Source organism: Pseudopodoces humilis, chromosome 8 (genome assembly GCF_049639895.1).
Source record: "Pseudopodoces humilis isolate 2021_Gansu_Grassland_sample_001 chromosome 8, ASM4963989v1, whole genome shotgun sequence".
NCBI classification, from domain to species: domain Eukaryota; kingdom Metazoa; phylum Chordata; class Aves; order Passeriformes; family Paridae; genus Pseudopodoces; species Pseudopodoces humilis.
Window position 1 is genome coordinate 25765035 of NC_142207.1, and position 127027 is coordinate 25892061.

Genomic DNA, 127027 nt, shown 5'->3' on the forward strand with positions numbered 1-127027 from the left:
GAAAATTGGATGGCTTCCTTATCCTCCACTTTCCTTCCCTAAACTGCCACACTGGGATTTGCTAGAAAATACAGGGCCTCAAAAGCTGGTGAAATGTCATGATCAGGAAACCATCTACAACAGCCTGAAACAAGCTAAAGAGTTTAATTGGTGCAAGCATGTAGGGACAGAGAAGTTCGGCCCTGTCTCTTAGGTGCACTCAGATTACTGAAGATAGAAGGTGCCCAAATCCTTAAAAAATCTGAAAGGGAAAAGGAAAAGAAAGATAAGGATGGGGTGCTATTCCTACAGAGGAGACCAGAGTATTACTTTTTTGCATTTTCAACTTCCAGAATTGATTGGTGGTGACAATTATCCTCCTTAATTTAGACTCCTGAGGGATTTCATCACAGATTGTACATAATGAAAGTCTATTTACAAGGTTTCTTTCTTACCAACCACCTTAATCCTTTGGAGCTGACTGTACAGAAGGGGGCCCAGTTGTCTGTTCTCCAGCATTTGGGAGAGCCTGCAACCTTCAGGGAATTGCCTGGGATCCTCATGCAAAGCTGGAAGCTCAGTGGAGTGCCAGAGGAAAGGAAATATTTCAGCCCATTGAGCAGGGACTCTCCAATTGAGCCACTCAAAAGGGAATGCCAAAGTAAGAGCTTCTGTGTTGTTACAGCCAACGCCAGAGGGTGCAGGGCATTCACTGAAATAGAGAAGGGCTATTTTAACCTGTACTCTGCTTTTGAATCCAGGATCCAATATCCCCGAAATATGTCCACCAGGCTTGGCTACTACAGATAACAGATGGGGGGTTTTGTTGTGATAGAAAATGAAGAATCCAGAGAATAGGAAAAAAAAAGTATGAAATGTCTGCTTTTCTTAGCAAATGTCAAGATAGTGCTTGAAAATTTCAAGAGTGCTAACCAGAGATTTTTCAGCAAAATATTTCCAGCTTTGGGGAAGAGAATGCTGTCCAATTCTCTTCCAGTGTTGCCAAGAGAAGGATTTGTGTTACTTTACTGTAGTATGGTTAAAAAACTCCACAATATAAGATACAACCTTGCAGTCATTTTTCCAAAGCACATCCTATTATCATTTTGTCTGTATTATTAGCTGACAAATCTCAGCTTCTGTGTTCATTGTCCACAGATTATTACCAATTGATGTAACTAAATCTGCCTAACTCCTGCAGGTTCCCCAGAGCATTGTCTTTCCAGACCAACCACTCATTTACAGCAAGACCCGTCTGTTGCTGGGCACTGGAGCAGGTGTCACTAATTAGCACCTTTCCCCACAGAAGCTGCATTCCCTAAACCTCTGTTTAGTTTAGGATGTGACTTGTAAGTCTTTATGTTTGTATTTGTATATTCTGTTTTTTGGAAATGTAAGAAACCCGACAAGTCCATCTGGCCCATGACTGTGAGCTATCTTTAAGCAAGTGAGGTTTGACCGCAAGTGTTCCATAGCCATTTGCTGGTGAGATGCATTGAAGGTCCCCAGTGCCACCAGCAGCAGATGGCAATGTCCTCTGGGAAACGATGCCCACATGCTGACCTTGCCAAAGCCAGCCCAACCAGGGATGCCGCCAAACACTTTCCATATCTAACCCATGACTACAGTGGTAGAAAAATGCTGCCAGTCAGGGCTTCTTTTCTGGATTCAGAGACATTGAACAGCTTCTGTGCCTGGAGCCAGAGTGGAAGTGAGCTGGTTTTGCTGATTGTGGGTATCTTTTTGATGAAATGTTTATTACTAAAAGATACAACCAGGTGGGTCCTAAAGTTAATTAGCAGGCTTCTGTGGAATGGCTCAGTCCCTCACTAGCCCTTCCTGTTGTAATAACATCCATTAGGCATAGAAAGATACCTCTGAACATGGCACTGAAGCAAGAGGATATGGGGGGATTTTACCTCCAGCATTGCCAGCATTCAAGAATCATAGAAGTGAAGAGGAAGTCTCTCCCGGGAAAAAAAAAAAAAAATTGGTAATAATCATTACCTAAAAGAATGTCTGATCATTATGCAGATAGACTGATACAGCTCCTTGGATTTTTTAGCAATGGGTCACCCCCTTTGCACAGGGAAACCACAAATGAATGTTTTGTGGAAGCAGCACCTTGCCCCCACTGACACTGCAGAACAGACATCCTGCAAGCAGTGCTTACAGCCCGTCTGAGGAACTATCATTGTACAAGCAAGGCAGAATCACTAAAAGGCCAAAACTGCAGCAAACTGATGTTAAAAATTTTACATGGGCTCTATATTTCACATACCCTCCCAGTTTGCTGACTTCTCTGTGTATCTGTTGAGCTTGTACAAGTGTGACGTGTATGGCTGACAAAAATCACTGCAGAGACAGTGTATTTTATCAGCTGTGTTTTGCAAAGGAAAATTTTAAACAAAAATGTAGTGTGGATGTCTCTGCTGAAACTCCCCTTACTTAATGAATCCTGACTTTCTCTCCTCTGCATTCCTTTGTTGCCTTCTCTGGCCCTTGACAGTTTTGCTTTATACGAAATACGTAAAGAGCTTCATTCTGGTCTCTTGATTATTAGTGGAAGCACAGCACTATCTTAATAAGACTATAGTAGGACTTTAGACTCACCCATGTAAACATATGTGAAACAAAAAGTTGTCATGGAGAACTAGAATATTTGTCTATTCATTGTAATTTCTCCCTGTGATTTTACCAAGATCCATGCTCCTTCCCCTTTTTCTCACCGTTAAATACCTGTATTGTGCCTGCTTTATTATATAATTAGTACTGTGAAGGTTTAATTACTTTTGGTCATTCAAGTTATTGAAAGGGCAATTCCAGTTATGAGTAATAGTGTTCTATATCATCCTTGTTAACATTTTGTCTGTAGTACAAAAATAAAGATTGACAAAAGGACCATCAGTGACCTCATTCCATTTCACACAAGGAGCTCCTCTCTCTGCTATTTTTTCCTCTATGCTATGTTAATTTCATACAGTCCTCAGGCTCTAACAAGTTAGCAACACTGCCCTCATTAGGGAAAGTGAACATATCACAAGGGAACTATATTATTAAATGAATGTGTGTAGCCTCATTTCTTAGAGCATCACATGATAGAAGAGCAAAAACCTACAGTTTTGAGAGGATGGTAGAAAACACCCCTAGCAGATCACCTGCTGGGGATGCATTTGCAATTCAAGTTGTTACTTCCTGATAAGCTGCTTATGTTCCAAATATCATTCTTTTGTGCAGATTCTATTCCAAGTGAAAAACTCTCAGACTTAAATATCTGCATATGAAAACTGGGAGGAGTCTTAACCAGAAGAAACCTGCTCAGAAACACAGAATGTTCTCAGTATGTTCCAGACAATTTTCCAAACATAGTCTGGAGGCCTACTTCACACAGAAAGGTCAAGCTCTGATTGAAAATTAAAGTATCCTGAGCTGGTTTTGGGCTCCCTTTAGCCAGCAAGCTGTAGGTACATGTGGTCCTGGTAAGCTTTATCTCATTGCCCATGTCTTCTTTTGTCTTCACCTAGAGCTGGGTTTCCTTGACTGGGAATGTCTGGGATGTCCAGTTGTATCATACACAAAAACAACAGCAGAACCCATTGCTTTATTGAGACATGCTGTTCTAACAATTTCCTTCCTCATAAATGGCTGGCTAAGGCTACTTTGTTTTCATTATCACTAAGCTGAGAGGGGACAAATAATAGGTCAAAATTACCAGGGATTGTGATTGGGCATCAGGATTAGTAAACTTGGGTACTCTTAATGAAGAACTTGTCTAGAATACATTTTATATTTATTGTATCTGTCTTCCAACAAATCTGTATGATCCTTGTTGGTATAAAATATCAAGAAATAATTTGATAACAACCTATCATCACTTGCTCCTGCCTGCCAAATCTCATAGGATCTGTTTATGTGCATGGTAGGCATTCACAAAACCCACTTCTTTTCTGAAAGCTGGCAAACAATATGAGTGCACTATTCAGAAGTGGCAAGCAGAAAGAGTAAGTGCAATGTCATCATCACAACTTTTCATTCACCTCAGTACTCTGACCTAAGTCACATCCCATCACAGCTGCACTCTGTTTTGTGGGAATACCTCAAACGAAGGCAACATAATTTAGGTGGTTAAGATTGCATAGTATCAACTGCAATGGAAAATCCCTAGAGGATGGATAGCATTTGTGAAAATGTTGGATATTTATTGTGCTGACAAAGGTGTAAGTACCCTGGCTTCAGCAGTGGGAATGAGGAAATGGATAGGTCACAGATGGACTAATCATGCCACTTTCCTAGCTTTAGCTTCTTCTGCATGAGTGTCTAGAAAAGACAGCCCTTGTTTTCAAAATGCAAACTCTTCCTGTTCTCAAACACCCATACAGCTTTACCTAAGAGAGTTCTGAGGAGGAAAAGAATTACTGATGAATGTTAGTTATCTCTGATTAGTGAGGCACAGGACGGAAGAAGGATAAAATTAATGAGGGAGATACTGAGCACAAGCAATAACCAGACAGCAAGGAGCACACAAATAGGCAACACACTCTGTGATAATTAGGTGTAAAAGTCTATTTGCCAGAGACACATAACAGAAGTTCACATCCTGAGACTGCAGCGCAGGCCTTTATGTCATGTACTGCTCGTGCCAGGGCAGGTCAATCAAAATGCAGCAAGTACTCCCCATCCGTTGCCACCACCTAACACACAAAAAATGTATGTTTGTGTTTTATGTCTGTGTTCCTAGCTTGTAAACACAAAAGAGAAATGAATTTATCTATGAAAAGGCCACTTTACTCCAAATTTTATCTTCTCACTTCAGTCACTGTTCCTGCAAAGTCTTTAGATTTGCCTCTTGGGACTTTTTTCCCCCCAAACTACCCAGTTCAAAACAAATGAAAGAGATTTTTTTATTCAGGTTTTGTGGGGGCTTATGCTTTAGCTTCTGCCTGAAAAATGAATCTTCACTTGGAGTCCCTTGTGGTTGACCACCTGTGATACAGGAATTGCTTGTGGATTCATTGGTGTTTGCTTCAGCAGTTACCTGTGACACTGGCCTGAACCAATCACGGTGTGATTGTGAAAGCATTTAAAGGGACCATTATCTAGATGTAGAAATCTGGGAAAGCCAGTTTGGTGTCAAACAGCTCACTAGGAAATATTATAAAAAGGTCATACACAGGGATAACAAACCATCCCACACCAGAAGAATATAATTCCACTGGGGACATGACTGCACAAGACTGCGCAGCCAAAATGCATTGCTTGGCATTGCTCCCATCTCAGAGACAGGTATTAAGCTATTTGTGCGTGGACAAATCTATCTTGATGTATTTTGTTTACTATCTAGAAAATCCCATTCATTTCAGAAACTTGTTAGTGTCCTAAATTACAAAAATATTATCCAAGAATATTCTTAGCATCCAAGCAACTGGGAATCAATAGCAGTCTTGAAGAGCAAGATTAAGAATAAAGTTTAATAGCAGTTAATCATGGAAAGCAATCAAAACCATTTTTTCATATAATTTGGAGTGCCAAATTTAAAGGATTTTTGAATGGTAAGGGCATCTCCATCATGATGATCATGTATCTTACTGAGTAGGACCAGAGTATTATTCACTTTTTGTGACCCTGAGTTATCAAGGACATGCTGGGCAAACAGCCAAGGTACTACAAGCTCCATAACAATAAATCATACTTAAAGTTTACATGATGGCTATGCCAGTTGGAGGAAGGCTAGACCTTCCAGCTCTGGTAACTGCTTGACTGGTATTTTTTTTAGTGAATAAGAAACATTATAAAGTAAAGCATATATCTTGCAGGTGGGAGAGAAGTCATGCAAGGTAATCAGCAAAGATGTAGCAGAATGATGAGGTGGAGAAGCAGTGAATCCAAAAGCAGTTCGGAAACATTTTTTTTAGGGAAAAAAGTCAGTAAAACCCTTATGGCTTCATCTGCATAAAGGACTGTCATTGTGTGTGCCAGCAGAACAGATAAAAAGATTGATAGGAGTCCTGTTCTATTTAAAGGCCATGGAAATGTATGGAATCGAAGTTAGAAATGGAAAATGGAATTCTATCTATCTCCTAGGATTGCTCTCTGGGGTGCATTCCTGGGTGTGGTTGTTTAGTTGAGTCAATAAAGCCTCAAGCTTTCCTCTTCTATGTTCTCTTTTCAGCTGTGGAGTTGTACCTTTGCCCTTCAGTTTTCAACCTTTTCCAATGTGTATGACTCTGTTCAGCAGATACAGTTTTCATATATATACTTGCTTCATTCAGCAGGGTTTACTTGTCTTAGTCACTTCTGTGGATCTCATGGACTTCCAAAGGTCCAGGACAGCCACTGGCTTCACCTGTTGATTATCTTGTGACACACAGTGTCCCATGGATTAAAAAAAAAAGTTCTAGAAACTGTCACTTCCATTAGACTATATGGATAAGACGGATAATGAAGGTTTTTTTCAGTAGTAATATATAGGTTTTGTCCAGGCTACTAGCAATCCGATAGTTGTCTACTGTATGCTTTCTTTATAATATCAGCAGAAAATTGAGTTCTTCAACTATCTGCCAAGGAAAATCAGGAACACCATTTGAGTTATCTACCTAAGCTAGCTATTATTCTAGCCTACTGGTGTAGGGTCACTCAAATTGGGCAGTCTGGTCAGCCCCATTGATGTTACTCTTCAGTCCAGGTGAAGGTCCTCTTAGAGGATCTATGTTTATGCAAAAGTGACCAGAAAAGAACAAATTATTTATTTTCTGAATCAGTTAACATGGCACTTTACCATGCTGTAAACTTTCAGGGATAGACACCATTTATTTTACTACCCTGTACATGAAATACAACATCTACTGCAGAACTATTTTTGGGTTCTGTTTGAACAGCAAAAATATTTTTTAATGTGGCTTCAGTACCTCCAGTGAGGCCAACACAGTGAAGCCCACATGGCTACTGAAAGTGTTACTCTTCATAGAAAGTGAGACTGTTCAACAAAGCACATTGAACTGAAGGGAAAGAGATTCCACTTGCATAAAGCACCTGGCAAGATGGACCATAGAGCACAGAATGGGCCCTACTCACAGCCCTGTATTCAAACTGAGACACAGAGCTTTAAAATTAAAATTAGTTTCAAAGGAAATCCAAGCTCAGATCTACTCTGAAAATACATAGCATCCTGGAGCTAATCAATATTTTCTGCCTATCACATTTCTTCCACAAAGTATTTTTAATAATGTAGTGCAAATTTCTCATTATGCTTTTCTAAAGAAAAAAGCACGAAAAGCATCTGATAGAATGTTTAACAGGTATACCAGTGAAATGCACCCTACTTAAAGGTCATTTTTTTTGAGAGACCTTGGATTTCTATATGCAGTGCAGCAGGTTTTACTTACAGGACTGAACCCAAATGTTGACATGGTACCATAGTATTCTTTCAGATTACTGACTCCACCCGTTTGTCAGCTTAAAACACACAAATACTTAAGAGAATCCCACCAGCAGCATTATTATGATGCTGTGTCAGGAGGAGGCTGCAGTGAGGTCATAAGTTTTGACCTCACAGAAAGCAGAGTGTCTCAGAGGATTCTTCACTAAAGAACAACAGCATTTTCTATCTCAAGAGTGGATTCAGAAACTGCTTAAGGAGAAATAATCCTCTTTGTTGATCAGTCATTTTTTCTAGATGAAAAATAAGGGAATTTGTAAAACCACAATGTACCTCCATGATGTAAATATTGTAAATAGGTATTGTTTAATATGTTCAAGATGAAAAGATAGCTGACTGTAATTTAAAAGGCAATGTTAAACTTGCTGTGCCAACTATTCCAAATTTAAGCTTGAAATTAGTCCAGCACACCAACAGTGTCTAAGAAATTTCTAAGGTTTCTGTCACCATGGTAGCTGGGTGGCAATGGGCTTAATCCTGCACTCATTGAGTCCACAGTCAGACTTCTCCTGGCCTTAGCAATGCTGGATGTGACCCTGTAAATCCTAACATACTTCAGCCCACAGCTTGATTTCTAAAACTTTTTTTACCCACTTTCCCACGGCAAATTGGATAGGGAATTCTGTGGAAACCATTCACTTGAAAGATGTCCGGGGGAGATTTCTTTCATTCAGCAACAAATCCCTGACTGATTAAAAGAACTATGTTGACAGCCCTACAGGAAGCCATGCCATCCACTCCTTGGGCAGCAGGCACTTCTGGCAACATATGCCAATTTAGAGGACAGGGAACAGTAAGTGAGGGGAATCAGGAGTCAGACAAGGTCCCTGGAAACTTCCAAGCTGTTTTAAAAAGAAGGGAATTGTTGCCTTGGTTAATGCAATTCCCAGTCTCTCACAGCCAACTAGACAAATCAACCATTATATTAAAACATTTATATTGTCCTTAGTGGATGATGATAAAATGTAATGATTAGATAATATGCAGGAGTACACATAATAACTCCTCAACAAAATCACCAGGTCTGTGGTATAAAGATGCCTCTAAAAGCCCAGGGCCATAGACATAAACACTTAGGCTCTAATCACCTTCTGTTTTTATCCTCTTTTCCTCAAGAAATAAGGCCTGAGAGATCATACTGTCTATCTCCCAGCCTCTCCTTAATAACTTGTGAACCAGCTGGCTGCCATCAGCCAAACTGGCAATGTGAAAGAGGTCACAAAAGCAAGAAGTTCTTGCAAGCTCCATAAGAAAAGGTGGCTGCATGAAGCACAAACCCCATGTTTGTGCCTTTGAGAGGGAAAGGGGTGTACTTCGAGGTCAGTAATTAGGACTTGTTTGAAAACAGCTGGGGGGACTCCTCAAGAGAAGAGCAGAGGAAATTGTGAGTGCCTTTTGGCACACTTATGATAGAAATTGAAGAGAAGTGGGTTACAGACTGTGTGTGGGCAGGGACACAATTTCTGAGAAAACTAGACTTCATTAATTCTGCTGCTTGGTTGTATTATTGTTTTCTGTAAGAATGATGAGGATTATTAGACATAGCTGGTAATTGCATTACCAACATGAAAAGGCCTTAACAAAACCACAAGGGGATGATGAGAAAAGAAGCTCCAATACTGAGAAACCATGCAAAATGTCATACAGAAGAAGAGCCAATATCAACATATAACTTACACTGCATGTTGACTAAAGTAATGTATGTGCTGAATGCCCTCAAAAATAGGAAAGGTCATTTAGAGTAAGGCTGGCACCTTCATAAATTGGTGCTTGTTTTTGGACATACCTGAGTTCAGACAAAGGTTTTCTGAGAGTTCTTTGACCCCTTGGGAAGCTGGACAAACTGAAAGACCTTACGCATTGCACTTCCTGTGGCTTCCTGTGGAAATATTAACTCAGAGCTGACCATTGCATGCTCTAGAAACATACTTTAACAAGTTTCAGTTTTGTAGGAATATGCTTAGCGCATCAGGATAAATGCTTAGAGATAAAGAAAGCATCAGCCCTGAGAAACCACATCCTTCAGACAGATCTAAGATGAGGCCTGTGAGAAATGAGGAAGTTATAAACTACGCAGGAGCTGCCCTTATGGAAGTGACTGAAGAGTCAAATTCTGCTCCCATTTGAGGCTTGAAAAGAAAGAGCATGCCTGTAGAAATGATGGCCTTTTTTCCAATTCAAAGGCAATCTGGGAATAAAACCATGTTTCTACAAATTTAGCTCCTGCTGAAAAGACTGTCTCACTCTTCAATTGTTAAACTACTGCTTTTTAAAAAGCAAACAGAAGGCAAGGCGGGGAGGGAGTTTTGCTCTGCAAGGAAGATCTGTTAAACACATACCCCATATCTTCATGAGATGACAGGATGATAATGTGAACAACTTTTTCTGTTGCATGTCACAAGGCTCAAGGGGACTACTAATTCCCTTTCCTACAATGACTCAGGCAAGGATTTCCCTTAGTTTTGTTATTAGCCTAGTTGCTATTTTTCCTCCTACGCATTTTGTTGCTTAGGAGACTGCTAGTCATGAAAAAACTCCACAAAGAAAACAAAATTTAAAAAAAACCCAAACAAACAAAACAACAACAAAACAATAAAAAACTCAAAAGACCACAACAAAATAAAAAAAACCCCACAACACACAAAAAACCAGCAAGACCCAGTCCTGCCACTGCTATCCCAAGTTATAGAATGTTGAATGCTCTTGCCTCCTGGGATCTGCCTGCACAGAAGGAACATGCTGTATTAGTATAAATAGTTGCCAAGGAAGCCATTTCTCAGGCACAGACACAGTTTGCTCTCCAAAAGCCAGGTAGTATAGATTTATTTTTTGCATTTTTGGAGCAGTAACAGAAGTTTCTCCAGCTGAATCATGTAACTGGGCAATGACTTCTGTGGTAGAGGGTTGATTGGAAGACAGTCATAATTTCATTATAGCCAGAGCAGCAATTTCCCTGTCAATATATTAGGACTGTGTAGTTCTGTAATAATTATACTTCCCCATGTAAATATTAAATCAAATTATTTTCCCAAGAGGTTTTTTAGTACACGTTCTAGTTCACTATGATTATGAAGCCCCACAATAACTTTTCTGCCATGTTTTCATCAAGAGATCTCAACCTGCTTTCTGAGACTGGTCATCATAACTTTCTCTCTTCCCATTTTTTTATCCTCCCTTCCCACCTCTCCCTTTATAGAAGGTGAAACTGCAGCCAAGGGCTCTGGTCAACAATAGAGATGCTGAAAATTCCTGGATTCTGGTCCAGTCTTCTAATGACTAGAGTCATGACTATCACTCTAAAGAGAAACCAGTGTAAAATTCTGTACAACACTTCATGCGTGGTAGAAAATGAATCCTGCATTACAAGCCCTGTCTTTTGTTATTTTCTCATTTTTTAAAACAACCAAATGGGTAATACCTTGATAATGAGTCAAAGCTCTTTAGATTTCAAATCTCTTGAAAATTCTGGTTCTAATTTTAGGATCCAAGCTACAGGTTTAAGAAATTAATGTCAGGCTCCTGTTCTTGACATGCTGAAAGCGTGGGTTTCTGGCACATGCATTTAAAAAAGGATGTGTTATAAATTGGCTTCCTAGGGCCTGAGGACTTTGGAAAAAGACTTATTAAAAGTTATGCAGCATTAGGAAGCAGTACACGTTCAAAAACTTCTGCTGTACAAGATGACTCATAAGGTTATACCACCGATTTTGCTAGTAACACCAGAGGAAAATTATGTCCTAGATCAAAAACACTCAGATGTTGTGAACTTGTTCCTGGGGAAGGCACATGACACATTTTACCATGATTATTTCCTTAGCTGAATGAAGTGACTGAGAAAGCAGATAATATCAGCATATCCAATATGGATAAGTTCTTATGTCTTGATCTTGCTCTTATTTGTAGATGCTGACACATCTCCCTTGGACTTCAGGAAAGTAGGACTGACACCAATATAGCTGTTCTTAATTTCCTGCTTTCTTTTCCACTGCATTCTTCCTATCTGTAGCTCCCTGTGACTTGTCTTTTTAGATTCCCTCTCCAGGAAGATTGTTCATGTCTTCGTATCTGTTTGCCTAAGCCAGAGTAGCTCTTCTCCTTTAGATAACATTTGCTTATGATCCAGCGGTATCTTTGGAAGAGCTGGCACTTTCAATGATCTATCTGAAGCATGGACAAAACAATAAGACTGTTAATGCCCTTTCAAAATTACTGTCTTCCCACTGGCAGGAGCAAGGACATAGATGGGTTGTATGTGAACCAAAATATATGATCAAGAAAGAACAGAGACTAAAGCACTTTCCCAAAACAAGAAAGCAGATGAGGTTACATTCAAAATATGTGTTCCATCGTGGATTGACAATCTATGGTTGAAGATACAGGGTCATGACCAGCCCACCTTTCCTTTATTGTTAAGTTGGGAGAATTTATGTATTAATTTCTATTTCTGTAGCTCTTAAGACCAATACCAAGGGGTCAGGGCTATGCTATAAAAGGTGTAGTGACACTTAAAACAAAGACAGTTCCTCTTCCCCATAGATAGCACATACCTCACAACCTAGACAGGATGCAGCACAAGGAGAGTGACATTGCAAATGGGAGACATATGGGGGGCAAAGCAAGAGCCAAGCCAGAGACACTAGAGCAGGCTTGTTGTTCAGTCACAGGCAGAGGCAAACATCCTGATTGATGTCTGTTGCAAGCTAACTGGGTCATGCTGGCTGAGGGTGTGAGGCAGATTTCATTTTCATTGCCATCCTGCTTTGCTACAGGCAGTAGGAATAGCACAGTGTGAATTCAGGAGCTCATAGATAGCTGCCTGGAACTGACAGTACACTCCCCTTGCCCCTATCACAGGGAGGGAGTTTTGCTGAAGTATGGTTGCTTTAATTCCCCCCTAATTTTTAACGTAAGCAAGAATAGCTGAGTCAGATCTGAAAGTCAGGTCTTATGGCTCCAGCTCCTGGACTTTGAGCTCTCATCTGTCTGTTACCTTCCTCAGCTGGGAACTGCTCAGCTCAGCTGGGAACACTTCACATCCATTTTCTTCGCTGACTTCCTTTGTAAACCTGTTGTGCCTCATTTCTTTAGATAGTAAGTTCTTCAGTATCCTCACTGTAGTCTGTGTGTACAGCACCAAGTATGACATGGCACCAGATCCTTTCTTGGAGTGTCCATAGTTTACAAAAATCCAAACAGAGCTATAGGAAGGGCAGAGGAAAGAAAAACAACTCTGAGAGGTTATGGGGAGCATAAAAAGGAAAAAAAATTATCAGTGTTCCACTACCTTTTGCCATGAGGAAAGGGGCAACAGCTGTGGCAGCAGCTATCAGAAATGTCCTTAGTGAGGGTGAGGGAGATGGTAATTGTGGTTGGTGGAAAACAACAGGCAGCTGTGTATCTCACAACACCAGTCCTCTTAAAATTCATTTTAGCCTCTCTTTTTACAGCTTCTACCTTTTTTCCCCTTTATTTTAATCAAATAGAAGCAGTTGGAAGTGGGGCCACTTCTGAGTGCCCAATGCTTTGTTTTGGGAAGCTGGGAAAATACAGTTTCACTTCCACCTCCTCTGAAAGGGATAAAAAACATCTCAGACCTTACACAGGCTACTGCTTCCTTGTGGATTTTTATTGCAGGGTTAAGCCCTGTCTTAAAAGGGGAGGAAAACTTGTATGAAAAGTGCCTGGAAGCTTTTGAACCGGTTTATAAAAATAGCTGCCTGAAGGAAAAAAAGAAGAGAAAAAGAAATACGAAAAACAAACTCAAAACCAAATAGTTTCTAGTGTATCCATCTATTGCAACTAGTGTGATATTAATAGAACACACACCAGCAGGGAGTGGGAAAATAAACATATTTTCACTCATATAAAGGGACTGCCTAAATGACTCACATATGCAAAAATAAATGGCTCCCCATGATAATCTGAAACTATATTTTATCCACATAAACAACTCAGCTTCTTAACTGTAACCTAACATGTTAAATTCACTTGGTTTTTTTGAGGGCATGGACAGATTGAGTGATCAATCTCTATTACACTGAGCTTTTTTTTTTTATCCCTTCCTTACAGTGCCATTTTTCTTCCCACTAGACATTTTAGTTCATTTCCCTGAGCCTTCTTCAGCTTAACAGCTGCATTTCAGACTTCCAGAAAAAAAAAAAAAAAAAAAAAATCAAACTTCCAGAGAGGAATGACTGTAAGTGAGTGCTGTGCATGAGAGGGGGAAAATATAGCAAATAAAAATGGAGTAAAAGGGCAATTGTTAGCATTGCATGTGGTGCACTTAGGGATAACAGCTATACATTCCAGTTGCATAATGGAGATGTTCAGGGTCAACCAGGTGCCGGCTTCAGATGCTGTAAAATCAAGAGGCAGAGGGTTTTTTGTCTTGTCGAACTGGCAAACAGGTATTCCCCTAGAGAAATTGAATGAGGACACAGCAATTAACTCTCCCGTTCCTGCTAATCACATCCTTAGCAACTGCATGGTCACTATGGTACCGACAACATCTTTTGCTCAAATCCTTTTTGAGTCATTCTCCGGGCAACTTTGGCAATGGTCAGAGCAGAGGTGATGTGCACTTGCTGACACTGTGCTGAATGGTTCCATCAATCTCCAATCTGCAATACTGGACACTATTGCCAGTGAGGATGAGCTCCAAAGATAGAAAGGAAGCCAGTAAGTGTCCAGAGAATCTGTGCTGTTTGCTTCTCAGAAACATTGTGCAAATGACAAATGCTTCTCTACAGCCTCTCTGCTCTAATAGTCTTAAATGTGAGGCTAATGAACTTTAGCTTTCAACACCATTGAACCTCATTATACTGTAAATACCCTTTGTGTAACATCTTTCTGTGACTCAGATACCAAAAACAATAATGAAGCTATCAGAAAAGAAGGAAAGGAAAAGGCTACAATCTTAAAAAAAGAAAAGCCAGTCAGATTAATCTCTCCACAGCAAGTATTTGTCCTGGAAGAAGCAGTGAAAAATTATAAAGGTTGTAATGGAAAAATGCTGCATATTGAGACATTTATGGATGCTCACAGAATCAGAAAATAGCATACAGGAAATAGACTAACAATCTGTCCTTGATGGAGTTGCTTAGAGTTGTTGCTGAATCTCTCCTGTAAGAGGCTCAAAACTCCATGCATTGCAGATATAAACAACTGAAACCTGCTTTCTTTCACTGAACAGGAGGGGCTCGAAGCCCTAATCTGTAACTGCTTTGAGTGCTTCAGTGACACAAAAGAGCTAGAAGCCCAGCCCTCACTGTCTGAAGTGTACTGCTGATTCCCTTGCCTCCCCAGCAGTTTAAAGTGGTGAGGGAGAATTTACTCAAGACTCCAGCCCTTTATTTTCAAATCTCAACATTTTGGTACACAGGAAGACAAATTTGACTATCATTCAAGAAGAGAGAAGGAAACAAATGTTTTTAGGAAGAAGATGGATGTATGTAATCAAAGTATATGAAGTCTATATCAGGACACCACGCAATTAAAAGGAATACTAGGAAACATTCCATGGCAGGATATTTTCAGTATCTCCCTAGACGCAGGACTATGTTCTGTGATAAAGCTGATAGTGATCATTTTTGGAGGCGGAAACCACAGATGCTTTGTGGACCTAGGGTGACAAACATCTATTTTCACATGTGGGAGATAACATTAAAATGGAAAGTATGGGTACTAGGAGGTAGTCAACTGGAGCAGTAGTAATATGACTGAGAGTAAGATGAATACGTAACTTAAGAAGGATTCAGAGTGCACATCTTCTGTGTCAGCATTTATTACATACCCCTAATTGGAAGACGTCAGTTCTCCATTTTCCTGATAGATAGCTGCAACACAGATGTCCTGAATGATGTATACACCAATCACTCACTGATTGCTGGACAAACATTATCAGAGTGTCAATATTTGCTTTTTTTCTAGAGCTATCATTGTTTGAGAGGGTGTAAGTCATTTTGGATAATGCTCTACTAGAGATGTATTAAATAACTCAAAGACGAAAATCATCTTGTATGCCTACTCTGTGCTATTTTCATTGCATTTTACTTTACACTGAAAACAACTGCTAGTCATGTGATAAATACAGAACCTGAGCAATAATTAGTGATAGTGGAGGTGGAGATAAACCCATAATTGCAAGTTTGGTCAGCTTACCCAAAGCCTTCACCACAAACTTTATGGAAAACACTGCTCACTATTTGCATGAAGTTGCAGTACCCAGAGTATGGTAATTTGACAGGGTGACTGAGCTGTAGAGCTCAGTGCAATAATATTTCAGTTCATCCTATTGGTCCTTCAATATATAGGTAACTGTATTTCATACTACAGTCCCCCAAGGTAGATGGAAGTTCACTATGATTCTGGTAATAAAATGCCTGAGGAGTCACCTGCTGCACTTGGAAAGAAGACAGAAGTAAAGTGGATTGCAAAATTGAAATACTATGGTCCTGGCTCCCTGACATAGGTCAAGAATACGCTGTTTGGAAGTTGAACACATATCTCAGATCTAGAAATCCACAGCACAACACCATTAGTTTTGAAAGGACAGCTTTGCTACCCATGGTTGTTTTGCTCACTTCAATGTTTTTACTCAACCCTGCTCTATAATCAGGATACAAATTGACCTGGTATACAAAAAAATGTGCCTTTCAGTAGGTGTTTAAATTAATTATTATTCTTATGAAAATTGGTTGGGAAGGCGTTTAAATCCATGACATGTCTTTTTACACATGCAGAAATTTGGTTTCATGAACAGCAACTTCAAGCATTTGAAGTAGATGCTAAAATCTATTGCTAAGAATCTGACAAGAAACTTTTGTGTTTTTTATGCTAGAGCTTACACTTACGTGAAACATTACCAAAAGCCTGCTAAACAGGAATTTGTCTTGTCATTAAACTGGTAACTGCTGGTTAGTGTAAGTCATGTTTTTCTTCGTGAGTAGTCTGAAGAGAGCAAGAGCCTCTCACAGTTCAAGTTACACAGGATAGTTCAAACATTAAAGCCTGTGTGTTCAGCTCACTGTACATTCTTGGGACATTTCCCAAAGGATCAGACATTTCAATAACACCACAAAGTTCCTTGCTTCCTCATTTTTCACTTCTGATGAAACTTCCTCTATCAAAGACCAGAGCTAATTATCCAGATTTAATCAACAAAAGTATTTACATTTCAAAATAATGAGACCCACTCAGCTGGTAACTTGTTAATTAGTTCCCAAGCATTCTCCTTTTATCCTCTTGTGCTGCAGTAGTGCAGCTGACAATCGTTCCAATATTAAGAGAAGTTATTTGAGAAGTGTTATCTCAGAGTCCTATCTTGCTCCAGGATCAATTTACACCAATGTGTTGATTACAGGAGAACTACTGATTTACCTAGAGGTAAATGTCTTCATGTATCAGACTGTCTTACCCTTCCTAACAAGTTTTTGTCTTGTATTTTTACATGCTGAATGGCTGCAAAGCAATTAGGTATCTGAATTAAGCCTCTCTGCCTAGTTATCGTTTAATAATGCTATTCTTTCACTCTGGAGCTCCTAATACTTGAGGTCAGAGTCACGTTTACAGAAAAGCTATTTATACCAGTTTATTATTCAGTGCATTTTTTTTCTTAATTCTACATAAAGGCTCTTCTACCCAGCTATATAAAGGTACCAGAATATACATAAGAATTTGTCCATAAATATTTTTCCAGCTCCCAACATTTGCAAGTGTGGATGGATAATAATGAGGATCTCTTCCCAATTTCTGTCCCAGTACTAGTATAGTCTGAAGTACATGTGCTGGGTTTCAGTCTTCTCCAGCAGCTCCCTTAGCAACTGGAAAACTCCAATTAGTCCTCAGTGCAGAATATGCTTCAGTTGACTTGCTGGTAATCAGTTGCTCCAGAGCCTAGATTGATTTTGCCCTGTGATTATAAATTCTCCCATCAGACGATCTCAAAAACAAGAAGACATTTCAAGAAATAAGATCAGGATGTTTTACTCAGCACACAATTTCCTCCTATAACCCAGCTTTGCAAGGCATATAAGTGTGTGCTTATCTTCAAGCACAATTAATCACCTCTTTAGTAACAGGAAGTTTTTCTGGAACTGGAGATTACATCTTCTCTTTGCAGTTCCATACTTGTGTGGTTGTGTTTCCTTTTTCCTTTTTCCCTTTTTCTTTTTCCTTTCTTTATATTTTATTTTAAATTAACATTTCCTCTTTTCTTTTTTCCCTGACATACGTAATGCAATGATACAAACTTCTTTTCTTTCCTAAACGTGGTGGGTGGGCAAGGAGACAATTATTTAAATTATATGGTGGGGGAATAAGTTATAAAAATAGAAGCATATTCCTAACTTTTTAACAGGAATTTGTATTTTTGAAACATTAAAAATTCTCTGGAGGCCTGAGGACTAAGTACACATAAGATTGTACCTAGCTTTTTAATTAACTGTTTATCTTCTATAAATTAGTTACATAACTTTCTGAAAACCAGAAATGAGAACCAAGAAGCTACACAAATTGCAAGTAAAAGAAAAGCAAAGAATTTTTTTTTTTTTTTTCCATGCAAAGCTTTATCCTTCCCATGTCTCTGGGACATCTTTTGAATACCCATCTAATTTTAAATGTTTCTGGTTATGGTAAAAAATGCTGCCACATGTTGCAAATGTGGAAAATATTGCCAATATTTTAAAAATATTTGAATAGAAAACTCTCATCTAATCAGACATTTAGAGCCTGCATGTGTTGCCTGTAAAGCAAATGCCATGATTCTGATCTTCACAAAAGTATGATCCAGCCCTAGCATAGGCTAAAACTGTGATTTTTGGATCTGAGTTTCAGGGATCAAAATTCTAGAAATGTAATTCATGAACTGGAGGATTCAGTTTGGGTGTATTTCACTTACAATACTTGAAAGGAATCTAGTCACTTCCTTAAAGATAATCTCATGTTTTTATAAGGGCTACTCATGAGGATTCATTTTATCACAAGGTTTCCAGCTTGTTTGTCCATAGGAGGAATAAATCTTGAAGAGTATCAAGATCTGATAGCCAAATTTCTGACAAGCAGTGAACTAAGTGCCTATGTATGCAAAAGCCACTCATCTCATGAATGCTCCCTGATTCAATAGATAGTTCAATAGAACAAAGAGAAGTAAGAATTGGGGAAGGGGGGTTAATTAATCAATCAAGTGGTATTTCCAAGCAACTAATATTCTTTTTTTCCTGACTCCTTTGCCTGCACTTATAAAAGTCATCATCCTTGAATAATCTATTAATAGCACAAGCATTTGTAAGAGTGGACTCTGATCCACTTTCACTGTTAGGACAAACCTTTCAATGACACCAGAGAGCTTCACCCTGAAATACACTTTTCGCATTGACTGGATGCACACCATGCACCTATTTATTCAGGATCTAGAATGAGAAGTGAGAGTTACAGAAAACCTGTTCCGAACTACTGTAGTTTAATTTGGATATTTGTGGGATTCAGTGGAGAGCCAGCAAGACTAACCTAGTTATGTTCCATAACTATAGTTATGGAATAAAATATTACCCATTGTCCATCAGGCCCTGGTCATATAATTTTTCAAATACAAATAATCTCTGTTGTAACTATGAATAAACATGGTTGGGGTTTGGTTTGCCTTTTTTTGGTTTGCTTTGGTTTTATTTTTTTACTTTTACATGACATTTGGACATTTGTTCCCACAAAGAACTGTTCCAATATTTGACCTTTAATTTTGCAAAGTAGCCTTCTACACCTCCCATATTTAATTCCTTCATTTCAGCATGTGCAAGGTATAAAATTAAGCAGCTCAAGGATGCTTTGAGACATTCTGGTCTGTCATCCGCACAGCAGTGTGGGGGTCTTCTACAGATATCCACAGCAGCAAGAAAACAGCTGGGTTATTGTCATATGAGTGTTGTGTGAAGAAGACAAAAAGAGGACTAGCAGAAAGAAGAATATCCTAGAAAATATTTCAGTGTAAAGTTAGGGTATGTGATGGGAAGGTAGAGAAGCCATCATTAGATAATCTAGAGTTTAAAACCTACTGTATGTTATTTGTGATTAGTAAGTTACTCAGAAAAAACTTCCTTGCTCAGCCTAAGGCTTTGAATATCCTCATTTGCAGTTCTATAACTTGTTCACTAGCTCCTCCATTTGATTTTGTACTTTTTATTAGAAAATTCTTCCTTTATGAATTTGAATATTCACAAGCTACTCTTTAGCATGCTGCTTACGCAGAGGAGGTTGCTCAGTAATGCCATGGTCCCTTTTATTTACTTCTAACTTCAATTGCTTCTTGTCAGCATCAATAGATAACTATTTTTACCATCTGGTTTTCTTCATCTACTAAAATCTTATTTATATAGAAGTCTGGCAGCTGCAGAGTCCTCTTCCTACCCTTCTTTCCACAATCTAATGTGTCCTCACTCCAGAGATTATAAGAAGTGTTCCAATATTCCCTTGTATTTTAATGCTCCCTCATTCTCCAGGAACACCTATTACATCAAGTTCTTCCGTGGTCATAACACTCTGCCTTCATCTGTTATTATTTTTAAGCTTGTGGTATTCAGATGTTGATATTACTTATCTTTGGCCATCTACCTATTTTTAACAGCTCCTCTGCTTAGCTCCCTGCTTCAGAATATACCACTGTGATTTCAGTTTAGTTTTCCCCAATGTCATCCATCATCCCTGTTCCTACCTTTTAGAACTGGATGCAGAGTTAAGATGCTAATGGGTGGAAGATATATGGAAATGGAGGCACTCTTTTACCCAAAAACATGACTACCCACATCCTACCCAGTGTAGACAATTCCTGCCTGATCCTGCAATGAGATCTGAGCTGTGTGGCCACAAACCCCTTCCCATACTTAGATAAGTGCTGCATTTTCCCTTATAAATGCCCCTCTTTATTATCAAGACATTTCAAAGCTCAAAAGCTCACATTTCTTTTTTTCTTTTTCTTTTCTTTTTTCTTTTTTTTTTTTTTGTTCTTTTTTATTTTCCCTTTTAAATTTTTTTAAAAGCAATGGGACAGCTGATTTTACCTAGCAATTTTTTCCCTGTTAGGAAAATGATAATGAAAAACAATTTCTACTCTGAATTTTTTTTCAGATATTCCATTACTGAACCTTCCATTGGCTCACTGGAAACTGTGAGAGAGGGTTTAATTCTTTTCTGTGGAAAGAACATGGAAAAAACCTTACTAGGCTTTTTGTAGCAAAAGAACAATTTTGCTTTTATCCAGGATTTTGCTTCAATTTTGTATAGCATTTCTTTGAAAATGCATGTCCCAGTTTCCTTTTAAATTTCTTTATTCTGTTCTGCTACTGAAAAGACTGCAGATGGAAGGGGAGAACCAGGAACTCCCCATGTCAATCAGCTCTATTCATTCAATGGCTGTATTTATTAGTTTCATTAAAAACATATTGAGCAGGCCTGGTTCCTCAGTTCTGCACGCCTACACAATCCTGACTGCCTTGCCATCCCCCTGTCAGTAAGGGCTCTATCCTGAGGCCTCTCTCAGCTTGAGATTCCACATGAAAACGAATCCAAGAGGATATCACATGCTTTTAGGTCTCGTTGGAAAGGCTTCACACAGCTTAACCACCTCCAGGGTGTGGAGGGGCATGGGGACAATTAGATGAGGAAAAAATAAGTACTCAAGATGAACTGATAATTCATTTTTTAAAAAAAGAAATGGAAAGAAAAGGTCTGTGTAAAGCTTGGAAAATGTCTCCATCACTACTGCCATCACTGAAATGAATGTACATGTAGCATCTGACCAGCACATTGCTCATAAACTGTGCTTTTGTAGGAAATAAAGCACTTTGGATTGCCATCGGACAAGGGAGCAGTACTTGAGGAAGGCTGCTAATTTGCTACATTTGTAAAGCTGAGGCATGAACCGGTCCCCGTCAGAAAACATTATGTTCCCTATATACCTCCTCCTGTTATTAAAATCAGAACTATGTGGAAGACCAGAGCCACAGGAGAAACCAGCTACTTATGGGGCAAAAAGAATGGGTCCCAACAGAAGTATTAAAACTATATTGGCTGTCTTTTAGCACTTTTGTTGGTGTTTGTTTTAAAAAAAATCTTTTTGTTGTATGGCAAAATACAGAAAGTTTTGTAAGAATCAAAAGATCTCCATACTCAGGACTGAGAATTAAGGTTGGAGTTTAAATGCTACTTAAGTTGAAAACCTGCCTAATAGCTTTAGTGGTCTTTAGCTCAGACACCAGGCTTAAGACAACTTTTCAGAAAAAGAAATTTCTTTCTCTGTTCAGCCCTGAAGAGTGATCCATAATAATCTATCTGCTCAGCCACACTGGAACTTAACATCTTCCTCTCTTTGGAATCTCTCTTTCCATAAACATCAGACTGGATAACTGCTACCTAAATACCCTAATGTCCCTTTCCTTTTCTTAAATACATATTGATCACAAACTTTAACACCTACCCTCTTACAATTCTTCAACAAAGAAAGAGACTGGAGTTTGCATTTATGCCCTTAAGCACTCCCAAAGATGTATCACATACAGTCTCTTCCATACATACCCTCTTTTTTTCTTAAGTGGGTCGTAGCGTATTAACCCACAGTGTGTTACATAACCATGGTACATTTTTGTCTTTTATGGCAATAGAGATTCAAGGATACAGCAAAAAATATCTGCTTTCTACCAAACAAAAAAAGAATCTTAGTTTTACTTTTCCTGCCCTCGAAATGTTTGATCTGCACAGCCTGATTGGGCAGAGGTCCACTGGCATCACAAAACATTTATCAGTATCACATCAGCATGGCCTCAGCCAAGACTGAATACATATGCACCCTGATATTTACGTGTCTATGTGACAAGAAGTAAGTCCTACTGAGACGGAGAGCTCATCCAGTTCACAAGCACATGTTTGGTCCTTCCCAGATTACACACAGGCCCCGAGTAAGGCATCACACAATTCCAACAAAGAACACAGCAGACAGGACAAGGCAGGGAGGGGGGAAAACCATGGCAAGCCATGCTTTCAGCTCCAGTATTGGTAGTTCACCTACCTGGTGCTGCCACTGAAGCTATCACTTCAGCCCTTTGGCAGACAAGAAAGGAGAAGTTTAACAGGATATAACTTGATTGAAGGCAATACAAACCAGGAATGACATGGTGTTGTAAACAAATTAGCAGACAGGTGAGACATGGGAAATCAGTCTGTAGCCTCGGTGTCTTTGGAATCTGATAATTTCTTTAATGCAGGTACCCCTGTCTGGTGGAAGAATGCTATCATCCCTGGTTTAGGAAGTTAATGGGAGGCTAAAGACTCCAAATACCAATAAAGATATTTAGGTATTGAATTCTACTGTGAATTTGGACCAAAGTGACAAGTTTACAGAGGCACAGGAGTATCTGGCTTGACACACAAAGTTTCTTAATACCACACGTGTATTACACTCAGAAGAGCTTTGTTCCTCTCCTGACATCGCTTAACTATAGGGGTGGGGTAGGAGGATGTTCTTAAGGATTGTGGTACCACCAGAAAGGTAAGGAGGGAACACAAAAACTTTAATATTCCTAAGTACCTGCATGTATGCACATGTATAAATACATGTGCACATACGTGGGTTCACACAGAAAGCAGCGATGGTGCTGGTGGGGACTAGCTGTTCACTCTGACAGCTGCCAGCACACAAAATACATGTCAGTCTGGTTCCTAATAGGTGTGTATCCCCTTGCACAGCTGGAGATGCTTGGCATAGCTAAGAGCAGCTACAGTCAATAAGCCTTAAATTTAAGTGGTGCAGAAAGTAGTTTAGTCCTCAAATAGTACTAAATAGTTCTTCTGGGTCAGCTGTGGGACATAAGGCATGTGAAGAAAGAATCATAAACATCCTTGACCTGTCAAGTGTTTTCACCAGCCATAACTTTTCACCAAACAAACAAAACAAAAAAACTTCATAAGCATAAAGTGGTTTTGGCATCTGACTCTCGTTGTTTTCAGTCCCATCACACTGTAAGACAATTGCCACCCAAACCAGATGAATAAAAATTATGGCACAGTCTGAGGGTCACATCCTTTTACTGGAACCAGAGATTTTTCTGAAACTATTTACAAATTCTTCTCAGAAAAATCAACACAAGGAAAAAATAAATTACTCTGCCTTAATGTAAAATCATTGTACTTATAACAGAGGGTATTGTACCAAACCAATGGCTAGAGTTACATGAAATTTGTTTTGGTCAAGGAGAGATGCTGCTCCCAACTTGGTATTAAAGTCAACTCAACTCCCCTGCAGACTAGGCTGTGAATTTCTAGAAACTGGATTTAGCAGAGAATTCAGTAATAAAAAATTATACTTTAAACCATCCTCTTGGGCTTGCCCACTGTCAGTAGAAACCTTTTCCTCACTGCTTATTGTTAATTTTTCAACTTCTTTTAAGCGTACCATCTCTATCCTCCCCACAGAAAGAGGAAATCAGCATTAGGCTTTCACAGCAGAAACAGCTGGACAAAATGTCTGCACAGATATTAACACATTTTTGTGTGTCTGCTAGAGCCGTGGAGCAAGTGAATTCCATGGGCATTCTGTACTTAAGCTATTTACCTAAAATGTCTGCAGTAGTGTAGGTACAATCTGGCTCTTCCACATCCTCGTACAGTTCCTCATACAGCGCCTCATAACATCTTGCTCTACTCAAAATCAAACTTGAGTTGAGGTTTTCTTTGAATGTTTTGTCTTCATTGTCCTCTTCCTCCCTTTCTCTTCTGTAAAAAAAAATTAAAAAAAAAATCAATAAGGCATTTAAATCTGAGTGTAAATTTTTCTATTAAATTGACACAAATATACAAGCAGTTTTCTTAGAGCTGCTGACTGCTTTTCATCTGTTTAAGCAGCTTCCAAGCAAGTACTTCTGTATGTGGAAATAGGGTACTTCTGAAAAGTGAAGGATAATTGGCCAAAATCTTTTTGACACAGTGACTCACTGAAAGTGAAACCTGATTAATTAGGGGCACATTCTCCTCTTGATCTGTATATAACATAACTTCACTAATGTCAAAGAAAAAGCTGCCCTCCTTAAGTTTGTCAGGCAGCACCTACCCAGGGGCTGGTCTTTTGCTCAGGGGCTGAACAGAATTGCTCAGCCTCTGGATGTTTTTTCACCTGCCCACTGCTGTGGGTCAGCTTCCTTCTGGAGCACGTGCCTGGTTCTTGCTGCCAGTAATACCCAGTGCAAGCAGTGGCAGTGAAGGAGGAGGCCAGCCCAGCCTGGCTGCTGCTGGACATCTGAGGCACCAAGCTGAGGTGGCCTAGCTGTCAGGGGCTGCAGAAAGCAGGGCAGCTACTTCTCCCACTGCAGATTGCTGAATTTTGGTCAACACCTGGTCACAGTGACACAGTTCCTGTGATCTCCTGGTGCTCTCCTCACAGACAGCTGTGGCTGTCAGGAGAGTCCAAGAGCAGCTGCGTGGCAGAGTTGGCAGTGCTCATGTGGACATAGAAATGCACCTGGAGCCTCCTGGGGCTGCCTGCTCAGCAGAGCTTACAGCTCACACCACTGAAATCTCTTATCTTTCCCCACACCATCTCCCAAAACAGTGCTCATGTCTCTGCCTTTGAGCACCCACTGGCCCTAGGTAGTACACTGGCAAGGCTGCGGGGGGAGTCTGACAGGGCCATACCAACAATTTAACAGTAGAGACAACCAGACTGTGGCTCTGTGTTGAGTTTACTGATGAAAATGTGACTTGTGGATGCCTAGGTGGTGGCAGAGTTCAATCCATACCATGGCTCAGGTGAGCAGGCACCCAGCATTAGGAATGCTGATAGAAAAGCAGAGGAGGGGGTAATAGCAATGCCCACCACTAAGAGTGTGGCTTTTTATAATTCTTTGGTTACATTTTATAATTCTTTGGTGAAAATAAACCCCCTCCTGGCTCTACAGAAAACCTGGACAGCTTTGCAATGGGGGAACCCAAAAGAGTGAGGTAGGGGGTGGCAGAAGAGGGGTGACAGAATCACTGTACAGGGAAAGGGCAGCATGGCTTCCATGCACCGGGAAAAGACCCACCTGATGGGAGGACATGTCATCCCGTGCTTCCTTTCAACCCCAATGCTCCTGCTGCTGATGGCTCCACTTCCAGCTGCTGAGGCCCTGAGCAGGGCTGGCTCCCACAGTCGATGCCAAAAGGTGCCTGACAGGACAGGCCGGCTGTGCCGCGACAGCTGAGGGGAGACAGGCGCCATTCTGAGGGCCCTGGGCTCTCCTCAGGGCCTTGGCTGTGAGGCGCCCGTCCGAAGGGAAACTGTCACCTGGCAGCGTAACAAGATGGAAAAGGAGAGAAATGAGTGGGCTGAGATGATTTGGGGAAATGCTTGCAAGATAAGCATCAGAAAATAAAAGCAGAATGGAACCAGTTAAGGTTTATTAATTACCATTACTTGGGATTGCAGGGTGTTTGAGGGGACGCCTTGGTGCTCCTTATGTGACTTTACATGGAGACAAAAATCTGTAGCTGAGTCCTTCTGTTCTGTGCCACAGCTCATGAACTGTATTTAGGTTACACGCTGGGAGCTCTCACTGTTTCCCAGAGCATCAGGTGGTGTTCTTTGATCATGAGGGCTGTGCCCTCCTTCTTATTCCAAATTATCTTCTTTCTAGCAGCTCCTTCTGCACCATAAGCCAGCCACATTCTTTAAGGGTCACAAGAAAGAGGTGTAAAGTAACATTTATTTTTGGGACCAAAAATATTCACCTGAGAAGGCCAAACATTCTCATTCCTGATTTTAGCTACTTGTATTTATTTTGCAAGGGTGAAAAACCTGTTGAAGGGCAGGAAAGTTCCTATTTCTCAAAGATCCTTCCTGAATATTCTAAAACTATTTTAAAATGGTATCATAACTACACTTCTCTTTGCTTGTGGGCTTAGTACTAGTCCTAGGTTTCATGACACCAGCTAGACTGAATCCTGAGAGAAGGGCTTCCTGATTACCTCAGTAAATTTGAAATACTAGATAAGATCTTCATACCAGAAGGCAAACATTTGCTTGGAGTGGGACTCTGCTTTCCAGTTCCCACACTCTATGTTACTTGGGGATCTCAAGTTGAATTCTTGTTCTACCTGTTTGAGATACTTTGCTTCAGTCTGCACCTCCAAAAAGTCCAGCAGAAATTCAGCAGATAAAGGTAAATTTGAGTTTGGAAAAGTATTCAAAGTCCAGAAGAATTTTAACCTCAAGGCTAATTAGCTGCATCATCTTTGCCTTGTTCAGTTTTATTGCCTCTCATCAGTGAATATTAAGCTGACAGAACAGAAGCAGACAATGAATCTGAAGCCATGCACAGGGGTACATGAGGAAGACTCTCTGAAAACAGGATGTGGCTGTTATGATTTCAGACAAGAGAGTTCCAGAAAAGTGAAGTCAATGGACAAGCCATGGACACAGAAGGCCCCAGGAAGTAATTGTTCCAGTAATCTTCATTAGCTCTCAGTACCACAGAGGCATTTGATGAGGCACTAGAGCTCTCATTCAGCAGATATGGCTTGTGACTAGGCCTTTGGAAAGATTTCATGCTGTTAATGAAAAACTGTTTATTTCATATCAAAACTGACATCTTAAAAAAACAATTAAACCCAGAAGTATCATAAATATCTGTAAAAAGCAGTAAAATAAGTCGGCAAACCTTTGCTTTCATTCACATTTAATGTTGCTCTTGTTTACTCTCATTAGAAAAAGGTGAGTAAAGCCAAAAATAAAAACCATAATTAAAAAGAAGGATTTTTTTAAAAAAAGAGCAGAGAAAGACCTGAGAGAGCTGGGGTTGTTCAGCATGGAAATGAGAAGGCATTGGGACAGACCTCACTGCAGCCTTTTAGTACCTTAACAGGGTTCATAAAAAGCATGGTGGGACTTTTCATATGGGCAGATAGTGACAGGACAAGCGGTAATGGTTTTAAACTAAAACTGGGCAGGCTTAGATTTGTTATTATGAATTCTTTACTCAGAATGTGGTGAAACACTGGAACAGGTTGCCCTGGGAGGTCTGGATGCCCCATCCCTGGCAGCGTTCAAGACCAGGCTGGATGGGGCTCTGAGTAACCTGACCTAGTGGGTAACATCCCTTTCTTCCCATGGCAGAGGGATTGGAACCAGATGATCTTTAAGGTTCCTTTCAACCCAACCTATTCTATGACTGTGTCTGAAAAGTCATGCTTGGTTTACACATGGTGAGTTTGCATCAGATAAGCTCAACAGAAGACTCATATACAGTTTAACCCTAGGAGTAAATTAATTTTTCTTTCCTCCGAAAACTGTACCCAACAGCAGGAGTTGCTCAAGGTGTGTGACTGTGTGCTACTGAAAAATTTCAAAGAGGAGGCGTTAATTCACTTTATGCCTTTTCCTCCAGCCCAGGGAAGTGTCTGACAGCTATTCCTGCAGACTAATAAGCTACTTGCTTCTAAATGGATGTGTTTGATAGCAAAGCATTGTATTTTCTGAAACTTCCTGGAAAACAAGCAGGTTATATGCTTACCTGTAATTGATAATCATCCCTTCAGCTGGGTTTCAGGCTGTGCTGCCCTTCAGAAGGTTCTTCCAGAAGTCTTTGGAAGTCCCTCTCACAGGTGGAGAGCAAAGGACTAAATTACACTAGAAGTATCTTTGTCTAGATGTACAGTCATGTAACATGCATCTACCAGACAGACCAAGGCAGGTGAGATGCTAAAAGCTTCCAGAAGTTCTCAAGGAAGAGAGAAAGTAAAGGAACTTAGACCTTGTTTTTACAAGGAAAAAAGCTATAATGTGGAAATTCTACTTGCAGAAATAATTCTGTCAAACATAACTCCATTCATACTTACATCATATGAATCAATCCACAACAAAGAGACTATTTCTTTCAACTATGACAACTGTCTCGATCACTCAAACTCTGTGACACCAGGATACCACTGTCACATTGAAGCAGACAGAACATGGTCCAGTTTTGACTATTTGGAACACAAGCCAAAAATCTGGACCTGTGCTGAGCCCTTTTTCAGTGCTCAAGAGCTGTTTGTTAACATATACCCAAATTACATCCATCATTAAACACCTGGTACAACCTGAGCGACCAAAGCAGCCATGGGCATCACTTCCTCATTGTCTTCCAACTTGACCATATGGTTTTTCAGAAATGCTTCACAACACCCCAGTTCCTTTTGCCTTCAACTTATCCCCTGGAGTGGGTTACCTCTGGATATGTCTCTCCTCATTAGCTACAGAAGGAGTATAGGCAGGCTAGAGTGATCATCTGACTTCTAGATGCAGAAGTCAGGAGGGGAATCCTACCGTCTGTCTGTCTGACATAAACAATACCAGCAGGTTCCCCAGCAGGGCAAGTGAGGCATGTTGTCCCAGAAATGAAACCCAGCCAGCTGGCATCAGATGGGCCCTACAGAATGTCCTGCTGCAATGCCCACTGAGATTGCTGCAGTATGTGAGCACAAGGCAGGAAAAACCTAAAGGGATATTGGCCTGTCTTGAAAATGTAATTTCATTTTATGTCATGACACTGCAAAGTATTTGTGCTCAAAACAACTGGTTTTACTGCCTAAATGCGTTTTCAGTACTCGAGCATCCAGGTGGATTCAATTGTGCTTGCAATTTTGCAGACATTAACAAGGGAGACTAAATGACTGAGGCGGGGAAAGAGAACAATGCTGCACTCCTGTGAGACAGCATGACACACGGACTAGAGCACAGCACAAGCTCTCAGGAGCCTCAAAGTCTAGTCCTGTTTTGACCACTGACTGACAAATGTTGTAAAGCTAAGCATGGAAAATAAAACACAACTGTTCTCTGTGTCTTTTACAAAAATAATACTGGCTGAAATCTCCAACAAGTGTAAACTATCAAATAACAGAAATCACTGACTCCAAAAGAAGCAGGATTACAAGCCAAATTCAGTCAGCTTTTAAGAACAAGAGCTATCTTCCTTCCTGAGCATCTTTTCCAAAAGCAACATGTGACACAGCATGAATATAAGCAACACTTGAACTGTTACAAAATACATTAAAAATAAATTACTTAAATCCAGAAATATGTTTCTCATGGGCTAAAGCACACTTAGAAGTTGTATTTTTATGTCAATAACTGTTTACAGAACCATAGCCTTAACTGCTACTCCAAAAGCCATTTCACTCTTCACAGAAGTTTTCATAAAGAAATAATGTACAAGGCACACTAAATACTGTCGGGCCAAACACATTCTACTGTTTATTACACATATTACATTCTTAAATAAAAATGCGTCACATAACATTTTTGCATAGATATCTTACAATATACCAATTTAAAAAAGAATTATGAAACAGACCAGTAACAAAAATAAATTTTTTCTTCATTAATAATTTTGTAACATTAACATACCACCATCATATAATACAAATAATATTTTTAAATCTTAAGACTTTTTGTACAGCAAAAAAACTGACAAAGTAATATATTTATATATATATATATATAAAAAGCTTAAAAAAAATAAAATGTCAAAAAAAGGCAGAACTGAGGGCTACAAGATTGGGTACTTCTGTGATATATTAGAAATACCAGAGTAGGCCTGAGAGAACGTGACCGAGGGCATCTCCGAAATGCACTTGTCAGACACATCTGGTAAAAGAAAAATTATAGTGCAAAATGAAAGTCCTTCAAGCAATGTTGTTTGTTGTTTTTTTTGTTTTTTTGTTTGGTTTTTTGTTGTTGTTTTTTATTTAAATAGGGAGCATTCATGCATTTTGTTGTTATTAAAGAAAAATTCCCCAAACAAAAATCTAATGTGTGGCAGACAGCAAGAAAAGTTTCAAAGAACAAGAGGGAAAACAGGTCACTTTGCAATGAAAAAAAAAAAAAAATTCTCAGCCTGCATTATTATTTTTTCAACTAATAAGATAAGCAGATATGCAAAACTAAGGCCTTGTTTCTAAGAGAAAAGCTGTTATGGTTTATATGCAGTGATTTCAAAATCAGGTACTTAAACTGGTGCAAGAACCTTTCTGTAGAGGTATCTTAATTAGTTGAAGCATTTCTTACACGTCAGCTTAACTGCACAGGATGCCAATGCAAACGATCCAGGCAATCACACAACAGGTGCAGCTACAAAGGGATTTAGCTAGACTGACTCTAATGTAGGGCAGCTTCTCTGGTAGAGACATGGCCTTGGTAACAAAGTAGTGTTTAAACCAGTGTTTTGATCTACTTCCAGAATCTGACAGGTCTGGGGATTTAAATACAGAGTGATGGGTAAAACATACGTTGCAAAACATAAAGATCAGCCCTTCAGCCATCAGGCCTTCCAGGGACTGCATGTTAGCTTTTAATTTCCCCGAAAGCCCACAATAAAGGCTAAAATTGCCGTGTTTCTGTCCATTCTAGTTCCCTTTAGTGTGTACATGCGAAGCCCACATCCCCCACCCTTCCCACCTCCCCTCCCAATCCCCAAATTTGCAGCCTACTCATTCACAGTACACAGCAACATGTATTTCCCAGCACTGTTGAAAACTTTCCTACAGGAGCTGACATGATTCCTAAAATGCAGTGGCAACAGCAAGTGCCCTCCCTAAATGAAAGCAATAGGCACGGTTGGCTACTACAAACTGTAAGTCAGTAGCTCGGTTTGCTCTTCTGTGTAGGTATATACAGTATACTGTTGTACATCCACACCCACACAGAGACAGGGTAGAGAACCTGTTTTCTGGCAGTATATAGAAGCTAGGATCAAAGCACTTAAAAAAAAAAATCATCGAAGCTTTCATTTTGAAAATCGCAGAGTTCCAACTTCAATTATTACACCAAAAATGCAATCAACAACCATTAAGGAAAACTATAAAACCCTGTTTCTAAAATGATGCCTGCATTTGAAAGTTTTCAGGTAGGGAAACTCATTCTTGAGGTGATAAAGGCAGTCTACTCCCCATTTTGACATTTTTATGTATATAATTTATATATACAACTATATCATTATATATATAACTTATATAGCACAAGTATTCTCAAGACTTCTTCCTCTAAGAGGGGAGGAAATTCTCAGCTTTACAACACAGATCATAGTACCTGGTAGGCCAGATCCTACAGTCCTTACTATGCTAAGTCTTGCTACTGAAGCTTGTGCAGAGCTGTGGAGGAGAAAGACTGCAGTAGTCATCCCATAACTATTAATAAAAAGAGAAATAAGTGTGACAAAAGGAAGAAAACTACCCAAGTTTGATCTGAAAAAGATCAATCATGAATAGTAAGTTAAATGCTAATGAAAGACAGGCAAGACTTGTCAATGAGTAGTTGTAATATCTTGGGAGAAAAATATTTCCATTTTTCAAGACAGAGTTAAATAGTTATTGTCAAGCATTGGGTTTTTTCTTGGTATGTAGATATCTTTACAAGTGCAATTCTATCTGAAATCAGCAAAAAGTACTTTAGAAGTTCTGGGTTAGAGCATCACCCCGGATATGAAAGCTCAAAAACAGTCCTACTGGATGGAATGACAGAATGTGCCAAGTCCTGAATGAAATCAAGAGTAAAAGCCCTTGATCCACTGAGTGCTGGCCTCATAACATTAAATTATTTACAAAATTTTCCTCTTATTAATTTTTTTTAATTTAAAGATTTTGACATACATTAAGAGAAGAGGAAGGGAAACACTTAAGGAAGTTGGACTTAATCAGCTTTGTCAAATGTACCAATTACCACCTCTTTTGTATGCAGACAAAGTGTGTTAAATAGGAGGAGCAACCTTTATATTAGATATAAACCCCAAATTGTCTAGGTTCAGATAAAAATGAGGGAGAAAGCCGATTCTGTAGATATCAGAAAGGTCACAGCTAAGATAGACTCAATCACTGCAACAATCACATTGATCAACTCCATTTTAGCTATACACCTTAGTAATGAGTTAATTTTTTTATACCTGAAGTTAAAACAATTCTGAAAGCAAGGATTGAGGGATCCTCTTGCATTCAAATTCTTCTCCATCTGTGTTCGGTCAGTGTTTCCCACATTAAGCAAAAATGTGCTACCCCAAGAAAAACAGCATTTCCAAAAAGTCTGAGGAAAATAAGAATGAATGAAAAAAAAAAAGTTCACCTTTGTAGGAATCTGTTGGCTTAGATTTCAGGTCCTGGAAACCATTTCTGAGACATCACATGGATCTTCCAGACTAGCAAACTTGTTTCTGTAATATCTGGCTGGTCCCTGCAGCTGTGACACATATCAAGGTATGATATTGCTTCAAACTGGTTTGGGGTTTTTAAAAATTTCTTCTTGGTCTCCTTCATGAGGAAACCTTATAAAGTTTAACAAGGATGAAATTCTCAGAATTCACAAAAAAGCCTACAGATCTGCCCTACAGTCTGTTTCAACAGCACAGGACTATGAAGAAATAGAACCAGTACATATTTAATCAGTGGGAGCTGTGAAATGAATCATAGAAACACAGAAAAATTAATATTGGAAGGTACTTCTAGAGGTCACCTAATCCAACATTCAACTCTTTGTTTAAAGAAAGATTAGTGAGATCAGACTGCTCAGGGCCTCATCAAAGACATTGAAAGAATCTAGAATTTGACTTCAGTTGCCAGTTTAGCTAGGTAATGTCATTGCCTAGACTGAGTACTAGCTACTGAAAAAGAACAACTCAGAGATAATGAAAAATACTCTGGATTCTTCCATCCACTTTTAGACTAAGCTTTATAAAATATACCTGATATTTTATGTTGCTCCTTATCTCCTAAGGGGAAAACCAAACAGAACAAAGATGAACTGAAGTCCTGTTTTAGTGTAAGAAGTGACTAAAATACAGCATCATATGTCTTCATATTTCATACAGTACAAATGAAACAATAAATTTTTTAGTTCAAAGTGAACCACCAATGATCATATTGAGAAAAACAGAATTTTGCTAGCCAGCCCTCAAGCTGTCAGTACAGAAGTATATTTCTATAAGCATATTTTTATCCACAGATCCAGAAAATTTGATTTAAAAACTATTTATAACAGTGCTTCCTGAATTATTTTTATTAGTCAGTTTTCAAAACAGAATCTTGATTTTGTCTCAGATAATGGAAAAATCCAGACTAAACAAATTTTATCAACACTGTCACAAACTTAGCACACCTGGAATATTCTGTCTTGGTCCCCCCATTTCAAGAAAGTGATTGACATATGGGAGCAAGTCTAGCAGAGAGTCACCACAAAGGTAGTGGAACACATGATGGATGAAGAGTGGCTGAGAGACATGATTCAGCCTTAGCAAGAGAAGGGTAAGTGTAGATGTTATTGCTATCTCCAAATACCTAACCAAGACTGTAGAGAAGAATCCAGACTCTTCTTGGAGGTGCACAGTGGAAGAGGCACTGAAAACAGGTTTGAAAATGGAAAATTCCTATTTGACACACAGATTTTTGAATTTTTGTTGTTTTTTTTTTTTTTACCATGAAAATAGTTAAATATTGGAACAGCTGCACAGAGAGGTTGCAGAATTTCTATTCTCGAGGATATTTAAAACTGAGATGGATATGGCCGTGAGCAACCAGCTCTAGTTGGAGATTGGCTAAGATGGCTTCTGGAGGCCCTTTTCCACATGCATGAATCTATGACTGACTTCTCTGATCCAAAATACTATTTAGCTAATCACAAAAATTCACATTTGTTTTAGTTGCTTCTTCTGTGTGCACTATTTTTTTGAGACTTTTAGCTCAATTTGTTTTCATCCTATAGTTCCATGGCCTTGGAAACCACAATCTGTCTTTCTTACAATGGCTTCTCTTTTGCAAATAGGCATAAATCTCACACCAAAGGAAACAATGTAAAGCTTCTCCTTTCTAGCTGGATAACTCAGTCCTCAACTGTCACCAAATTTATGGGTTTGCTTTCAAGAAGCCTTACACAGAGCCTTTCCTCTTTAGTCTGATTCTACTCATAATTTACAGACAGAGGACAACTGTACAACTTTAGCAAGGAGACACAGGCCCAGAAAGGAACTAACTATAGCAGACTACACAAGTTTGAAGTGCACAGTTTAAAATATCTGCAATGAAACAAAATTTGTCATTGAAAAAAAACCAATCCTGGAATGTGCCACTAATTATGCCTTTCCAAAATGGAGACTGCTTCTATAAAATACCAAAGTTATGGTTCAAAGTTTTAGTTATGACAAAGACACTTGCTTATGAGTGCCCAAAAACTGAAGTCAAGACTGGGTACACCATATATACAGCTGAAAAATATCTCCCTTTTCAAACACAAGAGGTGGTTCTAAAGCTCAAATTCTGGCTTCAGAGTTCAAGACCTGCTACAAAGCCTGAGAAATTTGAAATCTGCCTTTTAACCCCTCTCTTTTCTATGTTTTTTAGGCTACTTGGATCCAGGATTTAGATGTAGGCCTGCCTTTTGAACAAAATAAAGAGATATTTCAGCATTTTTTCTCTGTGGCTCTTGTTCTGGCATATTTAAATAAGATACCAACAAGACTGTAAATGGCAACTGAAACTAAAAAACAGTCTTGCTTGACTTTTTCCAATTTAAATAGAGTCTGGTGTTTAAACAATCACTTAGTAATTAAGGTTTGTATACTACTGATAGCATGTCTAAAGGCAGGTGTGTTCAGATGGCAAAGGAGAATATTTATGCAGGTTCACAGCCAATGAATATCGTAGTGGAGAATTTGAGAGCATAAATTTTAGCACACTACAGTAAAGAGATTCTAGGATTCTCTTATAGTTTTTTTAATTTAATGCACTCACTGGATGTCTACAGTTTCACATAGCTGAGGTTTCACTTCCCATTAGATATCTTCCTGAGGGGCCGCAGAGGGGCAGCACCAATCTCTACTCTCTGATGACCGGTGACAGGATCCAAGGGAATGGGATGGAGCTGCGTCAGGGGAGGTTCAGGCTGGACATCAGGAAAAAGTTCTTCACCCAGAAGGTGGTCGAACACCGGAACAGGCTCCCCAGGGAAGTGGTCACAGCCCCAAGCCTGCCAGAGCTCAAGGAGCATTTGGACAACACTTTCAGGCACATGGTGGGATTCTTGGGCTGTCCTGGGCAGGGCCAGAAGTTGGACTTGATGATCCTTGTGGGTTCCTTACAACTCAGGATACTCTGTGATTCTGTGATCTGGCAGGATGCTCTATATATTCCAACACAAATTGGATTCTAGGGCCCTCAGTCCCAGTGAAACAGCTGGGTGGAATGGCCATAAAAAGTATGCAAATACAGAAGTAGAGAAATACGAGATTGTCAGCAAGCAGTGCTCTGCAATTTTTAAATGTATACATATATATATATATAAAAGCATATATATATACACATATAGAGTATAGTTAGTTTTAAATCTTTGGAATAAATTCAATTTTTCTTCTCTCTCTCTCTTTCTTTCTGACTTACTTTCACTCTCTCTCATGCTCTTATCATGAATATTACATTATTGTCCCTAAAAGATGGTTAGATTTTGGTCCATATTTCATGCCATATGGGCCAGACATCGTATTTCCCCCCTGTCCCCAAAGTGTTCAGTTGACAGTCACAGTGTTTTGTGAAAACTGTGAGGAAAACCAGCATCTTTTGAATAAATTCAATCTCTCACTGGAACCAAAGGTTGCAAAATGCTGAGAATTCAAGTGCCAAGGATCCCGGTGGCAGCTCTTAAAAACATCTATTGAGTTTCTTGTTTGCTCATTTTTCCCCTTAGAGTACAATTTTACCTCCCAAAACATAAATTAAGGGAAATATTTAACAGTCAATGAGTCAAAACAGTCAAAGAAGGGCAGTTGGCTAATACATTATAAAAGAGCAGCAACCATTTGTGGACCACGCGCTATTTTGTTTCATTTCTAGACGCATCTTGTAGGGATGGTCCGAGAATATACAAAATATACAACCTAATGATCACCTGCCTGCTTGCATAGGCCATTTTTATGGTCCTAAATGCAGTCTTTGGAGTCAGGGCCAGTGCCAAATAGGTTCAAATACAAGTTATAGCAATACATTTTTTAGGTTTTTTTCCTTTTATAATGAAGACTTTAATCCACTTTGAGCCAAAGAAATCAAATTATCAATATGACGGAAGGGTGAGCATGAGACCTCCACTTCTCCTTGATGGTTCACACCGTAGGCCAAAAATGGACCTCTAGGTTAGTAATACTTTAGACCAATCCAATTTCCAATTTGGAAATGCCTCACTGCTGTATGTAAAATCCCTTCCTTCCCCGCTCACAGGGTTACATTTTTTCATATAGGAGTGGGCTACAGCATCAACTTGATAAACAGAAAAGCAGGACTTTGATAATTTCTTTAAGAGGCTAATGCTGAATGAAGCCATTGTACTTGGAAGAGGTTCTTGATTTCCTACTCGGAGACTGGAGTAGGATTTTTGGCTTGGGGGGTTTTTTTTGTGTGTAAGATGCTCAACAAATAGGTTTAAATTAAAACGTCTGCAGATGCTCTTTACAGAAACAAAAGGCAAATGTTTTAAATTGGTTAATAGAAGAACTGCAAGAATAAACAACATAATTCACCACTAAATCACCATGGGTTGTGGCTAACATGCTCACATGATGTGGAAGGAATCCTGTAGTCATGCCTGTGTGGCCAGTCCCAGACAGATATCCAGGTGAAGACAAGGAGTTCTGAAGATCACTTGTTTGTGGAGAAAAGAGAAAAAAGGTTTAAGTTTCCAAACAAGCTTTTAAAGTTTTTTGTTCAAAAATTAAAAAATAAGTCCTAGCTATGGCAATAAAGTGAGGCTTACAGAAATATTAGGTGCTGTATCTCAGGGGTTTATCCCTTGGCTACTTAGCCATCGTGGCAGCAGCTTCCAGAGTCCCTAGTGCATATGTTGGGCAATAGCCAAAAAACCCAAAACAAGACAAAACAAAAAAACAAAAAAAAAATCACCAACAACCAAACAAAAATATAATCCTCCATGAAGTCTACATAAACTCAGGCCAAAAAGAGGATGTTTGTGTCACAAGTGTCACTCCACAGTCTACTGCCATTAAGGCCACTGGTATTGACTTAAAAGGATCTCAATAGCTCAGTTCTAGGAAGAAGAACCAAAACCAAGACAGGTCAAAGTGTCTGTGAGAAGTCTGATGCACTGAACATTAGGAATTCTCAGAGAAAGAACAAAAAAACCAAGAGGTTAATTTTGGCTACCAAACTGGGATTTGGTTTTCTAGGTCATTATTTTCCCCCCATCTATTTAGAAAGAAAGTTAGTGCTACAAATATGCAACTTCAAGACGCCATATTCTTCTACTGAGTTGCACTGAGAAGCAATTTAGATAAGCCCCTCCTACTGCCGTCCTGCAGGGAAGCCTCCTCTGTTTTCTTTGATTTCCATTGGCAAAAACAGGAAACAAATCCAAGAGGGATGAAGTACTGTAAGTAATTGTTCTTTTTCACTGACTTCACCTCTATACCATTTCCTCGCCTGCATCTTCTCCCATCCAGCTGGGGCAAGGCATAAAAGAACCGATGTAGGTATTGAAGTATAACTGGGTGCATGACACTGTGAGCATGTGGTCCCTGTACAGAGGATTACATGGGATCAAGTTCTCTTCTCGTGTTAAGGTAGCACGTTGTAACTTCAGTTCCACTTTCATCTCACAACACTTAGCCCAGATGACATCCATGCCAAGATGACTGATATTTAGATGTGTCTCTTCATGTGGAGGGCAAGGTGATCCGATCTGGAAAAACACCTGCAACATAAAGCAAGTAGGAAATAAAATAAATATAGAATTTTGGAAAACAGGGTTTCTGGTCCTTCCTTGTTATCTATAGGAGAAGATCTCAGTTTAAAGACATTCCTTGGATTATCCATGGATCACCACCAAAGCCTGTGTGATTGATGTGACCACGGACTGATGTGACCTGTGTGACCATGGATAGGCAACTATCCTGGCTCTTCAGCAGCTAAAGAGGCGACTTTTATCCTTTCCCTATTTCTCTCCCTCTCGCTTCTTTCACTGAGTCAAACATCAGGGAAGACTGCTCCTCTGTGCAGCTGTACTATAAAACCAAATATTTAGTATGTGTGTGTTTGCATATTAAAAAAAAAAAAAAATCCATTTTATTCAAGTACTCAGCAACACCATTTTTAAAAATACCAGCTTTCTCAAGTGCCCGCTCCTTGCAAAAAGCACCAAAGAATGCTGCTAGTTTTGAAAGCTGAATTCTCATTTCTAACTCCAAACTGGAAGGAAAACTGCCTCAGAGTTTGGAGGCTGACAATCCATCAGGCTTCATATCTTTTCCTTCCTTTCAGCCAGGAATCTGGGTGGTAATATGTGGATTCTGATGAGTATTATCTCTCTGAAGGATGTTGACAGAAGATATTATGCCTATTTTGTAAGAGTGACAATTGAAAGAAAGATAAGGCAAGGAAGCTGTAAATCACAGAGGTGTGGTAAAACCAGGGAAAAAAAAAAGAAAGCCAGGACTTGGCCTTTCAGCTTCTGTTCTTTATCCACAAAGACTTTTCCATCTCATAATAAAACAGAATGTTTTGTGAACATGTAGCTGGATCCTGATGAGATAGACTCCCTACCCATTAGATATGGGATTGAAAGTACCAATACATTACACCCAATACTATCACAGTGTCATTTAAGATACATATGGTTCTGCAAACCACAGGAGAAGCAGGCAGTGGTTCTGGCTGCCTACCCCAGAGCCCTAAAATGGAGACCTAAAATGCCACAGTGGCAAGACTTAGACACACTCAGAAATCAAACTTCTACTAGAAACTTCAGTTGAGCATTTAAAATCAGGAGGTTTTCAAGTTGCGTTCAAATTCTGGGTTACCTTCTTTCCACTTTAAGCCACAAGATACTGGCCTATTTATTTTAAAAACATTTATGACAAATATCACACCAACCCCCACATACCTGTGGCTTTTGAGTAAACTTGGGTAAGCTCCAAGAACACTAGGAAAAACTATTTGCAGAACTGATTTGCCTGGTATGTCTTTTCAGTGCTCCACAGAAGTAGAGTATAAAACAGCCACCAGTCTGAAGAATATCCAAATGGCTTATTGTGAGGATCAACATAGTTCACATATGGGCACTGAGTGTATTTTTAAAAAAGCTGTAGTTGAGTGTTTTGTAGTTTTCAGAAAGAAGAAGCCAAAGAACAAACTGAAGAACCCCCCCAAAAAGCCAATACTGATAGATAAAAGAAGAACAGTCAATCTAAATACCCAAAGGAGAAACACCCTAAGCAGAGAAAGGCTGAGAAAGAGAAGAACAATAAAAATTAAGCTATTTTAAATAGTTAGGGGACCTTTTCTGTCCTGCTGAAGCATTCCACGGCACATGTAATCGATCTGCATCTACACAGGGATGAGTGACCAAGAGGTACATTTTTAAGACAAAGAAACCTTAAAACAAGACAACTTCCACAAGAAAAGTTATTTACTCAACTTCTGTGAATGAGCAACGAGCATAGTTCTGCTCAAGCCATCTCTACTTGCAGGGCTTGCAAGGAAGTTAATACCTTCAGAATGGCAAAAATTAAAGACTTCAAAATAGGATGGAGGAGGCATTTCTCCCAGGTCCTACATGAGGCACAGCAAGACACACATGAATCTGACAATGGACACTGTGCTTTTGACACAGCAGGCTCTGCAGAGCTAGAATTTTCTAGTCCCAGAGTGACAGAATACACCCCTGGACCAACGTCTCTCTCATCAGTCTTAAACTGAGAAAGCAGCATGATCTGGCTACAAGGGCTGCCAAAACAAAACAACAGCTTGAGTGGCTGCCAAAAAGACATGCACCAGCTGTCACTTCAGTCTAGGACTACTCATAAGACCCCCACCCAAGCACAGCTTTTCCTCTCCAATTGTCTCTTTCATAGAGCTAACCCAGGAAAGTGCATGCTGAGTCACACCATAGCCAGATCTGTTAAAATGATAGATTCAGTACATTGTTTCACATCAGTAACTACCGTATTAGCATCTATAATATTTTTATAGGTAATAAAATGGTACCATATTTGCTAGTTTATAGCTAATAAAATAGTACAATACTAATTCTTGACATTCTCCCGCCGGCTAATTTGGTTAGTTCTATCTCTTGGTAAGGCTGGTGGATGTGGATATTTATTTTCAACTGTAAAACAGTCTGTACAAAATTTTTGCAGCTAAATCACACTGTCAAAAAGCCTATTGATTACTGGACACACTTTTTTTTTCTTTCTGGGACTAGAGGCAGCATTGGAAGAGGCTCCACAGGATGAGCTATGAAAGGAAACTACTCTCTTGAGAAATCAAGGAACAGGGGCTTGCTGGTCTCTAGTCCTGCCCATGACATGAGACTTTGCTCTGCCCCTCTGGCTCTACACCTCTTTCAATTCCAGAGCAGCTCTGCACATCACACGTGGGCCCATCACAGCCTTCTCCATCATCCTTCCACAAGTCTAGCTCTCCCTAGAAAGAATAGCTTATGCTAGAGTAAGACACTCTAAGTATAAAAGTCATATAGGGATGTGTGATACACAAATTCCCTGCTCCCAAACATGATTCCTTCCTTTCTCTTTTGCTGTATCTCCTTAGCAACACGATACTGCTTGGCACTGAAACCTCTGAAGAAGAAAAAGGGAAGGTAAGTACAATGAGAGAGAATGTATTGCTCAGCCACCTTTACTACCAGCTGTGGATTTTCCACTGTGGGATGTGTTCATTCCAGCTAAGTGCACTCTTAGCTTGCTATCAACAAGGAAACCATGTGCACATGTGCACATATGCAGAGAGGAATACACATCTCAACAGTGTGGCACTAAGCTGCTGTCTCCTAAACACATCTATTTTTGTAGAATCAGCAAGTGCTACTACCCTGTCAAACTCTTCCCCTTGAAGTGCTGAGGGCTTGCACTGTGTGAGGAACAACCCCAGCCTGCACGTCTAAAGACCAAAATTCCTGGGGAATGCTAATAACCAGCATAACTGGCATCTGGAAGGCACTAAGGACTTCTCTGGGGTGCTTTCCACAGCACTTTAGCTGATTCTCCTTTCTCTCTTGCTGCCACAAAGCCACACACCATTTGCAGTACACCTGATGTTATTCCAAGCAGTGGTAGTTTGCCAGCAATGAATAACATGATCTGTGGGCTGCATGGTGTTGGGATAGGGCTGGGACAGCAGAAGAGAATCTCATCTTCTTATCTCTTTTGTTACAAAATTGACTTCTACACAGAGAACATTAATACTCCTTTGACATTGGTCAGAAGGTGAGAGACACAAGCACAGTCTTGGAAGAGAACCGCAGCCAGACTGTGAACAACATCCCCCTCTGCTATCTGAATCACCCCCTCCATGCTGTTTGCCAGGATACAGCCTTCAGCTCTGAACAACACACATAGGATCTCTGCTACATCAGTGCTGTTAAAACAGCTCCAATCAGCTCCTTAAAACCTAACAAGACAGCATGTCTGAGAGTGGTCACAGCTTCTGTCAATAATGGTGAGTGCAATAAAGGTAGCAGTTCAAATACAGAAAATTTGTTCTCCAGCTGGAACCCTGGCTCAGGAATGCCCATCTTTAGAAGTCTGCCTAAATGGCTAAAGGCAGTTTTAGGCTCATGTTTCAGTGCTTGCTTGAGGTGACCTCTGCAATAGCTGGCAGCAAAGGGGCCTGAGAATGAGAGAAGAATGAAAAACAGTAGGATGGCGAAGTGGAGCAAAAGAACAGGCACGGTCACTCCAAAACCTTGCAACAAATAACTGGGGGAGTAAGGACAAATCTGCCTCCTATCACCATCACCACACACAAACAGTATGGGCAATAGAGTTTAACAGTGCACAATCCTCAGCACTCTAAATTTTGTTAATCATGTTTTTCCTTCATCTACAGATTCAGAAGAAGAGCAGAAAATGCATTAAATGATTACAGGAATCTATCTCTTGACTGCAGTGACTGAGTTTGCTGCCAAAGAGAAAAGCTAGGTAGAAATGGATAATATGTAGAAGGAGAATAACGAACACTTAACAAAGAGACCAAGGAGTTGAAAATACTGGCTGTATTTCTTTAGATCTCTGCTAAAAATACTGTTTGTCATGACACAGAAACCCTGGGGCTGTGTGTATATGTGTGTGTGTGTGTTTGTGGGGCCACTCGGAGGAAAGAAAAGAGAAAGGCCTCTATATTTAAAACAGAGAACATAATTGTTCTCATTCACAGAAGTGCTTAAACAAAAGCAGAACTGCAGAGGTCCCTACTTGGCTTATCCTGTCCGTCATTCTGAGCAAACAAAAGATGATCCAGGGATAAAACAAAAGATAATCCAAGAGGAAGCCCTCCGAGGGGGAAGGGGGACAGGAAGAGGGGAGGCAAGGGCAGAAGAGCACTTAAGGAGATGAAGCTCTTGGAAAAGCAGGATGTGAAAATGATCAAATTTCCTTCCCATAAAAGGATGGGGTCCCTTGTTTATGTCCCACACATCCTCTCTCCACGCATATTCTCTGTTGGTCTGGTGTACCCAGAGGCTTCCTAGAGGCTTTATTGTATTACAAAACGTTTCCTTATCACAGTCGAGAACCTTAGTGCTGCATTAAAAAGATGGGTAATTTTCTTAAGCCTCTTTTAAAAATATATATAAATAGGATTAGCTGGATAACATGTTCGGATGCAAGCACATTATTTGATTACTCAATAGTGGATCCACATTTCACCCAGGGCACTGCCAATCTTCAACTGGGGGGGTGAGTGGGGGAGAAGTGCTCATTGTTCGATCCTGTCAGTGCTGTCAAGAGTCATTACAGGGGTAATTGCTTTTTCTCCACCCTGATTTCTTATCAATTGGGATTGGGGATGTGGAGAAGTGTATTCTTTTGGGTTTGTTTTTAAATGGAAAGAACCCAGCTTTCAAAAACACTCAGCACCGAGCGAGGACGACCAGATTTTTCAGAGAAGCTCAGTATTTATTGAAGCAGCTAAAGCAGCAAGGACTGTACAATGGAATGGTGGTGAGTGGCCGTAAGGGCGGCTCTCCCGGGGAGCTGCTGGGTGCTCAGCTCACACCTCACTTCTGCGTACCCAGAGCACTGCTGTGGACCAGGCTCCTCAGGATCCTCGGCCCTGCACACCTGTCAGGCTTTCAAATCTGGCCCCTCATGGAATGAAGGTGCAGAGTATTTCCCACTTCAAACAGATGTCAAGAGTGAGATTTAAAATTGTAGGAAAAGATTCACTAATTAGCAGGAATGTGCAGAGATCACTGGTCTTACACAAAACAACCCCATGAATTCGAACGGTAAAATGTGTCTAAATCACTCTTAGGCTTTTGAAAATGGTGCTCTTTGTTGTCTTTTCTTTAGGAGCCTTGGACTCAGTGCTAAGAGAAGACAACGATCATTACAGAAATTAAATACTGTTTCCCCAGAGGTTTCCTATAGATTTGGATCACTTGTGGCACAACAGCCACATAACTGTGATTCCTCCTGCCATACACCAATGTTTTCGTGAGGCCCACCTTGCCAAAATGTGGGTAGCCAGCCGTGGTGCTTGGGATAGTCCCTGAAGCAGAGCAAATAGAGGGACTTATGCCTTTGGGAGCACAGCAGGTTTATACAGGATCAAGAGACAGAAAACTGGGGAGATGATTTGTGAAGTCCATCACTGAAATGGTCTAAGGTCCTCTGGATGTCTTCTCGGCTTTAAGAGTATTAACAAGAGCTGCCTTATGAACTGAATCCTGTGCCCACAACAGACACCAGCAGGGTTCAGTCAGCCCTACACCTGATCCCACATTTCTGTGCTGTGCTGTGGGATGGAAACAGCTTAGACTGCTTAGGAAGAATTGCCCATCTGCCAGCCTGCCTGGCCACTGAGGCAGAGAGGACAGGGGCTGAGCAGAGGGTCTCTCCATGGTACAGAGATCCAGGCAGTGGGGTAGAAGGGGCCTCTGTGCTGGCAGCCAGGTCTCTTGTCTCTGGGTATTTGATCTGCTCCATGCCAGCCACAAAAGTCCACACTTGAATGCCACGTTAGGAGCTGCATTACCTGTCACAATGGTTGCATTTAAAGGGCTTTGCACCCGTGTGCTTTCTGTAATGCCTCGTGAGCTCGTCACTCCGTGCAAAACGCCACTCGCACCCTTCCCACGAGCACTTGTAAGGCTTCTCACCTGCAGAGGGGAGGAGAGAACAGTCAGCATGGCAGCAGCATTACTGAGCACTCAACTTGAAAGCCCCGTGTCTTCCCACCCTGCTTCTAACCCATTTGGTTAGTTTAGCCCATCACACAATTCATGGTCAGTGTGGGATGAAAATAATTTAGGGCTTGTGATGTATTGTACTGAGGATAGTTCCAGTCCAGATTTTACCACAGCTAAAATTCTCGCACAACCTTTTATCTTGTTTCTGACAAAACCAGCCAACTGGCCTTTGAAGAAGCCCTAAGAATGTTCTCAAATACCTAAGCAGCTGTGTGGTGAAGCTTGATTTTCAAACAGCTTTTCATCTCACTCTATCCTTGGCAGACGTATTACTGTGGTACCTGAGTGACTGTATTAACACCTGAACACGGTACAGGTGTGCACCACCCCTGACTGACCACCACTACTGCATCATACGCTTTACCCTGACTCTATTTACCCTTTGTGTGGCCAGCCTCACATCTGTTCCCCTCAAACATTCATGCCTGCTGTTCCCAAGGACTATACCTTTTTTACTTGCTTCTCACAACAAAATTTACTCTTGGAACCAAGAAATTATGTGGCAGGTCATCCAGTATGAGAGGATACATTTTTATTTCTTTGAATCGGCTGGTCCTTCAGTCCTACTACACCTTCATCAGCTGTTATTCTGCCCCAAAATATTAACAATACCACTGAAGGCGAAATGATGTAGTGGTAAGACAGGAGAGATTCTAGTCTGCTGGTAGGAGTTGGACTCAATAATTCTTGAGGGTCCCTTCCAACTCAGGATATTCTACGACAGATTTTCATATCTAACTATCTTCTAGTGCACATCAGTCCCTGTAGATCAAAGTCTGACATGGTGTAACATTTGTGGAGTCATTAACATCTTCTGATGAAGAATCCCAAGTCATGACTCCCTATTCCTTACTCAATGCATTGGTGTGCATTCAAATTTAACATCTCCCCCCAACAACAAATGCTCCAGTGCATCTCCTCCTATATCAACTCCATGTCACTCTTCCCCATGCAGTCAGTTGAGATAAAATTCAGACAAGAAATCACTTTCACTACCAAGCTCCTAGCAGATTATTACTTATTTATTTGTTCTTAAAACTGCTAAGAAGGAAATCTTAAAAAACACACCACAGGCCACACCAAGGCTGCAATCTGTAAGACTCCTCTAGGCCAGTTACATGAAACAATCACTTGACCACAGCAGACAATGCAGAGACACAGACTGCAATATTTAGTACGTCTATTCAGCAAGCAGAAGAGTGAGATCTGGTTATAGGAGACCTATGTATATCATGACGATGAACCGGAGTGGCAAAAAGAGCAAGAAAAGTGAAAAGGGAAAGAAAATTGCAGAAAAATACATTAAAAAATGCTTTTCTTTGGTTTGTGAGTTTCTGCAGACTTCTTGTTGCACAGGCAGCTCTGCTGCCCCAGACAGAACAGCAGAATGGGCTGAGACCTTAACTGAAGTTGAGCCATTTTACTGGCCTCTGAGCAGTTTCTTTGGCTTAGTAGTTCAATTAAAGTATTCATTGGAATGAAGTTGAGAAGAGGGGGCAGCAGCTGGCAAGACTACACCAAAATATCCATTTATCCCACAGGGCCTGAATGAAGAAAGGCCAGCCTGGATGACCCTGGTGCAAGTCACAGTCCCCCATGGGAAAATGTCCAACAGGACAATGGACTGAGCCAATAACACTACCCCACTTAGAATGTGCCTGCTTGGTCATCTCTGCAGACTCACCTCTTGTTCCTTTATTCTTCGAACAGGATTTCTTCAGGAAAATAAGAAGTTAGAATCTTCTTCTTAGTGAGCAAGGCACTGGTCTTGTTTCTGGGCTGGTTACTCAACTGTACCTCAAACACTGTCACCAGTGCTGGCTCCATGCACTGGAGCTGCAGTTGCAGCAGTCTCCCCCCAGCTCTTTACACCCTACCTGGCAAACAGCATCTGCTCTCCTCAGAAAAATGGGATTTCCCATGCCTGGTCCTGTGCCTGTGATGGAGCACCAGTTTTGTCTGAACAGTTCATGCATTATTTTAAAAAGTTGTGAGTAAACAAGCCTCAATGATAAAACGGTTCCTTGGTTCTCTGACGCTCTCTAGTGCCTACCTTAGAGTGGAGACAGCCAGGCAGAGAAACTGCCTTGCAGTACTCTTGCCACACGTGCTGCAAAGCAAATGCAGAAGACAACTGCTCAGCCAATCTGTAGGATACAGTCATCTACAACGCAGAAGGGTGAAAGAAAAGCATCCTGGGCTTTCTGTGAAACTATATAGGCTACTAGAATTGTAGTGGAGTTTGGCTTGTTAAAATTTGCCAAGAGCTTTGAATATGCTGTACATAGGTTACAAGAGACAGAAAAGCCAAGCACGCTTACTGGTAAACCCACAGAATGACACATATCTCGGTAACTTGCTGCAGGGGCTCCTCTCCTAAGGTTCTGGCTCTGGCCTTGCACAGCCCTGAGCTGAGTTTTGTTTTTCCTTTGTAACCCAAGCCCTATTCAGCAAAATGTCAGACAGTACCTCTCAGTGCTCCAGACTGCATGCTGCCATCTGTGCTCCCAGCGCACAAGGTAAATGCAAAGGAGCAAGGTGACCTTTAAAGCCATGTCAGACGGCTCCTTGACCCAGAGACCTCAAAGAGGTTAGATTTCCTGCCTTCCTGCAGCTACTCAAAAACACAGGAGGGAAGGAGGAGAGACACCTGCCTCTCTCTGTATGTGAAGACTAAGAACAAACTGCTCCTTTAATGGCTGCTTTCACCTTACATGAAGTTGAAATGGAAGTGTATCTTGCCAAGGTGCACATATGTAGAAAGCATGCGAATGAAAAAGAGGGGAGGATCCTCCTACCTCCCTGCTGGCAGTAGCGGGGAGGAAAAACGGGAAGGATCCTTTCCATGTGTTAGGCTGCTCTTCTCTTATTCAGAGGATTAGTGAGACTAAAAAGATACATGATGAAATCTTCCTCTGCTGAAAGCAATGGCAAAACTCCTACTCACTTCTACAGGGCCAGGATCTCCCTCTTTTTAAGAAATTAATTATGAGCTGCAAAATCCAATTAAAAATAGGAACATCACGGAGTTGTGCCACACTGACTCTTTTTCTAATTTCTCAAATTAAAAACTACGCTTAAAACTTGTGCCTGCAAGCCACACCCTGGAAGGAGGCCCTACTCCTTAAGTCACCTTTATTCAATACAAGGGTGTGAGCAGTCCTTAAACAAATCCATAAATCCACATTTATACAAACACACTCAATGGAGGAGCCAGTCCTCATCCAAAAAGAAGCCAATACCTAGGAACATGTTAAATTCTCAGTTCTTTCAGTTCAGAACTTACTCCAGGCCATGGGGCTGGTTCAGATTCCACACATCCATAAACGCACCTGGAAGCAGTGCAGACACATTCAAGCAGTGAATGATGCAATTTTCCCAGATGAGCACTTGTGTTGAAAAAAATGTATAATTTGCTTATGGAAAATCTGTAAGCAACATAGAATACTGGCTTTCAGCTGTTTCTACTTTTTCCCCTGGGAGTCAGAGACACTACCCAGTGATTCCGGGTTTACTGACCTGTAGTTTCTGTGGGCAGCATGTGCATCAGGGAGCAGTTCAGCACAGTGAAGGAGAGCTGCAGTGAGACAGTGGGTGCACAGGACCCAACATCCACACTGTGCATTGGAAGGGTGTTATTTCTGGCTGGCCACAGCCTTGTACTGTGGCCTGAGCCAGGCCGCAGGTGATGCATGCTAGCTGTGCACTCACACAGCAGTTCCTGGGACAGGAAAAAAACCCCATGTCTACACTCTGGCCAGGCTGACCCAAAGCACAGTGAATGGGAGCAACCAAAGCCTCATCAAAAACGGGTCACTTGATCAGCAGGAAACACATCAAACATCTGAGTTGCCTGATGAGGACCCTGGAGAAGCAGCCTGTACACACCTGCTTGTGCACAGAGCCATGTGCTGAAACCTACTGGTCTAGAAGGGCTGTATCACCAAAACAGTTCTATAGAAATGCTGTTAGCCCTTCAGATGTACTTTAGGGTTTCAGGCCATCGTTACTGCATGCTTCTGTGAAGCAGCCTCTCTTCACTATGGCTCTGTCCTGTGGTCCATACCTCATTTTAACCTTTTCATGTTCCCAGAGCACATTTTATACTGGGATGCTTGGGGAGTAGGCTCTCTGTTCCACTTCTGTTTATGGCACCTGACCCAACTGAGCTCTTCCTCTAAAAATACCCGCAAAGCACATTTCAGTACAGTCTGGCCCTCCATCCTCTATATTCATCCAGCCTGGTCCAATCTGGTAACTGGAGGACAAAGACCTTTGAAAATTTATGGAAAACATGCAATAGTGAAGCTAAAATTATAAGTCATACCAAAAAATCCACCAGTAGCCCTGAAATCGGGTCACTAATCCTTTTGTCACTAAGAAGAATACAAGACTAAATATTAGGCATCTAGTTACAAAAATAAACAAATGATTGGTACAGCTTTCTCTTGAAAGCCAAAAATTTATCATTTGAAATATGAAAAAGCCAAGCACACAATCCCATTTACACTTCTGTGGCAAACACATACTAGGTTTCCAGCAACACATGATAAGCTGAGCTGGTTCTGTAATGACCACCACACTGGTCTTTGGAACTTCTCCTTCCATTTTCCAGCCTTGGGCATTCTTGCTGAGTTTTGTCTCCTGCAGTTTTAGATATTGAAAGCCATCATCTGACACTACCACCTATGGCATTCTTTTTCTACTTAATGGGGAGGCAAAGGCATGGGTGAACTGTGACACATCATACCCAGGCAGACTGGACTTGGAGGAGAATTTCTCTACTTTGATGGTGCAGGGGGCCAGGCAAGCAGCTCAGCTGCATGCACCTGCATCTTTGCTCTCCAGGCACAAACCAGAGAACATGAGGTTTTTGCTCCAACACATATTTAAATTGTAAACTCTTGTACAAACCTTCACAACAAGTATTTCCTCACAAAACACACCCGTGGGGACGTTGTCTCTTCTCAAGATCCGGAGACCCCCTGCCCTTGCCACCTATCTCCCATAGGCATCCTTTAGGTCCCAGACATATTTCTCTATCCAAAAGTAAGGCAGTGTTTTCTATGTCATCTCAGAGAGGCTGTTTCAGCAGAGTGATTAGTAGAAACAGTTACAAGACACAGAGGTACCTACTCAAGATCAGCTGAGGACACGATCACAAAACCACAGCACACAATGTGCACATTATGCTTCTTATAGTTGGATTATTTACTGTCAATACCAAGGGTTAAAAAGCCACGAGTGCACTCTTCTACAGAAATAATGAGATTTTAAAGAAGGAAACAATAATATTCAGATATAATTTGCCTTCTGCTCTGAAGATATCCTAGGGCAATGGTTTTAAACCTCTCTTTGCAGCCCTGCAGGCTAGGAACATTTATTTTGAAATACAGAGGAAGAAATTTTCTCTCTATTTCCCAAATTTCAACACCAGTGATTTTAAGAAGAAATCCCTCCAGATTTTGGGATGTGTACAATAAGGATCACAGAGCTCCAGTATGATGGGGTGAAACCCTGTCTCCATCCAAGTAATTGGAAAAATGTTCATTAGGCTCAAGTTTCACCCTGTATCTTTATGGAATTGAAAGCAAAGATATTATGATCATCCATCCATCCATCCATCCATCCATCCATCCATCCATCCATCCATCCATCCATCCATATCTATTTCCTTACCCCGGCACTCTCCTGCAGGGCACTTAAAAAACAATCAAGTAGTTTAGGCTCCCAGTCCTGCAGTGAGGCTTCAGAGGAGAATCACAGTAAAAATCCTTGCTGATACTTCTCCGTGCTAAAATGTGGTAGTGTCATGGGACTCCTTTAGTCCCTTGACACGCCTTTGTGATTTAGCCAAAAATGTTTAAAGAAACTGAGGGGAAACCCCCAAATTCTGCCTTTATGCATATTTTGAAGGTCATTCAAAGCAGACATTCGCTGCACTGTGTTTGAAGAGCTGCTTAATATTACACAGCTACACAAAGCTAGCATGTGAAAGTGTGCTTAAGAAAACAACAGAAAAAACTTAGCATGTGTTCTAATCCACAGAGATTTTTTTATACATAGTTTCAAAATCCAAGAAGTTGACTGAAACACAAATATTTCCTTCCTTTTTATAATCTGTAACTTAAAAACCATTTAAAATGAAACTTGATCTAAAAGTCTCAATGTCTAAAAATATGTATTGAAAGATAGTTTCAGCAATACTTGTTTCAAGACTGATGTTCCCAGAAAACTAGACAAACTGTAAAATTACAACTGAAAAAAAGAATTCAATGCAAGATTTCTTGCTTGTATTTTTCCTATAAGGAAGCTCTGGGGGTCTGAGCTGTGTGAAGAAATGTGTGAAGAATCAAGTAGTGCTTTTTAAGAGTGTTTCAATAACTTTCCTTGCTAGCCTAAGAGTGTTTTAATGATTTTTCTTGCTACCCTTCCTGAGAAATCCTTTTGGGATCTACTGTTCCTGGGCTGGTGAGCGGGACCATGCCGTTGCAGGAGCAGCAGTGTCACTGCAGGAGGAACCCAGGCATCCTTCAGAGGCCAGTGCCTGTGGGGATGCTGCTGCTGCAGACACGAGTCGCTCCGAAGTGCCAGAAGCTGGTGTGGTTTTGGGGGAGAAGCAGCCCCCCAGAGCACCTTGCAGAGAAATGCCAGGCAGGCATTCCTAGCTGCTCTGCAGTTTATGATGAAAATCTGCCTCAGCACAATGAGACATCTAATGTGGAACTTCCCATTACCAATATTTTATATTTATGTAGCACTCTTCATCTCCAAGGGTCCCTGAGAGCTTTACAAGCTACATACATGGCATACCAATGAAGCCAAGCCATAATTCTTTTAATTAGCCGAACATCAGCACACAGCACATGGCGCAACAGAAAATGTTACTGGTCACTCCTCTCTTCCTATGTAAAATGCTATATGAGATTTAATTCTCCTTAACACCAGTGCCTGTCTTCCCTCATTACACATACACACTTTGTCAAATGTGAGACACAGAAGAGGAGCTACTCCAGACCCGCTTCCCACTTTCACACCAGATTCAGCACGTTACCATGACATGGCTCAGGCAGCGGCTCTGCTGTTGAGGTTACAAAAAAGCTGGTGAGCAGCTGCAGTCCAGAGCACAACAACATCAGCCTCTTTTTAAGATTAATAAGTTCATTTCTTTAGCAAAAAGGAAGAGCAGGCTATTTAATACACACATCCTCTGGAGATCAATGCTAATATCCAAGCGTATGTGCGTGCAACCCATCAACCAGTAAAACTAATTACAAAAATCAATTTCAGATACTTTTCTGAGTCTTTCATTCCTCAATATACTCCTAATTGATTTTTGTTGGAGAATAGAAAGCCTAATTAATATTTTTATTATTTAAAAGGAATGCAACGGAGGGGTCAATGGTCAGTGCTTAACTGGCCCACCAATGTTTTCTATGCAAAAAAAAATTGAAGAAAAAAATTAAAATTGGCATTTTATTCAGCTTTGCCACCTGCTGGAAAAATGGAAAAGCCTTTGAAAGGGTGACAAAGCACAAGAGAAAAGCTGGCAGAAGACAGTATGGGGCAGAAGAGGAATGTGACAGGATTGTGAAATACACAATGTGAGAAGGTTGTACCTATTTTTAGAAGGGCAGGGATGATCAAGTGTAAAAGCAGTACATTTCCATGAATGATGTACAGCTCCTTTCATCCAAAAAGGTCAGCAGTGCCCTTATAGAGAGGTGACTCTGATCATATCTATATTAGATATGGGGGAAAAGAGGTTAAGAATCAGACCCAATGTCCAATCAGTCTTTCTACAAACTTCAAAGCTCCGGATTAGTTCCTAAGGGCCTTGCCAAGGCTTGTCTACCAAGCCAGCAGCAGTCTTCAGCATGTATCCATTCAAGACACAAAAAGAAACCAATTTTTGCAGCATTATGTCTTACGAATACGAAAGCACCTAACACACATCCACAAAGCCCACTTGCCTAGCTGAAAAGCAGAGAAAAGCAAAGCATGTAGCAACATTCAAAGAAATGGAAATGTTCCATTTTCTACTCAAGAGGCTGCATTTAACAAGCACACACTGCCATCCATACTGAGCCCTGAAGGAGGGGAGGAACGCCTGGCTTTATCTCTTTGGGTCTGTGCAAGGCTCCCATTGAGAGGGATAAAGCCTTTGCAATGTGCTCCCCGTTCAAACCCCTCTCCACAGCTCCTCTTTGAAGGAAGCTCCTGGCTGGTGTGGAGCAGGGCTGGGGGACAGATGCTGGTGCCAGCCTGAGCATACAAGCCCAGCTTCTGCCCCATTAATTGCCGGCACACCCTCCCCTGGGCCGGGCCCTGGGGACAGTAGTAGAGCAGTAGGGACAGGCAAGCACCCAGCAGCAACACCAGCAGCAAAACTACCCAAGAAAGGCTCCAGAACTAGGGAGTGTGGAGGGGAGAGAGGAAAAGGAAAAAGAGAGGGAAGGGAAGGGAAGGGAAGGGAAGGGAAGGGAAGGGAAGGGAAGGGAAGGGAAGGGAAGGGAAGGGAAGGGAAGGGAAGGGAAGGGAAGGGAAGGGAAGGGGAGGGGAGGGAAAGGGAAGGGAAGGGGGGGGAAGGGAAGGGAGGGGAAGGGAAGGGAAGGGAGGGGAAGGGAAGGGAAGGGAAGGGAAGGGAAGGGAAGGGAAGGGAAGGGAAGGGAAGGGAAGGGAAGGGAAGGGAAGGGAAGGGAAGGGAAGGGAAGGGAAGGGAAGGGAAGGGAAGGGAAGGGAAGGGAAGGGAAGGGAAGGGAAGGGAAGGGAAGGGAAGGGAAGGAAAGGAAAGGAAAGGAAAGGAAAGGAAAGGAAAGGAAAGGAAAGGAAAGGAAAGGAAAGGAAAGGAAAGGAAAGGAAAGGAAAGGAAAGGAAAGGAAAGGAAAGGAAAGGAAAGGAAAGGAAAGGAAAGTTGCTTGGCAACGGGCAGGCTGAAGCAGCTGTGCAGCAGGTCGGGCTGGTACCCAGGCGGCGGGGCCGGCCCATTAGCACCCCGCATCTCATGCATTTCGTGCCGGGGTCTCCTAGTAACAGCCTGTGCACGCCAGGCTGTTGCGCTTCCCCTCCTCTCCTCCTGTTTCTCCCGATCAGGCGAGGCATCGCTGTTTGCCCTAATTACACATTCTCTGCTGCTTCAAGCTGCCATTACTTCGGTCCCCAGAGGAGCAGCAAGAAATTTTAAAAAATGTCCTTTAATAAGGGCGTCTAGTTTCAGATTCTGTAGAGCTCTGCAAGCTCAAAGATGCAAAGCAACGTAGCAGCAGCAGAAGGAACAAATGATAAAGGAAAATTCAGCAGCTCACTGGGTCAGATTTTTCCAGCACTCTGAAACATGTTCTCTTCCTTTTATTTTTTGTAAGGTATCTTAGAGGGCAGACAATGAGATAGCCTTTAAGGGACATGGTGCTTATTTACATAATCCAGAGCAGTGTAAGAAAGATGTGTCCCTTGGAAACCTGCAGTTTAGGTCAAGAGTTTCTGAGAAATTCCAGACTATATATAAAGGCAAATAGGCCACGAAAAATATGAGATGCATATATCACAGACCGTGTTCAGAAATTACAAAAAAAATTAAGAGAACAGACTCCCCTTTTCCAGATCCTAACATTTTAAATGGTTTTGCTCCATATTTTTGCTAATGAATGTGAGGTTTGCTTATTCAAACTATTAGAGTGCTCATGTTTTTCAGCATTTACCATCTTCTCCCTTTAGTCACTAGAAAATCATAAAAAAAATTACCAAAAAAATAATGCAGACTGGCAGAGTCAGCATAGGAATAAAATACGAGGGGGAAAGAACCTCGTATACAGGAGGTTCAGAATGAATACATTCCTTCTGATTTCCCATTTTTGTCAACAACAAAAATGGAAAAAGATCCAGGATCTCAATCATTCAGACACTGAATTTGATTTGGGGATAGATGCAAAAGGGAAATCATGTGCTTGGGCTTAAAGAATACACTGGCAAGTTCTCTTGTCAGAAGAAGGCAAGAAGTCTGTCCTGGTGCCAAGGCAGAGCTACCTCCATGCTGGCAGGCACGTTTGAAGGAGATCTCACCCTTCCTGGTGCTTTCTCTGTCCTTGGGCACAGCTGGCAGGCTGCACCCAGCAGCACACGAGCACCTTGATGCTCCACACTGAGCAGGGCTCAGTAAAAAGGCCTTGGCAATGCTGCTGGGCAACCCTTGGTGAACCAGGCAGACTAATCTCAAAAGCACAAGGCAACAAGTAAAGATAATTTTACCAGCTAGGAAGCTTCCCCACCTGGATTCGGGAAAGAAGGAATCTTTTTCCAAAAAGGAAACAAAGGATTACCTGTCCTTAGCTCTACAGGGGTTACATGCAACCAGCTGGAAACCACCCACATCATTCATGCTGCCAGGTGAGTGTAAGTAACCAAAGGAGAACACAAATGTGTTACAACATTCCATTGCTGGGTAACACTGTGTCTTCAGGGAGAAAAAATAAAAAATAAAGAGATTTTCTGTATGAAACATGTTTACTAACACACATTCAAAGCCAAACAAAGCCCAAGAAAAAATCACCTTTGGGATTCTACAGGTCTCACAAAGAAATAATGATAAAATATCACTCATATGGAAGTCAGTTTACAACTGAGCATAGCTTAATCTATGCAAGTTAATTTTTACCCAGATATTCACAGATAGAAGTCTTCTATTATTTTCAACTACATGGGCCAAGTTTTTAGCTAAAATTGTTACACTGCACAGAGTTCTTTTCTCCCTGCCTCTATCCAACACACATACTCCAATTTCTAAAATAACAAACAACCACCATACTGGAAAAAAACACAAATGTGGAAAATTTCACTCTGAAGAAGGAGAGGCTTTGCAAACTTTACAGGTGACCAACAAGATGTACAAATGGAAGTTTATATTAAGTAAACTATTAAGATCTCTCTGTGTGTCCAGATGTACAGGAGGAAGGAATAAATCCTTGCTAAGTCCCCAAATGTGCAGGACCATACAGTTGAGTACACCTTTCTTTCAGAACTCAGCTGGGCATCAGCTTTTATCTTCTAACTCATGTTTGCAATCATTAGCTTAGCTAGCATGCCTGCAAATGTTTTTCTCAGCATTCAGTTTTTGCAGCCACAATTTTCAGTTCTGAGTTTTGAAAGCCAGACATCTTCAGGAACAAATCTACCTAACACAACATTTGTGTGCCTATCTGCAAATGGGTACTTCTGGGATTGCAAACCAGCCTGCAGTGTTTTAAAGACTTTGATTCTTATTAAGCCTTCTTATCATGTCTAAAGCTGACCAGTGGAAAGATTTTGGCTCTGCAGTCATTGTCTTGAAACAGGTGGCTTCACCCACTGCGCAAGAAGTTGATCCACACACAAAGTTGATGTATTTATTTACAGTTCTGTGCAGAAAGGGGTGCTGGGTGGCAAATCCACAAAGGTGAGTGTAGATATGTCGCCTATTGCTTTAGTGAGAATCTGAATCACTGCACGTGTTATGAAGGGAGTAAGTCCCTTTGAAATTTTATATGGTAGACTGTATTCAACTGACACTGTGGTGGTAAAAGGTTATTAAACACATGTGAAAGGCAACGGTATGTTGAGAATGATCTGTTATTCCTTTTACAGGTCAGTTTGTCCAAGACCCTGCTCAAGAGGGGTTAAGATCTTTTGTCAAAATGCATGAATTTTTTGCTTTCCTCTTAACATGGGTTGTCACTTTGCCCTCAAGAGGATTTTGTGTGGAAACATATCATGGTGCCCAGCTGGGGCACAGCACTGAATGCAGCTTGGATGGAGTCTGGGCACAGCTCAGTGCAAATCCTGTGGGACACAGTGCCACTCCACTGCTGGGCTCAGCACCTGCCAGCAGGCATAGCAGTGGGACAGGCTTCAAAATCCATCTACCCAGGTCCTTCCCAGCTCCATTTTGGCCTTCATTGCCTGTTGGCAAGACAGAAAACATGTCGTGACATCACAGAGCCCTGTGCGACAGCAGCCCATGATGTCACATTGCCAACACGTGCACGAACAGAGAAACTGTGCAGCTGCTCAGCCCGGAACATCCCAGCCTGAACTCCGACCAGCATGGCAGGCCAAGGCAGCGCACGTGTTAAGATGTCATCCTTGCAAAAGACCAGAATGAGGCTCATCCTGTTGGTCTTCCTGACCATAGTGCTCCACAGGCTGTCTCTGTCCTTCATCGCTGCCACGTATACGGCCGAAGAATGGACCAGCAGCCTCGACCCTTGCAATCCCAAAGACTGGGTAAGGTTCAGGATGGACATCATTCCCGAGGGTGCAAAGAAACCGCCTGTTGTCACCAAGAGCATGACTGCTGAAAGGACCAGCACCACCGGCCTTTGCAATTCCCAGGACCAGGTCAGGGAGAGGCTGGACATCGCTCCTGAGTGACTGAAGCAATCACCCACTGTCCCAGAGAGTGCAGCCTCTAGCATGTCCCACCCTTTGTGCCAGTTTTGGAGCCACCTTGCCCTTTGACATGACCTGGTTGCTCCGTACAGCTTGGCAACCTGTGGGGCTGCTCAGGATGGCTTGTATTGCCTTCTGTATCTGGAGAAATGTTGAAGAAACTTCAGGGTCAGGGAAGGTGATGGATGTCCTCATCTTCAGTAGGGACAGACTGCTGGGAAAAGAGCACCTTGAGGTGATTCAAATAATTCTACAGGGTGGAGGAAAAAACCAGCCTGCCACCCAGGACCATGAGGCTTTTCTACCACTTCCACATGAAAGAGCACTTCTAAACTGAGGAACCAAAGACAATTGACAAAACAACCAAGATAAAAACAGATTACAAGGGAAAAACAATGCCAGCTCATCAAACTAGGGAAAGGGCAATTTCGGCAGAGGGAGATTATGACCCATCAACTCATGGCATACTGATTCAAGAACTCAAAAGACGAAGAAGACTGAGCAAAAGGAGGAAATAATTTAACCAAAAAATTGAATAATTGTTAATGAATTAATAATATGGACTATGACTTGTAGCCAAGGAATATTAATGCCTTTGTTCCTGTCAAATGTTCTGTGGGACTGGCTAGACTAATTGGCAGTGCAGAGATAAACCCACGTAGGCTGCTGAATTGTGGCAAGACATTGCCACAGGTAGAGAAGCTGGCTGTAAAAGTACACCTTGGAGATGCCCACATACCCAAGAACCAGGCTACTGAAGAACACGAACAGGTGGATCAGGCTGCTAAGATGAAAGTGTCTCAGATGGATCTGGACTGGCAACATAAAGGTGAATTTTTTTTTGGCATGGCGGGTCCATGACAGCTCAGGTCATCAGGGAAGAGATGCAACGTGATGGGCTCATGATCTAGGGGTGGACTTAACCACAGCCAGTGTCTTCCAGGTTATCCATAACTGTGAAACATGTGCTGCAATCAAGCAGGCCAAGCATAAAGCCTTTGTGATAAGGGGACAATGGCTGAAATATGAGAGGCCTGGCATATCAATTACATCACACTCCCACAAACCCACCAAGCCAGGCACTATATGCTGACAATGGTGGACACAACCACTGGATGGCTGGAGATGTACCCTGTGCCTCACACCACTGCCCAGAACACCATCCTGGGCATTGAAAAGCAAGTCCTGTGGTGACATGGAACCTGAGTCAGACAATGGAACTTATTTCAAAAATAGCCTCACAGACACCTGGGCCAGAGAGCATGGGACTGAACAGGTGTCTCATATTCCCTATCCCCATCAGGCAGGTCTCCCTACCTGCGGATGGTTTTTGCTATAAGGCAGGCTCTGCTTATGCCATTCTTCCCATGGTTTTATTTGGGATCTCCACCACCTATGCAAAAGCAGGGACACCTCTGCTGTATTTAGGTCAGCTTCCATGAAGCCCTGTAGTTCATCTGCTCCTGCTTCCAAGTAGCTGCTGCTGGTATGTAGGTATGTGGGACTGTGTCCACATGGGGTGTGAAAGACAGGCTCTGGATTAGGAGAGGTCCCTCCAGGCTGCCGGCTACTACCTGCCCAGATATGACCCAGACTCAAACACCCACACTGTGCTTAGGAAAAGCCTCTAACCCAGCACCTGCCTTTAAGATGAGAGGTAGTGCACCTGGCTTTTCCTGCCCAGAGCACTTTAGGTCTCCCAGTCATGCCCACCTCAGCCTAAAACAGCATTTCTGCACACACATCTCCAATTCATCCCTGGCGCGACCTCAAATACTTTAGAAATGACAGTGTTTTTGGACAAATGGACATGAAAATCATAGCTTCTTGTTGTTAACTTGCCAATTCTATCCAGTGTGGGACAGCAACAACACAAAGGGAAACTGGCAGAAGACAAATGGGTGGGTTTTTGTTTGAGACTCTTTGTTATCTCTATTGTTTGCCTACTGGTTGGATGCTTCACAGGGGCTCAGGAGTGGATGGATGGGTATAAAGAAAACACTAAATTACAAACTCAAGAAGGCTCCTCTGTGCCTTACCAAGGCAGAATGCTGTAACACTTGGAGGCACCTACACTTGCCCTCCTTCAGCTGCTGAACAGACAGAAAACATCAATTTCTAGGTCTACCTTGTGCCAGAAATTGTCTCACATGGCAAACAAACAAAGAAATAACACCTATTTACATTTTCAAACCCAAACAGTAAGATTGTCCCATGCTATTGATTTGGAAAATGATGGAGCAGAAATGCAGGACTGATAATCCAGGTATTGACAACTAAGCTATGGATGAACACTACTGGTGTTTTAAATGGCAAGGGCTGCTTTTGGCAGGGGTCATCCTCCTGCTGCCTGGATGGTTCTTAAAGATCATTTCCTAAGTCTAAGCTCTTGCTGTAATAATGAAGTGAGGCTGTAACTCTCCACAATGAAATCACAACACTCCCCTCCAAACTTGCCAAATGGCTAAAAGGCTTCAAGATCAGAAAATTATAAGGAGCTCAGGATCAAACTGGGCTTATTTTAATCAGCTTTGATAAAGACTTATTCTGTTTTTACAAAAAAAAACTTCTTAAAAGTCCAACATCACAACAAAAACACATCTTTCCAAATGGCTAACTCCCAAAAAAATGCAGCCCTAAATGAAGGTCTTTCATATACCCTTCCTCCTTCAATTCCCTGGCTCTTATTTCCAGCAGTGTATTCATCTGTTGCTTCAGCTGCTGCCAGTGGAGCTTCAGGATCCTCTATGTCTCTCCATGTCCCCTTGGCAGGTTTCAGTCCTGCACACAGAGCTGTGGACTCACCACAAAGCTATGGGTCTCTGTACTGCAAAACATCTTGGGCTTTGGCTTTCTCCTATGCTACCAATACTGTTCTCCCAAATGCTTTTCCCTACGTCATTATTCAGTCTTGCATCCTGCAGAATTGGGGCTGTGCTTGGCTACTTGCTTTTTCCTTCTCTTCACTGGCTTTCTGTTCACAGATGCTACTACGCTAAAACAATACAGCAATGAAGCTTCCCATTCATGTGCTGCCACTGACACAGAACCTTTATTTTCTCTGTATTCCTTTACTTTGTATTAATCTTCTTTATCTGTCATCCAGCCTAGTCTCCTCAGCTTTGTCCCGTCCAATAATTTCCAGATATTTTCTCTTTCATCTCCAATACTTGGGGAAAGTTTTTCTCTATTATTTTATATGCCATCTCAAAAACCTTCTGTTTGTTAATGCTCTTTCTAATCTCCCATGTGTCTCATCTTTTTTTTGCAAATGTAGTACTTTGTTTTCCTGTAGGATGTATTTGTTTGTTTCAGTTACTCTCACCCAGCATTTTGAATCAAAGAACTATATAATTTAAAATAAGATGTCCTGACAATGTGAAACAAACCCCACTTGAAGAAGTGCTATCTTAAGATCTCATGTAGACTAGCAACATCTATTTACACTGGTATTTCCCACTTTTTTAGCCCTTAGGAACCTAAAGATAGATGTGAGGTGCCCAACTGTTGTTTCTCAGACTTGAGCTTCAGTTGATTCCGATCGTGGTTTTGGATGGATAAAATAAAATAAAATTTAAAAAAAGCAAATATTCTGATACTCACAAAATGCAAATCCTAGCAGAACCTCATAAAGGTAATTTTTTTATCACTGTCCCAATCTTAAGGATTTCCTGGGCAGTTTTTATGTGATGCATCATGCCCAGTCAGAAAGTATCCATGCCATCTTATACCTTCCCCTGCACATTATTGCAAGGAAGGGTGATAGGAATGGTTTTGTCAGGAGATAGAAATCTCCAGCAGTCTTTGATCTGGGAGACACAGTCACATCCCATGACTAATCTTTCCATAGGTCACAGGCCAGCTCACCCTTAGACTTATTTGCATTCAGATGCTCTCCAGCAATATCCTGTTTTCTAATTTAGGAAGTACTGATGATTATACATGGGGTTTGGCTCATTGGAATTCTTTTCCTCTCCACTCTCCATTACATTGACAATTCATCTCCACGCATGTGTGAAGGCAGGATGAAAATTTTCCTCTTTCAAAAGAGAGAAAATACCATTGTTTGCACTGATGTCTGCTCCACGAATAACTGTGAGAGAATGTGCCAGGGTTGAATTACCATGCCAGTCCTGGTTGCTCCTTCTTTAGATGTTTTTACCTTACCCTCACACTGGCAGTGTGGTTTTTCCAAACCTACAGCTCACCTTTTCCTCCTGGTTACAGGCCCAGCTGCTATTTCTTCCCTGAGGGGCTTCTTTGCTGCACTCCGACAGTCAGTCCCACCACTGCTCTTAGGTACTTTACACACCCTTAACTTTAGATGCCCCGGATTGCTTTGAGTTCAGTCAAATATTTTCATTTCCCTTTCCATACAGACAGTGTTTTTCCCTTTCCCTTCCAGATTAAATTCTCTCCCACACAGATGATTGTTTTTCCCTCTCCAAAGGTCATCCAGAAGGTGGTTTCATAACCACTTCAACCACTGATGGGCCTTATAGTGCTGTTCTGATTCTCTTGCAGATGAGATGTGGGACAGTAATGTGGAAGATGCCCCAAGTGTAATGTGGGGGTCCCTGGGCTTCCCAGCAAAGTAAAACCCCAAGAGAGGATTGTTTCCAATCTAGCAAGCTGCTATCAGCCTGCATTGCCTGCAGCCCAGCCTGGCTCATCACACAGCAGCGAGGAACAGCAGCCAGCGTCTGTCTGGTCAGCCTTACATATGAAGGAAAGGAATGCAACCTCCTTCCGCTGCCTTCCACCCCTCACCCGCGCCCCAGCCCATGGTTTCTTGTTTTCATGCACTGCAGTAAATCCCTTTGATCCCGCAAGTGGACTTTGCACGTGCAAGCTGAGTGACCAGCCCACATCTGCCTCTCTGCCTGTGAACCCCACACTGGGAGCTCTTTGTCTGTCGGGGCACTCACACCCGTTTACAGAGCCCACACTGGCAGACTGCTCTCGCACGACACACTAACAAACCACCAGCCAAAGGAAAATATCTTGCAATCATTTCTGACCCTCTGGCTCAGCCACAGACTAAGCCAAGTGGCTACTAGCCATTGGCACTGCTGGGTGCATTCGCAACCCACAGCACATTCAGTTCAGGCATGAAAAAAACAAAGCACCCATGGAGAAAAGGGCTCCTTGTCCCATGCCCTGAAGTCTGCATGGGAAAGCACACAGACCTGACATTTATAATTCAGTCCCAAATATCCATAGCTACTCCTCTCTGTCCCATATTTTTACCAGAGGCAGGAGATCCCTGTGGGGAGCCCCACTGAAGAGGTCAGTGTGAACCCATTAAATGTCTTGATTGTACCAGCTCTCATTCAAGGCATCCAACCGTCAGTGTGTTTTTAGGGAACTGAGCATGTAAGCAGTGTGAAGAGCTCTGAATGACTTTGTGCTCCAGACTCAAATAAGTTGTTTAGGTAAGCCTAAAGTGCCCTTGATTTACTCAGGTTGCTCCCAGGATGCAAATGTTCACAGGTATTTAAACTACCTGCTTTCCACAGACAAAAGTGAGAGACAGGTTTCCTGCTCCTAGGTTCTGCATCAAAGATGTGTTTTAACAAGAACGCTGTATTCAGTCCTCACCACAAAGAGAAACCATGCCTTCTACAAAACTGTGCACAGCTAGGACATGGCAGGGGCAGGGTGGTTTTGCAGCTGTTAGAACAGGAGAGATAATCATTCCAGGTTTGTATTCCCTCTTGTTTTTTGCCTTCCTGCTTTCCTAACAACCTATGCTATCTGCTCAGGACATGGTGAACGGAAACAGAAACACTCCCATAATTCAGGGATGTTTAAACCACTGATGGTTTAACAGGCAAGACCAGAGGAGTACTGATCCCACCAGGTGAAGTGCTGGGAATGGTAGATCTGGGCTCTGCACCCAGGCAGCTGCAGCCACATCATTTGATAAAGGTCTTCCCTATCTGCCAGCAAAGCAGATGTGCCTTTCTCACCACGTCAAGCACTGCTGTGGATGGGAAGGCTCAGCACATCATGGCACCACACACAATCCAAGGCTATTCAACAGAAAGATCACAGGGCCAGTGAGAAATGTTTCTCTTCATGGATTAATTGTAAAATGTAACATTCCATGTGGTAATGTTAGAGGGGAAAGGTTTTGGCCCCAGAAAATTCAACCAGGCCTAAGGCTGGGTTCAAAAGCATGCAAACTCTTACAAGATTTTGACACCAAAGGGTAAAGATGCAGAGAGATTAACAGTTTTTGCAAGTGCTCCTCGCAACTCCTTGTCCATATCCCATTTGAGTGACAACACCAGAAAAACTTCACAAGTTCACTCTTTCCAGGTTATTGTGTCCTATCCCTGACTAACTTCAGGAAAGGCAGTGTCAGACCCATCACTTTGAGCTTGAGGATGAACATGGGGGTCATATCTGAACAGACAAGATCACTGGGTCAATAGCTCTCACACTCATCATTTGTGCTTTCATGGAAGCTCCACTGTCTGCTGGAAAGCCTTGGCTGGAATGTCCCACTGGCCAGCTCCAGCAGGGACAAGCCCTCACAGCAGCATTGGTGCTACAAGGAACCAACATTCTGACTGTCTTGATGCTGATTTTAAAATTACTGTACTACTTTCACTGGCTTTCAAATCACTGAATCACAGGTGAGGTCACTCCTGGCAAGGTGGCTATCCCCAGTAAAAGCACTAGAAAGCCCATATAAAAAGATCAATGCCTTTTATGTCTTACTGTGATTTATACTTCAGACCATGTAACTTTTACAGCGCTGCCCAGTATGTGATGGATGCAGCTCTCTTAACAACCCACATATTTATCTGATTTACTGCAATGGCCCAACGTGTTATTTTCTACCTTGCAAGAACTACCTTGCTTCTAGGAATCTGCCTGCATGATAAGATCGTGAACTAATTGTGCAGCTATTGTAAGAGACCACACATTTTACAGTAAAATTGAGAAAACTGATTATAGCAATCCCTCTGGAAACAAGAATAATCACATGATAAGACAGTGCTAATGGGAATTTATCATCTCTCATCACGTGTGAAGCTTAGAACAAAGCAGCAACGTGTGTGAACTGCATAGCTATTAATGCCAATGAATAGCAGCTGAAAAGCTGCTGGGGACTATGAAGAAATGAGAGGAGGGAACCTGAACAGCCAGCCTAAGCCAATTCAGTATGCTTCAACCAGCTTACACACACACATATATATATATGCAGCATTTGTAAATGTTACCCAAAATAACAGCCTCACATTTATCCATACATCCTATTCCCTCTCTAACTACACCATTTCATTCAAACTCCATGTCATTCTTTTATTTGTTCTCACTATATTTTAGCACTGGAGAAGTCCAAGATCATGAGTATCTGAAGGGTATGTGTATACGAAGGTAAGGCCTCTGCGTGCCTACACGTCTGCATCTACACACACTGCCTCATGCACAGATTACTCCTAAACCACATATCTAAAATCTGAAACACATTTCTCTTTCTCCCATACAAAAGGCACCAAAAACCTACCCATGCTATTTTCTATTTGAAGAAAATAACATTTGACTAAACCTTACATTTTTAAAGTCATCTTGGGGAAGGGAGTGCCAAAAACCCAAAGTGACACGCACATAGTTTTAACATGAATGATACATCTACATCTCTTAGATATCCTAAAATTACTCTGCATCAAGCCACATAAGACATATGAAACCCCAACAGGTTAATGGTAGATGGTGAACTCCTCTGTTCTACAGAATAATGGGTACATTTGCTGGCCTACCATATTTTCCACTGCCCTGTTTCATAGACAGAATCTTGGACTTTCAGAAGAGATTTCTGGTTTTTTCTAAATGAGAATAAAAGGAGATGGTTACAGGTAGGTGTCAGGAAGACAAGATGAGAGAAGCATCCTACATAAGTACCTGTATGAGTCCTCTGGTGAGCCTTTAAATGGGAGCTCTTTGTATAAACTTTCCGGCACCCATTAAATTGACAGCGATGAACCCTCTTCTTGTTTTCTGGGGATGCCTCTGTCCCTGTACCTCCTTGCTCACTGTCACTTTGCCCACTTTTTATTGTCCCCGCAGTTGCTGTTGCTACACCCACTTTCACAGAGCCGAGTGAAGTTTTCTTGGCTACCAGTTTCAACGTCACTGTGCCATCCACTGCTGAGAGAGTCTGTGGGGTTTTTACAAGGTGGCGGCTGAGCTCCGGAGACGAAGGCGGGGTTAATGAGGTCACTGCATTGAGCTGGGCCTGGTTGACAGCTGTGTAGCCTTCTGTGGAAGAGCTGGCGGACTGCGAGCTGAGGCACGTCTCAGATAGCAGTTTGTCACGGGAGAGGATAATGTCCATGTTGGTGCTTTTGTCACATGTACTGGTCTCCACTGGCAAAAGGATGGGGTCCAGCCGTCGTATATGGTCCTCTGCATCTGGGGCTGAGGAGGCATGAAGGAAGCAGTCCAAATCCTCACCAAAGGTCTCAGAGATCTTCCGCGGTTCAGTCTGAAGGTATCGCTCCAACTCCAGGCATGTCTGCAGAAGGGAAAGGAAGAGGGGAGGAAGAGAAACCTCTGTTAGAGAGATATTACAGCATAGCTGCCACTGAGGGCAGGAGAACATGGTCCAGAGGCATTCCAAGACAGCACTCATCAACACCAACATCTTCTCATGAGATGGTCACACTTTGGGAGACATGAGGATTTGGCACTTGTTTGAGGCCACTCAGAGATAATCTGCGAAAACCCACATATGGCAGCAGATATTACACTAGAAGTGAAGATACAACAACCAGAAAGCATCCACTACATTTCCATTAAAGTCTGTACATTGTTCCATGAGTACTAGGGCCTTCTCAACTTTAAGTAATCTGTCCGACAATCACTTCCATATGAAACTATCCTAATACACTCATCATTTGGCCACGTACAAACAAAAAGTCACCTCTCCAAATAACTGCTTCCTCTTCCTTCACAAACATTAACTTTCTCTCCAAATTTAACTTGGTGCAGTTGGCTGGGGCCCAATCTTCTTTAAACAGTACAAATCTGAAGCGTGGCTTTTTGAGATAGGAGGAAGAAAAGCTTCCAGTGAGACCACAGCTTGTTTCAAGGGCCTGAAAGAAGGAAAAGTGACAGAAAAAAGGGGATCTACTGTCACTTTTAGAGGGAGTTTTGGCACGTCTGGTCAAATGGAGCTTCCTATATACAGGACACCAGACTTGTACACAAACATACACACACCTCTTTATTAAAAAGTAGGTGAAGTTGAAGTCAAAGAGGCTGCCACATTAAAATTTGCTCCTGCACCTCCACAGCAGTGATCATCAGCACAAGAATGGGATGAGCCTCCTACGTGAATGTACCTTAATATGAAGTGTCCTGAGCTTGCCCAAATAAAGCCTTCAGCTACCAAAGCACTGCCCCAGTGTCCTCCACAGCCAACATTATAAACTTTTATTGTTTATAGAGAACCATTTGCTGTAGTTTCAGGAGCTTTTAATGGAGTTTATTAGCACTGTTTTTCATTTCTTGCAGCTTGAAAGGACGGCTGGTTTAATACCCACTGTGATTTCACAGGGCTTGGAGAAAGAGACATTCTAACTAATACATTTTAGAAACCTCTAAGAACTACTCCTCAGAGAACACTTCTACCAATATTAGGAAGGGGATTTTAGTAAAAATTTTTTAATCTATGGGAGCTGGTGACCCAACTACATCTCAATCTGGCGAGTCCAGCATCTGATGAAGAAATTAAAGCTTCATATGACCAGAGGGGATAGAAAGACTTCTGCCTTCTGAGTATAAAGGTCCCATCAACAGGAATGTAAGGAGGTCCCACTCATGGCTCTCTAGGAACTGCCAGGTCATTTGAGATTACTTTCAAAGCTCCCAGGAAGCAGCACTGCTGGTTGCAGATACTGTGTGGTGGGATGACTTTCAAGTTCACAACAAAATCTGCCACACTGTTGTTCCCTTTTAAAATAATTGCTGATTAGAGATCTGAGCTGTAGAGATGGACAGAAAGCAACAGAACAGAATATATGAAGATGAGACACGCTATGCTTCAGCATGTATGTTATATTCAGAGGTATGAGACTGTCTGCACACAGGCCTGGGAGTGGGACACTTAATTGTACTTTCCTTAAGCAACCTTTCCATTTTCTTTATAAGGTGCATTTTTGGGACTATGAGAAACAGCTTTAGAAGGGAATCTGGTCTCTCCCTAAATAAATCCTAATGGGTTTTGGGAGAAGCTTTCCAACATGACACACAGTCTTTCAGTAATAACCCCCACCACCAGGAGAGGCAATGCTTTTGCGTTCTCCACATCATGTAATTTGGGCTTTCTGGTCCACTTAGCCTTCATGCAATGGGGCAGAAACAAGTTTAGGGGCCAAATAAAATAAAAGGCTTCCAAAGGAAAGAGCAAGCATAATCACAAATTAGGGGTGGAAAGGTTGGGGGGGGGAGAGGGAGGGCAGCAGCACGGAGACAAGGACTCAAGGCCATTAAATCTGATGACAGTGACATGAAATTTCAATTGCAGTGGGATCAGAAAGCTGCATGCTAGCTCTGGGCTGCCCATGGAGGGGAAGCGAGCAGGAGGTGCTGCTCCTTTAAGGCATCACTACCCCATGACAACAATAGTGGGCCTGACAGTTTTTCCAGCTTCACCATTAATTTTCCATAAAGAGCAGTTTCTCGATGAGCCCTTTTCAGGCAAAGCCTGATGCTTCACAAACCTGTAATTATTCCTGGCTCCCCCCTCCCGCAGCCACTGCACCTGTGCCATTTCAAGACACCAGCTGGTCATGTCTTGCCTTCTGCTTCTGAAATCCAAAACCAGTGGATCAAGCCCATCTCCCCATAGAAGGGGGGAGAAAAACAACTCAAAGAAACAATGTAATGCAGTCCCTCCCACCCACCCCCCTCAGCCTCTCCACCACGTCAATAGCAGGGAAGAGCCTAGCAACGCTGAGCCAGAAAAGCCCTGCACCTAATCTGCATGGCAGACAAAGCCTGGTGAGGGGTTATGGCCACAGCCCTTCCCTTACCTCCCGCCAGGGCCCTACCTGCTGCTGCACTTTTCCTTGGTGGCAGAAACAAAGCATCTTTCCCCATATGCACTTCCCAGCTTATGCCAAGTACCTTATGCGACCTTCTCTCCTTGTGGTCCAAATCTCCCAGGGAGTGGTGAGGAAGGGTTTAGAAACCAGCCTGCTTTCTTCACTCCTTGCCCTGGCATGAAAATTTTTAGGCAAACTAAGCCCACCACCTTGTCTTGAGCTCTGACTTGGAGAAACCAGTCAGGCTGAGACCACCAAGGTCCCCACTCCAGGCTGGTGGACCACCAGGAGGGGCAGGAAAGTTCTTTGGTCTCCATTCCCACAAAGCTATTTGCCACTGAGCACATAAAAAACTACTGGGGTTATTTTGTTGTTTTGTTTTGGGGTTTGTTTGTGGGAGGAGCAGGATATTGACCACTGTCTACCCTCTAGATATCCCACCAGCAGCCTGGTCAGAAAATAGTTCAAGTATATCTCAGACAGGAGTGAGCTGCTCTTGTCATGCTCTTATCAAAGTTCTGCTGGACATCCAGCTTCTCACCACTTGTGCAAGACAGGGAGCTTTGTGTAACAGATGGAGTATGTCACATGTGACACGAAGTCCCACTACCCTTCACTTGCTACACTGCAGGCAACATGGTGGGTATTAAACTTCCTTATCCAGTGCCAGTACTATACACAGCAGTAAAGACTCTAAAAATTGAAAAGGGAAGAAGATGGCTCCCTTCAGGAGCAAAAGAAGAAGATCCATTAGACTGCTGTTGGCTGTCAAGCCAGTTCCACTGGCTAGGTATAAGAAAGTGTAACCTACTAATTCAACCCATCTGTCCTGATTAATGAGGGCCATTCTCCTTGCACCTTGGTCCTCAATTTAACCAGTGAAAAGAAATGATAATTCATGGCAGACAAATAATAGGATGTGACTTTGTGAGACCCTACCTACTTGAAGTAAGCCAGTTAGAAAAGGACAACAGTCTGGCATGTGGACAATCCTGTCTGTCAAGGCCTTCCTCTGATTTTTCAGTTTCAGATACAATTGCAAAATTCCCCAGTTCTCCCCTCCCCAGCAGAGGAACATTTCCATCACCTGCAAGAAATGCTGTGTTCACTCCCAGTAACTCAACACATCTCTTTGCTCCCCATATTATTCTATCATCCAAGTCCTCTGGGGCACATGGAGTGGCAGAATACATGTAAACTACACACCATGACACCTCCATGTGCAGTACCAGATCCTTCAGACAGTACAAGACAGCCACTGTAGAGCTGTTCTATGCCTGGTAAGGACCTACTTCTTGTTAGTCCTTTCAGAGTTTGAAGTAGCACTTGTCCAGGAAAATTGAGTGTTTGGTACGTTTGTCAACTGAGAAAGGTATGACCTCTAATCTAGTTGGATTCTTACCTCTAAAGCTCATTTACTGAAAGTAAAGATTATTTATGAAACACATTGAGTATGCTCACCACTATGAAATCAAACACACGGAAAATCCAACGTGTGCCTCTGACAGCAGAGATGTGATACTTCTGTATCATTTTCAGCAGAGCTTAGTACTCATCGAACTCTACAGCCAGCAGAAATCAAGACAGTTTTGCCACTAACTGCAACAACAAGAGGAACCTCAGACTCTGCAATCCCCACCTAGACCTGCAGATACTTGATTTGGTTCAGAGTCTATATTTTAAGGTGTCTATCAGCTATCCAGGTTAAAGTTGACCCAAAACATTCAAAATCCAGACATGAAGGAGCTGGAGTCACCACTCATGATCCTGATGTTTGACTTCATCCCTCTCCCAGAGAGGAATCAGGAGGAAGGTTCTAGCTGGAACCACCACCATCATCAATGTGCCAAGCCTCAAAGCAGTGTGTATCTCCCTTTTAGAGAATGACAGGGGAAAGGCATGCCCAAAGGCCAGGAGCCTTTGCAGGGACACAAGTTTGCTATCTAGGCTCAGGTCCAGACAGCTCTGGAAAACCTAATTCCACCTGATGAACCAAAATATAATCCTGGTTCTCAGGGTATAAATCTAAACTTGCTCCAATGAAATGCAAAGATCTAGTTTTGGTTGATAGCCATGTTATGTATTGGAATTTCACCCATATATACAGACTTTTGAAAAATAACAGATCACTTGAGAAGCACCTGCCCATGTTGTGAAGTCTTTAAGGCAGTTAAACTTCTGGATGCTTTGCACAGGTAAATACAGGACAATATTGCCTGGAACATGGGTAAAAAAAAAACCCAAACACTTATAATAATTTGAGGACAGAACAGCAGGGAAGGCACTTTATCAATATATTCATTGGCTTCCTCTGTTTTATTGATGCTGAAGTATTTTATAATATCTTGATTCTGAATTTTTCTAGCAGATCATAAGAAGTTCTTATCTGGAAGTGCTAGTTACTTCTAAGTGCCATTTTACTGCAGATATAATTGGACATCAAGCACTGAACTTGGAAGTTATCCAAAACCTAATTAGGAAGTTGGATACTTAGATCAGGCTGTGACAGAAAATGAAAATGTTGAATGTGGCTGACAAGCAGGTCTGATCTACCAGGTCTGTTTACAATACTTGAAAGGATTCTCTTTGTAATTTACACAAGCAAAGCAGAATTACACATGCAATAGTGAAGGCTAAATTTCAGCTTCCATCATGACCCCATTGCTTTCCACTGGCATGTAAAAAAAGGGCCTCATCTCTAAAAAACAGTGAAAATCTCAAGGCTGCATTGGAGGAGAAACTGTCTTCAACTGAAGACAACCCAAAACAGTAACAGTAAGGTCAGTGTCGTCGCCATTCACTCACACTCAGCCAACAGTGGCACCAAGGTCAGTACTCACTATCAGTGTTTCATTGTGCAGCAGAACAGCAAAAGCTCTGAGCGACACTGACACTAGTATTGCTGATACCACAGACAGAAATTGAACTGGATGTTGTGGGGCAGCCATGAAGTTAAGAGGAATATGAGATTCAAAACTTACATGCCTCCCCTGAAATGCCATGCTATTTTTTTATCCTTAACCCTAAAACAAGATTTGAACGATGGATCTTCTTCCCACTGCCAAAAGCCTTCATTACTTCCTGAACAACAACAACAAAGCCCAATACTCTTGCCCATCTAGTCCAAGATTGTCATCTGTTCCCACCCAGCTGCCAAAACCTCCAGCTTTTCCTCTTGGCAACTTTTACCGGGCAGTTGCTAGTCATGAAAAAGCTGCAGCACATCAGAAGCTTAACATTTGGGACAGAATAAAATAAACAGAGTTTTACTATTAAAATAAGTAGTTTTGCAAAATACACTTGGGAGAAATGGAAAACTGCAGCCTGAAATGAACATATATAAGAAAAAGCTTCAGGCAATAACAAATAATTTCTATTGCAAAGGTTTTAAGACAAAACTAGTCACCTGACAGCACATGTTGCCTATGTGTTATATAGTTCATTGGGAAAAAGAGAGCTAAAACCACTTTTCACATACAACAATAAGATACTTATTGACAGCTAACTTGCAGTAAACATTTGTATGCATGTTCCTAATCCCTTGTATATACAAGGGAAATGAAGTTAACTGCATGCTCAACAAACAGGCTTTTGCCAAGTGCAAAAAGCAGGGACAGGCACATCTGGCAAAGAATAATCATATGATATGCAAAGATTTGTTTCCCTGTGGTAACTGAGGCATCAGGCCAGTCCTCCCTAACACCATCTGAATGGGTCACACCGGCCACCAGTCTCAAATGGACAAGTCTATTAATTCTTGACTCCCCTACACAGGACGAAAGTCTCTGTTTGCTAATTTCTTCAATACAATAATGGCCTGTGCCCATTTTCCCTCTTGGTCTCAGCCCAAAGAATGAACTGTTAAGGAAGTGTATTTAGCCAAACCAGCCCATTCACTGTTATTCATGCACAACAGCACTCTCAATAAACTCTCCTACCATGATTCAGATGGCTTTCTCCCTGGATCTTCTCTTACACTTCTTCAGAGTGTTAGAAATGCTAAAATCAGAAGCCTCAACTGCATTCAGCAAAGATAATTTTAAAGTAAAAATGTGAATATAAAGAACAGAATCACTACTTCCATATAAACATGATTAATTTTCCTGTAGCTCTGGGGTAAGATGTAACCAGGGTTATCAAAGATTTTAATCAGACTCTAAAGATCAAAAGATCAAAATCAACTTTACCATAAATTACCAATTTTCCCCAGCAGAAATGGTGATAACGAATGTCTCAAATAGAAAAAAAGTCTGAACCTGTAAGTCTAACCAAGCAGTTTAAATAAGGCTTTGTTCCCTAACTTGGTGATAATGAAATACATCTTTATCTAACAAATATTCTTTTGAATGGATAAGCAAATTTTTTTCCCCTAAAAATCTGTGGTATTTGGGCCTTAAGCATAGAGAATGTCAGTGCACTGGTTATGAGATACCGAACAAAGGGCTGCAGCTAAGCGTGGCTGAATTTGATAGGCATCTAGATAGAAAGAAAAAAAAAGGATGAAAGAAATCTGCAAACACTGAACCAGGGCTTTGGAGGGCTTTTGTTATTTTTTGACCGATTAATAAAGACAGAAAAAATATCTGCGACCAGTCACAACAACAAAAAATAGCATCAATGTCAGCAAAGGATTAAGGATAGCCAAATCAAGAATTCAAAAGTGCAAGCAGTCCATTGTGCTAGTATCAAAATATAATAAAAGCCATGTGTGCTTGTACACCACCACATACCCTGCATGCTGCCATACAGTCAAGACAGCAAGTAGCCATACAATGACCATTTGAAAAATTATATATAAAGTAAGAGTGCTTCAAAATGTTTCTGAAGAGAGCATTTATTTATATAACAACCTTGGATGGCTTTGAGTGAGCTGGCTAGTGGCCCTCACTGCAAACTTTTCTCCAAACTTCATCAGGCCTGTATTTAACCTGTTGTTGCCCAGTTTGGAAGCAGCTTTGGTTTTGCTTTATAAACAGCAAAAAAGCACAATTAACTCCTTGAATTGTCAGTCCTAGCTTCCACTGAAATCAAAGGATCAGGTTCAAAGCATGCCCCAGAGCATGGTAAACTTCTCACAGGAAATGGATACGCAAGAGCAAATGCTGATGACTGTGGAATGTACAAAGCAGAGCAATATTTTAGGTCTGAATCCTCAATTAAGATTCATCCTTAGAAAGTATTGCAGGGGGGGTTACATAGCAGAATTGGATTCCTTGTAATTACTCTGGTTAGGTTCATGAATGAAAAAATGTATTCTATAGAGACATTTTATTAACATACAGAGCTATCTGAACATTTCTTACTCAACAGCTGACACAAACGTACACAGCAGTTGTGTTTGCACACTCTCACGCAGCAGCACATTCATAAGCACAGTCTGTCACAATTAGCTTATTAAACCAAACCTGGAGATGTGATCAATACACTCAATATATGGAACGCTTTGTAAGAGTCCTGGATTGTGAGTCATCTCATCTGCCGTGACCTAAAAACATATTAAACTAGAGGATGCATAACACTGAATTCCTAACCCAAAATGTGCAATTCCTCATCCTGACTTTGCATGATCAACATTTTTGTGCTGGGACTACAGTGTCTACCCTGCACATGACGCCCATTCATTATCACATCTCAGGGCTCAAAAAATCTTTTGTATGTTCCCTTTTGTATTATTTTTGGCTGTGGGGAGGAAGAGGTGGGGACCTGTCTGGGAAACAGGAAGCAGGAGGGGAATGTGTTGTAGAATAAGGGCAGAACAAAAAAGAATAAAAGAGCATTTATACCATTTCTAAACGATAATAAACATATAGGACCAAAGCCTGCCTCCATCCATGTGGGGGGCAGTGGGCTGTTTGGCTGAAGTTTAGACTTTATTTGGAGCACAGCAACTGTCCAAGTGCATTTACAAAAAGCCATTTGCTACTTTTTTTCTTTGATTTCTTTTTAATCATTTGGGCAATTTGTTATCTTACAAGAACAAGAAGATGTGTGTGCTACTGTGATAAATACGCCAATCTGGGCAAGGAAAAGAGAAGACAACAGACTTGAGTTTTGCTGTTGCACCAAGAAAAAAAAATCTGACTAGAAACAAAGAGATGGGAAGCACAACCAGATTCTCAGTTGGGGTAAATCAGCACAGAGCAGCCCTGATTTCATGGTTCCTGTTTACATCAGCTGGGGACCTTGCCAACACTCAAAATCCATGAAATGCTGCTCTTGATTAGCACCACTTAACTCTGCGGCTTACATTAAACGGAATTCGACATGTTTTTTGATGGCTGGAGATGGTTATTTTCTATTTCAAATCTCGTCTACTTTATTAGGGACAGTGTGACCTAAATGGGAAAATAGGAAGAATTTAAAAACAACAACTCTCAGACATCCTGATGCTTAGATTTGTTTCTTTTCTCTATCTCTCTTTTATTAAAGTTTGAGTCATCTATATGAAGTATCCACAAAGTTGATTCTGCCACTTCTAGGCCAGAGTTTCCATCATCTGTGCACAGAAACAACATCTTTCGTGCTTGAATGTCCCATTGCAAGTAAATGTGCATCTCCCTTTAAAGCCAGGTGCCTTCCAAAGGATGCTATGTTACAGTCAGAGGTGTTTTTCCATTGCTCTTCATTTCTACACTGTTCTGCCAAGGCTCTTGTTCCAAAACCCTTAGCCACCAGGGATTTTGATCAGCCTCAAAATCTCAAAGGCAGTGGACTCAGGCTGTTACACACCCTGATAAAAGCAGCATGGTCCTCTTTAACAGCAATCTGTGAGAGCACATTGGTTAAGAGCCTGCCAGTATTGGCTCAAATGCTCAGCAGCAACTCAGGCAGCCGCTCACAGGCATCTGAGATCTGTATCCTCAAAATGCATTAGATTAAAAAAAAGAGAGGAGATTTGGCACAGCTTTTTGTGGATATCATTAGCAGCACAAGGTGCGCTGTCAGAACTGGACGAGGCACTGCTCACTCCCTGTGAGAGGATCACAGATCAGCCTCATGTCAGCTCCCAGCAGGCCGTACAGTACTGACTGCACAAGGCATGGGAAGCCAGGAGATCCTGTTAAGAGCCCTGCCATTTGTTGACTTGAGAAAGCTCAGCAGGTCAGACCCTAGCTGCTCAGAGTCAGCACACCTCTGTGAGCCAATTGACACAACCACAGCTCGCACACTGGCTCACTTTCTTCAGTCTGTTGACTGTGGACACCCACCCCGTTGTTATGATTTTAATATGCTGCAATATGAAAGTGCTATTTCAGGACAAAAATTATTAATAGCAAAGCAGCCAGAAAATAGTCTAGAAGGAATGCAATATTTTGGCATTCCTGGAAGATAGGATGACTTCCCAGCATCCAAGAAACCACCAGGGTTAATTCAAGATGTTTCTATGCACAAGCCTGTATTTTGTCACTATATGACAAGCCATTGTGACATAATTTCATAAGACCTGCATACTGCAGCAGTCCACAGAGACTACAATGCAGAGATGCCCAAAAGGTGGTATTTTGTTACTCTAAGTAGGCTGTTGAAAAGCAGAGGCTGGGTGCTGTGACAAAGCATCAGTAGTTACAGGTTAGGAGAAGGTCTATACTTCCTGAAAGACAAGGATGGGACAGAAACTGTTTAAGCTCTTCTTAGAAACCTGTCTGCCTCCAGGACCTCAGAGAGGCTCTAATTTTCAACCTCCCTTTTCCTATCAACTTTCCCCTTCTTTATTCACACTGCATTTCCTGAGCAACACTCTTTACTTGGGCAGGAGCTTCATAGTCAAGGCAAGTCACTGTCCCTTCTCAGGTTCTCTTTTAAACCTTCTGTTTCTCCTAGCAAAATATCCTTGGAAATGTATTGGAGAATACTGTGAAAAACACCAGACCCTGACTCATTTGTGTTGGCACCTTTCCCCCTAAAATTAATTGGAAGGGTTCCCAAATTAATTCCAGGTGCATCAGTGAGCACAACACTCAGCACCAACTTGCAGAGGTGATACCATAGGAAGGCATCTCTCCACTGGCAAGGCTCTTGGCGTCCCTTCTGCCTGTACACACACTGCTGAAAGGCTCTCTGTGAGGCTTTCAGCTTTCCAGCCCCATCCTTAAGTATCCTCCTTGAACAAACCTAATGAAACTCAACGTTTCATCTTTCCCTAAGAGGAAAAGGCCCAAATGATGATGCCAGGAATTGGAAGATGTCATGTTCATAGCACTACAGCATTACCCACTAAGCCACAACAAAAAGCTCCAGCTCAGTACTGAAAATGCATTGCAGAGAACTGCAGTCCCCCACCATGCTCCAAAAAGAAAACAAAACCCACTTACCAACAAAGAAAAGAGGAAACATATTGTAGTCATTATAAGCCCAGCAGTGAACATGTTATCTGGCATATTTCCAACTCAGATATTTAAAAAATGTAGCTAGTTTACCTTAAGTATCCTATTTTCCCCAGTTTCCCTTTTCCAGTCTACTGAAGTCCATACAGCATCTCCCAAGATAAGCCTGACTTTATGGGTTGGCTTTATATCACTCCTTCCCTCTATTGTCTTTCTGAGATGTGATGGAAGTCTCCAATGTCATGGCTTGGAAGACTACGGCCAGATTCCTTGGCATGGCTTGCAGGAAGGGGATGGGTGGGAACTAAGGAAGGACAGCCTCTCCAACTACAGGACAGGGGTCCTCTCATGGTACAGCCAATCCTTCCTGGCATTTTGTTTATCATTAACACTGTTTAACTAAAGCTGGTTTTTAGTAGCCCTCAAAGGTGGAGTCTGCAGCCAGCTCTTGTCATCCAAACACTGCAGACCTCTGTCACCATGCTTTGGTACAATCCCTGCAACTGCAAACATAAACATTATGTTCCTCCAAGTACAAATTACAGCTTTCAGGAATTGCAATTTTATTTTGGTTATAAACATACAAAGGTAGCCTTTATGGCAGCCACAGGCTGAGTCTTTGCTTCGCAAGGACATTCCTGTGAGTACTCTGCTGCTTCACCTCCAGCCAGCTCTGCTTCCCAAGTGCTTAGCTTCCCAAGCAGTTGCACCTCCCAAGCAGCTGCACGGCATCAGCTCAGGGGAAAGCCCTAATGCCTTGCGGTGGCCTAGGCTCCTGGATGGATCTGCTTCAGATCCTGCAGTCCAGGAACTGGGACTCAGAGAGGGACCCTAACACACTCAAACTGTGTTTCTTTAGCTATAGTCAGCACTACTGGCAGCCTGTGCATCCAGGATAATTTTCCAGACATGACTTGTGACCTGGTTGTCACTCTTGAGCCCCAGCAGGATACCTTGCAGCAATTCTGAACATGTGGGCTCTATTCAGAGCACCTCCAAGGTGCTCTGACCATCACTACAGCAAGCTTCAAGGGATTTCCTCCGTTTCAAGCGCCTCTAACCCTTCCCTGCTCTGCAGATGTCCCATCACTACCCAGCACCACGCTCCTGACACCTGTCAAAGAAGCATGATATCAAATTGCTCCTCCAAGCCCCCGAGTACCCCTAGGCATTTTAGTCCTCCTGTCAAGCTTGCTAATGTGTCCCTTCTCTGCCACAAGTAATGATGCATTCCTGGAAGCAAAAACTGCATTAAAAGTCCTCTTTACATGTGAGCTAAGAGCTTTCTATGCCTCATACCATTTTTACTCATAAATATAATATCAAGGTGATAGTGTTCTCAGACTACTCAGAGTGTTCTGTAAGTAAAACCTGCAATTGGCAATTTATCAGATGGAAAAATAAAAGCCACATTTGGTTTCTCCCTACACTTAAAAATGACCACGTGCAGTCTCTGAAGCAGTCTGATCTTTTTAACAAGGTCATGAATATCAGCTGAGGGCACAGGAGGAGAAATAAAACCATCCTGCACATGTTTTCCCTTCTGTGCTGCTTTCTTACTGAGGTTTTTCTCACTTTCTAAGCAAAGAGGAAGCCTCTCCTGTTCCTGGCACCCCGTGTTTATCCACATTCCAGCAACCAGTGGCTGCTCGTCCAGGTGCTCTCCAAGGGCAAACAACTGGATCTTGCCATAATGCAATTTTGAACTTGAGCCACATCCAGCTGTGAGTGGGAGTGAGGTGGGAGCCCTGTGAGAAGCAGTGATAGAGGCAGTGGATGACGGGACACCATGAAATCTTTTGAAAATGTTGCTCCTGCAGGCTTAGACAACAAGCACAGCACACCCTTTGCCTAGTGAAAGGCTTGGAAAATGCACTTTGGGAGGCACAGCCTTAGGAGTCAGAATAAATCCTCCGAGATGTCCCTGGTGAGAAAGCAGCCCAATTTGATCAATACAGCAGCATTATTAACACTGCACTGCCTTACACGAGGATAGTCATATGTTCTTGCCTCTGCTGAGAGTGGGGGAAGGGGTGAAAACTCCTACAACAATTCACAGGGGAAACGTCTCTCAAAATCATTAAGCCTGCACAAAGAATCTCTTACCCATTTTCATGGAAGCTGCTTTTTTGGGAGCTGCTTTTTTAGCTTTTCTGCTTCACTAGTATTGATCAAGCTTGGGTGGAATCCTAGAAATAGTATGTGCTTTATGGTTTTCTTAAAAATAAATTTTGTTTTTAACAACTTAGGATCTCTATCTTCAGGCTTTTGTTTCTGCAGCCATGAATACCCTTCATTGTGGGGGCTGGGTATAGACACAAATGTAGGTGGTTAACAACAGAAGGCAGGACTTAATGGTTAGCAATTTTTTCAAAATTATTATGAGAATTAGCAATTAAGCACATTTGGATTCAAACAGAAATATTAGTAGCAAAAAGGCATATCTCTCTGTATAGATACATACATATATCTTGCTGCTGCTCCTGAGCCCCAGCCAGAATTATGGCCTTTCTGTGTTTGGCTCTTGACGAACACATTTACAGACAGGCCTGGTAATTCGGGAATGGCAAGAGAATGGGAAGGTGAAGAAAAACAGTCCTAGCCTATCACCTGCTTAACCACAGCCAACAAATCTGAGAATTTTGTAAAAACTAGGTCCTGTGTGTGCCTGGTGACAAATTTGCAGAAAGCTAGAGAGGTATCACCCCTATATGCCAGGTAACTCAGATTGGGAGAAAATATATCAGAGAAGCTAAAGACTAAGTGTTAGTAATGGCATGGGAGGAAGAACTGACTAATAATAAACAAAAGATTGACAAATAGCCCTTAAAACCACAAGAAATACCTTCTTACCTACAAGAAGGTGAGACAGGTCTCACCCACTGCCGGAAAAAAAACCCTACCACAGAAATGGTGCATCTGCACCAGCCACATTTCTCCAGCACTCATATGGGACAACACATCATCAAAACCAGAAAACTACAGACTCACTCCCTCTTCACTGGGAAGAAAACCTGCTGTTCTTTCCCTCTGCCACCTCTCCACCAAAAAACACTGAAACCATCAAGTCCAAACCATATACCAAGAAGGTTAAAGATGCTGAGTTTGAGCACACTAGCCCACCTCCACATTGTGTCTGGTAAGCTTTTCTCACCAGAGAAGTGTGGTTCTGCTTCAGAGCTGCTGGCACAAAGTTCTTCCAGAAAGGGGTGCTGCAGAAGTGTCTAGACAGACTAAAATTAAAAAGAACAAATTATATGACACTGCCCACTGTCTGCACAGCACAACCAGATTCTCAGAGGGAGGAGTAAATAGCTGGGGCCATAATCGTAGCTAGTGGAGTCATCTTAATTTACACTGAGCAAGGATCTGGCCCAGAAAAATACTCCTGTAAACTTTGCAGACAAAAATTCCTCTGCTAGACCACATTCCACCAGTCAAACTGCCAGGGAAGACAATTACAGAAATAATTTAATTAAAATGGAGATCAGGGAGCTGGTATCATTTTCAAGCTCTGCTCTTGACTTCCTCTCTCCAGCAACTGAGAGCTTGGGTGTCCCAGTTTCCCAGCCTATAAAATCGGCATGCTACAGATTCTCTGCTTTCTGAGGACAATGGCTGTGAAGCATCCTATCTGTTCAAAGCCCAACCATCAAATCAAACAGATATCTGAATGCTCTAAACCTCTGTATCTTGGATGAAAGGGCATGTATTTTTCTCTGCTGAAACAGCTCTGTCGTTGATCTTGGAAAATTTGATCTTCAAAAAGGCAACTTGCAAGTTTTGCTTCCAAGACTACATGTCAGGTTCTCCGTCTTATTGGGGTACTGCTAAGGATTTTTGCTGCTACAGACTGCTCAAACTTGCCAGCACAGTTCTGGTACTGAAGTAAGAGTTAGGCAGAGAGAACTGCTTTCCCACAATTTTGTCATTCACATTTTATTTCTGAACTTTAACTTTTGTTCTGATTAGCATCAAGGAGAACAGTGAATTTTCTGCATATTCAACTCTTTCAGGGAAGTCATTAGATGAAAAAATACACCCAGGATGTAGACAGTGCAATCACATGATCAAGTCATAAGGATGATACCATGTGATGTCTCATTGTAGCAGGTCCTTTGTTTTCACTCCTCAATTTCTGTTAAAAAAATTTGGCTTTTTACATGCTGGTCTGCAGAATCATTAGCAATGGTTGGCTCTTGGTTTAGGACCTGTTTTTTTACAGTCCTCATGTTCCACACAAAAATCTTTCACAGATATCCACAGTTTAAGAGTTTTTTGAATAGGAGGAAGGTAGAATACAGTTTCTGAGAGAAGTTTGCACAGCAGAATGAAGCAAGAACCCAGAGAGACCCACTGCCTGCAGCCAGCTGTGTGCCACACTGCTATTTGATGAGGCCCCACTGTTTTGTTATAACCCCAGCAGACCCTGCATGGAGCCAGCAGCTTCCCTCCGCACAGGAAGGAAAGGGAATCACCCATCTTCTGAAATGCCAGGAAAATATTTCTTTGTCATGCAAGCAGCTCAGGCGGACTCAAAGGAGCAGAGATGGTTACGCAGCACAGTTCATGGACAAACACAGCAGGAAGGCCCAGAGTCCAGGGTGTCCCAGCCTGCAAATGGAGAGCATCTCACAGCCTAGTGCAGCTGAGGTTTGTGTCCCCCTTCTATCCCTCCCCTGGCTCAGACAGGCTCCTCTGCCTTACGTGAGGGGCTTTGGCAAATCCTCTTTTACAGTGCATGGAGCCACACTGCTCAAGGCCACTACAGCGGATAGTGGCAGAGTGGGAGGAGCCTCCAGAGGGACAACAGAGGGACCCCATTACTGACCACACAGCATTTCAGGCAGGCTGCTTCCTGTCCATATTGGAGCAACTCCCTTTCTGAAGAGCTGTGCAGCCCTTGAAAGGACCTCACAGGCTGGAGAGGTGGGCATCAAAGAACAATCAGAAGCTCAACAAAGGCAAATGCAGGGTCCTGAACTTGAGAAGAACTTCACCTGGGGAGAAACAGCCCCATGCACCAGCACAGGCTGGGGATTGCCTGCTGGAGCAGCTCTGTGGAAAAGGACCTGGGGATCCTGGTGGACATTAAGCTGTTCCTGAGCCATCAGTGAGCCCCTGTGGCCAAGAAGGCCGATGGGATCCTGGGGTGCGTTAGGAAGAGCATTCCCAGCAGGTCAAGGGAGGTGATCCTGCTCCTCTGCTCAGCCCTGGTGAGGCACATCTGGAGTGCTGTGTCCAGGTCTGGGCTCCTCAGCTCAGGAGAGACGTGGAGCTCCTGGAGTGAGTCCAGAGGATGACAACAAAGATCATTAAGGAACTGGAGCATCTCTATTATCAGGAAAGGCTGAGGGAGCTCAAGGTTGTGGAGTCTCCCTCACTGGAGATATTCGAGTACCACCCGGACATAATCCTGTGCTATGTGATCCAGAATGACCCTGGATTAAACCAGATGACAGACTGTGTGGGCTCTTCCAATCTTACCCAGTCTGTGATTCTGTGAAGAGAAGGGTAGAGGTGTACTGGGTGGGCACCCAAATTCAAGGGGGCTTTACTCTTTAACTGTGGTCCAGGTTAAATACTGTTTCACATCCATCAACCACAAAGCCAGTGGTGTTTAGCTAACTAACCAGCATACAGATACTTTTTCCCAAAACAAGGTCAACAATGCACAGCAGCCCTGACAACTTCTCCCAATACTAATACCACCCCACAGCTATATTTGTGCTTTTAGACTCTTTGAAATGCTGAGATCTTTCATGACTCACTGTAAAAAGCCAGCACTTAGAACCAGCTACCATCAAGTCATCAACACCAATTTGACTTCATCCTATTTAATGTCTGTTTCATTAAACAAACAAACACAAATTTGGCATAATTTTTTTTTTGTTTCCCTTTACTCGGATTGATCACAGCCCTTGTTATAAAAACATGCTTAATAAAAACAAATTGGAAAACTAAGGAAACTCATAAAAAGCTCTGATTGTGAAGAAAAGCAGGGAAAAGAGCTTAAGGAGGAAATACTACATTTTTGTGTGATGCCAGCAGAAAGAGGCAGTTTATAAAGAAAACCACATAGTGGCAGGAAATAAATCCTTGAGACTGAATTTGGAAAAACACAAATTAATGCATTTATGGAAGAAACAACAACACAACATGCACACCTAACACAAAGCAGAGATCCAGTAAGGCTGACAAGAGTTCTAGAACAGATAAGACACAGAGAAGGCCAATATAGCTTCAAGGACACATTCTAAGCATCTGATACACAGGAAAACTGGAGGGAACAGAGATATGGAAAGTATAACAAAACTCAAAGGGACATACACCTTTATTACTATTTATCGCATCTGTTCTGCAGTCAGAGTTGTAATCTCCAGTCAATGAGCAGGGGTCTCATTTCACATTTAGATTAAAAAATCCATGAAATAGGTAATATAGATGAAGGTGGGGTAAAACACCACAGCTTTGTGCAACTACGAACACAGTGAATCCAAACAGAGCAACAGATTTGCTCATGGAGAATAGAGAGAATATGGGAGGGAGAAGACTTGGGCAGCAAAAGACAAGTCTGTTAAATATTCCTCCCCTAAATTAGGTTTTAGCACAGGCTTCTGAGGAATACAAGGCTTCACACCAGGTGGATTTCAAAGGACACTGGAAAGCACCACTGAGGCACACATTAAGAAATGGCACCTGGGCAGAATTTCATTATCTAACAGTGCCAATTTCCAGAATTTGTTTGTTTGTTTCTGGGCCAAATCTGCTTATATGCAGTTTATTGCTGCTGGATGAAAACAGAGACCAAAAATGTTTTTCGTCATGTGCACCCTGCTCTTGAACCTCATTTGCCTTCAACGTTAGCTATTAAAACCCACTTGCTGAACACAAGGTCTTCTCTGACCCTTCCCTAACCTTAGAGACCAAGCTGCAGTGCAAATGTGTCCTTTTCCCCCATGACATAACATGACATAACACAACACAGACTCACATTGCATTCCAGCCAGAGGAGGAGGAAGACCCCACTTCCATGAACCTGGTCTCTCCTCTGAGATGCATTTCCAACCTGACACACAATATACACGTGACAGATTCTCAAAATGAAATCTGTGTGGCCATCCATATGTGCACAAAGAGGGACCCTTCATGACTCGTGTTTATACTACAGCATTTCAACACCAGTAAAACAGAGCAAAAAGGCCTAAAGAGGACTTGTGTACAGAAGTGGATTTTAATGTCAAAAAAAGCCACTCTGATAATTTAGTCTCACCTCTGGATGACATGGTTCACTGAAGTGCACAAAAAGCTCCCTTGAACACCCATTTATAACCGCTTTCAGGTTGGTTTCCGCTGTTAGGTATGAAAGTCTGAGGGTAAATCAGAATGGGAACCTCGCTTCTATCCATGCATTGAGACTTTCAAGAGACCTCTCTCACCTGTCATCATTTCACAGATGGGTATGACTGTCCGGGGGGAAACTGTGCCTACACCAGACATTATCCTACCTTGCACTGATGGGGAGGCCACATTTAGCTCTTAGAAACATCTTCTAGTTCCTTCCCACACCCACATTTTCTTCATTTATAAAACCAGTGAAAACAAATCATGCTTCACCCTCAGTTTTATAGAGGGCAGCTCAGGACCTCTCATTCCTTCACGGAAAGAAAATTTCTTTCTGTACAGTTTCCATTATTTATTAGCTGAAGGTCGAGGGAGAAATGGTATTTATAGGATGCCTAAGGCCATGCTCACTATAAAACAGAGTAAGTCAATATAGCTACAGCACAACTCAGTGGCCTGTTGTGCAACATTTTTAAAAATGTACTCTCGCTTTACAGCACTTGAGAATATCTCCTCCCCAACACCAGTGAAAATATATTTATGAGAGCTATAGAGCAACAAGATTGTTTTAATCGAATCATTAACATGGGTGTGCTGTTTTCTGCCCACATCCTGATATTTAGTCCACATCCTGACAAGATCTGGGATTTGTATAGACTATTCTCCTGAAAGGTGTTGAGTGACTTTGTGGACACTGGGCCAGCATAAATTCACTGTAACTTCGGCAGATCTGCACTCGCTGACTGATCTGAAATCCCCAATGTGATGTGGATACTATTCTTTCCATTTACAAAGAGAAAAACCATTCAGAACTGAATGCCAAAAGTCTCCTTGACCTTTTCTACTTAAAGAAATGGAAATGAGACAGAAATTCCCACCTTACACCATATTGGAACATCACCTGACCAGAGATACATCTTGCTCAAACAAAACTGACTGAATGGTATATGGCATAGCTCTCATAATTCTCATGAGACAGTCCCAGTGAGGAGAAGCCTTCAACCTAGAGCATCCACTCAGCGTGCAGCTAGGGCACTCAGGACTTGGAATCACATACACCAGAGGTATTTGGGAGTAAGAAACCACCCACGCCTTGCTTCCCTTGCTCTCCCTCAAATGTATTCTTATAAGGAATGCACTTCTCACGTGAGAAAAAGAAATCTCAGTGCAGCCTTTGTAGAGCTCTGTGCACCTACTGGCATTCTTCTCAGCACTCAGAAACAATGCTAGGAAGTCAACCAGACAGTCACCTGTCTACAAGTCTCTCACACCAGAAAGTAACTCCGCACTGGAATCACACTACTGGCGTTTATTCATGTTTTAAACAAACTCCAAGAATTCAGCCCAAGACAAGTTAGGCATACTCAGTAAAAAGTGTTTAAACTGGGCACTCTGAAACTTATTTGCCAGTGTCCAAGAAAGACTAATAAAGGAATCACTCCCAGAAAACAGAAAGCTGTCTTGAGTGAACAGAAAATCAAGGCTGCCTGAAAAGAAAGCATGAGCTTTGCAGCCAACTCAGAAGTACAGTGTGGTACCAAGGTCCTCGTATCACCTTTTAAACCCCCAAATCACCCCAGATTCTGAGGGGACTTTATTCAAGCACACAGCTTCATCCAGAAGGCACTGGAGACAGGTGCTTTAGCCTGTGTCTGGAAGGTTTCAACCTGTAATCAACATAACAAGCACCAAAGCTCCCCCTGGCCTTAACTGACTCATTCCTTCTAAAAAAGCTCCTCATGTGCAACCAAGTTCTTCTGTTTTCAAAGATTGCCTACAAGAATCTTTCTTTGCACTTTCAAAACACAGGAGAGGTAAGAGAAGAACCAGGAAGAGAAGTCTACAGTGTTTCCCTGCAGTAGAAAGTAGGAAACTAGTCCAGGTGACATCCTGAAATTCTCAACCCTGAAAGAAATGCACCTTACAAGCTCTTTCACTGAGTTGCATCACTTAAAGCAGTCTGCCTTGCCCTCCAAGATACTGGAGACCTCCAGAACTCTAAGTGCTTTCTTCCTCTGGTCTGACCAGACAGAAACATGCCTTACTCTCCCTATTTGACTTAAACCACCCCACCCCCCCCCCCCGCCACTCTTTCACAGGTTTCTTAGAACCCCAACTCTCAGAGACTTCTGCTTACATCAGAACCACCTTTCTCAGCACCAAAGCCAAGCTCTAAGTTTCCTCAATTGTGCAGGAAAACCTAACATAATTCAACACTATCCTGAGAGATCAAAACCCAAAAACAAATAGAAGAAATTCGTACCTTGGTAAGAATCTGAGGTACAGCAACCTTCAGATGATCACAACCACTCTGAGGTGCTGGCATAGCTTATGAACAACTGGGGGAGGACTGTGATACCACCAGAATTATCTGGGACAGCAACATCAGGAGGAGCCAGAAAAGAGCTATTTCACCCAAAGTGGCTGGATTCTCATATCAGTCCAGTGCTCTTTGCTTCTCCCTTATTACCTTAAAATGCAGACAAATTTAAAAATATAAACAAGAGACTCTGAAGTCCATCCCCATCTGATCTAGACACTAATGAGGGAGGCTTTTTCCACTGGCACCGATTTTCCATTGTGCAGCAAATACAGCCTCTCCACCATCCACGTGTCAGAAACAAAGCCACTTCTGGCCTGATGCTTTCCATATGAAACACTAGATCCCATCTTTCTTCTTCCCTCTGCCTTCCTCCTTTCCATACTTAATTACTCACACAGCAGCTGTAGTAGGTTGCAGATGAGCAGACTGCTTTCTTCAGACCAGCACAAATTTTCCAGGCTGACAGGGAAGGCAAAAAGAAAGGAAAAAAAAAACCCAACAAAAATTATTTAGTACTTTTCACCAGCTTGAAGCAGGTAGCAAGCTCTGCAGGGCTGGCACACTTCAAACCACTGCACAGCCCCAGGAAAAGAACAAAGCCCCTGACTTACCCAGCCCACCCTGCACCCAGGGATGTGGGGCACCTCAGATCCAGAATCCAGCACTAAGCCAGAGGTGCCAAGGCAGGGCAAGTGCACCGACTCCAAACCAGCAGAGCATCTCACCAGCAGCAGCTGAGCAAAGGAGGAGAGACCAACAGCTGCAAGGAGACAAGGAACACATGGGACTGCACTGCTTTTGTTCACCTTGTGTATCAACAGGCCTTGCCAGGCCCTTCTCTGAGGAAGGGAGAGCAGGCATCTAGGTAAGAGTCCAGAAGTATCCAGAAACTGCTCACGGCATCACACGGTGTTGTGGATGCCGTTCTCCAAAGGTGCAACAGTCACAGGATGAAGTCTGGATACCTTTGACTAGCCAAATTGCTAATAGCTGGGAAAAATTAATCAACTTTTAGGGGCGCAAGACCTGAAATGAAAAGCTAAAATTGACAACAAAGTGGAAGATGTCAGCCAAACTAAATCTCTCACACTGAAAAGTGCCAGGCCCTCAGGAAATTCTAGGAAGTACAACTCACTGAAGGATTTCTACCAAACATTCTCAGGAAAGAAATACACTCTTGCCCAGTCTTTTATTGGAATATATATTAATTTCTGAGTCAACATGTTATCCACTGAAATGTCACACATCCAAGATGTAATGTGTAAGGGCTTGAATCAAGCAATGGAGTGACTAAATTCTGGGACTCACACCTAAGTGCTGTGATGTGCATTTTGGGTGTAAAAAGCAAGCAGACAGGAGTACCTCTCATGTCCCTTCTACTCTGCCACCCAGTGCACAATTTTCACCGTGGCCTTTGATCACTAGAACCTTTGTTTTCCTTCCAGCCCTGGTGGAAAACAAAGGCAGGCGATTAAAGGCAGTCCCGTACTTCACCCCCACTAGCACAAAGCAATTCAGCACAATGCTGATTTCCCTCCTGGGCTGAAGGCAAGTCAGCAGAAATTGCAAATGTTCAAAACCCAAGAACTTTCCTTATGCATCGAAGTGGACTTTGCCCACTCGAGAGGCAGGATTAAAACCAAATGCCTAACACCTAGTAGTAGTGAAAGCATTTTTTTAAATCTAATTTACTTGTCCTGACACATGCCTTTTTCCTCACTGCACAATCTAAATAAACACTTATTTTCACTGTGATTCCCAGTCACTTCAGTTATACCAGAAGAATGCTGCAGTGACAGAGCTGCAAAGGCAGAAGGTGGGCCAGATGATCCTGTCCAAAAACCACAAACCCTGTTTCCAAGGCTTTTTGGATTATCTAGGTGGAGATACTTCCATTGATTGCAGTTTCTTTCAGAATATGCTACCTTACAAAGGTCATTTATGGTCAAACATCAACCCTATGTCAGCATCCCTTTAAAACTGATCTTCTGAGGCTACAGGTTTAAAGGGCAGGATTTATAAATCAAGATTCTAATTGGAATGTCTCAGAAGAGCCTCTCACAAGCCAGTGTCCTTCTCCTTCGCATCCTTTCCCATAAATCACGCTGTCTCCCAAGCTTGCCTGTGTCACTGTCTACTTCTCTATCCCTTGCAGAGTAGGAGCTATTGACCCCATGTATGATTTAAACTCCAGCTTTGCACTCAGGTCCACAATACTGGGAAATAACAAGAGGATTAGGAGATGTGACACATTGCCTGTAAACATCATGTTCAAAACTACTCTAACAAATAAGTATGGTTGGTGGGCCTTCAGCAAGCATAAATGACATGTCTCTATGTAAATGACTCGGACTCTTTGCTGTGTGTTGTATGTACTACACAACTCCTAACAGTTCTCCAGAAAGTAATACATGTAATGAATACAGTTGCACTGAGTGGAAATGCTTTGGATTGGAAAGGATCATGCAAGAACAGGGAGTGGATGGGTACCTGCTTCAAAAGGATTAATAGCATCAGAGCAGCTTAATAAATCAGAGTTGATATATTAAACCTTTAAAAGAAAAAAAAAAATTAAATGCCTTCTGCCCAACCTTCCTACACTCAACTCCTCCTTCAACCCCTTTTAGAAACTTCAGAAGGGTCAAATCAGTGCCCCGCACAGGTTATCACAGAGACAACCCAGACCTCTGGGAAGGGGTATTTAAGCTTACCTTTCAGAATCTTCTTTGGATTTTTTTCATAGAGGCAACACCACACCCCGCCAAGGACTTCTCTGGTGGCTGGTGTGGCAGGATCTGGGCCCACAGCTGCAGAGGGGCTGGCTGCCCACATCCCCACAGCCTCACACAACCCTCCCCTGCCCCAGCCACCGTGCCCAAGCACCACAAACCCAGAACAGGAATCCCCACAGTAGCATATCAGAACACAAGAGCTGCCAACGCATCTTGTAACTGAAGAACTGAAAAGCAGAGGTTTGTCCTGATTAAATCCAAGATGTCTAACTATATTTGAGCATAAAGGCTGAAACATGAACTCACAGGCAGCTTACTCTCACAGGCAGCCTAACAACCTGCACAGCGAAGCAGTCTTCCTCACCAGCTGCTGCCAGAACAGGAATGGTAAACACAGTCTGATGACCAAAGCAATACATGAGCTTCTTCTGATGTACACACCTATAAATGCCACAGTACTTCCATTTTCTTAATGCTGCTGGAATCTAGTAAGAATTAGAAATCTGAGATTGTTTGGGGTTCTTTTGATAATAAAAGACAACAAAACAAATCTTCAGTGGCTCAAATGCAAAGAAAGTATAAAAGAATATCAAATTAAAAATAAAAGGTCTGTGACTTTAAAAACAATCTCAGGGAACCAGGCATGATTTTTTAACTCACAATGGCAATGTTTGGAAGAGGCTCTCTTCCTGGCAGGTTTGTTTTGTTTGCTTGTTACAGAATCCGCTGAACTCTGTAGTTCAAATGAATCCACGCTAATTTTGACCGATGCAGAAGCACCCATAGTACAAAAAGGACATGTGAGGAGAAGAAATTCAGTAATTCAGGTGAGTGATTCCTGCAACGTCAGTCTAAAAGACATCACAAAAATGGCACTCCCAGCTCCTGGAGCTGCCAGGAGTTTGGAAGTGGTGGGGCCATTGTAGATGTAGGAAATGGACAGGAGGCACTTGAGAGTCCAGGGAAGCAGAAACAGGAACTCAGCACTACTCTTGAAAACACCTTTATTAATTCTCAAAAAATTCAGGTTTAGCATCAAAAAAGAAAACCACCATCAATTGCAATGCCTGGGCTTAACTTTTACTGAGGTTTTGAGCATGATGATCAGAAGTCTACAATTTTTCTTCCCCTTTGCAGAATGTGACAAACTTGATAGGAGATCAACCCACTATTAACCCATTGCTTAATGCACTAAACAGCAGTATTGCTCAGTCAATGAGCAAAATCCCTTTGCTTTATTAGGACAGCTGCAATCAAGGTCGTTCGCATGCAGCTACAATCAAAGAGAAGCAGCCAGCTTCCTTCTTGCTTCCCTATAATGTTTCCTAACTCAGAATGGAGAAACAACACACTGGATGTTTCTCAGTGAAGAATCATTTAACAAAGCCTCAAAAAATACCCCAACAATATCCAGAAGATACCATTTGCCTCAACCCTGGAGAGCTTAAGTATGAAATTACTATCTGGAACTGAAAACCTGCCATTTCGACATGGAATTATCACACTGCAGACTGGCTATGTATCATGATTTTCATGTAGCCTACTCTAATTTATGCACTGCCTATTCAGTAGGACATACAGGAATGTACCGGCTTGGGGGAGGGTAGATTTAAGCATCCCAAGCAAGTAAGAGAAAATATTTTCCAGCTGAGTACCCACATTATGATTGTGCATTGCTTAAAGGTATTTACCCCACTTCAAAATCACTTGATACAAGTCATTCACATAATCTGCTATTTTAAGATCTATAACATGGATTGTGAGACTCTATGCTTTCAGAATGCCAAGAAATAATCACTTTTAACAATCGATTCTATAATTAAGAAATCATGTAACAATAGAGACAGCAGTTTCAAGTTTATCTTTCCTCTCTTTGTCCATTTTTTTCTGTAAGGTGACAGGAGCATGCTTTCAGCACACAGAGCAAGCAGAGGGACTGCAGGTATAAATGGAGTGGTGTTCAGAGTCTGAAATACACTGCATTACACATGTGGCTGTTCTTGGAAGTCAACCATTTCTGAAAGTTATTCTCAAGAGGCATGATGTACTATAAGCACTTAAGAAATGTGTTACACTGTGACTGGAACCAGGATGAAATAGCAATATTAAAAGAGATGGTTTAGTTTATGTAGTGGCCAACTATGCCATTAAACTAGAACAATGGAGACGATGGGGAGGCAGGAATGTTCTTCTGTGTGATTTATTCCTTTCCAGTAGGAGTGAAATTTTTCCTATAGGCCTGAAAATGACCCCATCTGCCAAGTAAAAGTCAGCATTAAGATATAAAAATTCTGCTAGATTAGTCACCTTGGGATACTCTGCTCTCACACAGCACAGGGATCTCAAAGCCCCCTTCCAGAATGAGTCAATACTCAGCCTTCAGAGCTCCACAAAAACCATTAGGCCTTAACATTGCTGTTGTCAGTCACTTCAGAAAGAGGGAAACTGAGGCCTGAAGAATTGATTAAAAACAGGCAAAGAAGGCTGTATGAAAGGATCAACAGAAATACAAAGGCTTCCTCCATCCTATGCTTTACAGGAAATGTGCATCTTTCTTGAAAGGATCATTGTTTGCTGCAGCTGAGAGCAGCTGGGCCAGTCAAGGCAAAAGGAAATGTTATCAGCCAATGGTTATCAGCAAACAATATAATGCCATTTCCACTTCTGCCAGCCAATTAGACCTCTGCTGCCTGCTGACAGATGTGGGAAAGGCTATCTCCTCCAGAATAAATGAGGGTTTGGCACCTAAACCCTGCTAGTTTTATACAGCTGCAACAACTACACATGATCACTCTGTGCATCCACCTGCTCTTTGTGCTCCCATATTCTGACATTATGGGAACTACCATGCTAGAGACTGCCCTATGCTCTCCATAAATACGAAAACAGCCCCAAAACATCTCCTGATCAGACCCCTACTTCACAATAAGACAGTGAGTTCTGCGTCCACCAAGGGGCCTATGGAGGACAATAGCGATGTTGAAAATGTCACCCCTAGGAAAAGGCTTCTCTGATTAAAAAATATGTCTTCTCCACCCCGATTTTTCAATGACCCCCTAAATGACATTGTGAAGGCCCAGCAGGAAGAACAGAGTAAAGTCCCATGTTCACCCCTTCAAAATTCTCAGCCCTGCTCTCCCCATCTCTGCAGCCTGGCACACAAAGTGGAACCACGTGCAGCTACACAGGCTATGCTCCTCAGTTATCTCCCTCAAAAACAGCCTCCTACCCACTTCCTTCCTCTGCAGAGTAATGAGGCACTCTTCAGCCTCATGCTGCCTCTCCCAGCAGTCTGGTTCCAATCTCAGGGATGCCACATGAGACAGCCACCCCAAAGCAGTGGCATATGTGGCCAGAGGTCCTCCTGCAGCAGCACAGCAGCCACGCAGGTGCTGAAATCTCCCCCCGCCCTGGTCCTGAACTGCAGAGTCAGCTCGCAGGGACAGAGAGAACTAGGACGGTTCAATCAGAGTCAGGATGAAGCACCAGGCAGAAACACGAGGTACCAGCCAGCTGACTTAGAGCAAACGACTCATTTCCCGATGCACACAGCCCACCTCTTCCTTTAATCTCTCCTCAGTGCCACGGAGGCTCAACACTGCTGGCAAAGCTAAACAAAGTTCTCTCTCCTGATGAAATTGTCCTATTCATTAGATTCTGATGTCCCCACTCCAAGAAAAATCCTCCTGACCTCAAAAGTGTTTTGCCTGAAGGAGTACACCCAAAGCTCAGAGAGGAGCTCAGCTTTTGTTGCCTAAAAATCAAGCTCTCCCTTCCCAACATGTGTTTTAAAAAAAACGTCAAACACATCACAGGTTCATTTCCAGCTTCCACTTCAGATATTTCCACTTCCACAATGCAAACTATGTCCAGGGTGGAATAAGGGTTTCTTTGTATTTTTGCCTTTTAAAACAGAAATCTACACAAAAGGAGACAATTTGTTCCTACACAAAATCTGTTTGTTTTGTACATATTGCTGGGTTGCACTTATTCAGCTCCAACACTAATTGTCAAAAGCACAGATACCAAACTTGCTCACGTTCCTCTTGCTGTGGGAAGGAAAAATGAGAGATCAGCTGACTGTGTGCAAGCATTTAGCAACCTGCCTGTGCTGTCAGTGCCCTCTGTGAGTAATGGGTGTTTCACAATCTGAAATACGAGCAACTGGCCCAGCTGTATATTCCTCAGCCAGCAGCTACCAGACTGTTTTCCAGGCTCAAGAGAAAATGAAGACAGAACTGTGTCAATGCTTTCACACCAAGGCATGTTCTGATTTTCAGTGGGGCAGGTGCATCTTCCACGGTATCACAGTAAGCATTGTTTCTCAGAGCAGGACCTGGCACTGACTAGCCTCTGCACATCACGCACTAGTAGCTGCTGATCACAAAACTGGAGCTCACAACACGATAAAGAAGCTTGTTCTTAACCCACACATCTATTTTCCCCATCAACCCCTGCCTTTTTAAGAGACTGAAGTAATCTCCTGGGGCACTGCTTTGCTGCTGGGATAAGCACTGCCCTGGAGCCTCTGTAACATCTTTGGAGCAGAGGCAAGACTTGTTCAAGTGTTTTTACTCAAAATTAAAGCTGCTGTTTCCCACTCATGACACATCCCATAGGGATCAGTCACTACCCTGCCAGCTCTCTTCCCTGGAGTCTCAACTACAGCCTTTAGTTTTAAAGGATACTTTAGAAACACACACATTCTTTGCTTCAAAGTTGCTACAGTTTGCCTAAAATAAGTAAATCCCCAAGACCTGATTACATTGCAAGTGATTTAGAAGAATCAAAATGGGGTCTCTGTGTCAGTGGGTCTGCCAAGCTTGTGTAACAGCATGGTCTCTGCACAGCTGCTCCCACCACTGACACATCAGTTTTGCTGCCTGTTGTTTGCAAGGAGAGTCCAGGCAGCAACAGGGGAACAAACTGTAAATACAGGATACATTATGAAACATTGGGCACTGGTTGCAGGATTTGAGAGGAAATAAGGGAGAACGTAGCAAATTATTTTCACACCTTCTCTTTTCAAGCATACGTGGAGAATCAGTGGGGTTTAACCAGGAGCATGACTTTAAATTCTGCAATGGTAACAGTGGGATTGGGTAGGTACATGCTACTGTATAAAACAAACTGCTTCTCTTCCACACATAAAAGAAGGCAGAAGGAGACAGAGTATCACTCGCAGCACTGCCTGAAGCATGCTGGCTGTGTCAACACACTATGTCGCTTTGGACTGTTTGGACTGGCAGTAATATGCAACCGATCCAACAACAATACTATGAAATATTTTTTTAAATTAAATTATATTAACCTCTTCAGTTTAATTAGCATGTTAAAAATATAAAAGGAAAGCAGATGTGACCATCATGCATGTGTGCACTGAATATTAATAACAAAAAAGCATCCCCTCCCCCTTGGAGGATAAAGCAAAGTTGGTTCGGTCATTTTACAAAATAAACCCTGAATGTGTTCATCCTGTAGCTGACAATAAACCTCTGCTTTGTGTGCACACACATACAAAGCTGAAGCCAAAATGATTTTACTATGGTAAACCTTTGAAGATCCAGCCCCGGTCCAGCTGGCTGACAATGCTACAGCCTGAATACTCCCCAGCTCTGCCATCCACATTCCTACCCCTACACACTTCTAAGGAAAAATGAAATGAACATCCCAAAACTGTCACTTACTGGAGATCTAACATGGGCTACCCTTACACTAACCAAGACTCAGGTAAAGGCTGGCAAGATGAAATCCAGTGGCTCGTTATTCTCACACTGATAGTGCCACGGGTCCGTGCGCTGCAATAGCACCACATGTCATCCCAGCCACACTCCACTATTTCTACCCACCAGCAGATGTTTTTTTTTCTTTTAAAGAGACACCAGTTTCCAGAATTTCACGGGGTGTATCACCTCCACCAGAAAATCACATCAAGAAACAGGACTACCTCACAACGCTTGGTCACACATAAAAAATGCAGTCTTTCCTTTTCCCTCAATATCCCAGCTGATAACTATTTATAGTTCACAACTGTGTATTTTATATAGCTCTTCTCTGTAAGCTACTCTTCTCCTTGGTCTTACTTGTATTCATGCTACCAGTCATCATTTTAATGCATTTATAATACTTGATTTCCATCTTTATCCTTATTCTGTCTGCATATTAGCCCTACAGTGCCTCAAAACATACTGGTTTACTGGAACCAGCCTAAGGCGTCATTGTCTCAAGATAGCAAGAAGTGTGCGTTTCTACTCATCCTCCAAGAAAAAAAGGGGGGAAAAAAATAAGGAAAAAAAAAGAAAAATAAGTCACATTCCTAGTTACTGAACTTAGCCTTAAAGCTTTTGCTAATGCTTCCACATACCTGCCCACCCTCCACGTCCGACTTAAGCTACGATTTTTATTGACATATACTAATTACCTGAAAATAAGAATGATCTATTCCATTTCCACCAGCTGCCAGTTGTCAGCACTGGCTAGAAGTGAGCAGGCTTGTTTAAAAGAACAAAACAAAAGCAAAAATAAAAATCTAAACTCAAAAATAAAAGAAATAGTAGTCATCATAAAAACGAAACCCTAAAGATGCCACCGGATCTCAGGTACTGTCGGGTGTGCTCGAAAGGACTGAAGGCAGACAGATTTGAATGGACTGCTCAGTTTGTCACGGTAAAAAATACAGAGATTTAAAGGTCTACCCACGCGGAAAAAAAAAAAAAAAAAAAGAAAAAAAAAAAAAAGAACCACCAAAAACACCCAACCCTGAATTAAAGAACAAAAATAAAATAAAGTCAGAAATGCAGCCTCAATGCATCGACTGTCTGCCCTTAAGAGATTTACAGGAGTAATTTAAATGATTCACCTGCTGCCAGTTTTCCTCCAAGGATGGCAAAGCTGAGAAGTAGCCGGTGTCGTGGACAAGCTGGAGTTCCTGGAATATACTATAACTAGCCAAGACATCCATGCTGCTGCTGAGCAAGACCCTTTCTTTCTGCTTTTGTGTGTGTTTGTTTGCTCGGGTGGGGGGTTGTTTTTGGTCATAAAAAAAAAAAGGAGGAGGAAAATCAACCAATGATAGATCCAGCGTCCCTTTGGCTTTGTTTTGTTTCAGTCACACTTTAAAAAAAGAGAGAGAGAAAAAGGATCAGCGCGGAGGGACAGCGAGGTTCGGGGGCCGGGCCGAGGAGGACGAGCGGCGCCGGCGCGCACCGAGCACCCCGCGGCCGCCGCACCGGGGCACGTCCCCGCCGCGCTCCGCGCAGCCCCGCGCCGCGGCCATGCGCGCTCGCGACGGCCCTCCCCGCCGCCCCCTCCCCTCTTTATTTTCGGGACACCACATCCCACATCCCGCCCCCCCTCACGCCGCTTCCCTCCCCGCTTCCCTCTCACCCTCCCTCAGCAAGCCCGGCCCAGCCCCCCCCGCGCGCGCAGCCGCGCGGCCCCACTCAGGCAGCGCGTGGCCATGTAGGGTAAACGGCGGGGCGGGAGGGGCGGGCCCGCCGCGCGCCTGAACACGCTGCGGGCCAATGGCGGCGCCGCTCGATGCGCGGGGGGCGGGGCCTCAGAGTCGGCGCCGGCGGTGATTGGCCGGCAGCGCTCCTCCAGCCCCTTCCCCGAGGCTCGCGAGGCGGCGCGCGGCGAGCTATTTTTAGGGCGCTATATAAGAGGGCGGTGAGGCGCGCGGCGGTGGCAGAGCGGGGTGCGCTGAGGGGCGGTGCGGAGTGTGTGCGTTCGGGCTGCGGGCGCCGGGCGAGACGTGGCCCGGCCTGAGGTTGCCCCGCAGGCGGTGGCTGCCGGACCCCCCTCCCCGCCCTTCCTGCAATCTGTGAGCCCCTCTGCCTTCCCCCTAGCCTCTAGCGCTCGAGTCCCCGGGGTTGAGGGTGGCCAGACCCGTCGCAGATGAACGGGGAAAGATGTGCGGCTTATGAGGGTGTTGGAAAGGAGTAGTAGTGGGACTACACCCCGAGCCGGAGCCGCCGGCATCAGGAGCACGGTGCCTGTGTGGGCAGACCGCAGGAGCCCGGCTTCTGAGTGCCAATCCAGCCAGGCCGTCCCCAGAAATGCACGTGCGCTTACTAAGGCATCTATCATGGCATTTAATCAGGCTGTGATGTGGGCTGAGGCCTCTCTGAGTGCTAGTTTGGGTTGGCTAATGAGCTGTTTGACCTTAAATGGTTAGTGTGGTGCAGAGCTTCCCCAAAATCTCTCTGGCACTGGGCAGAGTTGCATTTCTGCTTTTGGAAAGATTGCAGAACTGAGTGTGCTTATTTGAAGATGATGGGGGTGGGGAGGGGCTTCCAGTAATAGAAGAAATATATTCTCTTTGTTGCTCTCAAATTCAGAGGGCCCTATGGTCCCATCAGTTGCATTGCCAAGGTTGTATCTGGCCACCAGGCTGTGGGATGAACATCCCTCTGGTGCCCTTTGATGGTGGGTTGTCAGCACTGTAAGTTGGACTGGGTACCAGAGCAAGCAGATGCTGCCACAGATTGCAAAACTGTCTCCCTGTAGAGCAGTTGCATCACACTTTCTTTGCCATGACTAAGATGTCTCTTCTTGCTTTTCTCTTCTTTTTGCACCTGGATGAGTGTGCCAGGGCCTGGTGTCAGCTGATGTATTAATTGTTGCAATGTCAATAGCACAGACGCATCTCTTCCCAGATGTCCCAGTCAGACTGATGTGAAACTATGAGGCCATAGAATTCATCAGTGCTGATTAGTTCATGGTATGCTTTCTTTCTTGGCAATGAAGACAAATTGCCTTTTCCAAAACTGGGTCTGTGTTGACAATTTTGAAAACTGTATTTGAAGAAGACTTGTCAGAATAAGCCTCTACAGAAGGCCCAGATAATGGCTGCACCAATCCTGAGTTCTTGTAGGTGCTGTGAAGAAGAATGAGGCAGAGTCAGCCCCTCTCATCTGCTGGGTCAAAATGTAGAAGGAAAAGAGCAAATGAAGCTGTTGGTGAAGAACTGCAGTAATCAGGACAGAGCTGGACATAGTCAATTTTCTCAAATAAATGGTCTCACCACTACAAAAACACTCTGTGGTTGCATTGAAGAAACAGCAGGATGACTTGCGGGAGCTGTTGCTCAGGTGCTGACCTGAGGCTGCAGGTCTGGACGGTCCAGGGGCAGCTCCCTTGAAGTTGAATGTCTCCTGTGAGCTGCTGTGAAAACGATGCCTTCCCCAGCCTTCACCTGGAGAGCCATAGGTTGTCTCAAACAGGACCATTCCTGGCATCTTTAGCTTAGTGGAGAAGCTGTGTGCGAGGCTGGACATGAATAATAAACTACTCTTTCTCATAAATATACCCATAAATGTGTAAATGTATATGTTAGTGGGAAGATGAGAGGGAAGGTTAGCGCAGCAAGCACTGCTGGAGAGGTCTTGCAGACCATCGTTACCCATTCCAAGCACACGTCAATCTGGCAAAGCAACACCTTTCCTGGGCACCTTGGGAAGGGAAAACTTTTGAAGACTAGAAGAGAGAACTTGACAAAGGTGGTCGGCTGTGGAAAGAAGCAGCACTTGTGTATCATAATGCACTCCTGTACTGAGAGGGTTACAGAAATACCTGCTTCAGAAAAAGCTGTCTATAAGCATTTATCCTTAACAGCTTGTCAGAACAAGGCCAAATGCATATGCAGAGGCTTTTCTGACCTAGGCAGAGAAATAAAGGACACAAGCAGTGAAGGTTTATGCTCTCAGCTGCTTAAATATCTAAATGTCTTAAGCTTTTGGTCTTTGAATTATTGTAATTCTCATAGCTGAAAAACATTTTGGTGCTTTATTTCTGACCTTGTTTAGCACAGCTACCATTTTAATATGTAGAAATGTTAGTGGCTTGATGTCCAAGCTCCCCTCTAACCTGTGCAAGCTGTTGGTTGCTTATGCTTTGATTTACTGCAAAGCTTGATGTACAGGCAGCCCAGGAGTCCTCTGCTTGATAGTCACCTCTGTTTGCCACTGAGTAGCTCTCATTTGAATAAATTAAAATCTTTCTAGTTGTCTGTTTTATCCTGAACTTTCTGCTGAAAGCATGTCCTGTAGGAACTGCCAGCTTTCCACCCTCATGAAGGAGGTTGTTCTCGGTTGTGGAGCTCAGCTGCTCTACACCAGCAAAGAGCCCAGACTGTGCCCAGGCTGCACTGTAACTGGTGGACAGATCTGATGAGCAGATGCTGCTCTGCTTCTCTGGCTGGCTTCAGGAGGAATTGTGTCTGAGGGCAGGATTTTGGCTGTGAGCCTTGAGGTGAAGAGCTGGGCTACAGATCTGGCCGCTTGCCTGGGTGGTTTCCAGGCAGACATTGCATTTTTATTGTCTCACATACTCTGCTTTGGAGGTCAGTTGAGAAAGCAGAATGGGGTTGTCACTTGGCAGAAGTAGAAAAGCCTAGACAAAAAAAGAATGTGGTGGTACGCTGAGTATGAAACTGTTATTTCAGCACCGGAGGTGGCATCTACCTGTGCTAACCCAGAGGTAACGGAGGTCGATTTCTGCCAAGCTCTTATTTCCCAGGCTGTACTGACCTTTCTCCTGGCAGATCGCCACTTTCCCTACTCTGGCCCAACCACGCCACCCATCACGGAGAGCAACGCAATCAGATGTGGAGGAGGAGCAATATCTCCCCACTGCTACACAGCTGGGCTCAAGGACATAGAGGACTATACAAAAATTCAGGCAAATGGAGCAAGCTGGACCTGCAGGGAGTAGGGATGGGCATTTCAGCCAGAGCACAGATCTGTCCCATAACAGGTGAAGAAAATAGCTTGCACGAGGAGAAGGCTTCATCATTCCTGTGACTTGCTGAAGTGTCAGAAAAATGCAGGGAAGTGGCATGGCTGGTTGTGCTATAGCTCCATCTCTTTGGCACCTGGAAAGGGGAAGAGGTTATATTTTTTACATTAAGGGGCAATGAGAACAGTTAATCCTTGTGAAAAGAAAAAAAAAAATTTCCCTGCTCCTTCTGCTCTTCAAGAGAAAGAGGAATGGTGTCTCCACTATTTTCTCTGAGAAGCTTGAATTTATCACAGTCTGACATAGGTCCTCTGGCAACAACCTTTTCTACCCTCTCAAAGCAAGGAGTGCAGAGTCACTCCCAGTACTTTGCTGGGTCCCTGCAAGGTACTGGTGTGCACAGAAGCACAATTTTGGTTGCTCTGATTGCTTTCCCTTGTGGTATTTGTGTCCCCACTCCTGCAGAAGCAATGGCAAGGGATGCTTAGTGGGGACTCACTAGAGAAGGCTGATTTGCAGGGGATTTTTGGATGTTGATTTTGTGTTTCTTGGCATTGGCTTAGGCAGAAACAAGATGCCATAAAGCAATCATATCAATTCATGCTGTAAACATTTCATTGAATACACCTTCTTTGGTACCAATGATGTTTCAACAGCTACCCTGTATATAACTCATGATGCAATTGTAAACCCTGTGGCCTTCTGCATAGTCAACAGAAGTGCTAAAACACTTTTCCTGCTAGGACAGATTGGTCTGGGTGTCCAGGCTAGCAGTTTCTTCTACCATCACTTTTGAGTTTAGGCTGCCAGCTGCATCTCTTCCTTTCCTCCATCTCAGACTGAGCTAATACAACTTTGCTGTGCTTAGAGCCTGTGACAAGGTCATTCAGAGGTGTTGATTCTTCAGGCTGTGTCCTTCCTGGAGAGAAAGGTTGTGCCTGCAGTTTGGTAGGGTTGAGGTTGCCATTGGTTTTAAGCCTTGCAAAGATCCAAGAGGGAGAAAAGTACTGATAAATGCACTGGAGCATGCTTGGATTTTCAGTTCAGCCTCTCCAGAAGTGGATGCTCCATAAGCTGCTGCCGGGGAAGTGGAGGGTTTGTGGTGGTGGTTTATGGCCAGGTAGCTGTCAGAGGCACAGCAGAAGAGATCAAAGGTGATCCTGCTGTTCAGCATTGCCGCTTCCTGATACTCTGATGTGCTTGTGCATCTGTATCCATGTCCACATCTAATGAGAAACAAAGTCCTAACAAGCATGAAGCAACAAAAAGGGAGACAACTTCCTTTCCTACAGTGAAGCACTTCTCTGTAGGCCTCAGAAATCCCCCATTCCTCCTTCAGCTGGATGCCTCATTCCTTCCCAACCTCTCATCTCCTTCAGACCTCGCGTTCCTGGAGAAGGGTCGATACTGTTGGCCCCATGCCTGCACAGCAACATTTCGGTGACATGGAGCACTGTTCAGTATTTCATGCTTCCTTCTGGCAGATGCAGCCCAAGACACAGGGAAGAAGTTGTTTCTCTTCCGGTCTCCATGCTGGGGAGCAGCATGGCTGTAACTTGCAGCTATTAGTGGCACTTGACTCTGCCTGGACACTCACTGAAGCGTGAGTGGATGGAGGTGCCTCCTGGCCTCCAGTGAGTCACAGGCTGTTCCCCAGATCTTCAGCGACAAAAGGAGACAAAAGAATATGGCACAGCAGGTTCCTGTACCTCCCCTCCTTCCAAAAAACACGTACCTTCTCTTTCAAATCAGCACCCCATGGACATTGTAAAGAGCTTAATTGCAGGGCAGCTAATGAACACTCTCCAGGGTTGGAGATGGAATGGGTCTAACCCAAAATCACAGCTTAGGGCACTCAAAAGTCTCAGTGGACTTTGCAAGTTGATCACTGGCCAGACACAGAAGATGTTTGATGGGAAAATATGATATGCCATCCTGAAGCAGAAACATCCAGTTCTCTGGGCTGAGGAGAGGTGGGGGAAAAACCCAAAAAAGACCCAAAAAACCAACAAAAAATAGCCTCACCTGATTCTTCAAGGAAAATTTAGAAATCATAGTTGAATGCATCTGATCCAGATCTGTCATGGATTTTTTTTTTTTTTTTTGACCCCCTCTCCTGAAAAGGCAGCGAGCATGCACAGCATGTAGCAGGATTGAGTTTCCACTGTGGAGAAGGAACCTTCATGTGCTGTGGTTTGTTCAGGTGCTCTAGGGTTTTTGTATTTCTTGTAATAATTTTTACCTTACGGCTGTAGGTGTTTGCATTATGATCAATCTCTGTTTCCCAGTTTTCAAAGCCAGGACATAAAACCATACTGAAGAAGAACACTGTGGTTGTGCATGTATGATGGTGGGGCAAAGCTTCCAAAGGCAGAGAGATGCAACCCCAGTGAAACTAGTGGGAAATATGATTTCTTTTGGGTCCCACCAAGAACTCAGAACCCATCTGGATCTAACAACTCTCTCTGCTGTCTTTCAAGTCCTCTTTTCTGCCCAAAGTGATCTGTATGTTTCTGAACCACTTGGCAAGGCAGTTATCATTGTATTCTGTTGGTGTTCAGCATCTGACATAAAGAGTCTCTGATCATATAGAGCATAGAAGCTCTCAGGTGCTTCTGTAATAAATAATAATGAGCTGCAAGGAAGCCCTCTGAGTCTCAAGTTCAGGCTGGGCTCCTACAGCTTCCACGTGAGATGTCCACTCTGTAGACCTTCTGGGCTGCTGTTGCAGTGCAGTGGTGCTGCTGGAGAGTGGCCTGGGCTGGCAGCAGCCTTGGGAGATGCTGTGCAGCTGTCAGCAGACACACTTGTGTGCTGCATCTCTGAGTTGGTGCCCTTTTAATGAATGGGTCACATCACACTTTGGTTGTTTATAGGAAGTCTTACAGTAACACATGAGAACATTGGCATGATTCAGTATATGGTAACTGGGGACCTGCTTGTATTATTACCCACATTACTCAGGACAAATGTTGGTCTGACTTGGCTTTAGCCAGAAAGAGCCCTGTTAAGAGCTGAAATCACAGCAGAGGTAGCATAAACAGCAAGAGGGGGCCTGCTGTGCACAGCTCTTCTGCGGCACTGCAGAAAACACCCACAGCACATGGGGCCTGTGGGAAGAAGAAGGTTCTCTGGAAATGAGCTTAGAGCAGCATCACTGAGGGTTTCTCCATAGACTTTTTTGTAGAGGAAGGAGATGCAGTGCATTAAGAGCAAAACGTGTCTTTGGCTGGAAGCTGCAAGACTCAGTTCTGTTTTCACATCCTCTTGGGGTTTCCCTTTAGTCCTATTCCTTACGAGAAGCTGCTGAAGATGTGGCTCTCACAGTCAAGTGCGGATGTGTGAATTAATAAGGAAATGCTGGCGTGCAGGGAAGCAAGCCCGTGCTGCTCGCCTGCTGGCCAGTTTGTCATGTTCCCCAGCAGAGGTGCATGGAGGGTAAAGTACCTGGCTTGGCAGAGCAGTGGCCAGGATTCATACAAAAATACTGCAGTCAAACTCTGCTCTGGTTTATGAGTTGGGCTTTGCTGGCTCTGCTGGCATGACACAGGAGCATCACCTGGGTACCACAGCATTTCCCCCTCTAAAGAGCATCTCACTGGGGACTCCTGTTATGAAAAAAGATGAAAGCATCTTCTTCCTTGGGCATCCTCTTCCCATCCCAATAGCAGCTGCATCTTCAGGGATTCTCCCTCTCTGCACTCCCATCCTGCTTGAAGAGGGACCTCTGAACAAGGCCTTGCAACACATAACCTGTTAAAAAAAATTCCTCACAAATGAACTCTCCTGGGGTCTCAGTCCTTGTCTGCTGGGCAACTGTGAACTGCTGAAAGGAAAGTAGATATTGTTCAAGAGGGAGAGTCAGTCTTTGGGCTTCTCTCCCACTACAGTCTTTGTTTCTTGGCTTTTATTTCCCTTGAGGGTCTACATGGCTCTGTCTATAGCATGAACAGCACTTGGCAGATCATCTCATACTCATTCAGCCTGTGGAATACTGCTGGGTGAGACAGATACCTGTCTGCTGGAACAAAGGCAGTAACTCCAAGAGCACTCCATTATTCCTGGGGTGTTGGTTGCAGAACACAAGAGTTTGTGGGTTAAGCATGAGTGACAAATCATCAGAACCCAGACAGAAACCCATATCCTCTCAAACTGCAGATTAATGCACAGTGACCATAATACCTGATTCCCTCTGAGTTCTCTCTGGCTGGAGAAGACTCCTGGCTGCCCAACTTGATTTGGTAGTTGCGGAAGCTCTGTTGACCTGTCCTTTCTTCTGGGACAGTGCTCAGCAGGGGGGCCAGCAGTTTATCATCCCTGCCCTTTGTACCTATAGTAATTCCTGCTGACAGTGCGTAACTGTTATTATTGGTAAAGCCACAGGGAATGTTATGAGATTATTTTATGAGGAGTGGGGGAAATAATTTTATAAAGCGGAAGTTGCCTGCAGAAGCTGAGCTGAGAAGTTGTTCTGAGGAAAGAAATCAAGAGGTTATACAGGTGATTAAGTGGTAGCCAAGAAGCTCTGAGTCTTGTTCTGCAAAACTCTGCCTTGAGAGCTGTTTTGTGGGTGGCCAGGCATAGAGATGCTGAGTCTCATCATTCCTGCCAGAGCTTTGCCAAGCAGAAGACAGGTGCCTTTCATGCCAGATGGATCCCTGCTGATTTCCAAAACCAGGAGTTGAGAGACAGAGATGCAGAACTTTGGAGGAGCAAAGGGTGAGGGAGACATCTCTCCAAAAACTCTTACAGATTCTTGGAAGCAGGTGAGCCAGCTCAGTGGCTGCCTCAGTCTCTGACATCAGTTTTTCTCTGTGGTAACACTCAAAGACATCACTGAGTTTTTGACAGGGGTGTCTCAAGGGCTTTCATGGCCTGCATGGGTGACATACAATGCTGCCATGCCCTTGCTGTCAGTACCAACTCTGTTGGCGAATGACCCTTCTCCTGTTTGGATAAGAAGGAAAAGCACTGGCCATAAACTTTCCATCCTTTGGCTCCTCCACCCTCCAGTTCACCAGGGGCCACCCAGGGAGACCAACTGTGGGGTCTGAACCCCTGCCCTCTTGCATTTTTCAAGCATGTCGTTCTGCTGCAGAGAGTGTCCTGAGAAACCATGACAAATCCCTTTCTGGGCAGAGTCACTATAGCATGTGTATATACGCTTTTTAATAATTTTTATTAACCTGTTTGCTGAATTCTGCACAAGTTCAGGAGTGGTTTTCATTAAGTTGCCATAATAAAAGTTAGCAGAGTATTGCTGAAAAAAGTTTCACCCAGCACTTGTGGTGTTAAATGTGATTTTCTAAGCCAGCAGGATTGCTCATGCCTTGCCAAAACTGGGGATGCACAGCCCTTCTCCTTAAGAAGGGCAACTGCTGCAGGAGCTCTCTCTGGGTCCCTTTGAAGTCAATGGCAAATTTCCCATTGGTTTAAGTAGAAACATGTGTTTCAAGAAATGAATAATGTGAAACTTGAAAAGCAAGGGGTGGTGTGATCAGGACATGGCCTGGTTTGACCTGGAGACTCAACTTGTGTTTTACTGCTACGTCTGCCTCCATCTCTCAGATGTACATTAAGCGGTACAAGTTTGATTTGTGTCAAAGAGAACTACATATTATAATTAGTAAATATTAGTAAATATTATTAGCATTAATGGGATTAAGACTGATAAACTATGGAGTTTTCTTTGTTTTCTACCGGTAATTTCCACTTTAAACCGGGCTTGGACAGAGTGTATGGTCAGGGCTTATGGCCTCTGTATTTGTCATGCATGTTTTGTTCCTGCTTTGAACAAGCTGGTAGGAAAGTCTAGGAGTACAAATGAAAGAGATCCTTGGAAAGAAATCCCTTAATAGAGGCTTGTTGAAGCAGCTGCTATTTTCTTCGTCAGAGCAGAGTAGACAGTTAATAAAATCGCATTGCTGTTACTGTGATGAGTTGATGCCTAGGGCTGACACGGTGCTTGGCCCCAGACACAGCTCTTGCTGGCTGCAGGAAAGTGGGTGAAGATTCCCTGAGCCCCCAGAGAAGCTGGCACTTTAGGAGGGTTTCAGTGCAGCTGTGGTCCCCAGCCTAGCCTGCATGGTCACCCCATGTGTCTTGGCAGGACCTGGGCAGAGCTTGGCTGCTGCAGCACCAGGAGGCAGTGCTGGGAGCTCTAGCCAGGCCTAACTTGTTTTAGTAAAAGGCACTGGTGATAACGTCAGGGATTTATAAAACAACACTGTCTGTAGTGTGGAGCTGTGGCTGTACGAGGTGTGGGACAGCTCAGCAATGCTCTGCAGAGCGTGTTGGTGGAGAACCGTCCATGCAGGACTGCAGAAAGGACGTGACTGTGGGCGGCAGCTACAGCTGCCCAGTCTCAGAAGGACACCAGCCACCTCAGGTCCACCTGGGAAGCCCTGCAGGGTGAGACCCCACCTGTGCAACAGGCATGGCACGGTCCTTGCCAGCCAGAGCATCCTCAGCAGGCCAGGGGCTGCAATCCCCTCAGGACCTGCCGCCCCGGGGCTGTGTCCTCCCCACTCGACCAGCAGGGAGGCTGGACAGGCATCGCCATGTGTCTTGCCATTCACTGCAGGACAAATACTTATTGAAATAATTGCCTCTAACAGCTTGGGAGAGGCCATTAGGGTCTGCCGGGGCAGTGATCTACAGATAATGACTCCCTCCGAGATTTTCTCACTCCTGCAAGCCTCATACCAGGTGCATTAAAGCTGACCTACAAAAAAATGTTTTTCTCTTTGTCTCTCGCCTTTGTCTTTTTTTATTGTTTTTTGTAAAATTCCTTGTAGAGTTTTATGAAATACTACTGTTATCGGTATATTGCTCATTGCTTCTCAGGGTTGCACCAAAGGGTGAGCCTTGCTTTGTACAGAGTGGGAGACAAACTTGCTGATATTTTACCTTAGAAACAAGTGGACTGTTAAGGTGAGCCTCCACTGAGCAGAGGATTGTATACAGGCAGGGGATGCAAACCCTTAATTGGAAGGACAAAGGTGCCAGGTGTGGTGAGAGATACCTGTTCTCCTGAGCTCTTCACTGGCAGTGGCTGTGAAGGTCCCCAGCAGAAGGGAATTTTCATCTGAAGAACATGCAGCGTTTTTTCTAATTGAAGCATTTTGTGAGAATTTGCCAATCTGGACATAATTTTCCACAGGAAAGTCAAAGTGAATGATTCGGGTTTTTCTCTTGTTTTGATAATGGTGAAATGTCTTGCTTTGATTTCCATGATGAAAAAATTTTTTTACTTGCACCTTCTCATTTTACTACATTTTCTGCTAACTATAAACACACTGTTCAAAACAGTTAGATATTATTTAATATCATATCTATTTTTTAATATGTGCTGTCATGTTTTGACATCTAAACCAAGTGCCTTTTTATTTTAGTCAAATTATACAAAATTAAGTTTAAATGCCAAGGCAAAACAATTCAATGTTAATTGGAACTAAATATTTTCTTAGTTTTTTGGGGGATGTTGGGTTTTTTGCTCTTTTTTTTGTTGTTGTTGTTATTGGTGGGGTTTTTTGGGTTTTTTTTTTGTTGTTGTTCATTTGGTTTTTTGTTTTTTGTTTGGAGGGTTTTTTTAGTTTTCCACTTTCTGATGGGAAACTATATTCTAGGTGTGAGGCTGCTGTGGAAATCGCCTGTTTTCAGTCAGTGTGCTCTTGGGCTCTCAAATCAGAGCTAGCAATTAAAAAGCAAGCAAGCAGGTTAAAAAGAGTATGAGAAAAAATCATTTCCCTTTTCAGTTAATGAGGTTTCATGTGGAAGAAGAAAGATAGGATGAAAGGCTTTGGTGTGACCTGTTGTGTAGCAGTAGCGGTGCTTAGGAAATGACTGCAGGATGTCCATGCTTGCTTCTGATCAGCTCCCAGGCTGGAGTTTATGAGGCTGTGCCCAGAAGCAATGGAGAAGGTGGTGCAGATTCCTGAGGTAGAGGGCAGTGCCTCTGCCTGGCACAGACATCTGGGCTGGCTGCTGAGGATTCTGTTATCAGCATTGCTAACTGGTTGTATGATGCTTTCACACTGGGCTGTGGTAATGGCATGTATACATCACACTTCAGAGATGCTTTTTATTGACTTAATGTGAATATTATTGTCATCGTTTATTACGGGGAAGTATCTCATAGTAATTGAAATACAATATGGTGCCATTAATCACTCTGAGTATGAAATGCTTACTTTAAACTGTTTATCGTGTATTAAATGCTCCTCTAACCATAAAACAATTTGACTTGCAGTCGAATAGTTTACAAATGGCCAATGTTTAGGATTTACAGTGATTGACATTTATGTGACAGTGTTCATGTGCTCAAGTTCCTGAACTAAGTACTTTCTTTGGGATTTCTGTGAAGGTATTGGGATTTGCTGCTTTCCAGTTCCCTGATGTAGAGATATAAAAGGATGCACACTGCAGGCATGACCATTGTGTTTTACATGTCCACTGTAAACTTGAGAGATGTGTGACAGTCTGGACTGCTCAGTGGGCAGTGTGCTGCAAACATCGCTGGCCTTCTTTCCTCAAGACTCCCGATGAAGGAAAGCAGTAAAGAAGGAACAGAAATTCAAATAATGAGGTTTTAGGCAGGTACTGCTGAAATGAAACCCCTTTGCTTCCATGGGATGCTCTTCTAAATTCTCTCTCCTGTATTAACTAGAAAGGAAACAAATGCTTTTAAAAATAATTTTCAATTAAAACTTAATCTACCTACCAAAAAGGAAAAAATAATTTAAACTGATACAGTTGTAAAACAATAACAGTGCCATCCACAGTGCCTTGGTGATGTGATAATTCACCTCCATATCTGCCCAGATTCTGACCTCCACTGGCACAGAGCACCCATGGGGAGGGGTCAGGGGCTGTGTGCTGTGCAGATGTGTGCACCGACAGGCTGGCACGGCACAGCCTGGCCCGGAGCGGGGCAGGCTGGACAAATACAGGACTTTAGAAAGCTCAGACATTTACTGCTGCTGTGGCTGCAAGGAGCACTGCTATTAAACCACTTACAGGAGCCTCACTTTTTACTGCCTGGTTTAAAAGGGTTACTTCAATGGCATTCACAGGAGGGGAGAAGATGTGTAAGGTCATTTCACAGGGCACATGTTTAAAGATTTTCCAAGAAGAGCAGAGCAAGGTTTTTCTTCTGGGGAGGGAGGGGCTTTTTTTTTTTAGCCAGAGCTTCTATTGTCAATATGTATTTTTAATAGATGGGAAGTGATAGAAGCGGTAGCAGGTGACAGCCCACTGCTGTTCAGCTGCTGACATTTAGAAAACAATGCCAACATCTCTTCAAAACAGACTCTTCCTTTCCACTACTGTATTGATGTACACGTTTATTTTATAGCCAACAGCAGCAAGATGAAAATGATAATGCATGAAGAAATCCCAGAGGCACAGCCCAGTGGTTTTGCAAGGCAGCCTCTTTGCCATCATCTGGATGCTAACAGTCCTGGATGAGTCAGTATGAAGCAGCACGGTCTGCTCTCTCACATGCACTGAATGCTCGCTCTTTTTTCCTGTTTCTGGTGATATACACCACCTGTGTATATCTTAATCATCCTGGCACATTTACATTTATTTCTCAATTATGTACAAACAAGTCTGGGCAGTTCGATGGCGGGTGTTGGCTGGAGAGTGCTGATCAACTCTGAGGTTGTGTAACATGGTGGGCACCAGAAAGTGAAAAGTAAGTGCACTGCAGGCTATAAAAGAGGAGAGGGAACCTTCCAAGTAGCATACTGGAGCAGAATAAATTTAGTGTGTGGCATCAGGATAGGCTGGGGGACACATGAATGGTGGTGCCAATCTGCAGGCCCAGCCGCTGTGGGACCAGCTCAGACCCCAGGTGTTTGCTGGGGGAGCACTGTGGTGCTTCCTGTATCTGGCACTGAGGTGCCTCCTGCGCTGAGGAGGAGGAGGAAGACTGGTCACACTAGGTTAGAGCCCAGCCTTGCGAATCAGCTCTTGATCAAGCATTTTTGGTCATGTAAGAATAGTCCTCATGGCAGCAGGCTGACCTTCAATCCAGGAGGAAATCTTATCACGTCTCGTGGATGATCCTTACTGCAAGGAAATCAATACAGCAATAAGCTTTTATTTCTGGATGAAAAATTAAAATAAAGAATACTCCATATCTATTGATTCTTTGAATTTACATATTTGGATATATATATGTTTGATGTCTGCCTTCTGTGTGCAGCTGTTTGCCAAATGTGACAGGATTTGTTTTTTGAACCTGGGGGTGAGTTCTGCCCCGTGCATTTAAAATAAGATTTCTCTGAATTATTGAATATGTCAATAAATAAAGCAGAGGAAGCAGGCAAGGAAAAACCCAGAGGTCCTTGGTGAAAGGAAGTTGTAGATGCTGGTAATAGGCTCTTACAGCAGTAAAAGAGAAATAAAAAGGGCAACTGAAAAAAAAAAAATGGAAGGGACAAAGAGTGGAACTGAGTATCTCTGCTCTGATTTTCTCTGGGTTTGATGGTGTTTATTGACTTGGCCATGGACTGCATTTTTTGCTTTTCTGTGAATTTAATTCTGCTTCATAGTGGAAGGTGAAGGATAAGAGAAATATTTAAATAAAAGCTTCAGCTAAGAGAGGAGAGAAGTCTGAGATGCGTGGATGTCGCAGATGTCCACAAAATGGGGGAGATGGGCACCAGGATGAGGGAGCCCTGGAGGAGCTGCCAGTACCCAGGCACAAGGAAGGACAGTGCTGGGGAAACCCAAGGGACTGGTGAGGAGGAGGGGGGCACCAGTGCAGCCAATGGCAGGGCTGGGGGCTGCCTGCAAGTGCCTTGGCCCTGACCCCACTGCCCTGCCAGCTCTTGGGGGAGCTGTTGAATAAAACATCACATTTTACAGAACATGTGTCATCCCAGCCCCAACATTTTAAAGTCCCTTACTCTCCTCTCAAGAGATACTGCAGGAGCAACCATTTAAATGAGCATTACATTATTTACAAGTTTCACTATTATTAAATTAATGTTACATTCATCAGGGCTTTTGTTTTGTTTTGTTTTCAAGGCAGAGCTGTAATTTGAGCAACATATTCATCAAGTCTGAAATGGTGGCTCCAATTATTTTAACATTTATTTGCCCATTCAGCTTCCTTTGCATCTGCTGGTTTCCTCCTTGTGACAGTATGTTGAAGCTGGGACACATTTGTGCTGCTCAGCTGCAAAGCTGCCACGAGGGATGTGATGGAACGCGTTCGATCCCAACACGGTCAAGGCCAGCGGGGTTCCTCTGCAGGGGCAGTAAGATGCTGGCTGTAAAGGCAGCACATGCCCAGGTGTAGATCTCCTTTCTCCACTGGCAAACCCTTCCTGGTGTCAGACACGTGAAGATGGAGCTATCAGCTTCCTAAGGGTAACAAAAACAGGCTCCATCGATTTGCTGGCACAGGAGCCTCAGTACAGCAGTCGTGTGCCTGTGTTGTAGCAGTGCTTGTCAAGGTGAGTGTGGGCTAATTGGTCCAAATCTGAAAGGATGCTCTTGAGTGCTGGGTAAGCAACCATAAGAAAGCATCAGCCATTCAGCAAGTGCTGAAAATAAGCCAGAATAGCTATAAAAAAATATATGTTTCATTATTTATTTTAATGCTGGAAGTGTAAGCTTTCCTGTCACGATCGTAAAATCTGATCATTTATTAACGCTCCTCGCTTTGAGGCTACATCATGTACCTTCCCCAGCCTTCTGCCACTCCTGGCGTCTTCAGCCTGGTCCCACAGCTGTGCCCTGCCATCTACCCACACTGCTGCCCATCCCACAGCAGGTGCCAGGACCCCCCTCTTCCCAGCCACAGGCTCTCATAAGGCAGTGGTGGGGAAAGAGTGGACTTTTAGAAACAAAAATCAATAACCACGGTCTGTTTTCCCTTTGTCTGCTTTCTCAGCCTGGGAGATTCACTTGAGCTTTTCCCTGCAACCACAAGAGCTAATGATATGCTTTAGGTTTTGTATTTTTTTTTTTTCTTTCCCAGATGAGGCAGGAGGATCTCATCTGATTATTTACCCACAAAAGCTAGGGCCTCTGGGGTAGGCACAACCCAAACATCACAGGCTCCCCGTAACACCAGGCAAGGAGATGGCTCTGATGTACAAGCACCCTTGGAGGGCCACACTGATGTCTGTGGGATGAGCCCTGGCAGCTGTCCCCTGATTTTGTGCCTCCCCTGGCACACCTCCTGGGATCTCTCCACTGCCGTGCTGGTGCAGGAGTTGTGGGGCCACATCTCTCAGGGACCAGCTGGAGCATCAGTAGGATACATGGCAGGGGGGGGTGGTGTGAGAGACAGGATAGCCACATTTGGAAAAATAATGAAATGTGGCCCCAGGAAGACCCTCAGCAACAGCTCTTTGGATGTGCCTGTGCTCTGTTCATTAATCTGTGATAATTAGACTTATTTGCAGAGGTTAACAGCAGTGGCACATGGTAATTAACCACTCGTTCCCTGCCGAACAACTCATAAAGCTTCTCAGATGCCACAGGTCCGGCTCCAGGTAGTTTTGGTGCTGATGAGACCCAGTGCTGGGAGGTCAGGGACACCCTCCCAGGGGGACATGTCCCTGAGACCTCTTGTTTGTCTCAGACCTGCATCAGGGAAAAGCTGCAGGAGGGGGAGGAGGAAAACAAATTGGTACCCCTCTGTTCTTTGCCACTCTCTTCTTCTACCCTGCCTTGATGGCCAGCTGGGGGCTGTAATTTTCCCAGAGCAGAGGCAATATAACCCCAGCACCTGCAGGGCTGCTGCAGGCAGGTATTTTGGCAGGGTGAGTGGAAAGGGACCAATGTTGCCCCCCCAGTTTTGCAAGGCACTGGATTGTCATTAGAGCTACCAAGCACTGCAGTGGGTCCTGATGGACACTACTAGCAGAGCTGTGGTCAGCTTGACCAGTGTAGGGGTTAGGGAAGATGGAGCAGAAGGGTGGATTTTGGACAAGGCTTCCCCCTCCCTTTCATCTCTTCTCCCCCTCTCTACCCCCACCCCCCCCCCCCCAGCGAAACCAAGCTAATTAGTCAAATAGATGAGGATAGGCCAGGCAGGGAGAAGCCCCGTTGCGTGTCCTATATTAGTAACTCACGTGGGAGTAGCCAGATTGGAAGGAGATTGAAAGGGAAAATTGTAGGTGTACGTCGGAAGATAAGTGGGCTATGCCTTTTCCCCCAGCCCTGCGTGCCTGGCTCCCAACACAAAAATGATGTCATCCTTCTCGGTGGCCAGCCAGCCTCCCCACATCAGCCCCTGCAGCGTGGTGGCCAGCGGGACACTGCTCGGGGGCTCCAGCCTGTGAATAAATGATGAGCGGCGGGTGGGAGCGAGGCAGCGCGGGCGCTCTGACCGGCATTAAAGCCATTAGCCAGGAGTGAGCGGGGAGCGACACTGGTTTCAGCCCCCAAAAAGTTGCACAGGCAGCTGCAGGCGGGGGGGCAGCCCGTGACAGGGGTTTCTGTAGGCACTGACTGCATCCGTCTTTCTGGAGCTGACTGCCGCTGCCACCCCCACCTCGGGCAGAAGGGCCCTGCTTGCCAAAATACAACCATTGTGTCTGCACTGAGTTGCTTTGGAGATCACAAGGCCTGAATCTTCTCTGCCTTACGTGGGGTTTGTCGCAGGTAACTTCTCTTCTTGGGAAGTTGCTGTGTGCTAACCATCCCATCTGTCTTGGTGATAAATCCTTCCTGCTGCTCTGACCTGCAAAGTCCAGTCCCATCCCAGAGCCAAGAGTACTGGGGTCCCCAAATGTTCAGAGGACCTTGGGAGGGGGCGTCACAGAAACACTTGTGGTGACTGCACATCCATTAGAAAGTGTGTTAAACAAAGGAGCACACCTTCTAAAGCAGCAGGCAGCAGCGTAGTGGCTGATTGTCTGACTCGCTAATGGGGCAAATTGCAGTATCGGGGGCCCCATGCAGTGATTCCTGTTCTCCTCTCAGTGACCAGCAGCAGACCCTTCCCTTGGGCAGTGACACACCAGCCTGAGGAGTGCTGTCCTGCCACTCTGAGAGAGGCAGTAGGTATTTGCAATTAGCACCTTCTCCCTGGGCTCAGGAGTTTGCTTCAGTTATCAGTCAGGCAAGTTCAGCACAGAGGTGTTCAGCCACCACAGCTCAGCAGTGAGGCTGCATGCAGTGCCATGCTTTGGGAGGGCAGGGGCTCCCTGCTCTGCCTGGCATCCTGGATGCTGCCTGTTCCACTTGCTGGCTGGCTCTGGCAGTTCTCAATTCCCATGCCAATGGCAACTGAGGTGACAAGTCCAGTCCTTGGCTCCATCAAACCTACTTTCCTGACCTATTTTTCTTCACTCCGCAGTGGTGGAGCAATGCCCAGTGCGTGCCTTGTGCTGGTGGCACTGTTGCGTGCAGGATAGCTCTGCTCCTGCCGACTGAGAGGGCATCTCAGCAGCAAAAGTTTCCAGGAAAAAAAGCAAGCAAACATGGAACTGCAAAAAAGCAAGGGGAACAAAGAACATCTCCCGCTGGCATCCTGCAGCCAGCAGTGCCCATCTCACCCTGTGAGATCCCCCAGCCTTGCTGTTAAGGGCAAAACACAGCCAGCTGTGGGGCATGCTGAGGGGACTGAAGGATGGCAGGCCTAGGAAGGGCTGTCCTGTAGCTCCTATCACTGCATTCACTGCCACTGCTTTCACCTTCAGAGTAAAAGCCAGGCAAAGATGCTGTCACTGTTATCAAGGTTTTTTTTCCTTTCGGGGTTTTTTTCCTTCTGGGCCAAAACCACCTTTAGCTGGGTGGTTCAGTGAAATAAAATGACTGAAATCAGTCATTTTATGTATGCCTGCCTTTCCTTGGTGATGGTGGGGAACAGAAAAGGCAGTGCCTGGCAAGCTCTGGGCCTTGGAGAGGGAAAACAATGGTGAGAGGAAGCGCTTCTGCTGCCAACCTCTACCTTCACAAAAAAATATTTCTTTGTGCCTGGGAAAAATCACGTGGGGAAAAATGTCTTTGCTCACATCTCCAGGGCTGGTTTTACTGGTGTGTTGTCCTGCATCTCTCCCTCTATTCTCTATTCAGACTCTTTTGCCAGCTTGCTCTCACACTTCCTCACAGCTTTCCTGTCTGCCTGCTCTTCTTGCTCCAGGACATCTTCATAGTCACAGCCAACCACCTTCATTGCACCAGCTCCCACTGAATCTCTCAGGCAGCATTGGTTTTCCTTGTGTGTCTGTGCTGTGCATATGTTGCTGATTGTTTCAGCTGTTTGGGGTATCAGATGAGTTCACCAACTTCTTTATTCCAAGTGACAGGACACAAGAACCTCCAAAGGTCTCACACAGTTTTGCTGGTACACAAGCTTTACAGTTCACAGGATGTGCCACTGTATCCAGAAATTAAAAGCAAAAATTCTTTCTGAATTAGACAGAAACTTAACAACTAGCTAGACTTCCCCCAGCTGGAAGAATGTCGTAAGTGAGCTTGGGAAGTTCTCAAATCCTGGCTCTGGGCAGACCCACCAGTAGTGCAAGCATGTCCTTGTGAATTTTTTTTTATTTTTTGGTTCAGCGACAGTTCATTGAGCAGGAGATGAAACATTTCAGGCTGGCATTTGTCAGTGCATTTCTAACTAGCTGCAAAAATGAGTGCTTTCATCTGAAGGGAAAGATAGATAGGCACATGTGCAATAATGGGAATAAGCATTTGGTCGGGAGGACAATTCTCTCCCAGCTTGATGGCAATACTTGTAGTTTCTGTGGTCCAGGATCTCCTCTTACCACCTGTCTCAGCAAAAAAACAATGCAGATCCCAGCACATGCAGCGCAAATGCAAGACCAAAACACTGTGCTAGTGCCGGCTCACCAGAAAGGCTCACATGCTGACATTTTATCTGTGACCCCCCAGCTTGTGGGTCTCCATGGAATGCTGGCCACTATGGCAGGGCTCTGCCCAGGGGCTCCAGTGCTGTGTTGGTACTGCAGCTCTGCTGCTGGAGCTGCAAAGCTCTGCTGCTGCGCTGCAGCTGCCACTGCTGCATTTTAGTGGCCATTTGCATGGCACTGTGAGACAAGCTAACACCTTACAGCAGCAAGCAGGTTTGCAGAAGGACTCTGGAAATTATGCCAAATGATAAAAACACGGTTTGAGGGTTAATTGGAGAACTTCCTTTAAAGCACACTTCACCCCCTTCCTGGAGCCTATCTGTGCATCCATCTGGGTGTGCTCAGCAGGCACAGAGGGCAATCTTGCTTCTGGAAATGCTACTAGTGCCTCAGTTTTCTGAAGTCTGAACACATAAGAGAATATTTGCATTTTTTTTCTTCCACCTCTTGTTCCCTTTCTGGTTTGTTTTTTTTTTTTCAGAGCTGAGTGGACCATGAGAGCAATAATAACCATACCAGCACAGCAAAGGAAATGTCTAGTGGTGTGCATACTGACAACACAAACCCATCTTCTGAGCCACAGTTCTAAAGAGTGATTTTCTGTAAAAAGATAAAAGTAGTGCTAAAAACCCACTGCTCCTTGATGAGACCCACAGAACAAAAATTAGCCCGATGATTCAATTTTTATTTAATTGTAAAGATTTCCCCATTTTCTGACCAGCTATTGCGAAAGGATTTGCCATTAGTAACAGAAGAAGCTTCACATCTGGTCGGGGTTTCCCGTCAGACAAAGGGGAGGACTTTAGTGAGGCATTAAATGTAGATAATGGATTATCAACAGGGAGAACAGACCTTGAGAGGGTGGGTGTGGGGAGGGACGAGGGGGCAATGAGGCATCAAGGGGCACAAAGGCAGCAAAGTCAGACATCTGGGAGGGCTGCAAATAGCTCTAGGGGGGCTGCTGCCCCCTCCTTGGGCGGCTGTGCTGATCTCCTGATGCCTCCCAGACACGGCAGTCAAGGGGGGAAATCAAATATTAACTGGTTCCTGCTCCCAACCTGCATGAGGAAAAAAATGAGTGAAGCAGGAGGGAGACTGGTGGAGCCAGAAGAACAGTAGGAAGCCATGCAGAAGCCAAACACTAAATTATTAGTGAGCATGAGTAGCAAAGCTTTCAAAGGCAGCTTTGACAGAGACACTAACAAAATCCCCAGGGTAAACAAAAGCCTTTGTTAAAATTAGTGTAAGACCTGTGTAGTGGCTTTGGTGGATTCAAAGAGCAGCCCTGGGATGGAAGGAGGTGAGCAAGAAGAAGCCAGGAGAAAACAAAGTGCCTGGAAACAGCAGCAGGGAGACCTTTCGGAGCTGAACAAATCCAGGGAGTAGGAAGATTTGCGGTTAATTACACTCCATCCTGCCCAGCAACCTCCAGTCTGGATCAGGACCCCAGGCACAGGGCAGGCCCAGAGCCAAAGCCAGCAGCCTGGGCAGCAGGTGCTAGGAAGCCGTGCCCAGAGGAGCACCACCATTGGCAAACACCAGTTCATCCGGAGCACCTGGAGCAGCGGGGTTGGAGCATCAGCAAAGGCTCTGTGCGTCTGTCCAGGATGATCCTGACAGGTGTCCCACGGCACCCTGCCGTCCCCTTCCTTTGTGTCTTGTAGGTCCCAGACACTCTCTGTCGCTCTGGCAGCCCAGAGAAATGGGCTGGTGGCTTGGCAGCCCCAGGAGCCTCGGGGTGTGGGAGAGCCCAGAGAGGGCCCAGTATAGACCAAAAAACCTGAGAGCAGGAGCCAGAGCCAGCAGCCCTGGGGCATGGGAAGGGCGAGCTGAGGAAGAGACGCCATGGGCAGTAGATTGTTTTCTGTCTGCAGACCTTCTCCTTGTCTCTGACACTGTAATAAGGACTCAGAGTGGGAGAGAGACACTTAGATATCCAACAGGAAGGGAAGGCCCTCTGGAATAGCCTGAACTGCTGGTTATTTGGCATTTGCAGTATAGCCTTAGAGACATCTTTGGGATCATGGCACCTTGCAATTTGTCTCTCCAGTGTCTCCCACAGTGTGAATGCCAAGCAGAACTGGTCCTGTGGCTTCTCTGTCCCCCAGCTGTCAGCAGAGTTTGGTGACAGTAACCTTGTCCCCTCAGGAAACCTTGCTGGAAAAGGAAGACATGGAGGATTGATGGGTGATGCTCGAGGAACTGGGCAGAGGAAGCCGTGTCTCAGGGCTCTCAGGGCAGGGATTGTGCCAGCTCTACTGCCCACACCAGGAGCCTCAGGCTCTTGAGGGCAAGGTGGTGGGAAGGGTCAGCCAGCTAAAGTGAGGGGATTTGGTCAAGCTCCATCCCTGTAGGATCCTGCCACGGCCACGGTGTGGGCCTGCACCCCACTCTGTCCTCTCTACTGTTGGCAGAAGCAGCACAATCTGAAAGCAGCTTTGGCTTCACCTCCTCTGAAAGACGGGCCTGGGTCCAAAACCTACTGACGTCAAGAGCAGCCTGGCCCCAGCAGAGCCTGCTCGAGATGGTTTTGGTCTGATGAGAGCTCATCAGTCATAGCAGAGCTCCAGAAATGCCAAACAAAGGGTGGCTCAGCCCAAAGTGTTTGTATGGCCACGTTGCTATAGTGCCCAGGAGCCTCGAGTTTTAAACACAGCCATCATCACAGCAGCCTTGAGAGGGAGGAATATGCTTGTCTGGGTCCCAGGCAAGGAAATGGAGGCTCAGAGCCATAAATCACTTGCCTGTGGCTGAAGGAAAGGAGAGCTCGTGGGCTATGAGCCTTCTGGGGCACAGGCCAGTCCCTCCCAGCCTCCCCTGTGCTTGCAAAGGTTCACAAAAGGCCAACCTCCCAGTCTCTGATGTTGCTGAAGCTTCTTTGGTGTCTGTCTGGTCCTTGCACAGATGTAGAGAAGCCTGCAGTGAGGCAGTACCATGAGATGGAGCAGAAAGGCAGGAGCCATCACTGCTGGGGCACAGGAGCACAGCAGGAAGAACAGCAGTCTGTAAATAAGCTATGGCAGCAGCTGACCAAGCCTGAGGGCTTTCTTTGGAGAAGACCCAAGCACGTTGGTTTGAACATCAGGCACGCACTACACACCAAAGGGAGGCTTCCTGACCTAGCCAGCACGGATGGCTGGAGGACACAGGGCAGGGAGCCACAGACTGTAACAGGAGCTACTGCAACAATCGGGTTCATTTCGCAGAGATTGGGCTTGCAATGCTAATGCTCTTGGTACCTTCCCAGCAGGGATATGCAGGAGTGTCCAGTGGGTGTGACTCAGCACAGGCAGAGCTGCAGCAGCGTCCCCAGCCCTGTACCACTGCCCTCATGCTGCCTGCCAGCATGCCTGCCATGCTCCACCCAAGCTGGCAGCAGCCTTGGCACAGCAGCAAGGACTGGAAAAGGTGGGACCATGGCAAGGAAAACCTCAATGCATCAAAGAGTGGTGTCAGCCCATGGGAACTGGGTTTCTGTGAGCAGTTACATTCCCTAAGTGCTTTTGCTGTAAACTGTATAGGCATACACTCAGGGACAGAAGTGACCCCAGCTCTTAACAGTGGCTCTGGAAAGAAGGCAGAGGTGAGAGGAGAGCAGTGGGGATGTCCATGCAGGAGTGATAGGGATACAGCTCCCAAGGACACACACACAGATCGAGACAAAAGCCTGCGTGAAGTTGTACAGGCTTCATGTGAGCAGTCTCTGATGGCAGAACAGCCATAAATTCCACCTGAAAATGAGGTGCAGGGGGTGTTGTGCTGTGCTCATGGAAGGACAGTGCTCTCTTTTGCCTGCGGCTCGTGGAAGAGCAAAGAGCCCTGCACAGCCAGGGGGGCCCTGAGGCCTGAGACTGGGTTTTTCTTATTTGAGTTTCTGTCTTGTAGGTATCTTCTCTGTATGACAAAAGTCCTGGAGGGAAAAAGCTATTAAAGATGTTTCCCGTTTGCTGGTTTAGCTGATGGAACTGACAGTCAATAAGTTTTGTTGAAGCAGATGGAAGATGAACCTATGGAAAATGTACCAGAGGAGGGGGAGGCAAGATGCTGAGGCTTCAACAAAGGCTTTTTATCCAAAATGTCAGCTGGTCATTGAAATTAAGTGATGTTAATTACAAAATAAACAGAAACACTGGACAGCAAACAGCCTGCTCCAGTCACGTCACAGCAGCTCAGCTCACATCATTATAATTTCTGTAACCACACCATAGGCGAGCCCTTTTGCCTCCCCAGGGTATTGAGGTAAAGCAAAGATGCACATTTCTAATGCCAAAAAGTAGCTTTATAAAAATATCTACTTCCAGGTCTTTTTATTCAGCACAGGGAAGCAAACACTGGGCATGGGCCCAAATTGTACTTTCCTTTGTGGGTCACCTTTAAGAATTGAACAAATGAAGGATCTCGACATTAAAATAGAATATGACTGGAAACTTCATCATGGATTGAACTCTGCCTGGCATGCCTCTGACCCTCCCTGCCGGCTCTGCTCCCTGGGACCTGGAGCTTCACGAAGCAGCATTGTCCAGGAATCCACACCAGCCACTGGGAGCGGGGTCCAGGCATCCGCTCACTGTGCCGGATGCACTGCGCTGCTGAGATACGCCCTGACCTTTACAGGGATGGGTCTTGGAGGGTTAGGAAATCCTGGCCTGGCTGAGGGAAAATCCTTGTGCATAATAAGCCTTGCAAAGTCCCCACTTTGTTGCAAGGTTCCCGCACTGACCAGTGCCTCTATAGTGGGAACTGTCATCGGGGCAAAGCGAGGGTGGGGAGAGGGCCCTGGGGAAGGGGTGTGTGGCAAGAGAGCAGCCTTCCCAAACCACTTCCCCCTTTTTCTATCAGTCATGGGGAAAAGTCTGCTGGTGACTTCTGGGGTTGCTGTGTACGTGCTGGGGCACCTGTGCCTGCCAGTGGCTCAGAGAGCAGGGAGCAGGCAGCTCCCTCCTTGCTGCCCTCTCCCTGGTAACAGGAACTCTGCTGAAACAGGTCATGATGGTGTCCCTCCAGGCACCGGGGGGTGAGCTCAGGCTGAGCAGCCGCTTGGAAACCCAAACCACCCCCATGGGGATGCAGAGCCTGGGCATCTTCTGGCTGGTGCCAGTAGATGTGGCTCCTCCCTGGTGCGACATTTTATCCCTTCATGTCAAGAACATGGCTTTTTCCCTGCAACATTTCAATATGCACCATTACAGGATGGAAGGGCTCCTTCTTGCAGCAGGAATTGGGAAGAAAGATCTTTTCCCTCCCAAGTGACAGTGGTGGGAAATGGTCAGTGGGCAATGGGTCTTTAGGAAGCTGTGGGCAGGGGCTTGGTGGCTTGCACTCCGTCTCAGCGTTTTCTATCTTCTTCATCTGTGCTGCAGTAGCAACCAGAGTCCTCAGTTTAAATCCCAGCAGGTAGGACTATACCATCCTGAAGTTGGAAACAGCAGGGCAAATGAGAAGGGAGAGACCTGCCCAGAGCCCCAGCTCAGTGCACATCTGTCCTTCCGCCACCACCCACTGCCATGCACCCCCGCCATGTCCCCTTGCAGGCTGCGCAGGGATGTACAGTGATGCCTTTCCTTGATTTCCTCACTGCCTTCTGCCTGTACCCCCAACACCAGCCTCCCCCTTCCTCCTTGGCCTCCCCTCCTCCTACCACCCTCTCTGACTCTGATCCTAGGGCTGGACAAACTACACACCTCCTGCCCTCACTTGCAGCTGCAGCTTTGGCGTGCTTACATCCAGAAAGCATGGTAAATAAATCCTGGATGTATCCAGATTTATAACTTAATGGTCTGGCTGTAAAAAGTTATTTCCCTTTTCATCCCTTTTGCAAAATAGGCTTGCCCCTCCTCTCCTCGTTTATTTGTTACTATGAATATTTGATGGCTGACTGTAACAAGTTTAAATACCTAAATTCATTCTCTGGTACAGGCACACTGACTGCCCTGCTGTTGCCAGGGAGTTGTGTGGCAGCCTGGGACTTGGGAGGTCTGGGGAGGCCATGCAGGTCATTGGGGGTTCAAGGAGAACTCACGGGCCAGCATGGGCTGTGGGGTGAGACCTTCCAAAGGCTTGGGCAGTGACTGGGCTTTAGGAAGGCTTGGTGAGGACAGGAGGTGGCACTGCTCCCATGGTCATCCCTGTTGCTGCCTTCACCCCTTTGTGACTCTTCCTTTCCTTCCTCAGCTCCCCTGTCCTCACTGTGTCCCAATCCCTGTGGGGAGCACGCTTCTCACCCATCACCCTGTGGGGGCACAAGGACCTTCATCCCTGTACAACAGGTCAGCCGACAGAAGGAAAACACATCCTTGCTATGTTTGCACAGAGCATATTAGGCTGTGGGAGGGAGAGAAGAGCTGCCTTCTTTCTCACGCAGGCTAGCTGCCAGCTCTGCAGAGAGATGGTCAGGGCTATGGCCTTGGCCTTGTGCTGGGGCTGCCTGGCTCTGAAACCCACCGTGAGCCGCAAGAACAAAAGGCTCGCAGCCTCTGTCCTCACTGGCTTGGCACCTTGTGGGCCCAAGTTTGCACAGACGTTTTCTCCTGGCAGGTCCAGCCTGCTCAGGCATGGCCCATGTAACACATCTCTCAGCAGTTCCACCATGTCTTTTCCCCCTCCTGGCCAGGCACATGGCAAGCTCAGACAGTCCCTGCAGAGCAGCAGGAGCCCACCGTGAGTTCAGCCACGTGGAGGCAGCTTTCAATGCGGCCCAAGAGCACCCAACTGACTCCATTCAGATTCACTGTCAGCACCTAGGAAAAAAGTACCTCATCAAATTGGTGGGAATTCAGCTTGGTTTTTTTGTCCTGCACCTACCAGGGGTGTGGAGCAAAGCCACCCCAGCCTGTCCTGCCCAAACAAACCTGCCCTTGCTTTTGCACCGGTCCACAAAGACTTAATGCAGGCATGAGGAGTGTGGCAGCGCTGACAACCATCCCTCACACCATTACTGGGAAAACAGAGCTGGTGGCCAGAACAACGGGAGGAAAACGCCCTCTGGAATGGCACCTCCTGCACACCTCATACCACCTGTGTTGCTATAATTTGTCAGAGGTCAGGAGGACCTGCAGTAGCCCAGCCTGTCCCTCTGCACGGGGACTTGCAGCTCATGTCGCTGCTGCCTGCCCCGAGCATGGCATGGAGGCTTCCAGGGCATAAATAATTCAAGAGCAGCGAAGAGGATTTCTTCCCCCCTTCCTCCCTTCCCTGGCTTATAACAAATGTTAATTTAATCAATCGGCAGTAAATCTGGCTGGTTGCTGACTCACGACAGATGGTGCCCCTGCGGGCTGTAGCAGCAGCTTCCCTCCTCCTTTGGAGATGAACAATGCAGGAGCCGTTTCCTTGCTTTTCACCTTTTCCCTCTTTGCCTTCAGTCGGTACCAAACGGACACGGCTGCAAAACATGTCGGAAGGCTGCAGGCAGAGGTGCTGAGCTGGCAACAGGAAGCTCTGGCTGCTGGGGATTGGCCCTGGCTGGACATAATTTGGGGATAATGAGGCCACAAGGTGCACAGGGCTCAAAGGTGCAGCGCTGGCAGCACCAAGGGGCTGTTGCAATATTCAGAAGCCCTGCAGAAGATGTTACCCAGGTGCAGAGCAGTGCACCATGCTTGTGACCTTGTGCTTCTGAGACACTGGGAGCAGGGCCCTGACAGGGATCTACCCCCAAAGACCCCCACCCCACGCTTTCATCCCACATGACCCCAGATGGAAGTGACAGCAGGGAAAGGCTTCCAAGGTCACCAAGGCTTTTGGGAGTGTGGGACAGACAGTGTTTCAGCAAGGGGATTGATTTTAACAGAGAAATTAATTACTTTGTAGTCATCACGTGTGCTGGTGTGCCGGTGATGTTGGTGTCTGCTCACCTGAATACAGGTGATACTCCATTTCCTGGTTGAAGAGGCTGTTTAGAAATGGGAGAGAAACAAAGCTCCCCATCATGGGTCTGGCATCAACATGCAGCTACCTGAGGGTGTTATTCTCTTGGGCTGTCAGAAGAAGAGGAAAGCAGCTAGACAAAACTGTCGGAAAACAAATATAAAAGTACCAATTACTGCTAAAACAAGCTTACATTTTTGCACTTTTATCAATCTCTGGTAACGTTTTGACCTGTGTAACAGCAGGACAAGGAGGATGTGACGAGACCAAATTGGAAATTGTATGTTGAAATGTTCCCCTAAATGAAAATTGGCTTACAATGAAATGGATTTTTTTTCTGCTTCAACATGTCCATTTCTGCTTACAAAAAATCAATGACAGCTTAAAAAAATTAAAACATTTCTTCGAAAGTTTAATGGGGAAGAAAAAAAAAGAAAAGCCTTTCCATGATGAATGTACCGTTTTCATCAGATAAAACCTATTAAGATGAGCTAGAAAGCTTTTACTTAGTGGGTTAAAGAAAAAATTACTCCAGTGGCCTTTTTTTGCTGAGATCAAGAGCAGTATGTTTAATATCTGTTACAGCCTCTGTCAGGAGACTACCTGCTGCCTTGGCAGGGGATGCAGTCAATTATCTAATAGGTCCTTCCCGCGGTGGAGCATCAGGTTGCCTCGGTGCTGCCAGGGGCAGGGGGGGACAAAAACAAGGGTTCTGGTGTAGCCTCGCCAGGTGTGATGAAAAGGGGGGGGGCTGAAAAGGGGGTCCTGCAGGGTGCTGCTCCCCCCAGCACTGTTGTTTTCCTCAAGGAGGACCAAGATCTAGTTTTGAAATGAGCACTGGGAACCAGCTGCAGGCGGGAGCACCTGACATTGGGGTTTCCTGAAAAACAAGCGGTGAATGCCCAGCTCCCAGTGAGGGGTTTGGCTTTAATTGGTTTTAGAGTCCTCATACAGCTTTTGGTTAGAGGAAAAGACCTTTATTCTTCATCTGTTGTTCTGTGCTTCCTCTCCTCACTGTGCCAGACACCTGCTCACTGTTTTTTACAGACTTCTTCCTAACATGCATTTGCTGTTTCAGCCTAGGTGGGGTGTCTCCCAGAGATGCACAGCAGGGACCTCCACTCCTGGCCTGGATTTTCCCTCTGCATTGGTTCTCATCTCCCTGGGAAAGGAATGGTGTCTTTCACGTCCCAAATGCCATCCAGACCAGGACCAGCAGATAATTAATAATGGAAAACAACACCACGACCATTCCTTGGATGTCACTTACCCTGAAATGGGAAGCAGGCGAGGGCTGTGAATCAGCAGCACTTGCTGTGGAGAGTGCTCTTTCAATACATTGATTTCGTGTTGCACAGCTCCCTAAAGAGTGCGCGGGGTTTGCTCACAAAGCTTTGATTTGGCTAATCAGCGGGATTATCTGCTGCAGCGTGTCTCGGGGCTCTTGGAAATGAAAGGAATTATAAAAGTATATTAATATATTACAACATCCACTTGCCAGCGGCTCCTGCCCAGCACGGGCCCTGGCACCTGCCACAGGGGAAGCTGGCAGAGCTCTCAGCACCTCCAGCATCTCCCTCATTCCCTGAAGTGTCCCTGTCCACACTCTGCCCTGGGGTGAGATTGCTGCTGCAATCCCATTTATTATCACTCTTAGTGCTACCTGGAGTGTTTCTCTTCCCAGCTATGGGAGGAATGAATATTCCTTCCTTGAAGAGCCCTGTGTGAATGCTAGCAAACAATAGGATAATACAGGTAATGAGAAGGAATACCCAGACTTCTGTTTCTTTGTTTTTGGTTTGTTTTTTTTTAATGTGATTTGAACTTCTGCAACATCCCCATAGGGCACATCAGAATACCACCAATCCCAGTTTGCATGACACCAATACCAATCAGTTGTCCCTGTCTCTGTCCAGCTGATAACCACTATCAGCCAGTGGGTTTTTTAAAGGAAGCTCCAACCTGGGCTTCAGTGCATGGTTTAATGCATTTTAAATTGCCTGGTACTTGCAGCTGGTGTCCCGGTCCTCCAGCAGGAATGTTTCCTGGGTATGTATCACCCACTGAAGCAACGTGTCTTTTCTACCCCGATGTGTGGCCCTGGTGTTGTGGAATAACTAATCCCTTCTCCAAGGAGTCAAATGGCTCTTGAGGCAAAACACACATGACGTGGTTTCTGTATGATTTTTAAAACCTGCTTTTAAAGCTCCTCATGAAAACCTTGAATTTCTACTAGACCACAATGCTCTGGAGGGGAGCTGCATGGCAATTAAAATGCTACCGTTGTTCTATTTCAATTAGAGGTCCTCTTAATTGCCAAGTCTTCAAGGTTTTTAAGCTAGCCTCTGATGAAAGACTGCAGCAGCGTGTGGAGATAGATTGTGCTCACATGTCATCTCACGCCAGCAGCCATCGGAACAGCTACTCCATTGCAGCCACATCGGGCTATCGTGGCTTGCTTCTTTATTTCTTTTGTCACTGTTGTTCATTACCAAAGAGCTCGGCTGCTGTTCAACAAAGCACTTAAGGCCTTGCTTCATTTGCAGTGAAGTCAATTCCCTTTTGCGGTGCTGCAGCATGTCTACATTAAGGGCTTGCGTGGAAAGAACACCGGATCGCCGCTCTGTCACTCCTCCCAGTCTCAGCAAGCTGGAAGTGATGCTTCACCTCCCAAAGCACTGCAGAGAGTGGGACTGCTCTGAAAAGAAAATGTGCCTATTCCACACAAACTCTCCAAAATACACCTATTTATTTGAATTTGTTCCTATTCAGAATTAGGATGAGGGTTTCCATACATATTCTTAGGTTCATTTGACTGAGTAAGGAACAGTATTGTAGTCTCTTCCCAAAACTTTGTTCAATGCTGTCTTTCCTTTTTTGGGCACTCCCGCTGCCCTCAGTGCACCATTTCTAAAGGGGCACGCATCGTAGTGGGATGTGCTGTGGGAAGAAAAGGAGCTGGACTGCTATGGCTGATTAGAGGAAAATTATTTCCATGTGCACAGAGGTTACTGCTTGCCTGGGAAGGGGATATGGAAAGGAATCAGTGCAGAGATCCTTAAAGCTTACGGCATGCAGAGAGAAACAGTGTGGGAGGAAGAGGAAGGAAGTTTGCAGAGATGAATTTGGGGAGGCTGATTTAAATAAATCCCACAGAAGGGTTTTCTCACAGGAAATGTATTTATTGGATCAAGAAGGCAATAAACCAAGCAGATGATCCTTATCGAGGCTTCTGTGCTTGGGGGAAGCGGGGCCAAAGGCAGCCATGATGATAACACAGATGACCTCAGTGACGATTTGCTGTGAGTGACACGCTGAAGTTTTACACACTTCTCAGAAGCCCTGTCATTCAGCCACTCTCCTTGCTATAAAAAAGGTTAATTGATGCAAACCACATTTTTTCCACCAGCATGTGCCAAAGCAGCCCAGTGTATTGTACACACACAAAACAACAACCAGGCTTTCACATGGCTTGAATTAGACGGATGACAAGAGCTACCAGGGGGAGTCAATTAAGCTGCAACCTTGGAGTCAAACTTGCAGATTTTATAACAGTGCCTAGTAAATAATGGGTACTTGCACATCTCCTTTCACTAAGAGGCACTAGCATATGTCTTTGAATATGTTCTCCTGGTAATTGCACAGGGAGCATACACATTTGGTCCTGTTGTCTACCATGAATAATGCATAGCGAAGAGGGGGGAGCCGAAAGTGCCGAG

General features: G+C 43.7%; 1 protein-coding gene across 4 annotated transcripts; it reads right to left on the minus strand.

Annotated features, from left to right (window-relative positions):
• Positions 1–30893: 30893 nt before the first annotated feature.
• Positions 30894–96268, minus strand: KLF7 (KLF transcription factor 7). Of its 4 annotated transcripts, none has more exons than XR_015773124.1 (6): positions 96244–96268; positions 95717–95970; positions 64989–65601; positions 44438–44561; positions 37849–38138; positions 30894–37072 (listed from the first exon to the last, which is right to left on the minus strand). XR_015773124.1 is itself a non-coding variant. In XM_014249608.2 (5 exons), the coding sequence occupies exons 2-5, from the start codon at positions 95816–95818 to the stop codon at positions 38087–38089; spliced, it is 891 nt and encodes a 296-aa protein (XP_014105083.1). In that variant the 5' UTR covers positions 95819–95970; positions 96244–96268; the 3' UTR covers positions 30894–38086. The 4 variants fall into 4 exon arrangements, 2 of the variants coding, with proteins under 2 accessions (XP_014105083.1, XP_087915190.1); XR_001331273.2 differs by having other exon boundaries at positions 37185–38138; XM_014249608.2 differs by having other exon boundaries at positions 30894–38138.
• Between the last annotated feature and the right edge of the window lie 30759 nt (positions 96269–127027).

Coding starts and splice junctions, on each gene's coding strand:
- KLF7 (XM_014249608.2), bottom strand. CDS start 95,818: ATGGATGTCTTGGCTAGTTATAGTATATTCCAGGAACTCCAGCTTGTC. Junction 44,562..64,988: donor TCACCAGAGGACTCATACAG/GTACTTATGTAG, acceptor TCCCCTCTGCAG/GTGAGAAGCCTTACAAGTGC. Junction 38,139..44,437: donor AAATGCAACCATTGTGACAG/GTAATGCAGCTC, acceptor TTTATGTTGCAG/GTGTTTTTCCAGATCGGATC.